We start from the raw sequence: 134,809 nt of genomic DNA, 5'->3' as shown, positions 1-134,809 counted from the left end.
CTAAGCGGAAAAGGAGGAGGTCTGGAAAAAAGAGGTTGGTTTTCAGAAATGCGTCTGTGGCCAGCTAATTTAGAATTTGCAGGATGGATACCAAAGACGGTGACACTAAAGCGGGTGCCAGGACGGCATCAAATTGAATTACATTTATTAAAATTGTCCCTATACTTACAGCACCAGTGGGTCTTCCCCAATCTGCAGCGTGAGCCCAAAGTGGCGAGAACAGCGTTCCATGGAATGTGACTCACAAAGGAATTGCTTTTGTTGGGCAAATTTTTTAGTCCTTCAACCTCTCTCTCCCCTACCACCCCTGAAGTTGCTTAGCTTAGGCAACAGCAAGGGAAGGCTATATGCTGTATTAATGAGGATTAAGTGTCCGGAGTAGTGTTTCTCAACCTTGGCAACTTTAAGATGTGTGGACTTCAACTCCCAGAATTCCCTAGCCAACATGCTGAGGTCATGCTAACATCTTAAAGTTGCTGAGGATGAGAACTCTGGTTTATAGCACTGTATATACTTGGAGATAAGCCAAGAACTTTAGGTGCCACAATGCACCCCAAAAATCAGGTTTGGCTTAGCACAGATGGGCTTATCCTCAAGTATATATGGTAATACCTTTTTTAAAGGACCTGTACTTCCCATATATACTCGCCAATAAGCACATCTGCGGATAAGCAGACCCTCGAATTTTCAACCAAAATACCATGAAAAATGCAGATCAGTTTATCTGCAGGTGGTGCATTTTTCATGGTATATTGGTTAAAAATGCAAGAATCGGCTTCTGTGGATGGGCTTACACCCAAGTATATACAGTACACTGAGCCATTCTTTTATTTAAATGAAGGTTTGAAGTGGATTAGTTTCCATGCAATATTAAGCTGGGGTAATTAACTTTGTTAGGCTCCATATACACTCTTATTGGGGGGAAAAATCCAATTGCTACAAAATTGTGTGACATCCATAAGTTATCCTAGAGCAGTGTTTCTCAACCTTGGCAACTTTAAGACGTGTGGACATCAACTCCCAGAATTCCCCAGCCAGCATGGCTGGCTGGGGAATTCTGGGAGTTGAAGTCCACACCTCTTAAAGTTGCCAAGGTTGAGAAACACTGTCCTAGAGAAATGCCAAAATGAAATCCCATTTAACAAAAATGCCCAGTCTTGTGAGATTTTGGCAGGCACATCTCCAGATCTCACAGGATCACAGGAATGGCACAAAATCCTGTGAGATCTGGAGATGTGCCTGCCAAAATCTCACAAGATTGGGCATTTTTAAAAATGTGTAAACTATAAAGTGGTTTACGAGCCACAACATCTGGGATCTGACATAGTACAAAGCCAAAATCAATTCCCCTTATGGACTCTGCAAGATGCAATAAACGAAATGAAGCCAATTAGGGAGAAAGGAATATCAGTCTGAAAGAGGTCTTTGGAAACCAGTCTCTGCTTCAGAGCAGACAGGCCCCAGCAAAACTGGCATGAATAATCCTAAGAACGAAAACCACCATGAAGGACTCAAAACAACTCTTATTTCAGTTCCAGGTAGTCCTCACTTAATGTGCATTCATTTAATGACAGTTCAGACTTACGATGGTGCTGAAAAAACCAACTTACAACTGGTGCTCACACTTACAACCATCGCAGTGTCCCCACAGTCATACGATCACAATTTGGGTGCTTAAATGTCATAAATGCAACCAGTTTGCATTTATGACCGTTGCAGCGTCCTGTGGTCATGTGATCACCATTTTCAACCTTCCTGGCCAGCTTCTGGCAAGCAAAATCAATGGGAAATTCCTTCCTTCTTCCCATCTCTCTCCTTCCTTCCTATCTCTCCTTCCTTCGTTCTTCTTCCTTCCTCTTCCCTCCCTCCCTCCCTCCCTCCCTCCCTTCCTTCTTCCCATCTCTCCCTTCCTTCCTTCCTTCCTTCCTTCCTTCCTTCCTTCCTTCCTTCCTTCCTTCCTTCTTCCCATCTCTCTCCTTCCTTCCTATCTCTCCTTCCTTCCTTCCTTCCTTCCTTCCTTCCTTCCTTCCTTCTTCCCATCTCTCTCCTTCCTTCCTATCTCTCCTTCCTTCCTATCTCTCCTTCCTTCCTTCCTTCCTTCCTTCCTTCCTTCCTTCCTTCCTTCCTTCCTTCTTCCCATCTCTCTCCTTCCTTCCTTCCTTCCTTCCTTCCTTCCTTCCTTCCTTCCTTCCTTCCTTCCTTCCTTCTTCCCATCTCTCTCCTTCCTTCCTATCTCTCCTTCCTTCCTTCCTTCCTTCCTTCCTTCCTTCCTTCTTCCCATCTCTCTCCTTCCTTCCTATCTCTCCTTCCTTCCTTCCTTCCTTCCTTCCTTCCTTCCTTCCTTCTTCCCATCTCTCTCCTTCCTTCCTTCCTTCCTTCCTTCCTTCCTTCCTTCTTCCCATCTCTCTCCTTCCTTCCTTCCTTCCTTCCTTCCTTCCTTCCTTCCTTCCTTCCTTCCTTCCTTCTTCCCATCTCTCTCCTTCCTTCCTATCTCTCCTTCCTTCCTATCTCTCCTTCCTTCCTTCCTTCCTTCCTTCCTTCCTTCCTTCCTTCCTTCCTTCCTTCTTCCCATCTCTCTCCTTCCTTCCTTCCTTCCTTCCTTCCTTCCTTCCTTCCTTCCTTCTTCCCATCTCTCTCCTTCCTTCCTTCCTTCCTTCCTTCCTTCCTTCCTTCCTTCCTTCCTTCCTTCCTTCCTTCTTCCCATCTCTCTCCTTCCTTCCTTCCTTCCTTCCTTCCTTCCTTCCTTCCTTCTTCCCATCTCTCTCCTTCCTTCCTTCCTTCCTTCCTTCCTTCCTTCCTTCCTTCTTCCCATCTCTCTCCTTCCTTCCTATCTCTCCTTCCTTCGTTCTTCTTCCTTCCTCTTCCCTCCCTCCCTCCCTCCCTCCCTCCCTTCCTTCTTCCCATCTCTCCCTTCCTTCCTTCCTTCCTTCCTTCCTTCCTTCCTTCCTTCCTTCCTTCCTTCTTCCCATCTCTCTCCTTCCTTCCTATCTCTCCTTCCTTCCTTCCTTCCTTCCTTCCTTCCTTCCTTCCTTCCTTCTTCCCATCTCTCTCCTTCCTTCCTATCTCTCCTTCCTTCGTTCTTCTTCCTTCCTCTTCCCTCCCTCCCTCCCTCCCTCCCTCCCTTCCTTCTTCCCATCTCTCCCTTCCTTCCTTCCTTCCTTCCTTCCTTCCTTCTTCCCATCTCTCTCCTTCCTTCCTATCTCTCCTTCCTTCCTTCCTTCCTTCCTTCCTTCCTTCTTCCCATCTCTCTCCTTCCTTCCTATCTCTCCTTCCTTCCTATCTCTCCTTCCTTCCTTCCTTCCTTCCTTCCTTCCTTCCTTCCTTCCTTCCTTCTTCCCATCTCTCTCCTTCCTTCCTTCCTTCCTTCCTTCCTTCCTTCCTTCCTTCCTTCCTTCCTTCTTCCCATCTCTCTCCTTCCTTCCTTCCTTCCTTCCTTCCTTCCTTCCTTCCTTCCTTCCTTCTTCCCATCTCTCTCCTTCCTTCCTATCTCTCCTTCCTTCCTATCTCTCCTTCCTTCCTTCCTTCCTTCCTTCCTTCCTTCCTTCCTTCCTTCTTCCCATCTCTCTCCTTCCTTCCTTCCTTCCTTCCTTCCTTCCTTCCTTCTTCCCATCTCTCTCCTTCCTTCCTTCCTTCCTTCCTTCCTTCCTTCCTTCCTTCCTTCTTCCCATCTCTCTCCTTCCTTCCTTCCTTCCTTCCTTCCTTCCTTCCTTCCTTCCTTCCTTCCTTCTTCCCATCTCTCTCCTTCCTTCCTTCCTTCCTTCCTTCCTTCCTTCTTCCCATCTCTCTCCTTCCTTCCTTCCTTCCTTCCTTCCTTCCTTCCTTCTTCCCATCTCTCTCCTTCCTTCCTATCTCTCCTTCCTTCCTTCCTTCCTTCCTTCCTTCCTTCCTTCCTTCCTTCCTTCTTCCCATCTCTCTCCTTCCTTCCTTCCTTCCTTCCTTCCTTCCTTCCTTCCTTCCTTCCTTCCTTCCTTCTTCCCATCTCTCTCCTTCCTTCCTTCCTTCCTTCCTTCCTTCCTTCCTTCCTTCCTTCCTTCCTTCTTCCCATCTCTCTCCTTCCTTCCTTCCTTCCTTCCTTCCTTCCTTCCTTCCTTCCTTCCTTCCTTCCTTCCTTCTTCCCATCTCTCTCCTTCCTTCCTTCCTTCCTTCCTTCCTTCCTTCCTTCCTTCCTTCCTTCCTTCCTTCCTTCCTTCTTCCCATCTCTCTCCTTCCTTCCTTCCTTCCTTCCTTCCTTCTTCCCATCTCTCTCCTTCCTTCCTTCCTCTCCCTTCCTTCCTCTCCCTACCTCTTCCCTCCCTCTCTTTCCTTCCTGTATTATGCAAACCCAGACAGGACACAGATGCCACACAGCATGCATTCCCAGAAAATGGGCGAGCTTAGTCACCAAGTTAAACCCACCATGTGAATGCAGCCAGTGAGTCTTTTGCTGCACCCATATGTGTCAGGCTAGGCATCTGGATAGCTTCATCTTGAAGGAACCTGGCTTGATTATTTAAACTGCGATAAGTTTCTCCATTTCTTTTTCAAGAGAAGGAAATGGGAATTGCCCAGAGAGCAGAAAATTGGGAAAGGCATCAAAATCTGTTCTTCCTTCTCACCATCATGGTTTGCAAGTGTGTGTGTGTGTGTGTGTTTGCTTTAAATACCCCTAAGAAAACAATGCCGTGTTGTGCAGCAAAGTTCTCTAACTAGGTTTTACAACCTGGCAAATGATGGTCAGCTGAAAGATCAAGCAGGGTTCTGCAGGGTGGAAGCACAACCAGTGCAGGGCTGGGAGTGGCCGGAATTCTGTTGCTATCAAGGCTGACTGATGGTTTTCATGGCACAAGACTCTGAAGAAGGTGAGGAACCCCCAAGAACATGAGTGTGGTGAGTCTATTTCAGAGCACAGAAATGTTAACCAGAGCTCCTGTACTTCCACACTAAGCACAAATCCCAATAGGAGTGTATTTGCACTATTTGCACAATCTGCTCCTTGATGCCGTTGGATAGGACAAACTTGTCTCACAGGACACAGTTTTGCTCTAGCAAGATCTTGACTGAGTGTGACTTCATTTGTGGCTGGATTCACGTAGCTTCTGCTGGAGTTTACCTCTCAGGTTGTGGAGAACATTTTAGAGAAAATTAGAAGCACTTGAAACAGGGGTTGGGGTGGTTTTTTGCAGCCCATTCTTGCCTCCAGACCAACAGGGTGTACACACGATGGCCAGAAGAACCAAAGTGCACAGCGACCGCTTTTTCAAGCTGCAGCTGGGTCTCGGAAAAGGAAATCTCTTTCTCTAAAACATGATAATCTAAAATCTATGTCAACCAAAATAGAAACAACCCATAAAAATAAGCCAGGGAGCTTGCAATACTACAGCTGCATTCTCCCAATGTACTTAGCCTGATTATTGAATTACTCCATTTGCTGAGTTTGCACAAAATAATAGACCATAAAGCATGAACCTTCCCCCCCAAACTAGCCAAGTTTATCACTAACCAAGTTTCACACATGGTGCAAATGAAGTCAGTAGATCTTTACCTGCCACGGTTAAATCTCCTGTGCAGGCCCAGCCAGTCCATTCCTCAGCTCTTTGAGAAGCAGAAAGTTGGCTTCTTGTCTAACTTTGAGTCAGAGGTTCTTCATCACCAGACAAATGCAACAATAGACAATGATGAATCCTAGCTTTTATTTCTCTCTCTTACTCTGCTATCAAACCACCATCTGACAAGCCCAGCTAGAGCTTCCAGGGCAGCTCAAATTCTTCTGGTGGTAAAGTTCTTCCATGTGTGGTCTCCACATTCTTCAGGTGCTTCTTGGCCAAGAACAAAGCCATGTGTTTCTTCCTTGCAGAAGGTAAGTCACTCCCAACTTTCCATGGGAATTCAGTCTTCTGTCCAAGGCTGGATTGGTAGCTCTTCAGTTGATGGAGGCACCAGTTCTCATCGACCCTGTAGAAATGGTGGTAGATGAAGCTTTCTACTTGAGGGCAGTCCGCAGTAAGCAACTGGCGGACCACTTCCTCCATTCCAGAGATGATGTGAGGGTAACGGCACCTTAAGATCTGCAGGAGCAGTTCGTTGGCTCTGTTCGTCTGGACCATGGGGAGGTGGTTCTCCAGATGGAGCTGGGTGCTGGTGATTTCATCCAAGGTCCTCCTGATGAGGAGCACCGGCCCTTGATAATGGCACAGCATATCAGCCACGTTGAGGTTGAAGTGCTCTTTGATGGTCTGGAGCACCAGCGTCCTCAGCTTCTTAGCCACAACCTTGGTGGCCAAAGGAAGCAAGCTGTCAAAAGAGGCATCGAGAACTAATGCTCCCAACTCTGGATAAGCCATGGCAGCCCACGTGGCGGTATAGCTGCCCAAGGAATAGCCATAGATGGCGATATCCTCCAGGCTGAAATTCAGACGGTGAATGGCGTACTGGATGACCACGTCCATGGCGTTGATGTCATTCTGTGGATACGGTTTCCCCGAGCTCCTGGCAAAACCAGGGTGGTTCCACCCCAGGACCGAATACCCAGCCTTCAACGGGGTGAGGAAACAGCCCACTTCGTAAAAACTGCCATTCCCTTCACAGCTTATCACCAGCTGCATCCCCAACTTCCCAAACCCCTTCCCTCTCCTGTCCACAAACATCGTGTCGATTTCGTTCCCATCGCGAGCAACCAGCTTGGCCCGCTTCCCATGGAAATCCTCCATTAGGCGTGTCCTCCCATTCACCAGCAGTGTCAGTGGGACTTTGTTCAAGACAGCCACAGAGCCAGGGTAAAGGAGCCAGCGGCCAACCGTGTGAGCCAAGGTGTATCTGAACCAGCTGCTGGACCCATGCTTCATTCGGCGGAGGATGCTGATTCTGGCCTTCTTGGCCTTTCCATCCTGGACAGCGGTGGCCACGCCTGGCAGGTGGCCTCCATGACTCCCATTGCTGTTCTCGCTGATGGTACTTCTGCTGGCCTCATCCCATCGATATTCAACCGGCCACTTCTTGAACGAACAACTGTCCTTGATCGCCAGGCACGTCCTAATTTTGAAACACATGACCAAACTCTTAAGCGATGCCTGCAGAATAGCATGAGATAAATGAAAGGAAGTTGGCAGGAGAGAAGGAGGAATGGCCAACCAGCTGGTGTGGGTACTAGGCTGGGCGTGAGGAACTTCCCTCAGCATTTAACCTCAAAGTGGATGTGGCTCCTGAGCTGTGTTAGAACATCTTGAGGTCACCAACTCCCAGTTGGTTCTCTACAAAGGGAGGCTGGTACTATGCAAAGGGCAGAGGGCACTTCCTTTGACAGTCCTCCTGGCCAGGGAGAGGTAATAATCAGCCAGGCCAACCTCCCTTTGTGAGCAATTTCCCCTCTGAGGACTTGGCTGAGAGAGCCAGGGGTCCCATTAACATCTACCCCAGATGAAGTGTGCCTCTCTTGTGGTACTAGATGGGGAGAAGAAGATCAGTCGCCGCCCGGTTTGGCTGCAGAAGCCTTCATGGCCCACGAAACAGTGTGTGTTCTTATAAACCTAGATTCAAGAACTTCTCAGCAAAGAGTTCACCAGAGTTGGCCACCTTCCTTGGCCTGTACTTCAGCTTCCTCTTGAGGTGACAACCATCCCCACGCCATTCCTTTGCAAATCTTGTGAGTTTTTTTGAAAGGGGCCCAAATCTTGGCAGATGCCGGGGCTTTCACTTCTGAGATCTTACTGGAGAACAGGAACATCTCATGGGCTTTCGTGGTTTCCAGAGATTTTGGCTGTTTGTGGGGGGGGGGTTAGTTTAAAATGTCTTAGTTCCTTACCAAGTGTCTTGCTCACTATTCAGATGGGTTACCAATCTTCGTGATTTCTGTTTTGGGAACTCTGCACTGTTCTTGTATCTTCTGCAAGCCTTGGCATAGTAAGATGGCTTCCTGTGCTCTCAGTTGCATGATAACCAGGACATTGGTGGGATGGCCCTAAGCAGACCTATTCTGGAAGGGGAAAGAACCCTGCGTCAGACGTGCGGCCTTGCACAATCCTGCCTCCTCTTCCTTCCCTTTCTTTCTGAGAAGCTGCCACAGCTTCCCTTCCTACAAGGATGAGTAGAATAGCGAAGGCAGGGCTGTTTTCCCTGCTGTTTCTTGTCTTGCTGCTGTAAATTTCCTACTGTTAGCTGTGTCTACCAGTAGAGGTCCTCCAGCGACCATCAGCAGAAGTTCTTCTGGTTGCAAACGTTTAAATTCCTAGATTAAGTCAGGATGAAGCTTAGCTTGATCAGTGTGCAGCTCTTTGTTTGCTGGGTGACCATCAACCCTGAATGGTCTTAGCCTCTGGAGCCCTAAGCAAGCTGCCAACGGTCATCCCCAAAGAAACACAAAGAGGTCCTGCAACATTTCAAGTGGGACTTAATTCAGCGTCCTCCACAACCACTTCCTGCTTCCATCTGACTTTGCATTACGCCAATCACTCTCCAGCCAACACCCTGCAGGAAAACCACCTTCATTTTTCTAGCCCTTCAGTACCAGGGCTGCAAAGAAAATCAGAAAAGTAACTCTTCTATGCCATCTAGTGCTCATCCAGGTTTGTGTACTTCAGTGGTTTTCAAACCTGGCAACTTTAAGATGGGTGGACTTCAACTCCCAGAATTCCACTGCCAGCATGGTGGCTGGGGAACTCTGGGATATGAAGTCCACACACCTTAAAGCAGCTGAGGTTGAAAAGCATTGCTCTAAATTACCTATCTGCACAGAGGCTGTGTTTGCACAAATACAGGAACCTAATTATAGAGTCAGCACACTTTCTGGTTTGCATGATACACCTAATCGTAACACAATCAACCAAGCTGAGTTCACATGACATCGTAAACCCCATGAACCAAGGATGAAACTATACAAGCTTTGCATGTTTATACATGTGGCCACTAGGACCTTTTCTGACCTGGTTAAGTGTGTGGGCTGAGCACAGCCCTTTCATCAGGAATCCCCATTTCCAAGTTAAGTTTCTAGTCCTCCGGATTATCTGTCTTTGATCAGGTTTCTTTCGATCCTTACAGTGTGGTGGCCAGAAGAGGACAGAATATTCCAAGTGGGCTTTGACTGGGGTTACCAGGTATATGAACAGGCAAAGGAGGACATGGATAATTGGAAAGGAGGACAAATGGGGGGGGCGAGGAGGACACACTCACTATTTAACTTTCTTGGCATCCATGACAAAAATTACAGCAAAAAACAGCAAAAAAAAATGTACTTAGTCCTAAATGTATATCAAATGACTTTTTTCCATCATCAGAAAGCCTGGTTTTTCAATTGCAATATTACCTTGGGCCAGTCCCTCCCTCTCAGCCCAACTCACCTCACAGGGTTGTTGTTATGGGGAAAATAGGAGGAGGAAGGAGTATTGGGTATGCTTGCCGCCTTGAGTTATTTATAAGAATAATAAAGGCAGGATAAACACTAAATAAATAAATAAATATCTTTATTTTCAAGAACATAGGCTAGCAATAATACAGCAGTGACAGCAATGCACTTTTCAGATTTCACCCTAGAAATGTATGACGAGCCGTGTGACCCATAGGCCACAGAGATCCTAGATTTGAAGGGGATGGATTGAAGCCGATGGCTGGAATCAGGAAATCAATTAAATAACGTAAATCTAGGCGGATCTGCCAATGGGCGAGGGAAAGGAAGAAGCAGACCATTTACAAGGTCATGATACATGGACTTTTCAGAGACTACTGTTGTGAAAACAGTCCAATATGTTTTTTTTTTAAAAAGACAGTCAAAAAGTAGAACAATATTTGATTTTAAGGCTATGCCTGATGGATGGAGGACATGAGGACATAAAGGAGTCCATGTCCTCCTTTTGCCTGAAGTCCAGTAACCCTAGGTTTGACCAATGCAGAATATAGTGCAACAATTATTTCCCATGATTTGGAAGATAAATTTCTGTTGCTGCAGTCCAAATATATTTTCCTCAAAACCTCCAGACCAAAAAAAGGAGAAAAAGGGGGAAAAATACACTTAGGTAGTCATGGATCAAAAACTGCCTAGGGGTGAAGAAGGAACGTGGGTCCTTTCTCAGACAGAGAAGTGAATTGAGGAATCTAATTTGTACAAGCTCTGCTACTGCTTTGCTTCTTCAAGAAACGTCTGGAGGAACATCCGGGGGACAGGAATGTCTGGGGGAGGTCAAAACAGTCAAGATGGTGGCTGCCACCGTTCAGACAAAACCCCACCCCTTTTTTAAAATGAGTGGAACTTCAGTTGCACAACCCTGGATATCATCTTGGCTTTTTTGACCCATCCTCCAGCAGACATCCTAGGATTCCCATGCCTAGTGCAGGCTTCAAAGATGCAGCAAGGATTTTGATTTAAAATAAGCCCCATATCCACTCTTCCTCACTGGTTTTCCCACCCACCAGATTGCTATTTTCCTGAAAAAGGAATGATTAAAACGTACTCTTGGTTCCCATTGCTACTGCCTTTTCTTTGAGGTGAACATTTGTGCAAAATTTTAGATTTTCTGGAATGATGTTTGCTATCTCTGGCTGGGGTGGGAAGAGGGGGAAAGAAAGACTTTGTAAACGTGAAGTCCAAGCTGCTGTGCAGGTCACTGGGAGGAAACGTCTCTGCAAAGTCGGTGAAACCCTGGCACCCGATCTCTAAAGCAATTTTCCACATTTGAAAAGCTTTACCTCTCTGCATTTAGCAAAAAAAAAAAAAGTTAAAAGTTAGAATGCCTAGATTACAACTAATCAAGCAAATGTGCTTACTTCCTCAAGTGTTACTAAATGAGGAAAGAACAGAATGAAATCGGAAACAAGCCCTTGCAGAATGCACACAGCAAGGCCCCTGGGGGGCCACCTAGCTAACTTGGCTGATCTCGCTAACTTGGCGACTAGACTGGGAGGGGTGGGGGGAAATCCCAGAAGAAGATGATGCCAAACCACTTCTCTCTCGTGGCCGAGAAGACTGCGTGGATGTATCTGTGAAGTCTCCAACTGCTGAACAAGACTTGAGGACAGCTTCATTACACTAGTCATTTGCATTGTGGAGAAGGGACCATGCGGTTCAGGGGTCACTGAACGGCCTTCCCCTTCAGTCCCTGGGTTAGCTCTTTGTCCTCACCAAGTGACCTTAATCTACGGCTGTGGGCCTACAACACACTGAACACTCTTCCTGTTTCTCTGGTCTTCCCTTCAAAGGCAGGGGCTTTCCAGCCAGGGGAAGAGAGGCAGGCAGAGGGAGATTGGAAAGGGCATTCTGTTGCTGTCTTCCTTGACTACCCTTCTTTCTCTCACTTCCTCCCCACCCCAGCAATACCCTTGGGGGATTCAAACCCTTGCCAAGCCAGCTGGACCTGCACAGACTTTCCTCCTCTTCCCTCCCAGTAAAACCATTTCATGCCGCCCCTTACCCCATCCCCCTGGTTAAGAAGCCGACCTCTTTCGCAGCCTCCGAGTCACACAGGCAGATCAACACGTGCCCTGTCCTGCCCCTGACCCCAGGACACTCTTTGGAAGGCCTCTTCCCATGTCTCTCCTTGCAAGGATCCTCGGCATTTCAACAGGTCCTCGCCTTCCTGCCTAGTGAGATGCGCAATGCTTACGCACATGTGCAGGTGCGCATACACAGACACACAAATGCATGCTCCTGGTTGGTTTAGAGCAGTGTTTCTCAACCTTGGCCCTTCAAGCTGTGTGGACTTCAACTCCCAGAATTCCCCAGCCAGCATAGCTGGGGAGTTCTGGGAGTTGAAGTCCACACAGCTTGAAGTGGCCAAGGTTGAGGAACACTGGTCTGGAGGGAGGAAAAGGCTCTTAATCAGAGCTTTATCATCTTTTCCCTCCCTAACAGCAGTAGGGAAGGGTAAGGGGCAGAGGTCAAGTGGGTCCCACCCTTATCAGCTCTCCCCATAGACGCAAGAAGGGGGCAAGGGAAACAAAGAATGTGCAGTGGCAGGGGAGGTGGTGGTGAAGCCTGGGGGGAGGCCAAAGACTTGCTATCGGGGCACAAGGGTGGGAGAGTCCTTGAGAAGTTAGCCGGACTGTTGGAAGCAGGACAAGCCCACCTTGGCTGAGCCTAAAATAGCCCCCTCGCCAGCGGATGTTTATCCAACCCTTAAATAATGTTTTTTAAAAATCCTCTTTCCAAGAAGGCAACTTCATTCTCACCATCCCTAAAAAGAATCCCTCCATCCTCTGTGAATCCTTTTTTAGGCATGGCATTATGAAAATGCATATTCTGTAAGCAGCACTGGTAAATTTTCATTGATAGGAATTAGTCCAAAAGAAGGATTCTGATCCTGGGGGCTTTTCAAAAGCTGGCTTGCAGCTAAACCTCAAAAAAACCAAGATTATGGCAACCAGCTTGATTGATAACTGGAAAATAGAGGGAGAAAACGTAGAAGCAGTGAAAGACTTTGTATTTCTAGGTGCGAAGATTACTGCAGATGCTGACTGCAGTCAGGAAATCAGAAGACGTTTAATCCTTGGGAGAAGAGCAATGTCAAATCTCGATAAAATAGTCAAGAGCAGAGACATCACACTGACAACAAAGGTCCGCACAGTTAAAGCAATGGTGTTCCCCATAGTAACATGTGGCTGCGAGAGCTGGACCATAAGGAAGGATGAGCGAAGGAAGATCGATGCTTTTGAACTGTGGTGTTGGAGGAAAATCCTGAGAGTGCCTTGGACTGCAAGAAGATCAAACCAGTCCATCCTCCAGGAAATCAAGCCAGACTGCTCGCTTGAGGGACTGATATTAAAGGCAAAACTGAAATACTTTGGCCACACAATGAGAAGACAAGACACCCTGGAGAAGATGCTGATGCTGGGGAGAGTGGAAGGCAAAAGGAAGAGGGGCCGACCAAGGGCAAGGTGGATGGATGATATTCTAGAGGTGACAGACTCGTCCCTGGGGGAGCTGGGGGTGTTGACGACTGACAGGAAGCTCTGGCGTGGGCTGGTCCATGAAGTCACGAAGAGTCGGAAGCGACTGAATGAATAAACAACAACAAGGATGAAGGGATACAGTATCTGGAATATTCACCCTGCGTGATGGAAAAGGCCATCATTGTTCCCAGATCTGGACAGACTTCTGCTTCAGCCGGTTTCTTTGAAGAGATCTTTCCTATTAATGGTGCTTTGATTCCTGGGGATAAATGTTTAGGATTGCTGCAGTTTCCACTGTTGTGTATGGATTTGTGCAGCTGTGCCATTCAAGGTGGCTTGGAGCTTAAGGAATTTAAGGATCTTGCCACCATCTGCACATTCCCATTATGATGTTTCTTGTGGGCATCACAAGCATCAGAATGCAATCTCAGTGGTGCCAGGGAGACGAATACCACTTTCTTGATTTCCTGTAAGTTCCTAGAGCAGTGTTTTTCAACCTTGGCAACTTTAAGATGTGTGGACTTCAACTCCCAGAATCCATGCTGGCTGAGGAATTCTGGGAGTTGAAGTCCACACATCTTCAAGTTGCCAAGGTTAAGAAACACTGACTTAGAGAACAGACAGCTGACCTAAGTGGGCCAGGGGTCCGATCCAGCAGGGCACGCCTTATGTTCAGTCCCACTGCAAAGTGGGCTAGCACTGTCCCGCCACACTGATGTGGCAATGCCAAGCATCTGTGAATACTTGAAAAAGTTTGACCCAAATTCAGATCTCTGTTCAGGCAAGAAACAGGACTGATCTCTGTATGACTTCAGACCCAGCCCATTTGGGCTGGTTTTGCACCTACTAAATTAGGTCAAAATGTGGTTGGAAAATGTGTCAGGCCCATGTGTTGCGAGACGCCAGTAGTGACTGTTACATGTGACCCAAACTGATGAGTTCAGTTCTGGCTTAATATATTGTACAAACCTACCCGCTAGAGTTTATAAACCAAGCTGTATGGTTTAGCTACTGGTATGACACTCAGCCACTGTGGTATCCTCAGTAATTTTTGATTAAGCAGACCTGGCTTGTCGCTAAGTCTGACTCCAGTCTCTCTCACGCTAGCTTAGGTTTATTGTGAGGACTGGCCTGGGTTAGTTATTTATTTATCTCACATCACTTGCCTCCCACCCGCTTTAAACCAAGTCCAGCTGGCTTGCATAAAATAGGGATTTGAAAACAATGAATATAATCCCAAAATTAAAACAGAGCTCGGAGAGTTAGAAAAAGATCCCACCGACGGGATTGCTCAACTCCCGAAGCTTGCTGAAGAAGCCAGGCTTGAGAGAAAATCCACCATGGATCTCCTCCGACCCTCTTAAGCGCTGCCTGTTTTTTTATGCACTGGCACACACCCCGGCAGCCGGCCCGGCTGCCTCCATCTCACAGCCATGCAGATTTTTGCAGATGAGATCCGGTGGCCCAGCAGGGCAAGGGTTAAAAGAAGTGCCCTGGCGGATCATAGCAAAAGGCCAGGAAGTATTGAGACTTAAAGCAGGGGAGGTGGTAGCTCAGATCAGCTCCTTTGGGCTCTGGCACCGAAATGGTTGCGCTGTTTCTTTACCACCGTCCCCCTTCTCACGTCCTTTTCCTCCAGGGGTCCTGTCTTGAGCCCTTGCGTATAACCTCTGCTTCTGAGCATCAGCAGTGTGCTTCTGCCTCCCTGCCAGACTTTGACTCCCCTCCTCCTCCTCCCTTTCTTCTTCCTCCTTCTCCCCCCTCCTCCTCCCCTCCGTCTCCTCTTCCTCTCCTTCTTCTTCCTCCTTCTCCCCTTTGTCTTCTTCCTCCCCTCAAGCTGTCCTTGCATAATCCCTGCCCCTTCTTTGCCCACCGGGGAGCTGGCCTGGTGTTTTTAGAGGGCCAGGGTCTGTCTGGTCCTCCTGTTTGCCTCCCTTCGTGGCCCTGCCTTCCTCCCCCCCACCCCTTTAAAAATAGCCCGAGATTTATTTTCTGGCAGCATGGATGGAAAGCCCCCGGGGGTGTAAGAGAGGAAGCAGACAGGCTTTTGAAAGCCGGGGGTGGTGGAGGGGCTGGGGAGAAGGGGAAGAGGGATGAAAAGGACAGGAAACCCCCCTCCCTGCCCACTTTGGCAGCCCCACTGAGGGGAACAGGCTCAAACGCAACCTGCATGGGGCTGGAGGGAAACTCCCAGGCATGGGTCGAAAGTGGCCTTGGCCGACTCTGCTGGGCTGCTTTGAGGAACCAGAGCTGGGAGCCCGGCTGGGAGGGCTTTGCCAGCTCAATGCCCAGCACGAAGGGGCTTTTCCAGAAGCCGGGGTGCCCCACGGCTCTCCCGATGCATCCAGTGTCACAGCAGCTGGCGAGTTCGTTTATTTCTTTTGTTGAATTTACGTGGCTGCCCATCCAGCCTTTTCATCAAACGAATTGGCAGGTGATAGAAAACTGGGTGGAATAGCTAATAGCCTAAAAAACAGAAATAAAATGAAACAAACAAACTTATGAATTTAGAGAAATGAGCCGAAAGAGAGAGAGTAGAAGTTCACCGAGATAAATGCAAGGGTCCTCGTTGGGCACAAAGAAATCAGACAGACCAACCTAGGATGGTGGGCTCAGAAACACAACCTGTGCAAAAGGGTCTTGGAACGATTGCTGATCGCAACAGGACAATGAGCCAGCGGTGGCTGGAGAAAACAGAATTGCAGATTCAGGCTGCCTCAACAGAAGTACTGTACGGCTTCCAAATCAAGGGGGAGAAATTGTACCACTCTATTTGGTGTCGGTCAGGCCCCAGTTCTAGGCGTGACTTTTTAAGAAGCCTTCAGAGAAATTGGAAAGATTTCAGAAAACAGTTGCTGGGAGTCAGGCGGTACAAAAATGAAATAATAAAGTAGCAATGAGGATATTAATAAAGTAATGAATAGCCTGAATAATTAAAAATAAAAAATAAAATAAGAGGGGAGATAATCGGGGGCTAGAGAGGGAAGAGCAATAGAGATCAAGGGAGTGGATGTATTCAGTGTTGGGGAAAAGAAAACTTGGGCAGGAGGGCAGAAATGCATGCCATGGGGAAGCCAGTCAGTCCCTGGCCAACATCTGAATGCAGATCGACCAAGACATCTCTGATAGGATGATGCTTCTGTTCAAGTTTACCGACCTGCACCGTCAAGGTACCTGTAACAGCCAAAAATCTCCACTCAAAGTTGGATGATGGAAACTTCAATTCTTAAAATGATCTTTTCCTCCATGCTGGTCTGTTCCAGACATGTTGGACTCCATATTCTCCAGCCAGCCTTTGGAGGCCACAAGCTGGTTGAGGACCTAGGCTGAAGAAATAAAGCCACCCATGGTTCTCATCCGGGCACTTCTCCAACATGTCCTTCCTTCGAAGTCCATAACTCCCATCCCAGCGTTCTTGGCTGGCTCCCCCCAGGCACGACCTTTCCCTGTTTCCCCTTTGCTCTTCTGTGGAGGATATTACAATACACCCTGCACACCACAGTTCCTGTTTTCCCACCCCTCAATTCCCCATTCTTCCTGGAGAGTTCATTCTTATAGCCTAAGCAGGTCTCACTTCCACTGCAGTCCCCCCAAAAGGCCCTCCTCCTTTGCTGTTGACACCCCCTACTCTTAATTTCTCTTAATTTCTCTTAATTTCTCTAATATGATAGCTGATTGTTCCACCACTGGCTTAACTGAACTCCTTTCCGGCCTGGTGAGCATGCTTTGCTGGACACCCCCCCCCCCCGCCTCACCCCCCTCCCAGTCAGTCTGCAGTCATTCCTGGGAGCTGGCTGGCTATTAGCACTGGGCAGAAGCCCCCAAGTGATCATTTGGGAAGATCAGGCATTGTGGACTCCAAACAGACGTTGCCCAGCTGTGTCGGAGTGCCACTATGAGGATGGATCTCCATACTTTCTAAAATGGTCCCTTCTATTGGAGGAGAAAATGTTTTTTCACCTTTCAGTTTAGGGCCAGTGACAGTACAATGTTTTGGAAGACAGCAAGATTTCAGGAATATACTCGATTAAGATCTGTAAATGCTGATCACCCCTCTTGATGGCATTGGCTGGATTCCCACAACACACTTAACCCAGTTATTGAAGTAGCCCATGTTCTGGGTTTGCAGAATAGGCTGAACCATCAATTTGCTGCCCAGGGAAGTTCATTAAGCCATTTAAACAATGGCTAAGGTTGAACACAAACCACGATGGGCAAAAGAGAGGGCTAGAACTTGACTTGATTGGTTAAACATGCTGTCTGAATGCAGCCCTCTAAACAAGCATTGCTTTTATAACTGTCTAAGCATCATGGGTTCCCCACAGAATCATGATTACTGATTACATGCTAACAATTTTCCACGTGGCCTCAGTCAACTGATGAATCCATCCTTTTTCTGAGCAAGGGCATGGGGAGGGGGTTGAAAAAACTCAAGATGATATCCATGAAGCCCTGCCCGCTTTTTTACATACACCACACATGTAGCAAAAGGGTGAGGCTTTGATTGCACAGTTGTGGCCACCATCTTGACTTTTTTGACCCCCTCCCCTGCAGATACCTCTGTTTCCCAATTAATGCCATATATTGAAGTATAAACCAAGTGGCTGAGCTGGATTAATCTGGTTGCACACAAAATACACAAATTTAAAGTGACTCTCTTCTGTTGACTATTCTCTTCTATTGAAATTTGAAGTTCCCCAGCCTTAGCAGGTAATGCAAATTCAGCCATGAGGACTTTAGCTGACCCCATTCAACACTTATGAATCCAGCTGTTAGTCACCAAATTGTGCAGGCTATTCCTCAACCATTTTAGCAACTTCAAAATTCTTTGGGAGGGTGCTGTCTTTCAGAAGTGCGGCAAAATCTCTTTGCAGTGAAGCAAAACCACAACCATTTCAATTTCTTCATATTGCCTTACTTTGCTGCGTTGTGTGTAGGTGTGTTTAATGCTGGTTACGTAAAGGTAAAGGTTTCCCTTGACATTAAGTCCAGTCGTGTCCGACTCTCGGGGGCGGTGCTCATCTCCGTTTCAAAGCTGAAGAGCCGGCGTTTGTCCGAAGACACTTCCTCCGTGGTCATGTGGCCGGCATGACTACACAGAGCGCCGTTACCTGCCCGCCGAAGCGGTGCCTATTAATCTACTCACATTTGCATGTTTTCGAACTGCTAGGTTGGCAGGAGCTGGAACTAGCCACGGGAGCTCACCCCGTCACGCGGATTCAAACCGCCGACCTTCTGATCAGCAAGCTCAGCAGCTCAGCGGTTTAACCCGCAGCGCCACCGCGTCCCTTAATGCTGGTTACTTGCATTAAATAAGCATTTATTTCTTAGAAGCCCCAGTGTACATCATCACAACATTTGCATCACGTGCAAGACATGATTGGATCCCCTATGGACACCTCCAGATTTTAGGAAATAGCAGAACTCGCTGGCTGAGTTTCTTCAACAGACCAGGCTAAAACATGGATTGTCACTTTGTGCTTTGGTGGGTAGTCTGAATGTAGGCTACCTCTCATTAGTTAGTTTCAGTAAACTTTGGCCAAATTAAGTTTGTTTGCATTCCCTGGCTCAAACCTAAAACTGTTTATCATGTGATTAAATGCTGGGATAGATAGTTTTATTTTGACTGTGTCCGCATAAGACACTGAAACAAGAACAAGCCAACTGCGTTTGAGCCTAGCATGACACGCACACTGAGTCTATGCGGGGAGCATAGTGCATTGTGGTTTAATTTAGGAAACTAGGGTTTCTGTTCATCTTTGTACGTGCATTCTGTGAATGTTGTCTTTGCTGGGTGGATTTTCTCACCCAAGAGAGCGTTCTTAAATGCTGAGCCGATACTGTTTATCTTGATATTTTCGGCAGCGCTGCGACATCTTGATTCACTCACATGGTTCTTCTTCCCCTGTAATTCTGCCTTTCCCCAAACTACTTTATGACAGTTTTTTTTTAGTGACTGTGGTTTCCCCCAGCTGCTGAGTTAAACATACTCCAGCCGAGCTTTCTATTTCTTACCAGATTGACTTCAAAGTTGTGGAACCTGTTTAACAACCTCCTCCCCCCACTTTGCTAGAGGAAATCTAAGATTTTTGGACTAGATTTCATGGCTCACTTGCACAGTTCCACCGTTGTGAATAACCACAGACATGTATTTTTAAACCTTCCCTCCTGCATAGCTACAGGGGAGGGGGAATGACATGCATTTACCAGATTTTTTTTTAAAAGCAACCTGAAGCAAAACACAAATGAAAGGAAGTTAGAAGCTGTACTATCTATACAAAGCATTCTTGCGCAGACCACACAGCCAGGGTCAGTTCCTGGATGATCAAAGGAAAAGCTGTTAAAATACAAGGCAGATATTTTGCCCACAATTGTAAGTGTTTGAGAAGCTTAGTGGCTTGCGCACATACAGGTAGTCCTCACTTAACAACCACAATTGGGACTGGAATTTTGGTCGCTAAGCGAAGCAGTCATTAAGTGAATCCAACCCATTTTACAACCTTTTTTGTAGCGGTCGTTAAGCGAATTACTGTGGGTGTTAAGGGAACCACATGGTTGTTAGGCAAATCATGTGGTTCCCCATTGATTTTGCTTGTCGGAAGCTGGCTGGGAAGGTCAAAAATGGCAATCATGTGGCCATGGGATGCTGCAACAGTCATACATGTGAACCAGTTGATCATGTGACTGCAGGAATGCCATGACAGTCGTAATGTGAGGACCGGTCATAAATCGGTTTTTCCAGCACCGTCATAAGTCTGAACTGTCACTAAATGAATGGTTGTTAAAAGAGGACTACTTGTACCATATTGCAAATGCACACCTCATTCAATTCAAGTGACGTTTCAAACTCCCTCAAATTCTATTGACTTACTCTGCAGTTAGGGCAGAACTGTGGTGTTCACACAAACAGGGTTCATTCTGACTCTGCTCGGATTCCAGGGGCCATTAAGACCTGAACTTCTCAGGGATATGGCAATATAAATTTTGCAGTAGGGATGATTGTCACTGGCTGTTTTACTGGTTCTTGGGTAAAGATCTTTACTGATGGGGTTGGGGGGCGTTTTTTGGTGCCCTCAAGTCAGTCTTGACTCCTGGCAACTGCCTGGACAAGCCCTTGCAGTTTTCTAGGCCGCATTTTTGGATATGACTTGTCATCACTTCCTTCTTCCTGGGGCTGAGAGAGAGGGACTGGCCCAAGGTCACCCAGCTGGCTTCATGCCTAGGGCTCACCATCTGCCAGTTTCTAGCCTGGTGCCTTAAACCGTTACATCAAACTGGCTCTCACTTGGTACTAGATTACGCTAAATCATGCTATTTTATATTTTTAACCCTGTTATTATACCTTAGAACAATGTTTCTCAACCTCAGCAACTTTAAGAGCAGCTCCCAGAATTCCCCAGTCAGCATGGTCATTGCTGAGAATTCTGGGTGTTCAAGTCCATACAGCTGGAAGATGCTTAGATTGGGAACCCATGCTAGTTTAGAGTGTATTTTTCAACTTTGGCAACTTTAAGATGTGTGGATGTCAACTCCCAGAATTCCCACCTACCATTCCACACATCTTAAAGTTGCCAAGTTTGAAAAATACTGACTTAAAGTATCCTCCAAATCCAGCTCAATTCCTGGTGACTTCAAGGATGATGAAAGCAGTTTTCTGTCAACAATACAGAAGCAGTTTCCCGTTGCCTTCTTCTGGGATGGTCTTCCAACTCCCCAGGCTAGCTGTAAACCCTGAGGTTCCTGGTGGTCTCCCACCCAAATGCTAACAAGGCACAACCCTGCTCTGTTGTGGGGGTTTTTTAAAGCGGTCAGCCACATTTCCAGGGTGCTGCCCCTTTATTGAAAGGTGAGCTAACCGAAAGTTTAAAATAAAAACAGATCCACTTAAATTCTGCCAGGTTTCTAGGCTGTGCTAAAGGCTCCAATGGGTGGGGAAGTGTTGATTCTGGAGATGAAAGGTAAGTATTGCTAGATCTTGTTTTTTCCTCCATGCAAGTCTGAAAACTTCTGTGTTTTGGACGGGAGCTGTGCCATGTGTGTGAGACTTCAGCATTCAGTGCTGAATTTCTTCATAGTCATTCTCCTTCACAGCTTCTCAACAAAGGAGAAATGATCAAATGTGCACGGCGCATGGTGCGGTGAAGGGAAAAGAGAGACAACTCCCCTCTGTTGCACAGTGAGGGCACCTAGGGGCTGTAAGAGGATTTGCCTCCTATGCAGATCCCCACCCCCTTGTAGTTCGTCTTGTCTTCTGGATCTAATTGCTTTTTCAGCCTGGATATTTATGGGCACTTTCCCCTGGTCTGTTTTTCGTCAATGAGCAGCATGCACTGCGTGCAGTGAAATACCTTTGACGTTTGAGATTCGCCTACAGAGGGTGATTAAACCGTGACGTTGCCATCTCCCAGGAGCAGCTGACGCTCGGGCACAACAGCTGCCCTGCCCGCATTTGTTCGCATCAGCCCCTACAGAGGAATCCTGTGGAATTGCTCTCCCAGTGAGCGCCACTATTTCTAATTCCAGGCTGTGCTTCATCACCTTTACGGTTTGACTCCTTTCCGAGGGGCGGATTAAGTGGGTTTCTCTGCAGACGCCAGAAAATCTGCTTCTCCAAAAGTTCAAGGTTCTTTTTATGATGTATTAGATCAGTGTTTCTCAACCTGGACAACTTTAAGAGGTGTGGACTTCAACTCCCAGAATTCCCCAGCCAGCATGGCTGGCTGGGGAATTCTGGGAGTTGAAGTCCACACCTCCTAAAGTTGTCCAGGTTGAGAAACACTGTATTAGACGCTTGTATCTGCAGCAAAAGCATGGAAGGATCTCAGCCTGGAATGACGAATTGGTCCCCGCCTGTCTGACATTAAGCGGGGCCATACTGGACTGGGCCAAAAGGTTTGGATGGTTTATGCAAACAGCTAGACCCAGTTGGTGCAAGCAGTGCATCAGGTTGATTTTTATATTAATTCGCCCATCCAATCAGCCATGTTGGGGTTGACAGAGGCTTCATTCTGTTATCTCAGCTTCCAGCATAGAGTTAAAGTCCTAGAGAAGCTTTGGAAAAATGGGGCTGCTCTAGGAACTCAATTTCTGTTCTTTTAATGTTTCACACCTGTCTCCTCTGGTCACAGGAGGGTTGGACCTGCAAAGAAAGGAGGGTGGTGTAGTTGCTGACCGCAGTCAGGCCACAGTGTTTTTACTATTACAGGTAATCCTTGCTTAACAACCACAACGGAGAACGGAATTTCAGTTGCTAAGCAAAGCGGTCATTAAGTGAATCTGGCCCATTTTACGACCTTTTTGTGGCAGTCGTTAAGCAAATCACCACAGTTGTTAAGTGCACCATGTAGTCATTAAGCAAATCACACGGTTCCCCATTGATTTTGCTCACCAAAAGTTTGCTGGGAAGGTTGAAAATGGTGATCGCATGACCACCAGATGTGGCAATGGTCATAAATGTGAACCAATTGGGAAGTGCCCAAATTGTGATCACATGACTGCGGGGATGCTGTGATGTTCATAAGTGTGAGGACTGGTCATAAGTCGGTTTTTTTCAGCACTGTTGTAAATCTGAACCATCGCTAAATGAATGGTTGTTAAGCGAGGACTAACTGTATGCATTTTCTTCTAAATAATGTTCAGCAGATGCTGGTGGTTCAGGATCAATTCGAGCTTTCTCACAAAGCCTAAGAATCATCCAAATCTCTTTGCAATATGTACAGGATGTAATTCTAAGCATAGCTGTTTTTTGTAAGCTGAATATTGTGAAATTGAATTTTCCTCCTCCTCCTCCTCCTCTTCCTTTCTTCTCCTTTCTTCTCCTCCCTTCTTCCTCTCCCTCCTTTGTTCATTCCATGGGGAGAGAACCACAGGAAAGAAAATCTCATCGCCTCCTTTGTGGCAGACGAGGGGACACTGAAACCAGCTACTCCTCTTTGAACAGGACCTTGGCAGTCATGCGCTGCCAGCTTTACCCCAAAGAGACAGCATGGAAAGGTGGTCGGCCACCACCACGTTACGTTCAAACTACAAGACGCTTCAAATATCTAGGTGATTCTTGCGAGAAATAGTGGGGATGCTGGGAGTCTCATAAACAGCTGTTTAGTCCAGGCTGTAAAAAGACCAGGAAAAAGAGATTCAGCGTGTTCATAGGCTCTGCTTTAATGAACTCACCAATAAAAGAGGGATGGAGTCTGGGAGGTGTGGTCAAAACCGTCAAGGTGGTGACCCTGATGGTATGATGGAAGCTCTGCTTGAAATATCCAACGTGCATCAGTGTAAATCTTTTCTACAAAACTGTGCACCACTGGGAAAGGCCTCATAATTATCCTGTGTAGTTTATGGAGGGGCGGGGTTGTCAGACTTACCAGGTGGACCAGACAGGAAACACAACCAGGTGAGCTAACTCTACGTTAGAATTGTAAAGCTACATTCACAGAATCTTGCAAGCCTGAAAGTGCAATTCTCCCCCACCCCCGTCTCCTTTACAGCCCGAGAAACTAGGGAGGGTCCCTCCTGAGCCTCTTGCCCCACCCATGATGCAGCTGTGGGCTGTGCCCTCTCTTACCGGACTATTCTCTAGGCAACATCCCTTTGCCCCGTTTCCCAAGGTCTTTCCCACAGTCCACTGCCACTGTCTATGAAGGAAATGCTGGTTTTGTATTTTAGCAAACTTCACACCAAGAAAAGGGCAATCTCTCTCGATTTTTTATTACCAAAGAAAACCTTTTGTGGAACCATGTCCTTGAAATGATGTTGCAAAGACCCATCCAGCTTCAACTTGGCATTATTTCTGTCCGATTGTTATTGTTCAAAGGTCTGTTGGCAGCGAAGCCTGTTTGGAGATGCCGTTCGCAGGATTACATCTGTGGCTTGCCTATCAACTGTGGTTCAGCGCGGCAGTTCTGGCGGTCTCAGGTTAAGGTGAAACTCACTGCAGGTGAGGCATTTCTGAACCCATAATGGGCCTGCCACTTCCCACACCTGCTGGCATTCATCACAACACAAAGATTCTTCTGCTCTTCCTCCCCTCTGGGGGGAAAAATGCAATTTCTGAGCTCTCCAATCTGCTAATGAAAGGGGCAGGCTGTTCACATTCCATTAGCTAGCTCACTGCCCCAGGGGAAAGTGTGAGGTTAAATCCCTGCCCCATCTACTCCCTCAGAAGGTTCCTCCCGCAATGGAGTTCATTTCAGCTCTGATCTGGAGATTTTTCTCTCTTTGGCGTAAAAGGTTGGTTAGTGGGAGGAAGGCAGCGGGGGGGGGGGGGCGGTCAGGCAGCAACGGCCAACTTCTTGAGGGAGTGTATGCTGTTTGGAATCTAAGGTCAGTCCCGCAGCTCCGAGGGAAAAAAGGAAGGTCACAAAGGATGTGTCTCATAACTGCAAGATTAGCCAAGAGAAAAGGAAAGCTGTAACGAGAAAAATGACTGGAGAATCTCACAGACGCTGACATTTGTTAGGAAATAAGAAAGAAAAGGCCTCATCTTTTCTTAAACACAGCCAATAAGCAAAGCTGGTCACATGTGTACAAATCATATGATTAGTGGGGAACCGGGGGTTGAACAAGAAGGAGCTGGAAACTCTGCTTCTTGTTGAGTTCACACAACACTTTTCTCTTTGTTACTGAAGTAACAACTTTCTGGGTCTTCACAATCTCCTGAATGCCAATCGTGCTAAGCGTGGTTAGAGTTAGCCTTGGTTTTTTTTCTTTTTCTTTTTTTTTGTGGCTTAGCATGCGGTGCAAACTCATTTGGTTAACTTTTGATTCAGTGTATTGTGGAAGCCCATTTTCTGAACCAAGATAACCAAGCCACAACAAACCAGGGTTAACTCTAACCAAGCTTTGCATGTTGTGCAAATGTAGCTACTGGGATTTAATTGAACTGCTTAAGTGTATTGTGTGAACACAGTCATAGAGACTTTTCAGTGGATCTAAACAAGTCTTTCCCAACCACGTGGCCTATGCATACTGGAACTACAACTCCCAAGCTTGCCAGCCAGCAGGATTGAAAGAATCCGTTGCTCTGTATCCGTTGCTTTCAGAATGTACTAGGATGAGTCAGATTTCTAGGCCAAAAAACTAACACTTACAGAGTTCATTCTTAAGTTTATTATCTGTGCCCCAAGCCAAGTCAGGGGATGGGTTTCCACAATACCAAGCTAATCAAAATTAAATTGGGTCATTGGTGGTTCAGCGTGGAACTCAGCTGACACCTTAGCCCTTTGGGGGCAGCAGGCCATCATCTTAAGCCATAATACAGTTTGCTTATTTCAACATTGTATCTTACGTGAACACAGGCATTTTGGTTCATTCATTGGGTTTAGGGTTTAGCAAGAAGACACAATGGTGTCATGCATGTGAAAAAAAATTAAGCAGGTGTCCTAGCTATAAATTCCTTGGAGATTTGTCTAAACCAGGGTGGGCAAACATGGACCTCGGTCTGCATTAGACACTTGACCTAATTCCACACGTACCATGTCCCCTTCTACTCTCATGGAACCCTGGGAGCAGAAGACAGGTGGCTGATTCAGCACCATGGAGAGTTCTGATTGAAGCGTTGCATGCTTTGGGACCCCCAAACTCCACCCTTTCCCAGCAAGGTGGGGAGTCTTGAAGGTCCAGGTGTCCAGCCAGCTATACTTGGCCTTCTGCTTATCCAGCACGGATGTAACATCTTCTGCCTGCATTTATACTCCTATTCCATAGAGGCTCTTGAAAATGGGACCCTAGCTCATCTGACATTGTGTTTGCTGTTGCCTAGGACATCAGGTAGTTGCAAATGGGAATCTGTGCAGAGTAGGTCATAACCTGTGGTCCTCTGGCAACATCCCAAAGGACATACTTTTCTCTGAGGACATCAGTGAAGAAGTTTTTTGTATTTTCTGCAAGTCATCAGGAGACATGAAGTGGCAAATAATCCAGCACACAAAAAAATCCCATGCCAGCCTGCAACTTCTTGGCTTCATTCACACTATATGTCCAGCTGGATGCGAATCATCACATTTTGTGGATCCACATGAGTCGCTGAATCATAAATAAATCTGAAAAGTTGGGTTTATTTATTTAATTGATTGATATAGCCACCCATCTCACATAGGTTACTCTAGGTGGCTTACAATAAAAATAGATAAAACACATAAAGTATAAAAAATAAAAATGCATAGTAGCTGAGCATCAAGCAACCATTAACAAAAGCCAGGAGACGGGCTCGGTCCCACACCCAGGGACCCAGGCTTGGACACAAAACCAAGTTTTCAGGGCTTTGTGAAAGGCCAACAAGGACAGGGCCAATCTAATTTCAGGGACGATGATGTTCCAAATAGCAGGTGCCACGGGAGAAAAGGTTATTCTCCTGGGCTCTGCCAGCTGGCACTCCTTAGCTCATGGTACCCAGAGCATGCACTTCCTGCTGAATTGAATAGGATGGGTAGAAACAACTGGGAAGAGACGGTTCCATAGGTAACCCAGTCCCAAACCATGAAGGGCTTTAAAGGTGATTACCAGCACCTTGAATTACACCCAGAAGCACTGGGAATTCATGCAGTTTGCAGAGCAATAGTGTCACATGTGCCAAGTAACCAGCACCATTAACTGCCCACGCCGCTACATTCTGCACCAGATTAAGCTTCCAAACACTCTTCAAGGGCAGCTCCATGTGGAGTGCATTGCAGTAGTCCAATCTGGAGATCACAAGGGCGTGAGCAACCATGAGCAGGGCCCCCCAGTCCAGAAATGAGTGCAACTGATGCATAACCTGAAGTTGTGCAAAGGCCCTCCTAGCCACGGCAGCCATCTGCTCCTCGAGCAGGAGCTGGAGTCCAGGAGGACACCAATTGTGCACTGGGTCTGAGGCAGTGCCACCCCACCCAGAACCAAAGACAGAAGGTCCCCAGAACCTGAAGGTCCAAAAACCCAGAGGCACTTGGTCTTGTTTGGGTTGAGCTGAAGCCTGTTGCACCCCATCCAGGCCCCCACAGCCTATGGGCACCAAGACAGAACCTTTACAATGTCACTCAGATGACGTGGGGTAGAGATATAAAGGTTGGATAACCTCACCCATTGGCTGTTTATTCCTTCAAAGCAAATATTTGTAGCTCAGGGTTGAGCTGTGTAGTCCTTGATGGGAAACTGCGAGCATCCTAAACCAAGCCAAATCCAAAAATGCCAGAGAATTCCTGGAAGCCGGGCACTCAGACAAAGCAGCCACCAACAGACAGTAGAGGGAAACAACATCTACATACCATTCAAAAGAGACAACAGAAAAGCCAGAAGATCAGGACACTCCCTTGCCAGCAATCAACACCCAGATTAACACCAGACAAACCATCAAACAGCACAAGACACCCTAATCAAGGAACTATTAACTCAGTCAATCAACCAAGCAGCAAACAACAGCCCAATCAAGGAACTCCCAAGGAGAGAACAACCCCCCCACCAACACAAGCAGGGCAAGCCACGGTGTATAAACAGAGAGCAAGGCCCACTCCCTCTTCACACTGAAGAGGTTGCCCAGTCTGGCAATGAAACGTCTGCAAGAAAACAACCAGGCTCAGAGAGCACCAGGGACTCCACTGTTTATTCCTTGTTAAACAGGAAGGGAGAAAGTACAGAGCCCTGTGGTACCCCACAAAAGAGGGGCCATGGGCTGGACCTCTCTCTCCCCTATCAACACTGACTGGAACTGACCCCAGAGGAAGGAGCAGAACCAGCACAACACCATGCTGCCCACCACCACCAACTCCTGAAGCCAGCCCAGAAGGATAGCACGGCTGATGGTATTAAAAGCCACTGAGAGGCCAAGAAGAGCAAGAATGGACGCACTGCCCCCATCCCACTCACACCAGAGGTCATCCAAGAGTGTGATCAGTGCCTCCTCACTCCCATACCCAAGCCTGAACCTTGGCTGAAAGGGGTCCAGATAATCCGCTTCATCCAGGGCCCTCTGAAGCTGCAGTGCCACCACCTTCTCAGCCACCTTCCCTAGGTTAAGTCACGTACCCCTAAACAATACGACCAAGGTCAAAACCAGGCAAAGTTTGTATGTTGTACAAGGGCTTCCTCTGATCTTTCCCCGACATGGTTAAACAAGTTACGTGAACACAGCCAAGAGTTTCCACTTCCAACAGAGCCCCTGCCTCCTTCAGACGAAGAGGAACTGCTCACTTTCCATCTGACTGTGCAAGCTAATGGCTCAGTCTCATTTCAGTTCTTAAAAGGATGTAAATACCAAGGAGGAAATGAGATGGAATGTAGATCATTCTCCTCTCTCCTTGTTCTTAGTTCTTGACCCCCCAACCCTTCCCGCTGATCTCAAGGTCAGGGAATGCCTTAGGAAAAAGATTGGGGTCTGTGAGTCTGGCTCAGTGAAAGGATGGGACCAAGGACTTGTTTTCGTAACTCTGTGGGAGACTCCCCCACTCTGGCTAATTTCAGGCCTTGGGCAGTTTCAGCCTGCTGCATCTGCAAAATCCTGTCCCCGCTGAGCACAATGGAAGGAGCACCCCTCCACATTGGTAATCCTGCTGATGGGCATTTAACTCCTTCTGGGAATTAATCAGGAAGAAAAGATGTCAACTGTATGGTCTGCAAATGGGAGCATCAATGTGCACTCTTTCCCTTCTTCTGCTGAACCTGGCATTCAGCCTAAGTTTGCACAAGATGTTAATCCCAAACCAAACAAATATTATTATGGCTTAACGTTGTGGCCTGGAAGCCATAGTTTCTGGCTTAACATGCAGAGTGACACCAGCCAACTGCAGTTTTTTTTTCTCGGTAAACTATGATAAACAAACCATGAGTAAGACTTTAAACTGAGGCTTATTATGCTGTAGGAACATACAGCAGCTCAGAGCTTTATTTAGAAGGAAATGGATATATTTGCCTCCATGAATTGTTAGTTTAGGAGCACTGACATGGTGAGGCTTGTGGGATCTGCGATCAAAAATTCTGAATTCAGATCTCTCTGGAGGACTGAAACAAAATTCCTAAGATCTCCTCCATTAAAGGTAAATATATGATGAAAGCCATTAGCAGAATAATGGTATTTAATTGGCAGGATTTCACCTATGAAGGTATTTCTGAGGAATTCTGGGAGCTGAAGTCCACACATCTTAAAGTTGCTGAGGTTGACAAGCATGTACTAGCAGCGTCTTCTACAGGGTGCCACAGGATGGATAGAGGAGGGAGAACAAAGGGGGCTTCATTGGGGGGTAAATCAGATAAGATTAGGGGTAGAGCCCCAGCGGGTAGCTCATCTGTAGCCCCCAAACCATCATGAAATCAGAAGGCGCCCGGTAGCCCCTTTTCTGACCAACCAATGTTATTAAAAGCCATAGGATTTTGTGAGCTGCAGCTCACTTTATCAGATGCATGGAGTGGCTAGACTGCGGTAGATTTTAAATCAGTGTTTTTCAAACTTGGCGACTTTAAGATGTGTTAGCCGGGGATGGCTGGGGAATCCTGGGAGTTGAAGTCCACACATCTTAACGTTGCCAAGTTTGAAAAACATTGATTTAAACTCACAAAAGCTTCCGCCTTTGAAGAAAATTGGTTAGTCAGACTCCTCCTAATTTTTTTGGACTTAACGTGGCTCTCCTCCTACAGTGAACCATTTTGGGATGCCCCCCCCCCCTGAAATTGTATACAAACTGGCTGGATCTCTCAGCAGCATAATTCTGGAGCTTGGAAAAACAAAGATGAAGCTGAGGATGGAAATGAAAATCTTCTGGGCATTGCCGAGTCTCCAGAATGAGAAAACAGGGATAAAACTTTCCAAGTCTCCCTCCTCCATGGATGTGAACCTTCCAACTGGGTGGGAAGCCGAGTTGTAACCCCTGAGCCAGGAGAGGTTATCCACCCCCATCCTGGCTAAAAGCAAGTGAGAGCTGTGGGCTGTGATTGCTCCCCTCCCAACTCTGATGAAGGACCTCACTGATACCTGTGGGGGTGAACAGCCAGGTCTGTGTGGCCGGGGTCATTGTTGTGTGCTGCAATTCTCCCCCCACCCCAGAAGAGGAGGCATTGGTTGTCAGGGCAAAATATCAGGGGAAAAAGAAGTTGCTGGGCCAGGCTGGATGCTGAGTGACGTAAGAAGGATCCTTGTGCCCAAGTTGCCAAGTGCTTTAAAAATTAATCAGCACCAGCTTGGGAATCCAAGATCAGTTTTGGGACTGCAGTGGGTGCAGAGGGGAGATTTATTCTTTTTCTCCCCGTTGTGGCCCTGAAAACAAAAGCTTCTTCCATACTGGCCTTTCTTCTCCCCAATAGGTGCCTGGGGGAGATTTTCCTGAATGCATATAGCGGCTGAGAGAACAATGATTTTCTTCAGGGCCAGGACACCAGAGAGGGGAGAAATTCTCTCTCTCCCCCCCTCCCCTACAAGCCCCGTAAGTTCATTTCCCCCTTCCCCGCAAAGACTTTATTGAAGGGCTTATGCTGAATACAAGAAGTCTGTGACCATCATTGGAGCTGCTCTCGTGATTAAGAAGGCACTGTCGTGGTTTATTCTTTTTTCTCCACCCAGCCTACAAGTTGGACCTGCGTCAAAATGAGGCAGAGTGCAGCCATTCAGTTCAAGCTTTAATTCCTTTTCAGGCTTAATCCCAGTTTAGGCTACCAGCACTGTACTGCAAAGCTCCCCATGACCACTAAGGGTTAGGAAAGAATTCAACTGTCCAGGATCTCTTTCCTGCCATCTAGTGGTTCGTCTGGACTTTACAGCCCAGGTTTGCTAGGTCTACATGAAGGCGGCTACATCTTTGCCAACACACTTTGTCCCATATCTCACATTCCTGTAGTGCAAGGGAGCACAAATTCCTTTGGCTTGAGGGCTGCATTAGGACACTGCATATTAAAGGCTGCACTTCAAAGGTGGGGGGGACCACTCAGCTTGGAAGGGGGTCTCAGGATGAAAAGCATAAATCTCTGTGGGACTCAAGTTCCTCATTTTGCCCCTTAAAACCTTCCAATATCCTCCAACCTTCAAAAAGAAGGAATTAAATAATTGGCCCCATCCATATTAGGCTATCTCTGAGGGTCCAGAAAAGGGAATCTGCTGAGCCACACTTTTTCTACTCATGATTTTGTAACAGAGAGAGAGAGAGAGTTATACCAGAAATATTAATCTATTTGTAGTAGTAGAGAATATGCATAATTCAGGTTGGACACATTAGAGCAGTGTTTCTGGCTGAGGAATTCTGGGAGTTGAAGTCCACACATCTTCAAGTTGCCAAGGTTGAGAAATACCGCATTCAGGTTCTCTAAGCTAGGTAACAGACATATAATTACCATATTATCAGGAGGTATTGGCAAGCACCAACGAGCCATCAAAAGACACGATGTTGTGTTGCTCATCGGCCTTGGCACAGACAGCCTAGGGGATCATTTCAATTGGAAACAATAGAAATGTTAGAACAAGCCAGACTGAAAAATGCAAGGGAATTGTTAGAGCTATGGCCTCTTCCCTAGTCACAATCCACAGCCCTACAGACTTAAGCCCTATCTTTTGTTTGTTTTTGAGTCGGTCTTGACTCCTGGCAGCTATGCCAACAAGTCCACACAGTTTTCTTGGCAAGATTTCAGAAGTGGTTTGCCTTTGCTTTCTCCTTCCTAGGTCTGAGATATAGGGACTGGTCCAAAGTCATCCAGATGGCTTCTGCCTAAGGCTGGACTAGCACTCAGGGTCTTCTGGTTTTGAATCCAGCATCTTTAATTTCTACACCAGCTCTTGTAACCCCTATCTAAAGAGAGATCCAAAGACTTCATTTTGCACCATGCAAATTAACTGCCAGATACAGAATCCCCCACCCCATGACTGACATGATAAATCACACTTTAAAGTGGTATCCGCTTTAAAAATGTTCTTCACCTTTGGGTAAAGATAAGATGTGGGTTTAAATTCAGCCATGGATTCCACCAAATTTGAAAGCACCTCAGATGCCTTGGAGCCCTCACAGCAGCTTCAGCTGAAAATACTAGCATCATTGTGGATCTAAGCATCAGCTGTGTTTTCAAAATGTGAGGTCTACTTCTGGTGAGTTTCAGATTCAAATGCTCACTCATCTGGCCCCTGTCTTGGCAAAGCACTGATCTGGTTTCATGCTGTTTCCCTCTGCATGCATGAGAACTTACTCTCACAGATTTTATACTATTTCAAATCTAATCCCAGGTTATCAAAACACACTGCTGGGGTTCATGAATACAGTCTCCAGCCCGGCAACCCAAGCCATGTTTGAAAATCAGTATATTCAAATTTCTGTGGTCACCACCCTACCTTTGGGAATGGATGATTAGCTGTGATGGAAATGTGAATGCTCTGATAATCCAACCACGCCATGAACGACGACGTCCAACGACAACTGGGAGTCGCGCCAATCATGGCAAAACTGCGGGAAGGAAGGCTTAGACAGTATGGACACGTCATACACGGCAAAGAAGACTCGGTGGGGAAAACAGCCATGCGCCTGGACCCTGGTGGCCGGCGGCCCCGTGATAGACCCAAGAAACGGTGGATGGACCGCATTAAGGAGGACCTGGAATGCGTGAACGCCACCCCTGAAGATGCCTTGGATTGAGCCAAATGGAGACGGATATGCCGACAAGCGGACGCTGCATAGGATGGGAAAAGAAGAAGTAGTTGTTGTTATTATTATTATTATTTAGATTATAGCCACCCACTCCCAGAAAGTACATAATATTTATGCATCTGTTTGTATATTATTATTGGCTGAATACAGAACACATTTCATCTGATTAGTGCATTAACCTATTTTTCTGGACTGCATGACACATGGAACAATAAGCTTGTCCTAGGAGCTACCGTTGCTAGTCCCAGCTCCTGCCAACCTAGCAGTTCGAAAACATGCAAATGTGAGTAGATTAATAGGCACCGCTTCGGCGGGCAGGTAACGGCGTTCCGTTTAGTCGTGCCGGCCACATGACCACGGAGGAAGTGTCTATGGACAAATGCCGGCTCTTCGGCTTTGAAACGGAGATGAGCGCCGCCCACTAGAGTCAGACACGACTGGACTTAATGTCAAGGGAAACCTTTACCTTTACCTAGGAGCCTAGGCACACACAATAGACTAACCTGGTGTTTCTCAACCTTTTTTCACGTGTAACCCCCTTCCAACCTTGTTTTTCTCCTCTGGCCCCCCGTCCAGGTCCCATTACCGGATATGGACATGAGACAGTAGCTGGTGTGTTTTCTGGCGTCAACAAGGCAGTATTTGCAGTATAATATGCTTTGCTTTTCTGTGCCCCCCTTGGCACATGCTGTGGCCCCGTTTTTCACCTGTGGTCCCCTTGAATATCCTAGGGCCCCCAGGGGGCCATGTGGCCCCTGGTTGAGAACCCCTGGGCTAAACATTGAGACTCAAACAAGGTTAACACTAACTCAGTCCCACAAATGTATCTCCTCGGCGGCTCCAGCCCTCCGTCCAAAGACATTGGCCCCAAAGCTGTGCTGGATGATCCTGGGGCCTGATCCAGAGGGATCCTCAAGCTGTTGCGACAACTGCATCCAGTGGTTATCTCTTGCAGACGGCTTCAATCCGTGGGGCTGCTTTCTAAAACTGGGGCCTCCTTGGATGCCGTTTGGAAGAGGAACTTGGGATCTTGCACAAGCTGTTCATTAAAGCCCCCCTTCTCTTTTTCAGGATCCTGGATGAGCCTGGAAAAAATGATGCTGCTGCTTTAAGGGGTCCAGGCCAGGCAACCTTTAAAGCAGCTGCCCCTTTTCTCAGCATTCCACAGACCCCCAGAACAAGGGGGTGGCTTTCAAAAGGGCAGAGACCGGCTGTGCGTGCATGAGTTCCCAAGCCCCTTTCCATCATTTGCCTGCCATTTCCCCCACTGCTCACTCGAGGCTTTACTGGCCCAATGCCCCTTTGCCATCACTCCTTTTCCCTGCACACACAATTTCATTTTCTCACCAGCTGCTCCTGTCCCCAAATCCACCTGCAAGGCGAACTCTTCTTTTTCCTGGAGCAAAGGAAGTGCATCGTTTAGAGGAATATAATGGGGTCAGGCGGGGATTTTCCTGCTGTCTGTTTGATGGATGTGTTCTGGGGGCAAGCCCCCTCGGCTGCCGGCTTGGGTGCTGTGCGTGCACAAGCTGGAATTCCATCCTCTGGATCCTGTGACGGCTGCTCGCTTTGCGCCCTGGATGTCCACAAGGGAAACAGATGCCCCTTTCCCAGATGCTGGCCGGCATCCGCCAGGTTTTTTCCATCTGGATGTCAGCTCTCCCCTTGAAATGCCCTTCCTTTCCCTCCCTTTTCCCTTCTCCCACTCCTTGCAGGACTCCTAAATGGGGTGGGGGAGTCTGCCTTTCCTGTGCAAAAGGGCTGGTTACCCCCACCCCAAAGGAACAGGAGTTGTGTGCCTCAGCAGGGAGGTCAGGAAAAGGGCTGGGGTCGTAGCTACCTCCAGCTGTGGAGGAAGCGTGACGCAGATCAGAAGCTGATCACATCCACAGTGAGGACCAAGGATTTGGAGACTGAACAAAGGTCTGGGGTTGAGCTGGTGATGGGAGAAGAAGGAAGAGCCTTCTGCATGTCCGTACAGCAGTGTTTCTCAGCCTTGGTAACTTTAAGGTGAGTGAACTTCTTAGAATTCCCCAGCCAGCGTCTGGGAGTTGAAATTCACTCATCTTGAAATTGCTAAGGTTGAGAAACACTGGCATAGAGGCACTTCTTCCATGACCAGGAGCCTTGCAAACTTCATCCCTTGCATAACACACCTAAGCAGGTCAGCAAGAGGCCTCTCACAAGTTCCTCCTGCCAATTCCTGTTACATTGCAGATGGCCAGATTCCAGCTGCAAAACAAAACATGGCTAGCAACTTCCCTTCTGTGCCTTTGCAGCAGTACCATCCCACCTAGAACCGGGCAGCCCAAGCGGACAAGCAGCACAGCAGGTTGTCTGCATGCAGGCTACTCCCTACCCTGAGAAGTCTAGACTTTGAAAATGTTATTCATTCAGCAAAGGCGCCCCAGATTCATTTGCTGAACTGTTTGGCTAAGGAGGGCCCCCCATAAGCATTTTTCCTGCCTGAGATCAGTCTGCGTGAGCAGCTTGAAATCCTGGCTCTTTTTCTAACAAAACAGACAAAGGGGATACTTTTGAAGGCTAGCAGATCTTGGCTGCAAAACTCCAGATGGCCACAAGAGGGCAGCAGACAGAAAATTAGAACTCTGCTGCCATCTAGGGGATGTTCCGATCTTTGCACCCCCATCTGGTAACCCTAAAGTTTTTAATGCCCAAGCTTGTTCTGCCTTTCTGCCATAAGACACGGAGAAAGAGCAAATTATATGAGGTCATCCCAGGATGTCTTTGCAGCAAACCGGAAAAATTAGGCTGGCTGGCAATTTTATGGATGTTTGTTTAGGAAAGTCCTGTTTGCTTAGGACTGCCCTCACCACTGGAAAGGAACCACGAGCTGTTCTTAATACCTTCAGTCAGAGGAACACAAAGCCCTTGGCCCAATTTCTAGGGCTGTGGAAAGCTTTGATAGGAAGCTTTGATTCAGAAGCAATTTGAACAATGAGATGCCAAGCTTTTACTTAATGAATTGGAGCAGCTTCTCTGGTCCTTCCTCCAGTGGCCTTCTGCACACGTGGTGTGGCTGCTGGAAACCTCAGCCTGTCTTGGGGTGAATTGCATCGCTTCCAGGAGACAAAAACCATGGGCCCCATCCCTCTCTTGTTGGCTCCCTGCTCACCAAGCTTGCAATATGCCATGCCTGAAGGAATGGGGCTGTTGACAGACAGAAGATTCCCCAAAAGCCCTAAACCAATTTCCTCAACCTTTAACCATTCCTGCCACTTTGGACTACAAGTCCCATCCCTCCCACAGCACAGAAAGCCGCCTACCTGTGGATGGCCCCAAGACTTTCTGATTTCATCTTCTGAATGAAAGCGTTCAACCACTGCAGCTAATTGTGTATAGGCAATTCCTTCAAAGCTTGCAGATTTAAAAAAAAATCTTTGCAACGGAAAGGAATGCTTGGAAACTATTCTGAAGGCATCAACCTTTGTGAGGTTTGAGAGGAAAAATGTGCCGGTGATGCTGGTCTTGTCTGGATGTATTCAGTGTGCCTGAAATCAAAGCCTCTGAAAAAAGGAAGTTTGATGGGTGTTGGACCCCACAAAGCCTACCCAGTCTTGCTCTGACTGGAGAGCTGGTGAGGGAGAAATCTTGCACAGAGAGATGCACAATGCAATGCCATGCTGCAGTGGTGTCTCCCTCCTTATTTACTACTTTAATTTTTCTTCTGATTGACCTTTGGAAGATTGCTGTGGGACTCAGCAAGGATTCCACCCATCAAATCGTAGAACTCTAAGTGATTCTGTAATAAGATTGGTTCCCTTTAGCACAGTAGCTATGAAAACCATGGGCCCTGGGCGAGGCTGCTGAGAGAAAGCCCCTTCAGGTGGTGATTTTTAAACTGAACCAACTACACCCGCTCAGTCAGCCCCTGTAAAACTAACTCAGACCTTTCCATGAATGATATTCTCTCTTCCCCATCTACAGTCTGATTTCCAGATCAGTTAGATAACAGCTCCAGTCATTTCCAGCCAGAGGCAAGATCTCCCTCTTCACCCAGAGCTGGATCAATGGTGATTTTCACTGTGACCTTTATATGGTTAAATTGGCTTCAGATAGCTGCTTTGATGATGCAGAGCACTTTTCAAGCTGTCTGTACTATTCAAACCAACTCTCTGTCTAGCTGAGCTCGATTCCTGGTGGCTGTTTACATGTCCAAGAATTGGGCAGAAGAGGTTTGCCTTTCCCTTTTCCCAGGAGTTGATTTCCTCTTCCCAGTCTAGCCTACCGACCAAGGGTTTCCTGTTGGTGCCCCATCCAAATACGTACAAAGCCTGATCCTGCATAACTTTTTCAAAATCTGCCCACATTCATTTAGCACAGCCACTAAATGGAAGATAGTTATGATTACCATTAAAGTGATCATGATGACCCAACATGTCTAGAAGGAAGTGGTCAGGAGATGGCTGGGAAAATCAGAGGGGAAAGTAATCTTAGTAATTTACTGGGTACTTAACTGGATGCAAGATGCATGAAAGCTGCTGGGACTTATTTTTAAACTGTTTTTGGCTAAAACAAGGAGAGGAGCATATCTGAAGCATCAGAGGGGCCATGCATTTCCTTCCTTCCACTCCCACCCACCCACCTCTCCTTCTTGCAGCTTTTGACTTGCCATTGCTAATTTAGCGAGAATTCCCCAGAGAGGTTTTTCCCACAGCTCAGCAAATACCTTGTTTCACATCATGGAAAAAATTTGCAATCAACTTGTCAACTCCCACCATTGAAGGCATTCTGCTTCACCAACCCCAGGCTGGGAGGGAGCTGATGATCGGGAAACGAGATCCAAGCTGTTGTTGGCCAGAGCTTGCTGTAAAAGACTACTCCTGTGACCTTGTTCATGCTTCCCCATTGACACCCAATGCTCCTTCCATTTCTCCAGCCCCTTCATGCCATCAGGACTTGCTGACAAGGTACCCAGATGACCTTTGATGGTGGTGACCTTGGCGTTTTCTGAGAAGGGCATCTGTTTCCTTTAACCTTGCATTTTTCCTCCAGTTTGGTTGGACTGTGGTCCCGGGGCTGTCATTGTGTGCTCAGAGCTACCATCTTGACTTTTTTGACACCCTCCCCCAAAGATACCCTGAACAGCTTCCGTTATTCCCAGCCAACGTGGGCTTGCTTGCTTATTTATTTATTTGCAAGATTTAGAAGCCGGCTGACTTCAGAATGACTCTTGGGGGCTTACACTGAAAATAGAAAACAATAAAAAAGGAAATCCTATGCGTCTGGACGAACACACTCCCGATAAGAGAAAACGTAGCTGACAGGGGGTCCCCAAGCACCCCCCTCCAAGGCCTGGGAGAACAGCCAAGTTTTCCAGAACATCATCATGGTGGCAAGCAAATGGATCTCTGGGGAGATATCGTTCCAGAAGGCAGGTGCCATAACAGAGAAGGCACACTTCCTGGGTCCTGATAGATGGCATTGTTTGAGGGGACCTTAAGCACACCAACTCTACATGGATGGGCAGAAGGCACAGGAGATAGGCGATTTCTCAGATATCCAAGCCCCATGCCATGAAGTTTATAAGTGGTAACCCGCACCTTGAATTGCAGCTGGAAGCTCATCATGCAGCTCATGGAGCAGTGATGGTGACTGGGCATACTGAGGCATGCCCAACATTGCCCACGCCGCTGCATTCTGGACCAGCTGTAGCTTGGTTGTGGAGACCTTGGTGCTCTCTGAGCTTGGTTGTTGGCTTGCAGACATTTCATTACCCGACTAAGTAGTATCATCAGTGCTAGTAAGTGTGGGGGTTTTCTCCCTGTTTACTGTATATACAGTAGCTTGCCCTGCCAGTACCCACACTCACTAGCACTGATGATGTTACCTAGTTGGATAATGAAACCTCTGCAAGCCAAAAACAAACTCAGAGAGCACCAAGGTCTCCACAGTTCAACCCTGACCTACAGATATTCTCTTCTGTTGTAGCTTGGTTGTATTGGTTCTGTCCACCATTGCTGCAGGGAACTTTTAGCAAAAGCTGTACATGCCCACTTCCCCCTGCCCTTCTTCACCCATTCTTCCAATCTGGACAGCGGTTGTGCAGATGGAAGACTAGCCATGCACAGTTCATAACTTGTGCTAAGCCATTCCCCATGATTTACACCTGCAAGTAGCTGGGGTCATACAACACTTGAAGCAGAAACAAAGTCTCCGCATTTTTAACTCAGTGTGATGTATGAACACAGGCTACTTACTATGTTGATACAACGTTGAGCAAACTGTCAGGGAGTTTGTTAGCATGTGGTACAAATCCCACTATTACGGTTTGCAAAGTACAATTTCTGTCTTACCACATTGCGCAAACTCAGCCAATTCTGGTGGCTTCAGTAGGCCATAATTAAGCAAATCATGGTTTGATCTGCTGTAGGACATCAGTCTCTTGAGCATTCGTGATTTACAGTCATCCCTTTGCTTTGGGGCATTTTCAACATAGAGAAAAAAGATAAACACAATTGCTCCTAGCATTTGCTCAGAAACATGAGAATAATGTTGTCTGTAGTAAAGAACGATCTGAAGTATTCCATAAAAAAATACTGGCTACTGAGATGCTGCAGCGGTGTTTGAAAGGCCCTTCTCTAGATCTGGTCTAGAAAAATGTTGGACAAATCATCATGGGATCTCAGCATAGTCTAAGGCAGTGTTTCTCAACCTTGGCAGCTTGAAGAGGTGTGGACTTCAACTCCCAGAATCCATGCTGGCTGGGGAATTCTGGGAGCTGAAGTCCACACCTCTTCAAGCTGCCAAGGTTGAGAAACACTGGGCTAAGAAAACCACTGACTTTTCACATTTCCCTCAGAATGTGATAGATTACATTCTCTCTGTCACTTCCCCCTGTGGACAACCTAGACAACAATCCTGCTGTTTTGGGGTAGAAAAGAGCAGAAAGATGAACTAACCAGTGAGAACAGATGGTGAAAAAACATTGATTAAACATTGAGGAAAGATTGCCCAATTCTCACTGGAAATGAGTGGAATCGTTTCCAAAGGGTATTCATTTAACAACAGATCCTCAGAGACAACCAAATCCCCATGAGGGAGAGGTGTTCCAAAGATTCTCTACGGTGCCCTCAGATGGGCTCCTTCCCTCTCCTTCATCACTTTACAGCTCCATGACCGTCATCTATTCTTTGAGCAGCATCAGGGGACCGGGGAGATCTTGCGATGGCTCTCTTACTGCAGCTAACATCATCCTCTCTTCTTCGTGTGCGTTTTTATAGTTTTTGATAATGAATGTTTTTATATATATATTGGTTTTTTAATTAAATGTTGAATGCTGCCCAGAGTCGCTTTTTTTGTGAGATGGGCGGCCATACAAATTTGATAAGTAAATAAGTAAACCCACCTGTCCTGTTTGTGGGCAATCAGCAACATCCAGAGAGTGGGGTGAGTCAAAACAGGCAAGATGGTGGTCACAGTGTTGTGACAGAACCCCACACCTTTTGCCTGAATATCATGGCCCATGATGGAGGTGCCCAGGTCTTGCAGAAGAAGAGTGGAAGGCCATAATGACTCAGCTTTCCCTTCAGCTCCACAACCTGACATCAATTACAGGTTGACTCACATCCCCCTTTGCCAAGGGAGCACCCCGCTAGCTGCCCAAACTCAAGTCCAGAGTCCCCAGATTCAGGCATTCAGATGTTCAGAGGGAAGAAGACCAAGAATTCCTGTTTCTTTGCAAGCCAGGTGGCATTGAGGGAGGGGTTGGACACATGCTGGATTGTTTTAAGTTGCTGCTTGAAAGCATTGGCCCAAGGCCTCACTTCCCCTCCCAAATGGTTTTTGAAGCAGCGAAGGGGCTTCCTCTCTTCCATTCAAAGAAAGGGCAGGGTGTTTGAGAAGACATCCTTCCTTTAGAGGCCCCCACCTCCACAGCCAAGAATTGGATTCCAACTGATAATAATTATCCCTGAAGGCATTGTTTATTTTAAAATGGATGAATCATCTTTGTCTCAAGAGCTCCCAAGGCAAGATGCAGTTTGAATACACACACACACACACACACACAGAGCTCTGGATCCTGAAAACAATCACATTAAAGCAGTGGTTCTTGCACGTGGGGTAATTCCCCCCAAGGGGTAATTTGGGCATATCCTGGGGGTAATGGAACAATTTGTAATTGCTTGTTTGTGAGCTGAGGATCCAGTCTGGAAGTGCTGCTGCTGAGATGCTTGTGTAAAATAACAGGTTCTGGGTTTTGTCAGTTTTTTCATGAGCGTAATGACATTATTCGAGACTGGGAAAATTTTATCAAACAGTTTAAGAACCATTGCATTAAAGAGCACAGTCAACTACAAAAGAAATCCAAAAGTGACATTTGAATCCCATCCAATGTCCCATGTGCATACTTCCTAGAGCTAAGCAAAGATGGAGTCAACCTGACCTCCTTAGGGTCAATCTTCAAGATATTTCGCTACCTACTGTTCAGGGCTGGGATCCTAATTTTTTGGAGTGTTAAGTTCACTTGAAGGGACGCGGTGGCGCTGCGGGTTAAACCGCTGAGCTGCTGAGCTTGCCGATCGGAAGGTCAGCGGTTCGAATCCGCGTGACGGGGTGAGCTCCCGTGGCTAGTCCCAGCTCCTGCCAACCTAGCAGTTCGAAAACATGCAAATGTGAGTTGATTAATAGGCACCGCTTCGGCGGGCAGGTAACGGCGTTCTGTTCAGTCATGCCGGCCACATGACCATGGAGGAAGTGTCTATGGACAAGTGCCGGCTCTTCGGCTTTGAAACGGAGATGAGCGCCGCCCCCTAGAGTCAAACACGACTGGACTTAATGTCAAAGGAAACCTTTACCTTTACCTAAGTTCACTTGCACACGGGACTTTGAGAATAGCTCTGCTGCATCAGGCCCAGACCCATCCAAACAGTCTGCACCAGTTGTCCTGTTCTGCATACTCTTCAAGGGTGTCCCCAAAGCACTGCAGGACTCTAAAGGAGCACAGGGGACTAGTAGCCAAATCTGCCTTCTCCAATGAGGAGCACAATCCATCCACCCGCCAAAGCTGGGTGGAGACACTCTAGACCACAGCAGTTAGCTGGACTTTCAGGATCAATCAGGGGCATCCACTGGAGGGTCCAAAAATCAAAACAGTGGCCTTTTTTACCTGCTTTGATCATGCAGCTGCAGCCACCATTTTGACTTTTTCTGACCTCCCTGAGGACATCCTCAGGAGCAGTGCTTAACCAAGATGCACCTGTAGCTATTGAGTCGAGTCTTCAGCTGCACACAACATTTCCCCCATCTTGTGTTGCCTTTCCCCTGATGCAGAGAACCTCTACCATATCTGGACAGAGCCTCCATTCAGATGGACCTCCAGTCCATCATTGCATATACAGGTAGTCCTCGATTTAGGACCACAATTGCGACCAGAACTTCCATCGCTAAGCAAGGAGGTCGTTAAGTGAGTCACACACGATTTTATGACCTTTTTTGCCACGATCATTAAGTGAATCACCACAGTGAATCCTGTGGTTGTTAAGGGAATCTGGCTTCCCCCGTTGACTCTGCTTGCTGTAAATACATGTCGATTGCCAAGCACCTGAATTTTGATCATGTGACCACAGGGATGCTGCGATGGTCCTAAGTGCGAGGTCTGGTCGTAAGTCACTTTTTTCAGCACCCATATAACTTCCGAAGGTTGCTAAACAAATGGTCGTAAGTCAAGGACTATCTGTAGACAACAACTCACAACCTCCTTGGAATAGTTGCAAAAGAGTGGTGACCTCCAGATTCCAGATTGCCTTTCCCTGTAGCTTCATCCACATGTGAAAGATCATGGGGACAAAAAGAGAACAGCTGGCTTCCCACCACCCAAATCCCCAGGTTTCTCAAGAAGTCAAAAAAGTCCCAGAAGGCAGCTGAGGTGAATCATTCATGTATCCTTGCAAGGGAACCGTATCCAGGTAATCCCCTGGAATTTTGCTCAACTCGCTTTTGTAAAGAACCAGCCGATGCTCAGCAGATGCTCAGCTTGTTTATTGTTAACCGGGGTTAGTGTTGGATGGGTCATCACAGGGTGCAAACCCAAGCATGTTGAATTAACATGGCCTGGAGCTGAGTCATTGTTCCCTTGCCAGCGCCTGCTTTCGAGAAGGCTCAGCAGACAGGAGCAAAGCCACTGTAAGGCTTTGTTTGCACAGTTGTGCAAACATGTGGCTGCCATTATTTTTGCCTTCCCAGCCATCGCAAAGGAGGTGAAAAGGCTCCCACTTTGTTCCCTGCTGAGGAAGTCCTCAGGAACCCTGACTCTCTGCCAGGGTGGGGTGGGGGAAAATTAGCAAGTGGCCAGAGAGGGAAGTTCCTAGAGAGGCCTTGTTTTGGGGGAAGGGCCTTCTGCAACATTATCTCAGGAGCCACGAAAGTCAATGAAGCCCCAGTAAGTTTGCACAATCTGGGCAGGGGGGCAGTTAGCTTAGCCCCAAACAAAACCAGCAGGGGTTTTCACAGGACATGGTCAAAAAAGTCAAGATGGCAGCCTCCATGGTGCAGTCAAAGCTCTGCCTCTTTTTTCATGTGCAACACATCTTTTTTGACCATGCTCTGCAGATACCCCTGAAAACCAGTGTTGTTGGGGCTCAGACTAATCTTATTCTGCTTGGTTAGGTGAGTCATCTATATGGGTTAGACCAGCAGTTCTCAAGGTATGCTGTGGGGACCCCAAGACCTTTTCAGGGGGTCTGCAAAGCCAAATAAACACATATTTTAAAATCCCTCAGTTTTAATTTCTAATACAATAGATCAGTGTTTCTCAACCATGGCAACTTCAAGATGGGTGGACTTCAACTCCCAGAATTCCCCAGCCAGCTGTGCTGGCTGGGGAATTCTGGGAGTTGAAGTCCATCTGTCTTAAAATTGCCAAGGTTGAGGAACAATGCAATAGATAGTGATAGATATAACCGACATAAACCAAAGCTCTTTGGGGTCCTCAAACATTTTTAAGGATGTAAGGTGGTCCGGAGACCAAAATGTTTGAGAACCTCTTGGTCAGAGTATGGGTTAGAGCATTCACACATTCTGCATTCCTGTGACCTGGTTCAGGATGCATGTGAACAGGAGAAAAAGACTCTCCCTGTGGCTTACACATGCTGCCTGAAAAGAAAAAGAGCCCTGTTCTGCTGAGAGGTCGCGTTACTTGAGAAGCTGTCTTAAATCTGGGTCAAAAAGCAGATGCAAAATGCAGATATTCCTTTCTCCTGCCCGGCTGTTTGCGTGCCGGGTGACGCCTTCCCAGGTTCTGAAGGGAGGGCGACATTCTTATGCTTTTGAGTCCTCCCCAAGACCCCCCCAAAGGAGTTTCTGGTTGCCCCTGTCTGCCCTGCTCACTTGGGGGGTCCCATCTCCTGAGTCAGAAGCCGGGTTGCAGCTGCTGTACCTGGCAGGGGATTAAATCCAGCTTGAGGGCCAGCTACATAAATACAAAACCTTCTTCCCACTGAGCGAGGGAGGAGGAGGAGGAGGAGGAGGAGGAGGAAGAAATAATTTTGGAGGGTGGGAACTAGGGCATGCATGCCTGAAATCAAAGACCCTCAAGGGCACTAGGGGAATTCATTCTCTGAAGTGGAGGAGTATCTGAGACTATCTGGAGTCATAAGCAGCTGGAATTAGAAGATCTTAGCACAGTGTTCCTCAAGCTCAGCAACTTTCAGATGTGCGGACAGCTGGCTGGCTGGGGGAATTCTGGGAGCTGAAGTCCACACATCTGAAAGTTGCTGAGCTTGAGGAACACTGCCTTAGAGGCTGCAATCCCCAACCTCCTTCATCTGCCAATATTCAGACGCACTAGGCCCACGCAATCATTACATTGTTGGGTTTTCCATTTAATATTTCTCAAAGGCCAAAGGTCAGGGTTGCATTCATTTCCGAGAATTCAGAACCATCAAAGCGAAACAGGCAGATGTGAAAACGAAAGGGGAGTGAGAAAATGGAGCATAAAAAGTTGGGAATGATGGGCATTGTGGTTAAATACACCTGGAGGGCACCTTCCTGTCGTCGGTAGTGGGGGTGGATGTACCCCTGCAGATCATTCTGACCAACAAATAGGAAGCTGCAGCGTTTCGGCACTCGGCTTCCCTTTCTTTTTCCACAATGGAAAGAGCAGCTTGTCTGTCCTGCATGCAAGCCAGGTGCCACACAAATGATTAAGAAACGTCTAATCAGCCTTATTTGATTTATTCTGCCTTTGTACAATGCAGGCTGGCGAACGACCTACCTAAACTTGGTTAGATTTAATCTTGGCTAGGGTGGGGCTGTTCTGGCTTCTCCTGTGGTGCTGATTAGTTCTGTTTGTGATTCAGGGGCCTGTGTTCACACAGCCCACATAACCAGGACAGCTGAAGGGCTAGAGAATGCATTTGCGTAACATGCTGAGCTGCTACATGTTGGGGACGGGGGCACGGCATATTGTGCGAACCCAGCCTGTTTGGCTAGCTGGTGAGTCAGTGCGCTGGCAGATCCAGACAGGTCCATGCATCTTCAAGTGGCCAAGGTTGAGAAACACCGCAGAAGGCGGTTTAGGCTGTTGTATGAGCCCAGCCGACCTCCTGGGAAAACTAATTGAAGGAGAAATGGGGGGGGGGATGGAATTGTGGGAAATATAAACTGGCGGGATCTGGGAAATGCGCTGTTACAGGGAGTCCACTGTTGTCTGAATACACTTGAATTCACACTGAGACGCTAAGCTTTTATGTTGGGGGTTGTTTTGGCTTAGCATGTTGTATGATCCCAACATGGGTGGCATGCTGCAGTTAGAGCTGAATATGGCACGCAGATTCATGTCTCAGCACATGGTATAAATTGAGCCCTGGTCATCATATTCAGCAAACCATGCTTAAACTGCTGATGGACTCACCATGGAAGCGCAGTCATAGTTCGCTTCATAGGCATCTATTACAAGCCTCAATGTTGTTACATGTGCAGCACATGTATCATGACCTCAGCATGCAAACGATGTGATCAGCAACATCATGCCCCACCAAAACGAAAATTCAAAATTTCATTTGCACCATGAAGTGATGTCATTCCCCTCTCCCGCAGAGCCATCTATGGTCTGATTGTGGCACAACAGGTAATATGTAATTCTGCTGAAGCAAACCAAGATCCAGTGGATCAAGCATCTGGGGCAAAATGGCTTATCTACCTGTCATGTCTAGAACGATTTCTGTAGCTGTTCCTTCCCTATGAATCGTACTGAGTATCACTTCCAATCGTGAAGTTCAGTTATGCTCCCCTGGTTAATGGGCTTGAATAGGTAGAGCTGGATAGAGCACCTGAGATATCTGGATAATAATTTGTCCAAGGAAAGGAGTGGTGGGTGTGCAGTGTAAAGGGTGTGCTGCTGTGCCTTCAAACGATCTAATGGTAATGGCTGCCCTTGCACAATATTGGATGGGTTTTCGACATGACTCCGTGCTTGCACAGGGGACCTTTCGCCTTTCTTTGCCTTTACCAAGTCCCTGTTGAAGGTTGTCACAGTACAGAAACAACGCTGTCCTTTTATTATGCATAAACAGGTAATCCGGGTTGTACACAGCTCCTGATACTGAGTAACCCCAAAGAGCATCTGTGGCAATGCTTTAAAGCAGTGTTTCTCAACCTCAGCAACTTGAAGACGTGTGGACTTCAACTCCCAGCATGAGTCCACACGTCTTCAAGTTGCTGAGGTTGAGAAACACTGCTTTAAAGTGATCCATTGCCTTTTTCTTATCCTAGGCAGCACATGCAATTGACACCAGTCCCCAGCTATTCCAAACATTTATTTACCTGAATGGCAGCAGAATTCTTTCTAGCAAATGTTACTCTCCTCCCTGGCAAGATAAATGCAGAGAGCGTTGAAGTAATTTTTTGCATCCATCAATTTGTACTGAACAGCTTTTGAAGAACTACCCAATGATGCAGCCGAATTCTTATGCATTATCTTCAAGAAATGTTGTAGGAACATTTCCTGAGAACTCTTGAAATCAGAGCTATCCGTCTGCAGGGGAAGGGGTGTCAAGGAGGCAAATGACTGTGTTTAACTGTGTTTCTACAATATTCTTAACTTGATTACAACATTCCCCCACTTTCTGGGTTTCCACAATACTTTGACCATAAACTAACCAAATAGGCTGCCTTTGCACACCAACTAACCTACAAAAACTAACCAACTGTCTAAACACATCTGCTAGGCTGGCAACTCATGTTTGCAACACAGCCTCTACAATAAAGTGCCAACAGCTTGGTGCTGTTTTCATCTGAAGGAGAAGAATCCTTCCCTCCTTTTGATCATCATCCAAGACCACCTTCCAATTAGTTGCTCTGCCAAATGAGGCAAAATGAGCAACAATAAGAGAAAGTGACTTTTCACTGGTGATGCATTGCTTCACCAAGAGGCAGTCCTAATAGGCATCATTTTATGTTCTGTGGGGTACCACATATCCTAAATAAGGTTCCACTGGGATTCTATCTTTTTGATTATATGCCAACAAGTTGTTGTCAACTCTTAGCAACCACATTCTCCTTGATGATCTGTCCCTAACCTGGTCCATCAGCTCCTCCAACGGTGACCCCATTGCCACAGTAACTGAGTCCCTCCACCTTGCTGCTTGTGGTCCTCTTCATTTCTTTCCCTCCACCTTTCCCAACATCAGAGCCTTCTCCAGAGAGTTGGGTCTTCACATAACACGTCCAAAGTAGGAAAATTTGAGCATTGTTGTCATTTGTGCTTTGAGTAAGAACTCTGGGTTGATTTGTTCGATGATCCATTGCTTTGCTGTCTTGGCTGTCCACGGTATTCTCAGGAGCCTTCTCCAACATCAAAGATGGAAAGGGTCAATACTCTTTCTGTCCTGCTTCTTCAAAGTCCAACTTTTGCTTCCATAGAATCTCACAGGGAATACCATGGCTTGCACAATTCTGATTTCTAATGTTTTATTTTGCTCCTGGATTGTGCTGGTTCCTCTCTGGCTTTGTTATGCATTGCTCTTATAGTTATTCAGAACAGCGTTCTTGTACCTGGCAGCCTCCAGATGTGCTGGTATTGTAGCTTGCTTATGTGTAGTCTGGATGGGACCAGATTAGAGAAGTCTCCTTTGCTGTTTTGTAGCTTTGTTTTAGAATCATTTGTACACTATTCATGGAATTCTGCTTACTGCACAGGTTAAAATCTATTCACAGAAACACACACACACACACACACACAGATAATGGTTCTGCCCATATTCTTGGTGTCCTCCACCAACCTTGTGAGGAAGGTTAAGCTTCATAAAAGTTACTGGACCACAATCACTCAGAGACCGCAATAGTTCATCTTCTTCCATCCTCTCATACAGATCAGCTTGAAATATTCAAAATGCAAAAAAATATTTGGCCACTAGATGGTAGCAAAGAGGTAGCTTCCTGTTTCTCTTTACTGCCATCTAGTGGTCACCTAGATTTTGTAGTCTGGAGATGAAAATAGAGCATATAGTAGTTGATAACAAATGGTGCAACATATTGTTATGTAGTAAAACCTTGGTTTAACAGTCCTTGGTTTACCAGATTTCAGTTACAATGGACAAATCTCTTGTTCAAGCTTCATAACAATTAATGGACTAACATCTGTTAAACCAAGAGTTTGTCCATTAAGTAGAGGTTTTGTTTATTTTGAGGTTTTAGTGCAAAGGACACCAATTGTATCAATAATTTCATTGCTCAAGTGATGTAAATTGATGTAAATGACTTAGGTTTGGATTTAATGGACTCCCTGCCCCAAAATGCTCAATTAAATTGAACTTCCATTGTCCCAATATATATGGCTTTGATCCACATTAGAATCCACCGTAAGCTATTTTCCAACTACAATATTTTTCTGAAAATGAAAACTTCACCCATGTACAGTGCACCCTTCGCCTATCTTCTAGCAGATGAGGCATTTAAGTTTGAATTTTGAACAACTTTTCAAGTTAGAACTGAATTTTGAAATGAAATCGAGAATGTTAAGTACTATTATTTTATCAGATGAACTAGAAAGTTCAGCACGGTGGGGAAAACGTCGTTTTAAGGAACAGAAAATAGTTTTGGGGTTGCTGGTGTGATACCAGTGGTTCTACTACCAGAAGGGTCACCCATGGTGGACAGGTTTCAGCAGAGCTTCCAGACAAAGAACAGACTAGGGAGCAAGGCCTGGCAATCTACTACTGAAAACGTGCCAAGGAAAACCCTCTGGATCACAAAGGAACGTTTTGCAATATAGTGCTGGAAGGTGAGCCCCTCAGGTCAGAAGGCACTCAATATGCTACTGGGGAAGAGCTGCCTTCTCAAAGTAGCGCCGAGTTTTGTGACACCGATGGAGTAAAGCCTCTGGGACCTTCATTTGCTGATGTGGCATGACTCAAAATGAGAAGTAACAGCTACAAACATCCATTAATAACCGGGACATGGAATGTACGAAGGATGAATCAAGGAAAATTGGAAGTTGTCAAGGATGAAATGGAACACCTAAAGATCAACATCTTAGGCACTAGTGAGCTGACGTGGACTGGCACTGGTCACTTTGAATCTGACAATCATATGGTATACTGTGCTGGGAATGAAAAATCGAAGAGGAACGGCGTGGCATTCATCATTAAGAAGAATATTTCAAGATCCATTCTAAAGTACGACGCCACCAGTGAGAGACTAGTAGCGATACGCCTGCAGGGAAGAACAGTTAACACTACTATTATTCAAATGTATGCACCAGCCACAAATGCTGAAGATGAAGAAATGGAAAACTTTCACCAAACACTGCAATCTGAAATTGATCAAACATGCAATCGAGATGCTTTGTTAATTATTCGCGGCTGGACCGCAAAAGTTGGAAACAAAGACGGATCAGTAGTTGGAAAATATGGCCTTGGTGACAGAAACGACGCTGGAGATCGCATGATAGAATTCTGCAGGACCAATGATTTATTTATTTGCAATCCTTTCTTCCGACAACAGTCGACGACGGTATACATGGACCTCCCCAGATGGATTACACAGAAACCAAACTGATTATGTTTGTGGCGGGAGACGATGGAGCAGCTCAACACTATCACTTAAGACAAAGCCAGGAGCTGACTGCGGGACAGATCGCCCATTGCTCATGGGCAAGTTCAAGCTGAAGCTGAAGGAAATTGAAGCAAGTCCAGGAGTGCCAAAGTATGAGCTAGAAAACATCCCACCTGAATTTAGAGATCACCTCAGAAATAGATTCGATGCACTAAACACTGACGACCGAAGACCAAAAGAGTTGTGAAGGTTGGACACTAAAAAAGGAAGATAGAAGAATTATTGATGCATTCGCATTGTGGTGTTGGCGAAGATGATTGAAAATGCCACAGGCTGCCAGAAGAACAAACAAACAAACCACCCAGAGTCCCTCTTTTGGGGGAGGTGGGCGGTGGCCAAATTTGAATAATTAATTAATTAATTGATTGATTAAAATCAGCTTTAGAAGAATTACAACCAGAGTGTTCCCTAGAGGAGAAGATAACTAGGCTCAGACTCTCATACTCTGGGCACATCGTCAGGAAAGACCGCTTGCAAAGGACGTAAAGTCAAGGGCCAGCGGAAAAGAGGGTGGCCTTCAGTGAGATGGATTGATACAGTCACAGCAACAATGGATGCAAACATGGGAACAGCCAGGCACATGGCGCAAGACCAAACAGCATTTCGTCCTGTTATACGCAGGGTCGCCATGAGTTGTAAACGACTCGACGGCAACCAACAACAGCAACAATAGATCTCTATGGAGATGAAAGCTAACAGTTAATGGTCTGTGGAATATACTGACTCCTGCAAATTTATTAGTTTTAGATTTTCTCCAAAGTTAAAATGAAACCCCACTAAAACTTGCGTTCTTTGGTAACAGGTGAGATGTTTGAAGGTATTTTGTGAATGTTGAAAAATCGGAATTAACTTGGTCTGTTTCCTTTCCATCAGTAAAAACAGAGGCTGTGTTAAAGCTACCAGGTCTGGACCTCAAAATCTGGGGGAGAACCGGTTTCCTCTCTTAGCTGCCATCTGTGGTCATTTGGATTTTTGCAGCCCAGATCTGGTAACCCCAGTTGTGTGCAGTGTGGGTTTGCATGAACCCTGTCTCCACAATTTGAGAAAGGCAATGCATGAGGACGAGGACTGTCTTTTAATTGTTTTTCATTGAGATACTTACTCCTTTCCAGTAATAAAATATTGCAAGCACGCTTGACTGGATGTCATTGTATCGCTGCTTGCGCCACGCACTAGCACATTATTAACCACAGTTTACTGAATTAATCCAGTTAAGTAGGTTAAACACACACCAAAACAGCACACACCAAAACACACCCACAGGGCTCAGAATGGTTATGCATACATACATGCATGCAAAAAAAACAAGAACAAACAAATCAATGCTGGGCGAAAAGGTGGTTAGAGAGTTTGTGGCTCAGGGTGCTTGGACCCTAAACGAAATCTAGTACTGTGGGAACTGCCGACGGGATAATTCAGTGAGCCGTGGCTTACGTGTTGTGCGGAGACACCCTGAACCACAATTTGCCCAGCTTCCTATCAACCCAGCTGTCGTGTGAACCCAGCCGCTGCACGTGTCTGCCTCCCCGGGGGTATCTAAGCGCTACGGACACCCGTGGGAACCTTCCTGGGTCTGGAATGCGATTCCCTCTTGATTCTGTTTCCCAAAAGCAGCACCTCGGGGCGAGGGCAGCGCACCAGCGCGTGCGAATCCTCCCGGACCCTGGAGCGCGACTCCCTCGCGCCGCTCTCCCCTCTTCCTGGGGCAGGAAAGGCCCTGACCGTTGCCAGGACAACGGAAACCTCCGCTTGCCCTTGGCAACAATCTTGTCAGGGCTGCGCTCGCTCGCTCTCTCCCTCCGTCCCTCCCATCATGCTCAGCGCCCCCCAGGTCCGGCCGCTCGACAGTTGCGCTCTCACCTCGCGCGCGCTCTCTCTCCTTTCCCTGGCCGGCGCGAGGGAGGCGGACGGGCGGGGGGGGTGGGGGGAGAAGACGCGAGGCTCTATCGGGGCGTGGCTTAGGGAGGCTGGGGTCGCTCCCTACCCAATCCGGGGCGAGATCGCCTGCTTTTCCCCGGCCGGCCCCGCCCCTCCCCCTTTCCTTCGCCGGCTCTACCGGGCTCGAGCATGGCCCCTCCCCCTCTCCGGCCAAGTTGGGTGAGGAGGCGGCAGGAGCGCGCGCGCCCCTCCCCCCTGTCCTGGGGGTGGGGGGGGAGAGAGGAAAAAAAAAAAGAGGCGGGAACGCGCTCCGTCTCCCCCTCGGCGCCCTCCGCGGCTCCCCTTCCCCAGCCCCGTGAGGGGAGTAAAGCGAGAGCGAGTGGCCGCCCAGCGGAGCCCGCGCTCCGGCCGCCGCTGCCCCCTCAGGTAAGCTGAGGCCGGCTCGGCCTCCCGCTCGCAACTTGGCAACTTCCCCCGCGGGGGGAGCGGGCGCCCTGTGCGAATGCGGGGGGGCGCCTCAGAGAAGTTGCCCCCTCGGTGCCCGCGCGGGGGAGGAGTCCCCTTCCCTCCTCTCTACCCCCCCCGGCGTGGTTCAAGGTGAACCCGCGCTCTCGCCCCCCGCGCCCCCTTGGCTGCAGCCGCTGGGGTAGAGGCCACCTTGCGGGCCGTTCCCGGAATATCCTGGAGGGAGGGAGGGAGGTGGGGGGGAGAGAGGCGATGACCCCCCCGTGCAGATGGGGCAGGGGGCGCCTCTGATCTCCCTTCGCCCCGGGACGCGATGCCTTATTTGGGCTGGGGGGTGGAGGGATGAGGGCCGGCAGGGGCTGACTGGCAGGGGGTTAACCCCCCCTGCTTCTCCCCTCCCCTCCCCCCACCTCCAAAAGGGGAATTTTCCAGCTGGTAATTTCTGCTGCGTCAACACCCAGCTCAAGGGAGTGGAGAGGAGACGAGGGGGCATTTTCACAGCAGCTCCACTTCGCAAAATAACCAGCCCGTCTGCGCTGACGGATATATTCAATTTAAAAAAAAAACTTTAAAAAAATAAGCATCCGTGCAAGTTGGACCAAGAGTTAGTCGAGAGAGAGAGAGAGGGTCCCACCGAAGTGCTTGGGAGAAAAAGGGATGAGGTAATAACGCTGATGAGACATGCAGATTTCCCCTCTTGCTTTCTCTTTCTGCCTCCTCAAAGCCACGCCGGTTCTGTTTTGGGTTATTGTCTCTTTCCCTGAAGCCGGGCACGGGTCTCCTGGGCTTGCCTCCATTTTAATTGTAAACGGGGAAACGTCGAAAGTGACCCCGATACCTTTAAACCCAGCCTCAAATTAGGGTTTCTCCTTTTCCCTAAAGCTCTGCCGGTTGCTCAATATGTTTGTAACAACTTAAGGGGCTGATTTGAAAATATGTGCAGGTAAGGACCTTTTGACGGAAAAGCCGTCCGTAAGAGACTATGGTTAGTAGAGGGGAAAAAAATAAGTGATATGCTTCTTTTAAAAAAAGGAAAAAGGAAGTAGTGGTGTTGGAGAGTTTTCAAAGTTATCTTGTCTTTTTGTATCTGTAAATAGGTATGTTAGTTTCATAGAAGTATTGCAAGTAGCGTTTTATAGTGCAATCCCTGATGATAAATAAGGCATAAAGAAGATTTCCTATAGTATAACAGTAGAAGGGTTGGCTGGCGTAAAATGAGTAACTGACTACTTAAGCAGAGCAATATATTTTTAATTTATGACAAATGTGTATGCAAGAACAGTTTCATTCTTAATTGAGTTTTCTGCCTCTCTTCAATTTCTTGAATTTGTTTGGCATGGAGGACTGGGAGGATTATCAGCTTTGTTTCAAGATGTTATAAAAAGGATATTGTTGCAAGTGGTGCTCTTCAAAGTACCTGTACTGTACTGAAATGGTTGTATTATAAAGCAGTATTTGAATTGTATCTATTTATATACCTACCGACCTACCTACCAACACACACACACACACACACAAACACACACTGTGTGTGGATGCTTCTATTTTAAGATGCTTTCTCCAAAGAGAAAAACTTCTGATTAAAAAATGAGGAACAAATGTTCAAAATCTCAGAAGAGTTTCTTTTCTCATGCATATGAAACTTTGGCTGTTCTGGGTTACTTTAAATAATTATAGCATATTTCACAAATAAAAGAATAATGTTGGACAGCCAATTCTATTATATTGATTGGCTGATCTGGAATGAATTTATAACAGTTGAATAAGCTACTACTTGTCAAGTTCATTCTTCAATTTTTTTTATGTGATACAGTGTGTGTGTGTGTGTGTATATGCACATGTCTGGAGTTTATAGTTTCAATAGAAGAGAATATATGTAGCTCAGGGTTGAACTGTGGAGCACCAAGGACTCCAGTTTACCGTTTTAATTTGTGTAATGAAAAATGATTGCTTTACTATATCACATGACAGATTGCATTCTGTAAAATACTTGTATCTTGATTTAGAATTAGTACTACATTTAAGGTTTCAGACTTAGAACTATGTGGCTATCATTTACTTTGATGAAATACTAATTTCGCTGTTGGTAGATTAGATCACTGATTGAAATTTTGTTCTAATAGAATGGGTTTACTTCAGGTTGTGGTGTATCATTTATTATATGCAACTCTTCTAAAGTCTGATCCAATTAATTTATGTGGTCTTTTCAAAAGGACAGTATTTGCTAATTAGACATAAACGTTTTAATAACTGATATACAGGTCAGGTCTTAAAATTTAAGGGAAAAAAGGAAATGGGCCATATTGTCCCTATGGCTTGTATTTTTAGGGCATCCGTATAGTAGTAATTATGTTCTTTTCCAGGTGATGTATTTAAAAGAGATGCTTGAGTAATTTTATGATACAACCTTGGCACACTTTTTTGTGAGGGAGCTAGGATAGTACATTACTAACTAAAAAGAAGCTAGCTTTGGTATGTGACAGCTATACTCCATAAAGAAATTACCTTTTCTACCTTATGTGAACCCTTTCAATTAGATACCTCATTTTCTTGCAATGTTCTAATTAATAAAGTATTGCACACATTTACTTACAATTTTTCTCATTCTAGCTTCTTACGTAAAAGTAATTTTAAGAATTGCCAGCATCTAAAATTCCTTCTTTCGCCTTTGTTTCTTATGGCATCCTTCTTCAGATCACAACTTGACTTTCTGGCATTATTTTGGCTATATTCTTAATTTAATTGGTAAATAAAAGGACAAAAATGCTTAGTTAAAATCTTTGAAAGGCTCCCTTGATCTATCCCTTGATCACCTTTTAGCTATCCTTTATGCTCATAATTCCCTGAATTATTACTTATTTCTATGTAGAAAACTCTTGACAGTTTGCACAACAGGATTAGTAGACTATTAGATGTATTCTGATATTCCTGTAGTCATACCAGTTGATTTAAGGTAAGTAGAGTTATTCTCACAAAATCAGTCAGTTGACCTGTTTAAGCATTTTTCAAATAGTAACAGTGCAAATTAAAAACCTAAAGCTAAACTTTCAAAGTTACATTGCAGTAGTACTAAAAAGCCAACAACATTTTCAAGAATATATCCGGCCAGTTTAATATTTCACATTTGTTTTAAAAACAGATTATTAGCTTACTGATTTGTAAGAATTCCATGGACACAATTAATTTTGATTTTAAGGAAATGGTAAAAAAATCGTCCATTATACTTTAGCTTGCAAAACAAGTGATTGTGGGCATATACGTGATTACTTGGAAAACAGGACTCAAAGATAGAGTCCCCATAGTACTCTAAAGTAAATTGTTTATTGTCTTATGTGAACCTAGTCTTTGTATCCGTTAACTGTGTTCCGTGTCTTACGTTACAGAAACGAGACAATGGGGTTGTATATTGTATGGCTAAACAAACCATAGGGCAGTGCATGAATCCAACCAGCAAGTGCTTATAGAAGTGTCATTAGGATGCTTGGTTCAGAGTTTTTTGGTTTTTACCATATTTATTAGTGATAGTTGATCAAGTGGATTGTATTCAAGTTTGCAGATGGCAAAGCCAGAATGGACAGGTATTATCTCGGTTAATGAAAATAAAATTGAAACAATTTTGTTAGAATAAAAACCTGGAATTAACATACAATAAATTAGAAACAATGTGAAATTTAGCACTAGTTAAAAAAGGGATATAGGATATAGATACTAGTCTTGAAAGCCATATATTTGAAAAAAATGGGATTGCTGTTTATCACAAATGAAAACTAAACGTGAATAGACAATATGCCACTGCAAAAAAAAAAATCCTAATGTGATATATGGCACATTAAAACTACCACTGTGCAATGCATTGGAAGTAATCATTCTACTTTATTCTGCACTTCACATGTCTTATCTGAAACACTGCGTCCAGATTTGGGGTATCACATTTTAATAAGAGGGTAGAAAAATGGGTTTAGAGGAGGGCAGTAAAAATAGTCAGCAGTATAGAAAGGAAGTTATACCTTAATGTTGTAGAAGGTTAAAGAACTGGGTACATTTCGTTCAGGCTTCCTTAATGTGGATACGTTCCAGATGTGTGGACTTCCATTCCCAGAATTCCCCAGCCAGCATGAACATTGAATCCAATGTCCACACACAGACTCCCAGGACTGTAAGGGCTATCAAGTCTGCTCAGTGCAGGTTAGTGTTCATTTGGAGGGTTCCCAGTTAGTTAAAGCTTATTTAACCCTCAGAGAAAAAAGGCAGGATAGAGAATGGGGCCATAATTGTTCTTTTCAAATACTTAACAGGGAGCAGACTTGTTCTTTTCTGCCTAGATCTAATGAGTTTAAGGGAAAGTAAATCTCAATGTGAGACATTAGGAAACGTATCTGAATAGTAAAAGCAATAGAGAATACAGTCATTTATCTAGGTTGCCACTGGGCTTTCTTTTACTGAAGTTCTTCAAGAAGAGGCTGAACAATAATCTTCTAGGATGCTCAAATTCTGAATCTCGTATTTAATAAGGAAGTTGGACAAGATATCCTACAAGGTACCTTACAGCTTTGATTCTATGGTAGGAGATAATAACTAGTCATATATTTAGGTATACTGTATTAATTACAAAGTCATTCTTCAGGTATACAGCCTTGTAGAACCAAACTGGCAGCAGCCATGTATAAGAGGGAGGCATGTATTAGCACCTTTTGGGTACTGAGTATTTTCAGAAATATAAACGAATTTGAAGAAATAGGAGAATTGTAACCTGGGAAACCAGGGCAGAATGGGAGTATCTTCGAAGAATCTTATTTTGAACCTTGAAGAAGATTCAAAAGATACCAACACAGCAGCACTGGTAGTGGTCATACATTGTACCAGACCTAAGTGTTATTTTGTAAATCTATCCATTGTGATTTAGCATTACGGGTGGTCCAGGATACTGTGGTTTCTCAACATCAGTGATTTAAAAATTTATTTTTTATTGTGATGTGTAATTCCAGCCACTAGTTCAGATTCCACTTGTATACTGTACAGTCAAAGTGAACTTAAAAGGTTACAGTTATTTTCTTTGCTGTTGTTTGTTTGCTTCCCCCCCCCATATGTTTACAACATAAATGAGATTAATTTTCCAGCATTGGCCTTGCTTTCTTTTTTCTCTTGCATCTTTGATAGGAAGAAAAAGGAATCATGTACATGGTTTGCATGCTTTTAAGAAAAAGAAGTATTGTGGCTTAATATAGTTTACAATTTTTCCTTCAAGACTGAGATGCTTAATGAATTCTGGCATATATCTCATCTATAGATTAACAGGTTTTGAGAAGAATCAATCTTTGTTAGCAGTGCTTAACTTGTGAGATAAAAGTTTAAGAAATAAAATATTTATATACATATGTTTAACATTTAACTAAGATGTACTGTAATCCTGTACATTTTATTTATTTATTTATTATTCACATTTCTATCACCGCCCATCTCCCCCTAAAAGGGGGACTCTGGGCAGTTTACAATTAGTTGAACGTATGAATACTTTTTGATTGGATTTTAAGAGAAACTGCTTTCATTCATGTCTAATTATTCCTATGTTGGCTGAGATTCTAATTTCAGTAGCAACCATAGCATTCATAATATTAGACCAGCATTGATTCACAGCTGTGCTCACTTCCATGTATATAGCGAACAGTCCAGAAGAGATGTTTTGTTTGCTGCATTACATCAAAAGCAAGATAGTTTTTACTTGCAGCCACAGATTAATATTGCTGTGGTACCTGCTCATCAGCAAAATTGTGTTTGGCATGACTTTAAACTGATGGATGCTTTGGCTCACTTTGTTGTGTGGGTCACATAGCTGGTCTTCAGATCAAAAGACATCAAGTGACTTTGGATTTTCAGTGGCAACAAGTTAGCCCTGACTATTAATAACGTGTTTTTGAAGAGCAATATATTTGGGCTGCCTTATAGGATGAGTATTGGGGGATCTTTCCACAACACACTAAATTCAGTCTACCACTAATCCTGTCAAATCTCCTTAGCAGTAGCTCTGGCAACACGCAGTGGTACTATCTGAGCCCCACCGGTTTTGGATTTGACGTGGGCACCCTCTCTCTTCCTTTCAGCTGCTCTGGCTGCTCCTTAAAGGAGATGTGTCTTTTCCTGGCACAAGACACCCGTGCCAGAAACAAAGCATCTCTGCCCACTTTGGATCTGAATACTGTACTGCATAGATCTACTCCTATTAAATTTTCATTGGCCCACTTATGGAAAAACCTTCATTTACCAGATTTAAATCCTGCCTTTTGTCCAGGCGAGTCTATGAAGTGGTATATGGAAGGAAGTGGTGGAAACAGGGATAATTTGCACGGATAGACAGGCGTGGAGAGGAATTGTGAATGATGACAGTATAAATATACAGTATTAGCTATGTTTCCTTTTATTATCTCATGGCTTTAATTTCTTTGGCATATTTCTTACTACTTACTTACTCTGCTTTACATAATATTCCCTGCTCCAAATGCAAATAGCTGATAGGTTTATATGTACTGTCTAAGTGTCTATGAATCAACTATCTAGTCCCAAAAGCCTGATTCAGAAGAAGAAAACTTGACAGAAAGATTTTTTCAGGCAAGAAGAATATGTTAAAAGCAAGAAATCTTTTCTCTCAAGGAGAAAACAGGCAGGCTTGGATCCAGACACGTTCAGAAGGCTAAAAAAGACCTGATGGTAAAATCTTGAGAAGTAGATACTCCTCCTTTCCCTTAATATTATAAACTTCAGTCAGGTGAAAAAATTGAATGGAAGAAGAGTTGAGAGAAACAAAAGGACATCCTTTGCACAGCATATAGTCAGCGTGTGGAATTCATTTCCCCATGATGCAGCGATGGCTACCAAGCTGGACAGCTTTAAAAGGGATTAAACAAATTAATGGAGGATAAGACAATTAATGATGCTTGTATGCGTCTTTCAGACCTGAGGTAGCCTGCCTTTGACTGCCAGTCATTGGGGAACAATAGCAGAGAAAGACTGTTGCTTTCACGGCCTGTTTACGCATTCCCATAGGAACTACAGACACAGGATGCTACACTAGGCAGCTTTTCGATCTGATCCGGCAGAGTTGTCCTTAATACTGCATTAACAAAATAATGTTTACCTAAATTGAAATGTGTTTAAAAGGAAGCTATCACGCCAATATTAAGAGTAGTGATGTACTCATCGGGATTATTGTCATATGTTTGTATGTATGTATTTTTTATCCCGCCTTTATTATTTTCATAAATAACTCAAGGTGGCAAACATACCTAATACTTCTTTCTCCTCCTCTTTTCCCCACAATAACATTATATTAATGTTGGTTTGGGGGGAGTTGCATGAATTCATGGTTCTCTTTTTTATGAACGTGTACAAAATATTTAAGTAAAGGAAGTCAAATCAACCAGAATCTCTCTATAGTGTTATTTATTATGCCTTAATGAGAGATCTGAACATTTATTGTCAAAAGGATCTCTCATATACCAAACCATTGCATGTTTGCTCTACTAGAAATGTATGAAGTGCTTCTGAAAGCTAGTCAGGCTTGCATTTCATGGAATTCCCAAAAGCAAGAACTTTTAAAACTGAGCTTGTGTCATCTCCTGGTTCTCACACAAAAGTTCAAAAGTATAGTTTTATAATCCTAGATTAAAAAAAAGAAACTGGCACAAAGCACTTCCAGCATAGGTGAAAGATCAGGTTATCTGGGTAGTCATAGCAAGGGGTGAGTTCAAAGTACAGGGTATTCTAGGTCAGTCTGTTACAGATATTGTTTCAACATTTGAATGTTCTGAAGATGAGGTCTCCAGCCAAGCACAGGTGGCACTGGTCAAGCCTGATTACAGATGCCATCCCACTTAGGTATAATGCTCTACTTCCAAGGTGTCACTCAAAGCAGCCTGTCACTTTTCCATCTCTCTGCTGCTTGGATGTCAGTGTAGATCTGAAGGCCATGTTGCTATGTCAAGATCAGTATCCAGGTTTACAAGTCAGAGGTGGCAAAAGCCTGTTCTGCTGAACCTCAGAGCTAGAAGAGATTAGGTTTTTCTGGTTTAGTTAAACCCGTTATTGTGTTTAGCTAGTGGAAACTAGCCTGGTAATTCTCGTATACTGTATTTGATCTAAATTTGAAATTAGTAATAATACTATGTGCATTTCTGTCCAGGATTCCTGCATGCCTACCATGCTTTCCTCCAAGATATCTGGATTATTGTACCTTGCTGTACATGATGCTGCCTTTAAAAGACCGTTCAGAAACTACATCTGGTTACTTATGGGCACACTAAGGTTTATCCACATAATACCTCTGCTGGAGGAGCTGCATGGGTTGCTAGTTAGCTTTCCCATGCAATTCAAGGTGTTGGTTGTGGCCGTTAAGCCATATATAGCTTAGGGCCTGGTATCTCTGAGACAGCCTGTTCCAAATGGAATCTATCTGTTTGGTAAGATCAGGAGAAGAAAGAATGTTAAGAGTCCCTTTACTGAGATAATGCCCTCTTCAAGGACATTACTTATGCTTGCTTATTCCTTTGGAACACATTTCTGTTGGATCTAAAGACTTTCCCTTCCCTGTTAAGTTTTTGAGGAGCCTTGAAGACCTGGCTCTTCTGGAGGTCATTTGGCATATAGATGCAATACTGAACTGTGCTTGAGGGGGCGCCTTTTCTTTTCGGTTGGAACGCAGTATCTTGGGTGTTTGGGTGTTTGCTGTTCCTTGCTCCTTGTTATATGTATTGTATTGTTTTAATGTATTACTGCAGGCACCGTAAGCCTCTCAGAGTCTCCTGGTTGGAGACTTTTTTCTGCTATTTCTTAGATTTTCTTTCCCCTCCTATTTTTTACATCTTGTGCATGTAAGGCCACTGCATCTTATGCTGTGCATGTTATTTGAGTAGCATAAGCAATAGCACACATGCTTGTTGCTTGAATGTCACAAACAGATAAACATTTTTATTTCCAATATTCTAAGTCATCTAAACAATAGAATGTTAATAATTTTAATTAATACTGCACGAATATCATTGTGTTGAAACAGTATAATGTATCGAGATTTCTAACAATATAATAAAAGGGAAAACACAGAGGGAAAAGACATGGGATAAGGCTCACCTGAAAACTGCTGGTTATCATCAAGGACTGTTCACCTGTGATTCTCATTTTGAACATGTAAACAAACTGAGGTTGAAGTGAATTTATGTATAACTCGGATGTAGTTTGTTGATGTAGTCTAAGGATAATTTCTTCCCAGAGAGCTACTGCTGTCTCTCTGGAAATACAGAATCCTTCCATACATTTAGCTTCTGTACGCAATTTCAGCAGTAGCTTGCTGTGATCTTTTCACGCTATAAATTTAAATTCTTATTTTTTCCCTCAAAGTGTTAGTAAGTACATCACACTTCTCTTAATTATGTTTGAAATATTCATAGGTACAGAATGCTTGGATAATGATTTTAATACCTTGTAGTCAGCTTTTAAACAACAATAATAGCTGTGCTTTGATGAGCCAAGCTTGCTTAGTCCAAGTTACTTCCTAGAGCTGAATCAAACCATGGTAAATGCACTCTGAAATGGTTTTAAGAAATGCTAATAGTTAAATGTAGAGTGTTGATCATTACTGGGATTTTAACAAATATTATTTTTTATTTTCTATCCTGCCTTTATTATTTTTATAAATAACTCAAGGCAGTTTTAATATACTGGTTTTAACCTTCCCCTTCCGTCAGTGACCCCGGAATATGTTTGGCATTGATGTTCCTGTCTGCATTAAGAGAAAATTGTCCATTGGTGCCAGGATTTCTCTTCAGTGCAGTTAAAGCTGAAGATTGTCCCCAAGACTGCAGGAAAGGTTTAAATGGCCCCTCTTTTTGTGTTGCAGTGCCAATAAATGTGTATGTTTAGATGATTAACCTTTTTAAAAAAACTATTCCTAAAATTTATAGATATATTTTAATCTGTTTAGTTTGGCCCTCAATTACTAATGATAACATATTGCAACAAATAGTCATTTCTGTTTCAAAATAATTTTTTAATTAGTCATTCAAACCTAGAAACTTTTAAATGTTTCTGAATTGTCTGTGGTGACCTACATAGTTTGATGGTTCATTTAACATGTTGATGTCTCTACTTCTTCCTCACAGAGTGTGCACACGTGGGAGTGCAAATATTTCTAAATGAATAATCGAAAGGAAGACATGGAGATTGCCTCCCATTATCATCATCTCCTTCAAGAACTCAATGAACAAAGGCAGCATGGTATCCTCTGTGATGTTTGTATTATAGTGGAGGGAAAGATTTTCAAGGCTCATAAAAATATTTTACTTGGGAGTAGTCGTTACTTCAAGACATTGTATTGTCAGGTGCAGAAGACCTCTGATCAAACAACAGTCACTCATTTAGATATTGTAACAGCACAGGGCTTTAAAGCAATAATTGACTTCATGTACTCAGCACACCTTGCATTGACCAGCAGGAATGTTATTGAGGTGATGTCAGCTGCTAGCTATCTTCAGATGACTGATATTGTGCAAGCTTGTCACAATTTCATAAAGGCTGCTCTTGACATAAGCATAAAGTCTGATGCATCGGATGAACTTATTGATTACGAATTTGGGGCTTCCTCTAGCAGCAATACAGATGCTCTGATTTCTGCTGTGGTAGCTGGTAGGAGCATATCTCCCTGGCTGGCTCGAAGGACAAGTCCAGCAAACTCCTCTGGCGATTCAGCTATTGCTAGCTGTCATGAAGGAGGAAGTACATATGGAAAAGAGGATCAAGAACCAAAATCAGATAGTCATGATGACATTTCATCCCAGTCTCTTTGGTCTAGTGATTTGGGCTATGGGACTTTGCATATCAAAGAAGAACAGATCTCTCCACCTCATTATGCAGGAAATGACTTACAGTCTGCCAAAGATAGTGCAATGCAGAATGCTTTCTCAGAACAAGCAGCTTCAGATGGGTGGCAGCCTACAGGGCGTAGAAAGAATAGAAAAAACAAGGACACTGTGCGCCATATTACACAACAACTTGGAGATGACAGCAGGACAACCTCACCGGTGCCACCCTTTCTGACTGCCCCTGGATGGCCGTACAGTAATCAAGAAGCAAGTAAGAATGTTTCATTTGATTTCAATGCAGTTACATAATGCACATGAATAACTGTTTAGAATATATTAGTTAAAAAAAACTACAGTTTTTTTTAAAAATAGTTTTTATTAAAAGATTTTACATATATAATAAGTACATTCAAAGAAAAAGATACAGTAAATGTGAACAAGAAAAGGAAAAGGAAAATAAGGGCAAAAAAGGAGCTAGAAAAAATAAAATGAACAGAAAACTTGAAAAGAAATATAAAGAAATGGCTTCCAATCTTCTTCTTGACAGTTATAGATACAATTCTAATCAAACCTCTCTCTAAGATTACATCAAATTCCTTCTTTCTATAACCTATTCTTTCTAATAAGTTACAAAAAATTCTCTTTTTTGCAAAAAGTCCATAAGGGGTTTCCAGTCATTGATTAATGTCAATAACAACCTTTCTGTAATCAAAGAAGTCAGTCTGGCCATCTTAGCAGGTTGTCAATTTCACCAACCATTCCTCCATGGGGGTAGTGTGGGTTCTTTCCACCTTTGTGCATTTAATAATCTTGCTGCAATAATCATTTATTGAAATAATCTTCGATAACTCTTTTCTGTGTATCCATCAGTCCTAAAAGGAAAAGTTCTGGCTTCAATTGAATATTAATCTTTAAAATCCTCTATATCAAGGTGTGTCTTTGAATCCAACATTTTTTAGCTTTTTTACACATCCACCAAGCATGATAGAATGTCCCTTCATGTTTGCATTTCTAGCATATGTTTGGAATGCCTTTATACATTCCAGATAATTTCTCTGGTGTCATGTATCAACAATACATCGTTTTATAAAAATTCTCTTTCAGATCATAACATAATGTAAATTCCAACTCCTTTGACCACATACTTTCCCATTGATCCATCTGTATATTATAACCAAAATTCCTAGCCTACTTTATCATACATTCTTTAACCTGTTCTTCTTCCATTTCAAATTTCAACAAAAGTTTATACATTTTAGCAATTACATGTTCATCATCAGTACACAATTTCACTTCAAATTCTGTCTTTCTTTGCTCCATACCATAAGTCTTTTATCCATTTTAAAACTTTCTGATAACTATAAATGAGAAAAACAGTTATATCCTTCTGCCATTAGTTCCTCTCCACCTATTCTCCTTGGTGATTCTCTAGTAATTTCTGATAGTTTAACCATTTGTCTTTGCTTGTTGTTTCTCTTCTGTAAAATGCTTCTTATGCTGAGATCCATAGAGATGTTTTTGGGCATAGCCTGGGTTTATATCTTTTCCATATTCTCAATATGGCACGTCTAATAAAGTGGTTTTTAAAATCCATATGAACTTACTTTATCCTACCATAAATATCCATACCATCCAAACCTCGGGTCATGCGCTTCTCACTCTAAAAGTCTTTTGTTTCTCAACAACACCCATTCTTTCATCCAAACCAAACAACAAGCTACAAAATACAATTCCAAATCCTGTAAATCCTATCCTCCTCTTTCCTTTGCATCTTGTAACACTTCGTATTTAATTTGTGATTTTCCCCCCTTGCCATACAAATTTAGATATATCTTTTTGCCATTGTTTGAATGGTACATCAGTTGTCAAAGCAGGTATTGTCTGAAACAAAAACATCATTCAAGACATGGGCATGCCTTGGTCCATATGATTGAGAAAGTTTCATTATTGGGAAAGAGGAAAGACATATCCAATCAGTTGTTTATTTTATTTATTTGTGCAATTTATCTACTGCCTCAGTCTTCAAGGATTCTAGGTAGTTTACAGACATTTCAAAGCCCAGAGTCGCTTGCTTTGTGAGATGGGCAGCTATATGAATCAGATAGATAGATAGATAGATAGATAGATAGATAGATAGATAGATAGATAGATAGATAGATAATTTGGAAGTTACCCCATTTCTTTCTCTTCACTAAGGCAGGGAGAAGGGGTGTGGTTTGGATACAGCCTTGACAGGCTAAGTGGGAAACCCTCCATTTTATGTTAGGCCTGCCAGTCTGCCAGCCAAAGCTTTTCAATTCTTGCTCTAAGATAGCAGCGATATTAAGATACTTTGAACATAGAAGACCACATATATAAACTGAGAGGAGCACCTCTGAAAATACTGTATTCTTTCTTGAAGACTGTTTCACATTATTTTTAATATACGTTTAATATACGTATACGTTAATATACATTTAATAAATGTTTCTGCAACCTTGATGGGTTTGAGAAATGTGTAGGTTAATTGTTATATTCATGTAACACCAAAAATAGGCCTGAAATGTGTGCGTTAACAATATCGGGATTATTTTTGGCATTTAAGACTACTTACTGTAAGTCATTCTTCCAATTTGAAGTCTGAACAGATGAATGCAATCTTTTTGGTAGGTGTCCAAAGGTGCATGTTGGCAGTAATAGACAACTTGGGTTTTAAATGATGAATGAGCTAGCACTTCAGACATAATGAAAACAATATCCTGGGCATTCACCATCTTGTAGTAAAGCTGTAAGTGTATGATTTCATTATAACAGCCCCATTTGCTCCAAATTTATTATCTAATTATGATGGAAATGTCAGTCTTTCATTACAGACCATTTCCTAGAGGATGCTCCTTCAGATTGGTTTGGATAGGGTCTATGAATACTGTCAGGGGAGAATTCTAGATTTATAGCTGGCCAAGGGAAGAATCTTACAAAATGGTATTGTTTTAACAGAACGGAATTGATCTTTTCCTGCCATCACAATAAAGAAAAATATCATGTCTATCTGTGTCTACACAACTTCGCTTTTTATTAAAAAGAGGACTGCTCTTCTGATCTGATTATTTGAAGACTCAAATACTGTAGTGTTTTAGTGCTGCTTCATTTAGCTGAAGATGTGGGAAAAGGTAATGCAAGGAATGCATTTTACCGTATCATATGCTGCACTATCTCTCAAACAAAAGAAGCCTGATCTGCAATACTCTGGTTTTATTGGGATCCAACTTAAGACTACTGTAGTGTAGTATGCACTATGTGTGGTCAATGTTAGAAAAGTATTTGGAAATACAGTTAGTGCAGCATCTGACTGCAGAAGTATTAGCCAGAGTATATACCCCATGGAGCATATAGTTCAGTTTTTATATTACCTTTATAGCTCCCGGTGGAGTCCTTGGTGCTTTCTGAGCCTAGCTGTTTGCTTGCAGATGTTCTATTACCTGACTAGGTAACATCATCAGTGCTGGTCACTGATGACAGAAGCACATGTTGAGGTGCTTCTAGATGATTATCCTCTTGCACTATCAATGAAAACACTTTGCATATTTATTTTATTTTCATCTCTTTAATAAGCTTTCTGTGTTTAGGAAAAAAAAATGGAAAAGGTAGTGGGAAGTAGTAGCGTGACAAATAGAAGAAACGTTGATTCCCTCCTCCTCTGCTACTTCACCAGGTTTTATAAATGAGGCAGGACGGAGCTATTGCAGAATAAAATCTAACCTAGTCCCAAGCACTGGTTGGATTTTACAGTTCTGTTCAGTTGGGATCAAGGTATTGTAAGGATCATCTCTCAAAGAAATATATATTCACCAACTTCATAACCTTTGGAGGCCCTTCTCTACTCCCTAGTCGTCTGCAGTGGAAGAAATCCCTGCTATATTAGAGGGCCTTTGGGACAGAAAAAACTGATTATTTTCTACCTGTCCAAATTTAATTTCTGTTTTACTGTTGCTAGTACAATAGTATTTTATTAAATCACATTGTGTATCTTCTGTGAATAGAAAGTTGTGATAAACATATTCGTAAGATTTTCTTTCCTGGTTCTTTTGGATTCATCTAGCACGTGTCAATCCATCATCTTCTGGGCTGTATTACTGTGAAACTTCATGCATACACCTCTTTTCTGTGCTGTGTATTCTGTTATAGTAATGCATTCTGTTACATTGAAATTTAGGAACCAAATGTTCAATAGGTTCAGTATAGTAAAAGTAATAAGGACATGGAAATATATAATCAATCATTGGGGATATTTCTGTGTTAGGAAGAAGAACTTCCTTGAATTAAATGTGTCAGGTTACAACAGTCAAAATAGTGCACATCAGAGTAAAATACTCTGGATAGAAGAATTGTTGACTATGTTTTCAGTTGCTCTTGGAATGTTAACTTAGTTCAAATTCTGATTCTCAGTTAACCTCCTTCATTGCTGGCCATTGATGAAAAACAGCAGTATGTCTTAAGGAAATGTAAACAACAGAGTTAGCTTTTAGCATGCTGTGCAGTCAGGTTCAAGTCAGACCTTTGTGATATCATGACAAAAATGAAATTTCACAGAGCTCTGCATATATCATTGGTAGTCAGTAATCTCTATAGAAGTAGAACCCTTGGGGTGACAGACTGTAGTGAGAATGGCAAAGTGAATGGTGGAAGATTTGGAGCATCAGTTACAAGTTGTAAAAGAACTGTTTCTTCAAAGTGATTTAAATCAGCTGCCCAGTTTATTTACAGTTCTGTTTCCAACTTGCCGGCTTGCTTCAGTTCAAGTGCTAACTTAACCAAATAAATAAATCAAGATAAGTAGAACATTTTACATAATTTTGAGCCTGTTCGAGTATTTATCATAAATATAGATACATTCAAAAGCCACCATAGGCTGTTACGATTTTGGGGAGCAATCAGTTGTTCACAGAATGGTAAATAAATTTTCAGGTACTTCAGAGAAATACATTAAGGAAAACAATCGAGTGAGAAAGGGAGAGAGAATTGAACCCTACAGAGTGCAAGAAGCATGCATTACACCTAATAATGGAACAGTGTTGTACAGAAACCTGCTGTAGTAATATACTGAGGCCCTCCTAACATTCAGATTAACCAAGTGACCCAGAATAGGAGAAAAGAGAAAGCAGTTCTAATTGAATGCTTATCAGTTCCTCTTTCCTCTCTTGTTAGTGTCCGGTTACAAATGTTCTTTAAAATCGTGTCACTTGGTTTCTAATTGGACATTACCAGCAAGGAGCCTATGGATTTTAAGGTGATAAATTACTTTAAATGTATTTAAAACATTTTAAACTAGCTGCAGTGTATCAGTGAAAAAAGAAATGTGAGTAGAAAAGAAAGAAATCAAGAATTCACAACCTGGGGAAAATTATTTTATGTACAAAAATTCTATACTACCTTTTTACTGGGTGATGTACAATCTAAAAACATGAAGAGATAAAACTTCCATTCCTTAAAAATCAATCTGTCCTTCCAAAAAGCAACCTACCTCCCCACCATAAAAACAACATCAGAACATAACCAGTGAAGGCCAAGCAGTCATCCTTGGATTTAACTGGACATGCCTGCTTAAAAAGAAGTTTCTTCATGACAGGAACAAAGGGAACAAGCCCATATTGTATAAGATCAAGGCAGACACAGAGAAATCCAGTCTTCTGTCCCACATCCCTCTCACCTTTTGTTGGGGTAGGATCTTAAGCAGGTCCTCTCTAGATGCTCTCACAGGATGTGCAGAATACTTTTGAATAAAGTAGTGCATAATAGTAACAGCATAGCTGAATCCTTAAGGTAAAATACAGGAGGACTCACACCTCCTTGCCCAGAAACCCTGGAATCTTCACACCCTGGTCCTGTCTTTCTGCTTTTTAGGATAGTGCCTTGGTAGTTCCTGCTGCAGCACTTGACCTCCTAACTTCTAGGGTTACCTCATCCAGCATCCTTCCCCTAACCATGGTATGTGTGGTAATGAGGGTTCCTGAGCTGACTTAAAGGTGATTAAAAAGGTAAAAATTTATGATATAAATTTAATAAATAAATAAATAAATAAAAGGGAAGTAAATTCTATAATGCGACCCCTTAACAACACAGTGTAGAGGTGTGTGACTAAGGAAGTTCTTTGATCTGAGAAAGAAAAGGGAGGTTTTCAAAACATGGCAAATGAGGAAACATTTCACACTTATCTTTTAAGCAAGGAACCCATCTATCTGTTGGCCAGGTCGTTGTCTTCCAAACTTCTTGACGTAGAAGAGTAAGTGCTTCCACTGCTGCATCTGATTGTTGAAATATCTCAATTGGTAATCCATCAATTCCTGGAGCCTTGTTTTTTGCCAATGCCTTCAGTGCAGCTTGAAGTTCTTCCTTCAGTACCGATGGTTCTTGATCTTGATCATTTCAGTACTTCCTGAAACAGCTGAACATTGACTAATCCTTTTTTATACAGTGATTCTGTATATTCCTTCCATCTTCTCTTAATACTACCTGCGTCATTTAATGTATTGCCCATAGAATCTTTAAGGACAGCAGCTTGGAGCTTGAATTTTCTCTTCAGCTCGAGAAATGCTGATCGTGTTCTTCCTCTTTGATTTTCTAGCTCTAGGTCTTTGCATATTTCATCATAATATTTTTCCTTATCTTTTCGAGCTGTCCTTTGAAATTTTCTGTTTAGCTCACTTACTTCATTCTTTCTTCCATTAGCTTTAGCTACTCGGCGTTTAAGAGCAACTTCTGGAGTCTCATCTGATACCCATTTGGATCTTTTCCTTCTTTCCTGCCTTTTTAATGATCTTTCACTTTCGTCTCATATTATGCTCTTAATGTCTTCCCACAACTCTTTTGGTCTTCGGTCGTCAGTGTTTAGTGCATCGAATCTATTTCTGAGGTGATCTCTAAATTCAGGTGGGATGTTTTCTAGCTCATACTTTGGCACTCCTGGACTTGCTTCAATTTCCTTCAGCTTCAGCTTGAACTTGCCCATGAGCAATGGGCGATCTGTCCCGCAGTCAGCTCCTGGCTTTGTCTTAAGTGATAGTGTTGAGCTGCTCCATCGTCTCCCGCCACAAACATAATCAATTTGGTTTCTGTGTAATCCATCTGGGGAGGTCCATGTATACCGTCGTCGACTGTTGTTGGAAGAAAGGATTGCAAATAAATCATTGGTCCTGCAGAATTCTATCATGCGATCTCCAGCGTCGTTTCTGTCACCAAGGCCATATTTTCCAACTACTGATCCGTCTTTGTTTCCAACTTTTGCGGTCCAGCCGCGAATAATTAACAAAGCATCTCGATTGCATGTTTGATCAATTTCAGATTGCAGTGTTTGGTGAAAGTTTTCAATTTCTTCATCTTCAGCATTCGTGGTTGGTGCATACATTTGAATAATAGTAGTGTTAACTGTTCTTCCCTGCAGGCGTATCGCTACTAGTCTCTCACTGGTGGCGTCGTACTTTAGAATGGATCTTGAAATATTCTTCTTAATGATGAATGCCACGCCGTTCCTCTTCGATTTTTCATTCCCAGCACGGTATACCATATGATTGTCAGATTCAAAGTGACCAGTGCCAGTCCACGTCAGCTCACTAGTGCCTAAGATGTTGATCTTTAGGTGTTCCATTTCATCCTTGACAACTTCCAATTTTCCTTGATTCATCCTTCGTACATTCCATGTCCCGGTTATTAATGGCTGTTTGTAGCTGTTGCTTCTCATTTTGAGTCATGCCACATCAGCAAATGAAGGTCCCGGAGGCTTTACTCCATCGGTGTCACAAAACTCGGCGCTACTTTGAGAAGGCAGCTCTTCCCCAGTAGCATATTGAGTGCCTTCTGACCTGAGGGCTCACCTTCCAGCACTATATTGCAAAACGTTCCGTTGTGATCCAGAGGGTATCATTGGCACGTTTTCGGGAGTAGACTGCCAGGCCTTGCTCCCTGGTCTGTCCTTTGTCTGGAAGCTCTGCTGAAACCTGTCCACCGTGGGTGACCCTTCTGGTGGTAGAACCACTGGTGGCATTGTGTCCAGCATCATAGAAGCATGCAAGCCACCACAGTACGACAAACTAATAGACGGGTGGTGGAGACATTTGCCTAGTTCTCCAAAAACGGAAGACCCTGAAACAGCTGTCCCTTCTGTTTCAATTTAGCTGGAAAGGCCACTATAATCAGGGATTGGAGGAACCTTGGAATCCCCCTGGAGTTCTCCTGTTTTAAAAGAACTCAAATTTCTGTCTCTAACCAAGTGAAGGCTGTTGGTCTCCCTCCATGCCTAAATGACAGATAGAGCATTTCTCTCCCATGAAAAAGTTGAATCTACACCAAGCCTGTGAACATGTGTGACTGGGATGCCAGCTGACATTTACAATAGGGAAATTGGGGAAATGAAACATTGGGGTGCTTGGGGCATGAATGCACATATATGGGGTGTGATGACTTGGGCTTTAGCTGCTTTCTTAAGGGGTCTCCAGATCCTCCTCCCATAACCATGCTGCACTGCTTCTCCCCGTAACACCTAGAAACAGCGAACTAGGTATGTGGCCATCAGCCACTTTATTCCTGGAAAACCATCTCTGCCACTGATGTTCTGGGGAGGAGACAAGGGGCAGTCCCCTTGAATAATCTGACTTGATAGGGCAGTGCCTGCTAAAGGCTAGTTTCCTTTTGTAGAATGAACACCACTTGTTCATTAGGTTTTAAATCTTCATTGTATGCAACAAGAAGGAAATTATGAAAAAAGAAGGAGGAATGAACAAATATTTTCTGAATAGGTTAATCTTTGTCATTATCAGTTTAGGGACCAGGCATTTTCCCAGCTCCAGAATCCCTTACACGCAAAAACTCATCCCTCAGAACAAGTTCACACTGCCCAGATATCAATTCATGAAATGAACAGACCACAACTGATTTTACTGATCCTAGCTTGTTGTCCCAAGTTCACTGGATCTAGCCCTATTGTTGCTGGTTGGGGGCTTTCACTCCTACAGCTGTGCCTTCAGAGGAGAAAGAACCCCAGAGATAAAAGAGAGGCTGTCCTCTCCTTTTTTGAAAGCCTTCCTTACAGGGGAAACTCATCTCCTGATTGGCCCCTTGGCATTTCATTTTTCTAGACTTCGGTTGTCTCCACGTATTACCTGGCTGGCCAGAATCAGGCTGACTTTAACCCTTTCAGTTCATGCCCTAAACCTCTTGAAGTGGTATTTCCCCACATTCACAGTGCATACAATCAAAAATATTGTTAGCTTAACAACAGTGTTTCAGTGCATTAGAAAATGCACCATTTTGTTTTCTAAAGACATTCTGCTCCTCCCCTGACTCCTTCCAGCCCAGGATAAAAAAAAACCCAAAACCCAATAGAGCCCAAATTGAGCAGTAGTACTTAAATGATTGGGTGTCATATCCACATACTGGATATGTCATACCCACATACTGTCCTTTTTAGAGATGTGTATAATACATTCTAGCAGCTAGGCCTTTCTGAAATGTGTGTGATGAAAGATACTTAACGGTGCATCTACATCTGGAAAGAAGGGTAAGGCCATGAGGAAGATTGTGTGCTTTGCCTCCTCAAAAGAATATAGCATTGGGAAACCTGGCCACAGCTATTTGCTAACGTAGAAAATATGTTTAGCATTCAAGAGGTCCCAGATTCTGTTTTTTGGCATGTCATGTTAGAGCTGGGAAAGATTTTCTGAAACCTGTAGATAGCTGCTGCTTGTCTACATAGATAGTTGATGTAGATATATCAACAATCTGATCGCTTTATATGAAGCTTTTATTTAACCTGGAAGTGAAGAAAAGCAGAATCCAGATTCCATTTAAGGAGTATTTGATTGAAATTTGAGATACCTTAAATAGACCCAGATCTCTCTGAATTAAATATTTAGCAACCCAGTTTGCTGAATGTCATTGATGGTGACCTTCAAGCCTATTCCCCAAAATAGGAAATACAGTCTTAATAACAGTACTTAGCATTTATTGCTTTCTAAATGTTTAAAACATTTCTCATTAGGCAGTCCTTCAAACACTATGCAATAGCTCAGTTTAAGCAATAATAATAATTACTATTCTCCCCTTTGCATTGGAGAATTGGGACTGAAAAAAATACTGCCTGTCTAGTGGCTGCTTAATAAGTTTGAGCTGAGACCTGGTTCATTGCTTTTTAAGCTGATTCTAGTAAATATGAAGCCATCTTCAAGTCAAGCTCTTGGTGATTTACATGGACACATTAATGAAGTTTTCTTGGCATGATACGCAAGCAGTTTGCCATTACTTCCTTCTGGGATGTTTTTTTGATTTCTCAGTCCAGCCTACAGCCCTTGCTTTCCCAATAGTTCCCCATCTAAGTACTAACAAGGGAAAACCTGCTTAGCTTTCTAGGTAAGCTGGGATTGGCTAGGTGCGGCCATCTGCTGAGGCAAGCCACAAGTCCTTATTTGTATATTATACCAATTGGTGATTAATTACTTTCTCTAGGAATTAGTGTAGATATGTACTTAAATGATTTGCAAATTAGATGCCCCTGATCCTTTAGCACTTGCTTGCTTTATCAGGATTGTCCTGCATTGCATGGAGATCTCACACTATTGAGTGATTTAGGAATTGCAGAGAACTAAGGAGTTGATACTTAAGGAACAACATCCTTTTTGGTGTGGGACACTATTCTGCAATCTTGTGCAACAGCACAGCTATCTCCCCAGTTAAAAGCAAATTTAAAAATGCCCAAAATCTTGCAAGATCATTAAATTTCATGAGATTTCAGCAGTTTAATCCCCAGGTCACATGCAAGAACATTGAATACATTTCCATGAGGTTGTGGCTATTTTTAAACAACTGAAATTATTCAGTTTGGGGGGTTCAGGGTCACTGTCTAAGTGTTGCCAGTGGTCTGGCCCATTTATACTGGGTTGCTAAAACTTGTCTTATGGAGCTGAGTATCAAACAGCTGTTTTTGTTTCAACATGTTTCTCCTTTTCTGAGTTCTATCATTGGTACAAAGTGTAGCAGACTGGCAAAAGGAGCACATTATACCTATGCTGCTGACCCTGCATTGGTTGGCGCTAGGTTTCTGGGTCCAATTTAAAGTGCTGGTTTTAACTTTAAACAACCCTCTATGACTTGTCTCCTAAATAGCTTCAGGGCAGCCTCCTCCAACTGGAATCAAGCTATCCAGTATATTGTTTGTTTGTTTGTTTGTTTGTTTATCATATTTATTCACTGCCCATCTCATATAACAACAACTCTGGGCGGTTTACAAATGAATAAAAAGCAAAAAAGATACAGTATAAAATATAAAATACATTACAGGAGAAATTCCTTGTGATTCCTCATTTCCTGTAAAGTCAGGAGAGCTCTGCTCTGGCTTTTAGATTGAATGTTTGATTGCTTTTGACTATTATTTTTGTATTATAGACATGGTATTTTTTACCATGGATATTTCTGCTTTTGTGTGCCTGCAAGAATCTTAGGATTGCTGTAGTATAGAACTCAATCAGTCAATCAATCAGTAAGCCCTCTAGGTGTGTGTATGTATGTATGTGTATATATATCTGTAATGTTCCTTGAATAATAATATAGTTAGCTTCCTCAATAGATTGACCAGGTGATTTTTCTTTATTTATTGCAATTTTTGTAGACTACTCCAATCAATTATGACTTTCAGTAGTGAACAACAAAGCAAGAATAAAAAAAGACTGTAACAAAATAATAAGATGTCTTCACTTTGAAGAAAACAAATGAGAAAAACAAGTTTATGGTGAATAAACTTTTCCGTTATACAGCAGTTCACCAACTTAATTTATTGTGTATTTGAAACTTTTAGGTTGCATCATTCTAGGGTTTTAGGAGCAGTACAATTTAAAAAAACATAAAATAGTACAGTACTTTATGAAGACTTTAACTCTGGAAATTCCCCAAGGATGTCTAACTGAATCACAGGCAGGATCTTCCAAACTGGAACAGAGGCAAAGTACATTGAGAAGCAAGGAAATAGAAGACACTGAAGCGAAGAATTAAAGTGTAATTATCAAGTTTGAGAGGTTACCTGATTTGAGAGGGGGGAAAGAACTTTATTGGATGTTAGCGGGAGGGAAGGGCAAGATAGTCTCGGATGATTAGGGTAGAGTTGATTTTGTGAGGAGGAGAAAGACTTGGTTTGGGGGGAAGGATGGGATTACCTTCTACCTGACCTAGGTGAGGATGGGATTGGAAAGGGACTGGGGGATGAATAAGGTTGAATAAGGCACTCTGACCTCCCACTGAGAGCAGGGTTGGAGAAGGTATGTGTGTTGTACGAAGGATGATTTGATGGAGGTTGTGGAATTGTGTTACCAGATGCAGCTCAAGGGGGTTAGAAGGAAAGGAAAAGCTGAGGATATGCAGTGTGTACCACAAGTTGTTGCATGAAGCAGCCACTAAATTTAGCAAAAGGAATAGAGGTAGCCCTGATAGAGGTAATTTTAGCAAAAGGAATAGAGGTAGCCCTGTACAGCAATAATTGGTAGACTATAATACTCCGGTTTCATGGAACAATTACAGGATAAGTTAAGCAATGAGGCTGTGGGAATAGCTCTATTTTAAGATTCCTTTATGAAAGGGTTAGGTCAAGTTATTTTTAAAAAGTCTTAAGCTAAGAGATTGCTTGAAACTCAAACTTTTGCTTGACTACACCCTAGTTTTAAACGTGGCCCCACCCCAACCCCTCTTTTAGCTGTGCGTCTATTTCCCTTCTCCACCCTGCATTCCATTTTCCTCAAACTCCAAGGCTAACTATTGTAACCACTGCTCCCCATGAAAGCAGCCTTTCCTGCTGTAATGTATTTAACTCTATATATTGGAGTTTACTTCCCCTCTATTTTGGAATGCTTCTCTTGTTTGCTTTAATTATTTGCTTAATTAGAGGCTATACTATTCACTAATCTATTTATGCTGCCCTTTAAAATAAATTGCTACTATCCATTCTAATTGTTGCAACCCAGCTGTTTTTCTTAACTATAGCTTGTCCTAAGTATTGACTTTAATGTCAAATTTTGAAGTCTTATGTTCTTCTCTATTCTCTTAAGTATTTTTATACTTACAATAGCATATTGATCTCGTTACTTTAACTTACTTAATGACCACACCCTGTAGCTTCATGTAGATATTAAATCGTTCTGGGGACAAAATAGTGCTTTTGTGAGTCCCCACAGTGCTCTTATCAGAAAGATAAGAAAGGAAGAAATCAGCCTGAAGCAATACTGTAGTCAAGTGGGTTCAGATACTCTGTCTCTTCCAAGAGATCCTGCAGTTGTACCACCACTGGTGTCTCAAGCACCTTATCCAGAAAGGGTTCTACTAAGGGGTTCAGGCAACAGTTTTCAAGAACCTCTGAATCCAGGGAACTTTTTTTTTTCAGGAGTGGCTCCACTATTGCACTATGATGCATTAACCATTCCCTGGACCCATTTTGCCAATTCCTCTGGCTAGCTTTAATAAACTATGATGCGCAAAAGTCAAGCGGTTCTAAGATGGGCTGCATTTCTGCAAGAGTCTCTGAGGTTGGCTCTCCCTACAGCAGAGCATTAATGCTGTGAAATCAAACTTCACCACCAATGGTCTTATATAACCATGCGATTTCAACCCCTCCTAGCATCAAACCATCTGTCTCACACAGTGGGGTGAAGACTTGGTCAAGAATGTATGAGACGAGATCAAGAGAGTGTCTTGCCCTATGTGTATTGCCACCAATGCACTGAAACAGCCCAGTGATTGCCATGGAGTCCATAAAATCCCCAAATGGATTATTCAAGACAGTATGAATATCCCCTAAGAAAATTACCCTGAGGCATACAACTTCATGGTCAAGATTACTTCAGCCAGCTCATGTAGAAAGGCCACTGGGTAACATAATCGAAGGTAGGCCAACTGCAATCCCCATCTGTCTCTCTGACCCAGCATTAGATGCAGGTCCTCTGATTTATTTTATTTATTTATTTTATTTATTTTCTATCCCACCTTTATTATATTTATAAATCAAGGCGGCTAACATACCTAATACTCCTTCCCCCTCCTATTCCCAATCCATGGTCAAGAAGTTTTCTGATTAGCAAAATGGAAGTTCTAAGGGTCACAATACCTCTACCCCCCAATCCCCAAACCTAGGATGGCGATGTACCAAGAACCTTTGTGGGCGAAGCTGGGTTAAAATAACTCTGCCCAGCTTATCCTCCAGATCTCATTTATGGATCCCAGATTGATTCCCTGATCAAATCAAGGATTGGTTTGGGCTTCTTATGAACTGAACTGGTACCGAATAACAACACCTACGGGGCAGAAAAGAGAACAGCAGTAGAGCAATCAGTTAATCGGGAAACAGGAGGAAGGTTGGAAGAGGGATTGACTGTAAATATACATGTCTCTTTCTCCAAGGACTTACCTTACCCTCACCACCATACCCTTGCTTACTATGACAGCGCCCCCTCTATTTGCTGACTAAATCACAGTTGCAGGAGTTTTGCATTGTGCTAAATAATAAACCGTGGTTTACAAGCCATAATGGATGATTTCATACAACACCCTAAGTTAATACCAAAGAAACCGTATTACACTTAGTGTGGTGTGTAAATCTAGTCCCTATGAACTAACTGGAACTGATTTCAAGTAAGTGTGAGACAAAATAAATACGGCATGGGATGAGACATGTAGGTGATTAAGACAGTGGTTAAGTAATATTTTTAAGTTGATGATGATTTTCATGGGAAGGGAAGGGAGAATTGCGTAGAAAAATACCCACAATTAATTTAAAATTACTTTGACCCTGCTCATTTCTGGGAGTGTAGCCTTAGCAAGATTTAGAAAACTGAATATGGCCAGAATAAGTTTGTCCACCCGTCTTTTAAAGGGTTTATTAATCCTATAAATTGCGTTCTCTACCATATACCAAGGCCAGTGTTTAAAATCTCATCACAACTTTTTTTCTCTACATATATCAGAGAGAAATCTAGTTCTAGCACTGTATTCAATTTTGTTTTTCAGATTGATGATAGTAAGCAGAAATCAGATTTTTAAAAATGGCCCATTTAATAAAATGGAAGCTTTATTTAGCATTCTTAAATCCAAGTTTCTGGTTATTAACTGCCCCAACTCCTTTCTGTAACAGATGGAGGAGGGTTTTCAATTTGTATTCCTGCAATGTCTGATACAGCTCCCACAATTTAATTAAGTTTTTCATTTATCTGTGTCAACTTCTATCAGCATTGTATCATAGTTCATGGTCTTGCCCTTCTTCATATAGCAGCAGTAAATTTAATCTTGGACAGTGCAGTTCTTGGTTCATCAGTTCTCTGATGTGGGTGTGAAAATAGAATGCTGAAACAGGATAACAAAAATCTGGAAATGATTTTGCTGGCCTTCCACTGTAATTGGTTCCTATGTACTAAGAATTTGAAAATGGTTTGTCTTCTGCTTTCAAAGAAGATGAAGGGCAGCGAGGTAATTCAACACTTATTTATAGATACTGATTACCCTGATTTTTTAAAATAAATCTTGTTTCCCACCTGGTTAGTTGACTGGGGTGGTATGATCTCAGTAGCAACATTTGATAACTAGACAGGGCAAGAATGCCTTTGATAGACCTCAGTGTCTTTTGTTGTTATTGGTCATAACAATTTTCTGGTCCTGATTTCTGAAAGGACATATTCAGGAGATGGTTCTATCAACCTGCTACGTGTCCTTGTGGCTTTTTGCTTGCCAGGTGACAAACCTGTTCCTCAGGCTATTTAATAACTACATTAAATCATGGGGGGAATTCATGCAAAGGCATCATTTATGCTGATGTCATTCAGCTCTCACAGGGAATAATTTTCTGAGATAAGAGATTACAGAGTTAATGTAGAGAAGATGGTAATGCTGCTTGTTGATGAAACACTGTAAGTGATATATCCAGATTGCTCTGGATGAGGTTGTACTAAATGCATTAAGGAGTAGTCCAGTAGTTTTAGAATGTTCCTGGATTCAGCACTGCTTCTGGATGTCAAGGATGGCTATGACCAAGGATAGTTTTGTACAATATCATACATGATTGTAGAAAATAGATCTTGTTCATGAGTGGAAGTAGGGAGTTCCACCTTCGGATTCAAAAGATACCTTTGGGTGCAGTTTCTCTCCAATGTATAAAACAACAAGAAAAGAAATGGGAGAGCCTATCACTGACAATGTGTATTAGATACCAGAATAGGGCTGAGATACTACTAGGAGAGGATCAAGAACTGGGTGTCCAGGTAATGAAGCAAGACAGAAAGACATGCTCTCTAGATCAAGAATAATCCTGTTCAGATCTGACTGACTGAAGCTATGCCATGAGGAACAAGTAGCTCTTGTATCTGAGAGTTGACTAGATGCATTCTGATCAAATGGTTTTAGCGGTAGCAGCACTGTTGGGCTAGTTTGACTAAGGACCTAGATTGGCTACTTCATAGGTGCCATTATGACCTGGCCGCCCGGATGCATACGTGGCAGGCAGGTATTCGCAATTACCTTTACTTTAGTGGAGGAAATGCATAAACGGTACAGTTCTGATTTTATTTTTTTTATTTTTTTGCATTTATCATAGGTATTTTTTCTTTAAGCTTGTGGCTCTCGCACCTCTACCCAAAAGTATCAGAGGATGTCAGTGAAGAATACTAGGCAAAATTGGGAAGGGAGACACTCTTTTAACTTGCAAAACCTCTGATTTCAGTGGGCCTTCTTACATAGTAGATGCTGTTAAATATTATCAAAGTCTTATATCCATAACTTCTTCCTTCTAAAATGGCCTTTGAAGAATTTTTAGTGTTTGTTTTGCTGAACTGATTAATTAAAACATTTGGCAATTTGCATCATATAATAACTTCCTGCCTAACATAATCTTCACATTCTGCTACTTTATGTTTGAAAGTTATTGTAAGAATCAGGGTACATTGCTATACTATGCAACTGTATCACATATATGAAAGAAAGGCATATAAATTTCATGGGAGACCTGCTTAATAACATTACCTTTTAAGTTAGGAAATAATATAAAATGATATACTCTTTGAATAAACTGTAGCTAAGAAAGGGAATAAAAAGCTAATCCAGAGTAATTTTATATTACTGTACTGGGTCATTAGCAAAAACTAAATTGTCTTCTGTACTGTAGCAGCCAAGAGACAGCAAAGTGCTGTATACTGTATATACTGCATATCTTTGCAAAACGCACACTGCATGAGTGTAACATCAGTGAAGGGATCATAAAATGGAGATAGGAAATGTAACTTGGAAAAAAGCATATAATTTGAGCCTTTTATCTCTGAGTACTGGTGCTGACACTGTGGGCTCAAGTGTGGAGGGAGAGTTTTACAAATGCACATCTGGCATAAGTCTCCATGCTTAAATGTAAACTAATGTTTGTTTCTTTGTTTTTCATTCAGGTGTGGATCTGACAGGGGCAGAGCCCAACAGTTCTGACAACAGAATAGAGAGAGTGGATCTTTATGCAAATGTTGATGAAGCACTCCTAGGAGGTGAAGTGAGTTATCTCTCTCAGCCACTTACTCCAGAAAAAGAGGATGCACTTCAGGCTGTAGCAGTTGCTAACTTGCGAGCAGCTCTTATGAGCAAGAATAGCTTATTGTCCTTGAAAGCTGACATGCTGGGAGAAGAGAGTTCTCTGCTCTTTGAATATTTACCCAAAGGCACACATTCATTGTCTTGTAAGTTGCTGTTTCTGTGTATACTACTAAAAGGTTAATTAGCATTCATAAAAGAGCTATTAAAATGAATTCAGGTCACCCTAGATTTGTGTCCTTGTATGATGGACACCAGTTGAAGTATTCTCAGTCTTTTGGAGAATATGTGTTCTATGTCTGAAACACTTTAGGTTCCAGGTCTCACAAGCAGTGGCTAAAGCAATACATTTGTGTTTTGATTGTACCTTTCATAATGCATGAAAAATGCCTCTGTGTGTATAATCCTTGGCCTTCCTTTTGAGATGCTGTGTTTTTAGATTTAGGATTTTTTTCCCCATTGGATTGTTTGAGAACCGCTCAGTAATATGAGTTTATGATCTGCAGGATTAGTACTATTGCATTTGTTGGTCAGATAGTATTTCTAATGTCACAGCTTACCTCTTTTCTGTTTAGTTAAGGCTAATGCACACATACAGGTAATCCTTTACTTATGACCACAATAAGAACCGGAAAATGCATCATCATTAAGCAGTGCAGTCATTAAGTGAGGCATCACGTGACCACACCCAATTTTACAGCATTTTTTGTGGCGGTCGTTAAACAAATCACACAGTTCCCCATTGATTTTGCTGTCAGAAGCCAGTTGGGAAGGTTGCAAATGGTGATCATGTGACCCCGGGACACTGCAACCATTGTAAATACATGTCAGTTGCCATGTGCCCAACATTTGATCACATGACTGCAGAGGTGCTGCGACGGTCATAAGCGCGAGGACTGGTTGCAAATAACTTTTTTCAGCACCATCATAACTTCAAACGGTTACTAAATGAATGGTTGTAAGTCAAGGACTACCTATACAGATAAACTAGGCTTTCTCCATGGAACACTTTGGTCTGAATGGTTAACTGTTGAGTAATAATGTGTATATTGTGCTTACGGAAACCCTTAAAATGCCTAGCATTATGTATGTCAGAGTTTGATACTTTTTTCTCTTGAGGAGCCACCATATTATACCAAGGATCCATAAAGTAAAACCCTAAAATAAAATAGCTTGTAGTTTGCCACTGGTGCTTTGTTCCTCATTTTGTTAACCCCAAAACATGCCTGAGTGGCCTTATCGTTTTCCCAAAGTTCCCCTCTTCAAAATACCTAGAACCTTGCAGCTTTGAGGATACAGTAAACCCTTGATTTAATGGACCTTGGTTTTGCAGGCTTGAGATTTATTTTTAAAAAATCTGCTGCATCCAAGTTTTTTCCAAATTCTAGGCAATAGTGGGTTTTGCTACAATGATGGATAAAGTCTATTGCTTGGCATCAGTCTGGACAGTCTTTGCTGCTTCTCTTTGAAGTGGATATTCTCATGTTATCAGTAAACATAGCTTGGAAACTAGGTACCTTCAGGACTGCCTATTTAAAATAGAGTTGACCCATCCAAGGAGATCCTTCCAGGGTAAGTTGCTTATTGTCCCCCATTTTCATGAGGTGAGGAGGACCAGAAAACGCTGCTGTTACAACATGGCTCCTGTACACTGGGACAGCTTCCCTCCAAAAGCTAGAATGTCCCCTTCACTGGTGACGTTCCAGAAGGAAGCAAAGACCCTACTCTTCTGGAGGGCTTTGGAGATTGACTGAGTGCTACCTGGAACCAAACTTTGGCTTGTTTGCTTATTTGTTGGTCTTAGGCTTCATTTGTTGTAATGCGTTTACTTTGGCTTGTTGATATTATAGCGTTTTTGTTTCGTTTTATTGCAATCTGCCTGAGTTGATTATGATTTAGCAGCTTACGAGTATGATAAATAAGAAATATTCCATTCAATTTAGGGTTTTACTTGTAGCAAGCAGGAAGATATTGTGATTCCCTAGCGGTATTTCAAACTTTAGCGCAACATACAAACTTGTAAAATATGTGAAAAGCTTTGTGTAATGAAAGTTGTCTCCAGTCTCTGTATTATAAAGGCTGCTTCTGTGATGCTCACAGATTTGATATAGAAGAGAGTGTTTCAGGTTGTTGCACTGTAAAGGAAAGGAAAACATAGAACTCGACTCTTAGCAGTCAGGGAGGAAAATATGGACTTACTATACTAGGTTCTGAATAAATGGAGAAGTTACCTGGCGGATATTGGTCTTTATTGAAGAAGTTAAATATTGGGGTGATAAGCGTCTAGTACTGAGCTTTTGGTACTATCTCAGTAGAAAGTTTGCTTTTTCCCCATATTACTAGAACTACAATATTCATATAGAGTTGTTTATATTTTGACAAATTAATTCACTGATGGGAATCACTGGTAGTTGGATCTTGATGTTGTTTGTTTTGTTTTGTTTTAAATAATCATTCACTCCACAATTGATTTAGTCTATCATGGATTTTCGCTTTAGGGAATTCAGGCTAATCTCTTGTGTTCATTATCACTATGTTTATTTACACATTAAAATACGTTATAGTACTTTTCTGAAAGCTCAAAGCAAGATTAATTTACTACCTTGAAAAAAGCTTTGAATAGCACTCAGACATTTGACAAAACAAAACATATACATTACTAATTTCTACGTTGTGCAGCATAGATCAGTGCTATTCATTAAAAAAAAGGGCAGATAAATCAGGCTTCCCATTAATACTCATGTGATGATGCAAATGTATTATGTTGATTTTCAGCTAAATAATGTATTTATATTGTTTTATTCTTATAACCAGGCCTTGTGTCTCTTTGTTGAACTATAAATTTGATGCATACTTTTTTTAATCTGTAAAAGGAGTATCTTCAACATTTTTTACAATTAGCAACCATGACAACTTGCAAAGATAAATTTGAATAACTGTACAGTGAATGGTATTGTCTTCCATTCTTCTTTTCAGTGTTCATTGCTTGACCAAAACTAATTCTCACAAAAACAAAGTGGGTTACCAACATATTCAGGCAATGTCTTCTGACAAACTAAAGTCTATTTTCCTGAAGTGGAAAGTGAAATTCTCATTTTTGGTGACAACAACAACAACAACTACAATTTCAGAAATAAAACCAGGGCTGCTTTGACTTAGAAAGCCTTTGACTCAGCACATGAGGTAGAAGGCCCAATTGGGTGGCATCACAATTCAGTCACAGTTGATGCTGATTACCTGGGTCCCATTTCAGTCAGACTTCCATCCAGTGAAACTAAGAAGTTGAACTAAGATGGCTTGTTTCACTGGATGGGTAATCTGTGTTAGGAACTTGAGTAAGAGGTGGTGTAGGGTGGGGTTCATCCCTATTCATTCTTTTGCAATTCTCAGTGAGTTTTAATACCACTGACCGTATCTTTCTGAAGTACCTGACAGAACCGAGCCTTGGAATCTTTTGCCACAGCGACTCCAGTCCTTTCTGTTCTGTTAAATCCAAAATGCGGTGCTATTGTTCAACATGATGGAAGGTGGGCTTAAATTGTGTGATAGGGTTTCTATTTCATACCTAAATGGGACATTTGGGACAGGTAATTTAGAGGCTAGTATTGAAGTACCATCAATATTCTGATGTCCCTGTGAAGGTCCTTTGCTTTCCTAGGATTGGATACACCACAGTGTAGCAAATCTGTACACAGTGCTTTGTAACGGCACATACCTTCCTCCAACAAGAAACCGCTGCTCTCTACCCTTCTAGGACTTGCACGGTGATGCTGCCATGTCACTTGGTCTCTAATACTCAGTCCTTTAATACTTAGTTCAAGTCTATTAGTCTGTAAAGTGGCATGCAACCTTTGCCTCCTTCCAAACGTTCTTACTCTACTTGGAATGAGGTGCTGCTTCAGTGTGGCGGTGGTTCTTCTAGTTGCTGCTGAGCTCCTGGCAAAGCTCCAAGCAGGGTTCCCACCAGGATATGCTGCTCACCGTAACTTGTGGTCCTGGCAGTTGAATGATAGTCCTCCTGCCTGCTTGTAATAGCTGCCAATCTCTAGACGTGGCCTCCGCTTCCCCATCTGTACGCCGTTTGCTTGTCACCTTTCCTCCTGCACGCTTTCCCACTCTGTCTTAGCATTTGCTTTTGCAAGTTAAGGGCCTGGGTGGGGTGAGGCTGCCTCTGGACATCACATCCCTGAAAATGCCAGGGTGTGACTCAGTTATCACAGGCAGCTGGAACGCTGGCTTGGATGCTTGTGAGTAAAGTTGTGAGTGAATGGGTGTGAATGTGTGAGGGAAATGGGATGAGACACGTTTCTGCCGGGCTGCAGCTAATTTTCCCAAGTTCACTCCCTCACAGTCCCCAAGTTCTATTATACTTTCTCATGTACTGTAATGTTAATAATAGACGGAATTTAAATTCATAATAGATTATGCTGTTGATCGATAGAAAATCTGTCTTAGAATTTGGGATTCAGCTGTTCTGGAAGGATTGTGCTCCCATTGAAAAATCAAGTTCATAGCTGGAGGAGCTCTCTGATTATATTCCACCTTGAATTTCACACGTCATAGGTAGCAAGGAGAACTGTGCACAGCTGAGATTAGTCTACTAGCTAAACTTAGCACACAAGCCAGTACTTGGCAACAGTTAAGCATGACTTGACTGCATCGTATTGAGACCACAGTGAGGCACTGTGTCGGGGGACTGTTGAAGAACATCTAGAACAGGGGTCTCCAACTTGCAGCTCTTGGGCCATATGCAACCTCTAGGTAATTTTATGCAGCCTGCAAGACTACTTAATTATCCAGCAATAGCAGGGGTATTATCTAGGCAGTTCAGTTTGGTTTGTTAGTTTTGTTTAGGAATGCAGAAAATGAGAAAAGACTAGCTCGCTCTCTCTCTCATTCTATGTGTGTGTGTGTGTGTACACACACACACACACACAAATATAATATGTATGTTTTCCCATTTATTAGTGATCCCTTGCCAGTAAGACAACTAGTCTTTTTCTTTCTTACTCTTGGAAGCACAAAGTACTGCTGTAATCTTGTGCACTCCTGCTCCTGTGGGGTTATTGTGCAGTATCTTAATTGTCTTATCATCCTCAGGGAGCTCTTGAGCAAAGTGAACAGGATGCTTAAGTGGGCTCCAAGCCCTCAGGTGCAGTGGCAGCTGGACTCAGAAAAGACATATTGGCTCCTTGGAATGCAGTTCCTTCTTCCTTTAAGGTTTACATCGATAACCATCCCAGAAGAACTAGTTATTTTTCAGGGAGAACACGTAAAAATACTTCTGTGGCTGTCAGTGTATGCAAAAAAAAGAAAACTTATTTGGAAATGAATGTTTGTCTCCCCAGGCAAAAAATAAGGAAATCCCTTGGAAATAAATATCTCTTCTTTCAAACAACCTTCCTTAAAATTGATTATGAAAAATCAGACAGGGCTTGCAGAAAAGTATAGCCAAATTAATTTGTGTGTAAGATCGGTTCCTAACTTAGCACTAATCTCATCTTTGCCAATATAGCCCAGTCAAAAGATATGCATCATTTGGTATATTTAAATATAATGTTTCTGAATTTGAGTATTTGTCAAGAGATTTAAATGAGTGGGGATGGGGTAGGATCCCTAGGTGTTCAGATCTAGATTTCATATGCAGGATGAATGGTTAGGTTTTTTTCCTTTTTAATACATTTGTGTTAGTGGCATATTGTGATACTTTCATTTCCTACATTTTTGACTCACTGGAGACTTCTATACATGACAAGATTTCAGTGTTACAGCCCTCAAGCTAATGAACTAGTCCTCCTGAGGCACTCATGGTGATTTTAGTTTGACACTCCTGATCCAGAAGCTTCTACTAGCTTGCTAATGATATGCAATATAGATATTGTCTGTCTGTCTGTCTGTCATATTTGTATAGCCACCTATCTCACTCATAGTGACCCTATGCCATACTGAAAAATACTGAGCAAAAGTCAGCAATACAGGAGGTCTCCTGATATTTTGGTTGGGTTGTATAACAGTGCTGGAAAAAAATGGCCAACTCCCAATATAACACTTGGTGGATTTTTTTTTTTTTTAATTTAATAAATTTTTATCACTGCCCATCTCCCCCCAAAGGGGGGACTCTGGGCGGAATTACCTGTTTTGTGAATTTGCCTTCTAATTAAGCTCTTCAGAAGGTACAAGATGCCTTGTATACAGGCTTTCATTTGTTGGACATGGTATGTGTGATACCCAAACCATGGTGTGTTCTCTATTGTTTTAGAAAATGTGTGAGGCTGCATCTCTTTAAATAATTTAAAGATTTTTTTCATCTTTTTTTAAAAAAATATTGTTTGTTTTGATTTACTATGTTCCAGCCTATTAGTGGGGGGACACTAATATTTATAGCATTCATTTCAATTCCACTCTTTGATATTCAGTATCAATACCATTCCCACCTCAATCTTAAAATACAGGTAGCCCTTGCTTAACAATGGTAATTGGGACCAGAATTTCTGTCACTAAGCGATGCGGTTGTAAAGTGTGATGCCACATGACTGCACCACTTAGCGATAGCAGTTCTGGCAGTCCCCAGTTACCATTGTTAAGCGAGGACCACACAGGTCATTAAGCGGGGACCTCACATGATCTGCAGCTTCTGTCTTACTGCCGGCTTCCCGCTGACTTTGCTTGTGGGAAGCTGGCAGGGAAGATCACCTGTCATGTTCACCGTTTCAATGTGCCTGGTACATCTTAACGCCTCGCATGCCATTTCCTTGGAGGGGGCTGACTCTCAGGAGCGGGTGGATATTTCCACTCTGCTGAGGTGTTATCTCTTGGCTGCTGTATTGGAATGTGTTTGGGTTAGGTCATGGATTCAAGGTTGCTTTCCCAGGCTGGGGCTAACGGTTTCTAGCACCTGGGAAGGGGCGGTTGAATGGCCGGGCGAGGGAGGGGCTCTCCTCAAGCAAAGGGATTTAGTTTGTATTTTCACGCGCTTTTGCTCATTCTCAGCTTTCTCTGCATTTGCCATAATTCCCTCAATAAATCAGATTTCATTTAAGTAACCTCTTGTGAGTCTGAGTGTTTGGGGTAGGCAACCATTACATAAGGCTGAGCATGCCCACGAGGTGTTTGCACAGAGACGGGCGACGAAGTCGGGGCGGGATGGAAAACCCACCCGCCCTTCGGGCTCCTTAGGAAGATCTGGATAACGTTCGTGGGAAGAGGAGAAGGAGCGCCGCTACGCGAAGGGGCAGTGCCTGCACTGCAGCAAAGAGGGGCACCGCGCGGCGGCATGCCCGAAGGTGAAGGGCAAGGACCGGCAGGGAAAGTCGACTGCGAAGTCCCCCTCTCTGCCGAGAAAAATGAAAGCAGCAGTGGCTGACAGCGAGATGGAAAGCGTGCCGTTTTATGGGGACGAGGGTGAGCCCAAATTGCTGCAGTCGGCGGGAAACGCCAGCCACCTGCCCTAAAGGGCGCCGCAGGGCAGGTGGTAGAGGAGGGGCGCGAGCCGGTGTCGGTGAGTGGCAACTATCGCATTCTCACTGTGAAAGTAAAGTTGGGATCACGCACGAAGACGATAGAAGTGTGGGCGATGATTGATTCTGGGTGCTCCCGGTGCTTAATGCATCCCGACGTGGTGGCTGCCTTGGAGTTGCCCACCTTTCTGTTGCAACGACCCATGGTTTTCACCCAATTGGACGGATCCGTGGCAGGGGGCAAACCGGTCACGCATTTCACCGGTTTGGTAGCCTTGCAAATGGGTAGCCACCGGGAAGGGTTGTCATTTGTAGTAGCTCCGGTGGGGGGTCCTTTGGTAGTTTTGGGTGTCCCATGGTTGGTCCAGCAAAATCCTCAGATAAATTGGGTCTATCGGACTGTAACCTTTAGGGACGGATTTTATCAAGCACCGGAGGGGAATGAAGCCCCAGAGGAGGTGGTGGGGGTAGCGGCAGCTGCGACTCCGCAGTACCCAACCCCTCCTCTTGAGGGTCTACCGGAGGAATACCAGGCATTTGCTGATGTGTTTGGGGAGAAAGAAGCGGATCAACTTCCCCCCCATCGGAAAACTGACTGTGCCATTGAGCTGGTGCCTAACACCCAATTGCCTAAGCCAAAGATTTACTCAATGACTCAGAAGGAACTAACTTTGTTACGGGAGTTTGTGGACAAAAACTTGGCAAGAGGGTTCATTGAACCAGCTAGTTCGCCAGTGGGGGCACCGGTCCTCTTCCGCCCGAAGAAAGATGGGACATTAAGACTCTGTAGCGATTTCCGTGGGCTCAATGCGGTCTCGATATCAAATAAATATCCCCTGCCCTTGATAAAAGATATGTTGTCACATCTGGCTAAGGGGAAAATCTTCTCGAAACTGGATTTAAGGGAAGCTTATTACCGTGTGAGGATCTGGGAGGGGGATGAATGGAAAACGGCATTCAATTGCCCGTTGGGAGCTTTTCAATATAAGGTTTTGCCGTTTGGTTTGGCTGGGGCCCCTGGGGTGTTTATGCAATTGATCAGTGAAGTATTACATGAACATCTGTTTAAAGGGGTATTGGTCTATTTGGATGATGTATTGATTTATACTGAGACTCTGGAGGAACATGTACAGTTGGTTAAGCAGGTGCTTCGCAAGCTAAGGAACGCTGAGTTGTATGCCAAACTGTCCAAATGTGCATTCCAGCAAACACAGATTGATTATCTGGGGTACAGGATCTCAGATAAAGGCATAGAGATGGATCCCGCTAAGATCCAGGCCATCCTGGAATGGGAGAGACCCCGCACCCGCAGGCAACTTCAAAGTTTCCTGGGGTTCAGCAATTACTACCGGCTGTTCATAAAGGGGTTCGCAGAGATAACTTTGCCCCTGACAGATTTGCTTCGGACAAAGGGGATGGGAGAAACCCGCCGGGTAAAAAACCCAGGTGCGCTGCTTAGATGGACTCCGGCTTGTCAGGCGGCGTTCGATAAGCTGAAGGAGTCTTTTACACAGGAGCCTATTTTACAACACCCTGACCCCTCCAAGCCTTTTGTTGTTCAAGTAGATGCCTCTGATTATTCTATTGGAGCCCTGTTGTTGCAAGCAGATGGGACGGGTTGTTTAAAGCCATGTGCCTACCTGCTGCGCAAATTCTCTGAGACGGAGAGATGTTGGCATGTGTGGGAAAAGGAGGCTTTTGCAGTCAAAGCGGCTTTGGACTCTTGGTGCCACTTGCTGGAAGGGGCTAATCATCCATTTGAGGTGTGGACTGACCATAAGAACTTGGAAGCCCTTAGTACTCCCCGCAAGCTGAGTCCTAAACAAGTTCGCTGGGCTCAGTTCTTTAACCGTTTCAACTTCAAACTGAAGTTTATCCCAGGAAAAAAGAACTTCTTAGCAGACGCGCTGTCCAGGCAGCCCCAGGACTCCAGCTCAGCGCCAGAGGTGGTCAGTACGCTGTGGACACAGCCACAACTGGGAATGCCGGCTGTGACCTGTAGTCAAGCCCGTGGGCAGCAGCCTGCTGGCAGTGATTCGGCCCCGCAGGGCACCTTGTCCATTTCATCTCAATTGCAACAAAAGTTTCTAAAGGAGCTAAAAACTGACACTTGGTTGCTAGCAAATAGAGACAGTGTTACTTTTGACCGGGGATTCGCTTGGAACTCCAATCGTCTCTATGTCCCTGACAGCTTGCGAAAGGAGGTGTTACTCCGTTCGCACGATGATAAGGTTGCTGGGCATTTTGGCTTTGTAAAGACTTTGCACCTGGTTCGCAGACAGTTTTGGTGGCCTGCGTTGCGCAAAGATGTAAAAGACTATGTTGCATCCTGTTCTGTTTGTGCTATGTCTAAACGCAAGGTGGGGAAGCCTCAAGGCTTGTTGCAACCGGTGGCCAGTCCCGCTTGCCCGTGGGAGGAGGTTTCTATGGATTTCATAGTGGAGTTACCTCCCAGCCAACGAAAAACTGTTATTTGGGTAGTAAAAGACTATTTCTCCAAGCAAGCTCATTTCATCCCATGCGTCTCCATTCCTTCGGCGCGACAGTTAGCCCGCCTATTCCTTGTACACGTGTACAGGTTACACGGATGTCCCTCCCGCTTAATTTCTGACAGGGGCACACAGTTCACCTCTCAGTTTTGGTGGGCATTTTTAAAACTTTTGGGCACTAAACAGGCATTCTCCATGGCGTGGCATCCTGAGACTGACAGGGCCACAGAGGCGCTAAATTCAACACTAGAGCAATATTTGTGTGCTTTCGTGAATTATCAACAAGATGACTGGGTTGACCTCCTTCCCTTTGCTGAGGTTGCCTACAACAACACCGTTCATTAAAGCACCGGTCAAACCCCTTTTCGCACCGTTCACGGCAGGGATTTTGTCCCCATCCCTGACTTGCCGCAGCCACCTGTCCCGCCTGCTTCACCATCCGAATGGGCAACACAGCTGGCGGACTCTTGGCTGGTCATCCAGCGGGCACTAGCAGACGCGCAGTCTGCTTACAAACAGCATGCTGATAAGAAGCGTGCCCCTCACCCTTCATTCCAAGTGGGTGACATGGTGTACCTCTCTACCAAATTCATCAAGTCTTCTCAACCATCTAAAAAGTTGGCTCCTAAATTTGTGGGCCCATTCCCTATTGTGGCACAAATTAACCCAGTGACTTTTAAACTTGACTTGCCGCATAATCTGAAACGCTTACACACCGTCTTTCATTGCAGTTTGCTCAAATCCCTTACTCGCTCAGACCGCTGGCATGATCAACCGCCGCCGCCTCCTCCCATCATGATTGACGGGCAACAACATTTTGAAGTAAAAGAAATTCTTGATTCTCGTCGGCTTCGCAACACACTGCAGTACCTAGTTCGCTGGAAACATTTTCCCCATCCGGAATGGGTGGCCGCTCACGATGTGGCTTCCCCTATTCTGGTTCGTTGATTCCATAATGCTTATCCCTCCAAACCCGGTCCCTAGTTTTTTTTGGGGGGGGGCAGTATGTCATGTTCACCATTTCAACGTGCCTGGTACATCGTAACGCCTCGCATGCCATTTCCCTGGAGGGGGCTGACTCTCAGGAGCGGGTGGATATTTCCACTCCGCTGAGGTGTTATCTCTTGGCTGCTGCATTGGAATGTGTTTGGGTCAGGTCATGGATTCAAGGTTGCTTTCCCAGGCTGAGGCTAACGGTTTCTAGCACCTGGGAAGGGGCGGTTGAATGGCCGGGCGAGGGAGGGGTTGCTCCTCAAGCAAGGGGATTTAGTTTGTATTTTCACGCGCTTTTGCTCATTCTCAGCTTTCTCTGCATTTGCCATAATTCCCTCAATAAATCAGATTTCATTTAAGTAACCTCTTGTGAGTCTGAGTGTTTGGGGTAGGCAACCATTACATCACCAATCACGATCACGTGACTGCGGGTCTCTATGATAGTTGGAAATCCAGGCTAGTTGCCAAGTGCCTGGATCGCGATCAGGTGACCGTGGGGGTGCTGCAGTGGCCGGAACTTCAAAGATCAGTCATAAGTACCACTGGTTCAGCCCCATCGCAAGTCCAGTCTCTGGATGAGTGGTTGTTAAACAAGGACCACTATACTCCTTCCATGAATTTCCTCATTTCACTTTCATCTCAAATCTTTCACTTCCATTCACTTTGCTGGAGGCTCCTTGCTTCACCCAGTTGCAAAACTATTTGTTATTTCCATCAAAATCACTCTGTGTTTTCTCTGCTTCTTTTAAGGTTAACGTTCCTCTTTCTGTTCGGACATGCTCTTTGCAGCCTCCTCCACCTTATTAACCAAACATCGCTTTTCACCCTTCCTCAGCAGAACCTCACAGACTTCTGTTGCTGTCTGTAACTTAATCAGGCTGCCTCCCCACTCCAATCTTTATTGGCCTTTCCATAATATTTTAAAAACTGAACTGTTTCAGAGGCCCTTAGACTAATGAAACAGCACTATTGGTTTATTACTGCTATTGTTGCTTGATTTTATTTTATTTTACAACTTTTAAAATTTATGTTGTGGAAGTTTTACTCTACTTTTATTGTAATGTTGATTTCCATTCGGTTGTTGTTTACCATCAAGAATCTGTGGATAGCAGCAGGTATAAATGTAATAAAATAAACAAGCAAATAAACAAACCATTTCCTGACAATTCTTTTTTTGAGAGCTACCCTAGATACTATTAAAAGATAGTGTCCCACATCCAGGACCTCGCATCACCCTTGCATCCTTCTCTAATTCTCCTGTTTCATTGTAAGCAACTGAATCGATCATGTTTTAAGATTCATGCCATTGCTATGTGTATGCATAATAGCTCTGTGCTTAAATTGTGTATTCATGTTTTCCATAAGATCAGACCACCCACATTCAGATCTGTTCAAACTTACCTCTTTCTCCTAGCTTCACAGAAATATCATGCATCTATTTTGGCCAGTTTGCCAGATGCAAACCAAAAGTCCTGTTTTATCCTAAACACACACACACACACAGACACTACTCTGTGGAAACTAAAATCACTAATCTGGAAAGTACCCCACAAGTTAGCATACTGTTGTCTGCAGCTCACCAACTAAGGGGTAAATGCAGTGTTTTAACACGCTCAAAGTACTTTATGGGCAGTGCTGGGTTATATGAAACAGTTGTCTGAAGCCTAATTAGGCAGCTTCCTATGTTTCTAAGGGTGTTCAGGATAAAAGTCATGATTGGGTGAAATGATATCCCCGTTCGTATATCTGGTGTAGAAAATAACATAAAGAGTCAGAAAGTCTATTGCTGTATTTTCTAACCCTGCAGCATAATAGTAGAATAGCTCAGTCATGGTTGAGCCATTAAAAATGAATTAAGTGATTTCCCCTGCCTTTGGATCTATGATATGCTTTGAAATGACGTATGGTGAATAACCCTATTTAATTGTGATCACTTGTTTCAAATATTACAATTTCTGCTTATCTACAGTTAAGCAGTTCACAGCTTTACATTTGCATGATTTGTTTCATTAGCCCATTGTTTCAATGTAAAAATATGCACCAGGCAAGTTTTCCACAACTAAGTACTAGTTATTTCTGTACTTGCCCTTCTCTTTTGATTATTGGAACTTCTAAACTGAAGGCGGCAAGGGAATATACAATGTAGCATTAAAACCTATTAATCGTATCTGGTGTTTTTTTTAGAAAGAAGCTTGTCTGCCTAATTAACTTAGATAACCCTATAATCCTCTTCCATTTCCTTCTGTCGGCTTTCCTTTTAGAAACTGCTCTAGATGTGGGTTATGTTCTGATGTCCAAGTACAGCTTTTATAGGAATGAGCATATAGTTATGGCAAGGTTGCTGTCTTGGAACATTTTTTAATAGAACTGTACATATCCAGTAGTATGGCCATTTCAGTGGAAAGGTCTGAAATCATTAGATGTGGTTCCCCCAAACTGGAGATGCCTCTATGTTCCCTATTTATTCTATATATTAATAACTTAAACTAATAGCTATGATAATAAGCCGAATGTCCAGGTGCAGCTCTGTATTCCCCAGGCATCCCTAATGCTTGAACTGCTGCTTTGCATATTTGGTACACTTCATTTCTGTTGCTCAGATCTTGGGTTCAGGTCTTACGTTTCCTTCAGCCATGTCGTACTGTGCTGTTTTTTGTCATATGTACCTTTTAACAGTATTTTACAATAAGGTGCTGCATGGTACATTTCTTTAAACATTGATGCTTAATCTAGCAAATCATGTTCGATCTCAGCACGATGTATGAATTAGATTATATCTTAATGCAGGATATCGAGAAATGATTTTCCTTTCATGCTATATTATCCTGAATGCCTTTTCCTTGAATGCCTTTCTATAGAATAGTCTGGTTTCTTGTTTACCAATAAAATGTAAAGTAGTCCTAGTGAGCATTTATGGTTGGTTTGTGTACATCAAAAATTTAGGCTAAACTCAACTTTATCTTGATGCATGTTATTTTCTCCAACAGCAGGAATATTTTATATACCTTAGCCCCTATAACCTATGGGAGGTAGATTACCTTAAATGTTATCATTTAAATTCATGTAATATTTTATTCTCTTTTTGGTGAAATGGATCTCTTTCCACTGGTATTTTTTTAAAAAAAACATCATTCCTGTTTGTTAAGTTTCATATATACCTTCTGTATGAAGCTCTGTTACAGCAGATGACAGCACATATCCAACCTTGGATGATACTGGAACAGCTAAGCAGGGTCAGTTCAGGTACCTGGAGGGGAGACCACCAGAAAATCCCAGAGTTTTAGTCTAGGTTGGAAAGTTAAAAAACCTTCCTAGAGGAAAGGAAACAACTTCTGTATTATTGCCAAGAAAACAGCAGGAATCAAGCTCAACTAGAGAGAATAATTATGAATCTTCTAAACCATCTAATGAAAAAGCATTCTGCGTCTGTTGTACCTTATCCTCTTTAACTGATTTTTGTGGTAAGAAAAAGGTAGGATCAAGGAATAGAAAAAGACAGTAGCATTATACCTTGAAGACAGTGACACCTGGGCGTCTTTGTAAAATTAATGATTGAAGCAGTTTGATTTTACAATAGAATCCTTCTCTGGAAACATCTCAGAAGTCAGTATTTGAGAGTGATTTGAAAATCGTTGTTATGGCTACATTTTATTTCAAACAGCTTTGAGAAACCTTTTGGAAAACTGATACTGTACGGACTGAAATGTTTTGAATGCTACTGAATGCTGAAGAAAAATGGTGATGGAATAATATACCAATATCAAAGGATATCTGGAACTTGCTCTCATCGCCTTGTTTCCTGGTTCCCTCTGCACTTTTGGGTGGTGAGATTATTTTAAAAAACCCGTGGTCCTGGACTGTTTTGTCTCTTCATTCCCTCCACTGACCGAAGATTAAGCTGCGGCAGTTCATTCCCTGCGCTTTGTAAAGCCATCCACTGGTGGTAATTCATGTGGGTGAGATTCGTTTCCTGTGTTCCTCAGGGCCTGGCACCAAGTTGAATAATTCCAGGGGCGAATGCAATGGCAAAATGGAAGCACCACCTCCGCTGCTGGTTTCATCACAGCTTGCCACTCGGATCCCCCCTCCCATCATTACAACTTCTGATGATGTATCGCCAGAAACTCTGAAAAAAGTGATATCTTCAACTCAGGTAAGATAATAGTGGTTATGCTCTGTAGCTCAGGTATTGTCAGATATTTGGGGGATGTTACAATTAATTCTGAACCTGTGGCCTGATGTGGCATACTGTACCATTGTTAGCATGGGTAATATTTCAGAATCATTAAAATACATAATTTATTTTATAACATTGCTAATACTGTAGACCTCTTTTGCGTCTTCTTGTAAAGGCTATCACAGTATCTTTGCAATACGTGTACAGACATAGACACATGGTAATTTATGCCCTCTACCTGAAACCGTAATGGATCTGCCTTAAGTATGTGGACCAGTTAGACTGCGATCATTCCACTTATTCTGGAAATAACCTAATTGTCTTACGATACTGTAAGCATAAAAGCACATGTTGTTTACTGCTAGAAATGCATTGAACAGAATCAGATGTATTTGGGAGCCAATCTTATACCAGACTGAGATATCATAAAGCAACAATATCCATTGTTTAGATATCTAGATGATCAGATATATTGAATTATTTTAGCCTTGCTATTATTCTAAATATAAAAGACATGGGAGGAGTAATTTTTGATACTGTAAAACATGGTTTAAAATTCTGCAATATGTAGCTTAAAAGAGTCACATTTAATTTTGAGCTCAAATAGTTTTATAGCATATATCTCAGCGTCCTGACTTAAATTATCTGTTATTCCTGTAGGGAAGAACCATCTAGCACATAAGAGATACGGTGTAAATAACTTGAAAATGTAAAAATCTGTTCTCTAAAATGAAATTACTGTTAGTTATAGGCTCAAAAAAAGGTAAAAATAAATTGGCATAGATTCTGTTTGGAAACATCAAAATTAATTATTCAAGATTTGGGAACAAATCTTATTTTTTTCTGTGCAGAAACAGTATAGTAGTCCTTTCATGTTGAATAAAACAGTTTTGAAAGAAATTCACTCACACTCTCTAAACACAGCAAGTGAGAAGGTATGACAGAGTTTCACTTTCCCCTCTCACCATGTGAGTCTTCTATAAATAGAGCCAATGCATTGGAGAAGGAGGTCCAAATCTCTTCTCAGCCAGGGGGCTTCCTGGGAGTTCCTGAGCACATTATTGCACGGAGTCCTGTTGAGTATTTGCTTCAGATGAAAGTACTTGTGTCAGCAGAACTGAGGTGTATAAAATTTTCCCTTCTGTTGCAGTCACCCTCAGAAGATGCTGTGGAGGTTGCCAACTCCATTCCTCCAGAGCAGATTTTGAGGACATGATGAAACTGTAGGAGAGAAGAGAAAATTACGTTACATGGCCAAAAATCTGTGTGTGTTGTTTTAAATTTCACCCATTATTGGGTGAAAGCTAGTTCACAAAATTAACATGTGAATACACTAGTGGCCAGAGAACCAAGACAACACTTTGAACTCCTTTGAGCAAAGATAGGATGTAAATACTTATAAATCAATACAAGTTTCAATTAACCAAAAATTATAACTAAGTAATTAAGACAACTGTTTCTTAACAGTTCTGTACTACCACTTTTTTTAAATGTCTGGATATCTTGAGTATAGGGAAATTTCAAGGTTGCTTTACAGGTAGTCCTCGCTTAATGACCATTAGTTTAGTGATGGGTCAGACTTAAAATGGTGCTGAAAAAACTGACTTATGACCAGTCCTCACACTTATGACCATCACAGTGTTCCTGGAGTCACACCATTACAATTTGGGCACTTTGCATCCAGCTCACATTTACAACCGTCGCAGCATCCTGCAGTCACATGATCAACACGATTTTCGACCTCCTTAGCCAACTTCTGGCAAGCAAAATCAATGGGGAACCGTGTGATTCGCTTAACGACCATGTGGTTTGCTTAACAGCCACCACAAAAAGGTGGTACAATCGGGTCAGATTCACTTAATGACGCTTTGCTTAGCAACTGAAATTCTGATCCCAATTGTGGTCATTAAGCAAGGACTACTGTACTCATAACCTGAAAGACTGCATGTTTATGAAACTACAGTAATCTCTCCTGGCTATTCATACCCTGTCCAAACATTATTTATAATGTCTAAAGCTCTGGTTTCTGTGCTACTCATTTGAAACAAAGGTGATTTTGAGAACCACAAAACTGGCCAAATGTTAGATGTTCAGTTGTTCATTCTTACTAGAAATTTGTGTCCAGGATTTACTAAATATTTATGAAGAACAGTGTCACAAGCAGATTCAGTACCAAATTATTTCTGGAATAGATATTATTTCTGTCTTTAGTTCTGCAACGTGTGAAAGAATCAAGCCAAATACGTTTAATTTCTGGCTGCTCGTGAATTTAACTGTGCTTTTCCTTTTCAGGTCACTTACGATAGATTTCTAGCATTGTGGCATTTAAATGGCTTTCACACAGGTAAAAAAACAAAAAAAAAGAACAAAGCTCAGTCATTTACGATTCTAAGTATAAAAACTAAAATTAATGTTGTATTTATTCCTGTTTTAGATATGAATGCTGCACAATCCGAAGACGTGGATTTGGACCGTGAAGATTTGTTCTTGGATTTTCCTGTACCCAGGAGACTGAGCTGTGCTTCCTGCAGGAAAAATTTTGAATGTGTGAAAAAACTGAAGGGACGTTTCCAAGAACATACTTTCCCTGCGATTATCCCTCTTGATGCAAGGGACTATTCTAGACCAAAACTGGCTGGTTCTCCTGGTCACTTTGCCCGTTTCCAGTGTTCAAAGTGTCCTGCAAGCTTCACGCTAAAATCGAACATGGATCGGCATGAGAAAACAATCCATTTCAATTGGAAGAAGATGCGGTGCCCTCGCTGCCTCAAATTATTTCGAGACAAAACAGACTTAAATCGGCATCTTATATCTGTACACTCCAGCTGATGTTCGTTTGTATGTCTGTTTTGTGGGAAGGGCTTTGAGGAAAACCGCACTGCTCGTAGGAAAGGCTGCTGCAGCCTGGGTTCCACACAGCCACCTGAAGAACTTCTACAGAGTATTGATCAAATCAGGAATATGATATTAAGTAAGAAACCCATGGGTGGGGTGGGATTCAGCTCTTCAGACCGAGTCCCTAGCACCTCGACTGGGTATTATATTCAGTTTTGCTGGTGCCTTCGGTATAAGTCTTCAGTACAAAGTAAATCCTGACTAAAAGCTAGGTAGAGAAAGGGATTGTTTCCACTTACCATTTCTAAATTCTATGTCCAGGATGCAAAAACCTTAAATGTGGAAGAAGTTTTAATTTTTAAGATTTGGTATGCATAATTTTTAGAAGAAAACATTTAAAATATTTTTGTACTGTATTTTTAAAGTTGATTAAAATTATCTGCAATACATTTTATTTTAATGCTATATGATACCAGCATTTCACAATCCTAGTGTAGTTTTGCCTCTAGCAGCATACTATTTAGAAATACATCTGCAATGATTCTTCAACAGAGTAAAAATACAGTGTCCTTATTTTTTCTTCATCGGAACGTGATATTTTGGTACGTTTTCTGTAAAATATATTTATGCTCTGCTCCCCTAGGGTTCATGGTTGTGTCTGTACATTCTCTGGAGAGTTTTACACATAGACATTGACGTACGCCTACAAAATTCTGCTGGCCTTTTAAGATAAGTTAGAAAGGAGGCAGTCCAAACCCCCTGTATGAGGGTACTCAATCGAGGGCTGCTTGTCTGCCAGTAAGAAAAGACATTGTGCAGCTCTGTCAATTCTTCATTTGTAGTGGGTTTTTTGTGAATGAGGTAGGGTGACTGCACACAATATGAGCTAAATCTAGAAGCACCTGCAGGATGTCCTGTGTTCCATATAAAATAGAAGAGAAATAAGATCGCACATGACTTAGCTTTTTTTCTCTATAATTAAAAGAACTACTTGTCCTTTAGGGCTAGAAAAGTTACACATCACCATCAGCCTGTCTCATGGGAACAGTGGAGGAGGTGAGAAGAATATATGCAGCATAAAGAACTATAGTAGTGAAATAATTAAGAGTGGTATAAAGGAAAACGTCTCTTCATTGTGAATGGTTGTGAGCATGAGCCATAAGCACGTTTCTCATAAGTAAGCTGTACTTGTAGCAACATATTCACTGTAATATGTTGTAGGAGCAGGAATCCAGTAGGCCCTGAAGGGAGCAGATGAAACTGATCTTAATATTCAGTGTTAAAAGTTTCTTAGTCTCCTAGTCATAGTTCATCTTCTTATGCCAAGTTCTGCTTTCTTAAAATCCTGCTGCTTTGCTCATTGACAATTTTATCTGTGGTGATTTTGAAACTTAAGGAAAATTTTGGGAAGGCCGAAACTTAGTAATAATTGTTGAGCTGTTCACTCTAATCCTTAGTTGGGAGAAATGCTAAGAAAATGCTTTACCATAAACTTTTTTTAAAGTTGGCAGTCATCAACATACTTATTATGTATTATGTATTATATATTATTTCTTTCATATGTATCATTTCTATATATCAGCTCTATCACAAACAGAAGTTAATATCCTCTCATTCTCATGTACTAAAACCAGAGCAACATTTGATTAAGTTGTCCGTGTAATTCAAGCCAACAACAAGAACACAAAGGTAAACTCTGCATTGTGGCACTCTTCATCCTCTCAGCAAGAAGGTGAGGAGCTTGTAGATAGAAGGCAGGAAGGTACACATAATGGGGCTGGACTCGATAGCGATAAACAGCAGATGCTGATTTCTGAAAACAGTTTGGCATCTCAGGCCCTCACCTACATTGTGAAACACAACCCCCTTCAAAACTGCCAAGTAAATGTGCTTGCAAGCCTATCTACAAAACAAATGCCTGCAAGTGTGGCTTACAGAATTAGAGACCTGGCTTCCAGGTCAAATTGAACATCATCTGCTTCAATGCAAGACCAATATTTTAACACTTAAGGACAGAGTTAAGCTCCCAGCTGAGAAGGGAATGAAAAATACCCTGTGAAAGAGGCATTGTGCTGGCCAGGGGTCACTGAGGAGGCGCTTGGAGAACTCTAGGCAGCTTTTGTCCCAACGAATGCGTTTACAAGGAGGACTTTTGGATAGTGGATTATCATGGTAGACTGGGTGCTTTCTCTGGAAGTAAATGTACTAGGAAGTTGTGTTGTCTATAATGTCTCACAAACTGCTGGCTCTCTTTTTCCTTATCTACATGTAAGTTTGTTCGGGAAAGGGCTTTCATGCAAGAATGAGTGTCACTTGAACTAATTCTCTCTCTTTGTAGTATGTTTTCATAAGTACTTGATTGTTTCATCCGGAGATAAGTTATTAGTGGGTACAAGTAATTCTGTAGAGCGTAAAGGATTAAATCTGTGCAGTTAATGCAATGAGGGAATGCTTTACTCTGGACTTGGTGGTGTTACGTCTCCATCAACTTTAGACAGTAGCGTGGATTGTGTCAGTTCAAGAGTGATAAACCGGTCATGCCGTGTTTCAGTGCGCTTTTGTTCCTTCTGCTGAGTGGGTCATGGGCAGGAACTGTTATACTGGACACAATTTCTGATCAATAGGAACAGGACAGTCTGCATCTAACCGACATTGGCTGAGCCTAAAAGGCTAAACAAGGTCAGACCTGGTTAGCCCTTGGATCGGAGACAACCAGGATATGCTAGGGGTAGGAAGCCAAAATAAAACAAAATAAATCCTAGAAGCAAGAAAACTACATGGATGTGTCCATGTTGTTACCAAGAGTCAAAGCTGACTTGAAGAAGACTTTATCAAGACACAGGACAAAGCAATACTTGATGCTTGGTATTCATAGCTGTATTTCCTTTTTATCAATTATTTGGGAGAAACAGAAGTGGAGGCCCATTCCCTGAGACCATCCTCCCTTTCATCTTTTGCATGCTTTCTAGTCAATTTCAGATAATCCAGTCTTAGCAGTTTCATAATCCTTTAGTTTCACAATGCTGATAAAAAACTGACCTGTTTTGTTTTTCCTAATTTACATAAATTGTATATAGTGTCTTCTAACAGGATCCTATAAGTAAGCTACCTTGAAACATGTTTCATTTGGCTGTGGATGGAAGCCAGAGGCATATGAAATACCAGGCATAGAAGCAGTTAAGCAAAAAAGCAAAAGAGTTTCAGGGAGCAAGTAGGAGTAGAATAGATTAAAACATGTCTTTTAATGCTTCCTGATTGAGGTAGTTTTCACATATATTGGCTATAATATCCCCAAATCCTGTCCTATTGTATTTTCATAAATACCCAGTCTGGGAGTTATTCACTTAGCTTTTGATACGACAGATTTCAATGATCTTTGTCAGCCACCTGCCTTAACTAGAGACTTGCATATAGACAATTTTTTTTCAATTATTTATACAAAGTATCCTGAGGGACGCGGTGGCGCTGCGGGTTAAACCGCTGAGCTGCCGATCGGAAGGTCGGCGGTTCGAAACCGCGCGGCGGGGTGAGCTCCCGTTGCTCGTCCCAGCTCCTGCTCACCTAGCAGTTCGAAAACATGCAAATGTGAGTAGATCAATAGGTACTGCTTCGGCGGGAAGGTAACGGCGTTCCGTGTCATCATGCTGGCCACGTGACCCGGAAGTGTCTATGACAACGCCGGCTCCATGGCTTAGAAACGGAGATGAGCACCGCCCCCTAGAGTCGGATTCGACTGGACTTTACGTCAAGGGAAACCTTTACCTTTACCTATCCTGAGTATAACGGAGGGGGGGGGAAACGCAAGCAAAAGGTTCCCCCTATGCAATCTTGTGTGGAAATTGGTAGAAATATTCTCAGCCTTTGCCTTTTATATAGCAGGTCTTCTAAACTTTGTGGCCTTCTTTTATTGACTAGCAAAATTTTCTGTTTGCTGCGAGTGTGCAAACAAACATTTTTCTCTCTTTCCAATTAATGCAGCTAGCCTGCAATTTTACAGTCTGGCGACTGCTAAATAATTTATTGTGCTCTTTGCCAAACAATAGGTGGGGAAAGAAGAAAGCACAGCAAGACGGGCAAAGATCAGATTGGATTTTATTTGCGGGTGGGGGAACAGCTTCTTCAGGAACAGCTTTTTCTTTTGCTAAGAAGGAGATAGCAGATCACTTGCTGAGGCCAGAAGCTAATGACTGCCTGTGACAGGCTCCCATGCATGTCCCACTAAAGCAAGTTCAGCAAACGTTGGGCTTATGCAAAATGCTCTCAGCAGGTTGTTTCCACTTGGTTTACAGTTCAGAGGAAGCTGCATTGTGCCCAGGAAGGCTTACTTCAAGGAGAGTGCCAATGACAAGGGAGTTGTGAAAGGCTGTGAGTCAGCTCCAAGCTCTTCCAGAGGTCGTCTGGGGAAAGAATAGTCACCATCGTACTTAAGCACGTTTGTATCATTGCATCATGATATTCTCCTTGATCTGTCTTAATCATATATTTTTAATATTTGTTTGCTTTTATAACGTAAACTGTGTCACATTTTGAGTTCAGCAATCTAGAAATACAACCAATAAATTCCAAATATATCAACACTGAGGATACTATTTCAGTTTTGCTTTGATGGTCAATTCAAGTTTGATTACTAATGACTCCATGGATGCAGCCATGTTGTTTTCTTGGCAATAGTACAGAAGTGGTATGCCTGTCAGAACCAAGCTTGCCTCTGACTCGGAAAGTGAAACTATTTCCGAATCAGAGGAGGAATTGGAAACTTACCAGGCTGGAATCGGAGGAACGAAACTCCAGCATGACTCAGCAGAGCGGGAAGAATTGACATTGCTGATCGGGCGAGATCTGGAGGAGGATTTGAATTCGCCAATCAGCGCGCGCCAGAGATGGGCTGAAAAGCGTGTGAGGAAGAAGGCAGCCCAATTGGCTGCAGGAGACTCCAAGTGCGCCAAGTAACAGGATAAAAGGCAGCCGCACAGACAGCGTGCTGCCAGAGACAACTGATCCTCTAACCTTGCAGCTTCGGGAGAAGAGTCCTTACCGGTGTCAGAGTCGGCGTCTGTGGCCGAAGAGGAACCAGCGCTCGAGCTCCATTCTGAAGACGAATCGAGCCCTGCATTTGCTGTCAGTGAGGAAACAGAGTCAGCCGTGCCCAGCAGCCTTTGTCTTGCTTCTAGCCGTGAATCTCCACGACACCCTCAGCAGCGTGAGTCGGCTTCAGCTTCCCGGCGCCACCACTTGTCCACAGTTCTACATGACTGCACTTCACAGACTTCAGTGTATGTTGAGGTTTCACACCTATCTTGTTCAGGATCTGGGTTCGTGGCACACACGGTCCCTCCAGCCGAGTCCAGCTGAGTTCCAAGTCCCAAGCCTTGCTCTCAGTCTCCAGTCCAGGGAATCCAGCCTAGTCCGGGGCTTCCAGCTGAGTCCAGCTTATTTCCAGGTTCCAAGCCTTGCTCCCAGTCTCCAGTCCAGGGAATCCAGTCTAGTCTGGGAATTCCAGCCAGATCCAGCCTTGTTCCAGTTTCAAGTCTTGTCTTTGAGTCTTCAGTTCAAGTACCCAGCCTAGTCTAGAACCACCAGTTGAGTCTAACCTTGCTTTGAGTTTGAGTCCTGATCCAAGTCTCCAGTTCATCCCTGTCTGCTGTTCGTAGTCCTGATTCCAGGTCCATCAAGTCAGAGATTCAGTGTCTGCCTTGTTCCAGTATAGCTACAGTTCGAGAACTGTTGCTTCCAGCCCTCGTCTTTCAGTCAGATCCAGTTGGTCCAGTTGGGCTTGTTCAACCCAGTCTTGCATTTCAAAGACTTACTTATTGTAAATAGTTATTAATAAAGAATATTGTTGAGAATCTGTCTGGTGCTTAGTCTGAATAGGACAATGCCATTGTTTTCTTCCAGGATTATTTCTTGTTTTTATTTTATTCATGTATGCGGTTGCCTATATAATCGCAGATGTGATTCTGGCTGGCTGACAACAATGCATTAAAAAGAGCACAAAAAACTCTAACAGCAACAATGTAAAGCCTATAATGGCCACCAAGGACAAACAAAAATGAATGCACGTCAGTAACGAGAGCATCTCGTAGGCCAAGTAGCCCCCTGACTCCCAGGCCCTGGAGCACATGCAGCCTTCAGTGCTTTGCAAAAGGCTGAGAGGGTCGGCGGCAATCCAATCTTGGGGTGAGGTGTTCCAGAGGGCAGGGGCTGCAACAGAAAAGGCCTATTTCCTCGGTTCCATTAGACGGCATTATTTAATTGAGGGGACCTGGTGTGTGCCCTTCCTGCTGGACCTGGTGGGATGGGTACAAACAACCAGGGAGAGGCAGTCCTGCAAATAACTCAGTCCCAGGCCATGAAGGGCTTTATGGGTGACAACCGGCTCAGAAACACGGTGGGAACCAGAGCAATTTATGGAGCAGGGGTGTAACGTGGGCATATCGAGCACTCTGGACCAGTTGCAGCTTATGGATGGTCTTCAAGGGCAGCCCCGTGTAGAGCACATTGCAGTGATCTACTTAGGAGGTGACGTGGGGAGGAGGGACCATGATGCACACAATGAAGTGCTGCCACCTGCTCTTCAAAGAGCTATGAGTTCAGGAGGACCCCTAGATTGCACACTGGTCCTGTTTGGGGTAGTGCAACCCCATCCAGAATCCAAAATGGAAAAACACCAGATCCAGAGGACCCCAAGACCCACTCAGGCCACTCAGTCTTGTCAGAGTTGAGCTGAAGCCTGCTCTTTGCTACCCAGGCTAGCCAACAGCCCTAGGATTTTTCTGGTGGTGGTCCATCAGTCTGATGCTGCTTAGCTTTTTGCAGTGGTCTTGCTTTGAGGTGCTGTCTCTCATCTGACTCTTCCTTTTAATTTCAGTAACATTGATTAAGCACTAGGTGTGAAATGTTGAAATTACTAAATGTACGATTAAAGATGAAGGGAATTCCAGGTGATCTTTCTCCCATTTTGGCACCTTAATTCTGTGGCATTTCTTTGGTTCTAGTACAGTTTAGGATTACATCAAATGTTTGTTAAAAAAGAAAACTCTTTCCCCCCTGCAAATCTGAGGGTAAGCATTGATTTTCTTCCAACTAGATCTTATTTCTCCTTTTTTATTTTCAGTTTATTATATTAGTTAATAGGCAAAAAAGTATACATGTAACTATTAATATAACAGGACATCAAAGATCATTGTCATGATAACTTAAAAATGAAAAAAAGGGGAAAAGGCTGGGAAAATTATATAATAAACAGAACAACTTCAAAAATTTAACTGTTATTTAAAAGGTGTCTCCCTTTATGTCAAAAAAGCAGATAATCACAATAACAATAGTAATCATACAGAAGTTAGCAACCAACAGCAAAAAATCCATATCTGCAAATCAGATGCAGATGTTTTTCTTCTAAAGTTTTATATATGTATGTATGTATTTAATTATATTTATACACCTTGCAAACATTAGGCTCTTGATGGTTCTTTTATACAGCCCTTGTGCCCAAAATCCAAAATTTATGATGTCATGATAGATTCTAAATAATAGGAATTTAGTCAAAAAGTATATACATCTTTAAAAGTTTAAAAAATAGATTCCTCAGAAGTTATTGCCGATAGTGATATTTGAGAGGCCTAGTTTACCCCCAAAGTGGACTTTTCAACTACAGCATTTTAAACTGAGATTATTCTATAATGTAAGATTGCCATGTGTAAAACGGGAATGGACTGAATATTTTCCATATTTGTGATCAGCCTGGAAACAGAGAGATGGTACTATCCAGTCGTAGCTTTCACACCGAGTCTGAAAAAGAGTTGCACAATAATCTGAAGTTATTTGTTCCCACCAGTGATCAAAGCTAGGACTTGTCTTTTCCCACTCTATTAGAATGTATAGTGAGTTTTAATCTAGAACCTTGCATTTGACAACTTATATAGAATGGTATATAAAATGTACATTGGTATCTGTAATAAAAGGTAATTCTTGGAAACACTGAACATTTAACTTTTAGTAAAGATGAACCACTATTCAAAGGAGGTGGTTAAGTTAAAGTAAACATTATTTTTATTAATTTTTGCTAAACCAGATAATAATTATATCTGACATGAGCTCCAATCATTTCTTTGGAGTGGCTATTTCAGTTCACTGAGCCTTATGACATTCATACTGTTAAATGCTTGTTTACTTTTACAGTTTTTCTTCCTTATTTCTAAAGCAAACGGTCATCTGGGAAGATGTTTTTAAACCATCAATAAAAGACCTCAAGACAGGAATTTGCAAAAATGTTTAAATGCATAACGGAATAGGAGTTTATTATTTTTTTATTTATTTAGCCACCACAATCAAAAATGGCTGCTCAACGTAAAATAAACCCATACAAAAATTTTAAAAACCATAATGATGCTACAAACATAAAAAAAATAAATAGAAGATGGCAAGCTGGTCTTAATGGCATTATGTATGATGCTGTTCTATTTTGAATTAATGCTGCTTGCTCTGAGAACCAGTATCCATGCTGGAAATAAAACTCTGCTGAAGCCGCTTCAAGTGTGCTATATCTCTAGCTGTCTTACTTTCCCTTCAAGATTACTGGTTCAGAAACGGGAGCAGCTGTTTGACTTAAGAACACCCCAGGTAGGGTAGATAACAAGTCTATTTTTTCAGTTCATTGACTCTCAGTTGATGCTGGGGGTCTACATTTTAATCTGGCCTGCAAGATGGGCTCTTTGTGGTGAAGTGCGCGACTGCAGAGGGTGCACATTTGAAAAGGATGAGCTGAAGCAGGCAGTGAACCGGGAAATTTAAGCCTAGCCTAGTCCTACCCCAAGCATCTGTTTCCAAATATTGAGCCCATAAGGGTATAAGCGCTGACCCTACTGCAAAACCGCACATCCGTTGGGAAACAACAGCACCCCGTTTTCTCGACCAGTGAAACAGCGTGGGAAGTTCCTGGTTACACAGGGATTTTAAATTGGCTGTTTATATTGCTATAATAATAGTACACAGCACATTTTGACAGAGGTTTGTCTGATGTAACTGTATTTTAGTAGCATCCTAATACTTAGCTTTGCAATAGTGTGCAATAGATAGAGGAAATCTTGTTTGAATGGTATACACATCAGTGGAGCTGCTCAGGTTGGGGGAATTTGGAAGATGTCCACTGTGAGCTTTATGCTCTACACTCACTCGTCCCTTCTTCTGTGCTCTCCTCTCTTACTCCATTCAGCACATGCACATACTTCCCCTGATCCCCCCTGTCTTGCCCTGATGTAGCCACCTTTCCTTATTTTACTCTAAAAAGAGCAGATGGGTCTGTAAAGCTACAGTTGCATCCAGCATCAATAAGGGGAAAGGGGGGAGGAGGAGGAGGAGGAGGAGGAGAAGGGAACATAGTAGGACCTCAGATTACTGTTGTTAGTAGTAGCAGTAGTAATAGTAATATGCTGTTATTAAATAATATTATTAAAGAAATGTGTGGCACTGAATTTGGCCTGTCTTGTGCCCTGGACCTTTGCCTGGAAGTTTGGCCCTAGTCGCCTCTGAAGGGGATTTATTCTACTAGAACTTCTTGAGAACAAAGATGGCTATTTTAATTCTTTGGGACTGATCACCATGAAAAAGCTTCCTTATTTCTAGAAGTAAAGGTTATTTGATAAGTTTATGATAAAGCTCCAAAACTGAACGGATGTGCTACAATTTTTCTTACCAATAATCTGCTTCACAAAGAATTATTGAGTAGGCCATGTTCTGATAAAAGTCATGCTTTGATTATTAGAACATCTTAAAATATGAAAGCAAATACTTACATGTTTATAATGGAAAAATAAATGGTCTGTGAAACTTTTGAAAGGTTAGCAGAACTTGCAAATGAAGGATGATTATCTTCCTTGTGCTGCTGTTTGCAAAGACTTGCTTTGTCATTCTGTCCTTGGTGTTCCTTTGTAAGCTAATGCCTCTTATAATTTCACTGGGGTGAAATACAAAAGCACTTTCCACACAAGTTCTGTTGAATTCTGTTCTTTTGCAACTTCCAATTGTTTCCTTAGGCTTGTGGAAGCAGTTGTGGGAAAAGATGGAGTGAACAAGGTAGTACCATGAATTGCAATTCACTTGCCAGTTTGAATTCTGACAGATATGTACTAACCTGCCCATCTGTGTGGATGTTTAACTGGCCATTAATTGTCTTAAGTAATACACGCACATATGTACATTTTTATTTTTTTGTGCCTTCAAGTCATTCTTGACTCCTAGCAATGACATGGACAAATCCTTGCAATTTTTTTGGCAAGATTTTCAGAAGTGGATTGCCCTGGCCTCCTCCTTCCTAGGGCTGAGAGGGAGTGAGTGGCCAAAGGTCAGCCAGCTGGCTTTGTGCCTATGGCAGGACTGGAACTGGCGGTTTCCCAGTTTCTAACCTGGTGCCTTAAACCAAACTGATTCTTATACATACAGTATCTAAATACGTATTTTAAGCTGTATGCAAAACTAATCTGAGGATATTAGGGAGAGGTTCCTTCCTATTATCATAGGTGCTAGGCAATCAGTATTGTCCACGCTGGCTGCTGAAAATTTGCTGAACCAAATGCTTGAGACCTAGAGAGGAAAATATGTATTTTGTAATGAGCATCAACCCCACCCTACCCCCTCCATGTTGACATACTTTTTTTTCCCCCCCTTTTGGTCAGAGGAAGAACTCTTAGGCCAGATATTCGGCCTATGTAAATGGCTCCGCTATGGTACTATCACTAAACAGTTAAATAACTCCAATCCAATAACTCTGATAATCTCAGCACTTCGAAGCTCGGAAGATAATTTTGAATGGAATGTGATTTTTATCAGTGCTGTCTTTTATAAAGCTATAAATAAGTGCATACTGAGAATGGATGAGTTTTTAGTTATGTGTTAATTCTTCTTTCATATCCAGATCAAACCTTAAGCTGCCAATAAGACGCCACCTTCTTGGCTTTGTCATTGGCCGAAAACAAGTCATTTTCAGTGCACACTATTGGCAATAATTGGCAGGTCAGCAGGTGGGCCGGATTCTGTCTCCCTCCACATTCACACAGTGTGTTATTATCCATCAGCAACCCCCATTTGAGCATGTTAGCCTCACATTTAGGCACTTCAACCCTCAACCTATTCAGAGTCCTCCAAATGACATAAGGGAGGTCGAATCCCTCGGCCACATTCTCCTCTGGGACTCTTCCTTGGTCAGTGATTTCTCCCCTCCCTCTTCCAATTCGGTTCTGCTCTTGCCTGGTCTCAAGAGTGTTTGTCCTCGCCATGAAACTCTTCCTAGGTTTTAGTTGAAGAGCTTGAGGCTCATGCCCATCCAGAGGGTGCCGGAATCCTTCTCTTGTTTTGCTCACTCAGCATCTGCTGCTCCTTCCCTCCTGATCTTGGTGAGTACAATGCCAACAAGGGGGTCCATTTGCTCAACTGGTGTAGGCTTAAGACATCCTGTCACTCTTTGTATGGCTCCATTTACAGCGATGTCAGCTTGTTTCACATGTGCAGACGCACTCCACACTGGAGCAGCGTGCTCTGCTGCAGTGACCCTCAAGGCCAAAGCTGGTGTTTGTAACGTGGATGGCCGGGCTACCCGTGTGTAATTTGTCAGTTTCCTAACAATGTTACTCCTTGCACTAACCTTGGCCTTAATGTTCAAACAGTGCTGTTGAAAGGAAAGCGTTCGATCAAGTGTCACACCGAGATACTTTGGTGTGGGACAATTCTGTAATTGGTTCCCTTGCCGTGTAATGTTCAGTTTAGCCCCGGCGTCTCGATTTCAAAGATGGAAAGCGCACACCCGGGTCTTACTTGGATTAGGCCTCCAATGATTAGTAGTGCAATATTGTCCTAATGTTTCAAGTGCTACGGTGTGTTAATTGAAAATTGTATTGACTCATCACTTCTTGGGCATCAAATTGCAATAGGAAGAAGTGTTTTCCTTGTAAATAATCCATATCTCTGGAATACTGAAGCTACAGTAATAAAATACTAGTACAAAAATATTAATTGCTAGCTTTAGTTTACCAGATACAGTAATCGTGGTTTCAATGAGAGTTAAGTGCTTGTGCGAATATCTGTTTGCATCTGAAAGCATATCAAGAGTTTTTGGGCTTAAGGGCTTAGCTCATGCTTTACTTAGTTTTCTAGACTATTCTAGTACTAGCTTCAGGAATGTTAAACTTTGGGATAGAGAAAAACTCTCAGTGAACAATTTTGGGTGGAGAGGAATTCTAGGTTTGTTTGTTTGTTTGTTTGTTGCATGTTTAGTTTTTCTATACAAAAAATGAGACTAGGGTATTGTTTTGCTTTGTTGTTGTTTATTCGTTTAGTCGCTTCCGACTCTTCGTGACTTCATGGACCAGCCCACACCAGAGCTTCCTGTCGGTCGTCAACACCCCCAGCTCCCCCAGGGACGAGTCTGTCACCTCTAGAATATCATCCGTCCACCTTGCCCTTGGTCGGCCCCTCTTCCTTTTGCCCTCCACTCTCCCTTGCATCAGCATCTTTTCCAGGGTGTCCTGTCTTCTCATTATGTGGCCAAAGTATTTCAGTTTTGCCTTTAATATCACTCCCTCAAGTGAGCAGTCTGGCTTTATTTCCTGGAGGATGGACTGGTTTGATCTTCTTGCAGTCCAAGGCACTCTCAGGATTTTCCTCCAACACCACAGTTCAAAAGCATCGATCTTCCTTCGCTCAGCCTTCCTTATGGTCCAGCTCTCGCAGCCATATGTTACTACGGGGAACACCATTGCTTTAACTGTGCGGACCTTTGTTGTCAGTGTGATGTCTCTGCTCTTAACTATTTTATCGAGATTTGTCATTGCTCTTCTCCCAAGGATTAAGCGTCTTCTGATTTCCTGACTGCAGTCAGCGTCTGCAGCAGGGCTGCAACTAGGGGGGGCAACCGGGGCATGTGCCCTGGGTGCCGTGCTGGTCAGGTGCCAAAATGACTGCTGGGGGGTGCCAAAATGCGTGCGGAATCCATGTTTGCCCCAGGTGACACAGACCCTAGTTATGGCCCTGATCTGCAGTAATCTTCGCACCTAGAAATACGAAGTCTTTCACTGCTTCTACGTTTTCTCCCTCTATTTGCCAGTTATCAATCAAGCTGGTTGCCATAATCTTGGTTTTTTTGAGGTTTAGCTGCAAGCCAGCTTTTGCACTTTCTTCTTTCACCTTCATCATAAGGCTCCTCAGTTCCTCTTCGCTTTCAGCCATCAAAGTGGTATCATCTGCATATCTGAGATTGTTCATGTTTCTTCCAGAGATTTTAACTCCAGCCTTGGATTCCTCAAGCCCAGCTTGTTGCATGATGTGTTCTGCATACAAGTTGAATAGGTAGGGTGAGAGTATACAGCCCTGCCGTACTCCTTTCCCAATCTTAAACCAGTCCGTTTTTCCGTGGTCTGTTCTTACTGTTGCTACTTGGTCGTTATACAGATTCTTCAGGAGGCATACAAGATGACTTGGTATCCCCATACCACTAAGAACTTGCCACAATTTGTTATGGTCCACACAGTCAAAGGCTTTAGAAGAGTGAATAAAACAGAAATAGATGTTTTTCTGAAACTCCCTGGCTTTTTCCATTATCCAGCGGATATTGGCAATTTGGTCCCTAGTTCCTCTGCCTTTTCTAAACCCAGCTTGTACATCTGGCAATTCTCACTCCATGAATTGCTGAAGTCTACCTTGCAGGATCTTGAGCATTACCTTACTGGCATGTGAAATGAGTGCCACTGTTCGATAGTTTGACCATTCTTTAGTGTTTCCCTTTTTTGGTATGAGGATATAAGTTGATTTTTTCCAATCTGATGGCCATTCCTGTGTTTTCCAAATTTGCTGGCATATAGCATGCATTACCTTGACAGCATCATCTCGCAAGATTTTGGACAGTTCAGCTGGGATGCCATCATCTCCTGCTGCCTTGTTATTAGCGATGCTTCTTAAGGCCCACTCAACCTCACTCTTCAGGATGTCTGGCTCTAGCTCACTGACCACACCGTCAAAGCTATCCCCAATATTGTTATCCTTCCTATACAGGTCTTCTGTATATTCCTGCCACCTTTTCTTGATCTCTTCTTCTTCTGTTAGGTCCTTGCCATCTTTGTTTTTGATCATACCCATTTTTGCCTGGAATTTACCTCCGATGTTTCTAATTTTCTGGAAGAGGTCTCTTGTCCTTCCTATTCTATTGTCTTCTTCCACTTCCACACATTGCTTGTTTAAAAATAATTCCTTATCTCTTCTGGCTAACCTCTGGGATTTTACATTTAATTGGGCATATCTCCCCCTATCACTGTTGCCTTTTGCTTTCCTTTCTTGGGCTACTTCTAGTGTCTCGGCAGACAGCCACTTTGCCTTCTTGGTTTTCTCTTTCTTTGGGATGTATTTTGTTGCCGCCTCCTGAACAACGTTGCAAACTTCTGTCCATAGTTCTTCCAGAACCCTGTCTACTAAGTCCAGTCCCTTAAATCTCCACTGCATATTAACCTCCACTGCATATTCCTTAGGAATATTAGTGAGCTCATATCTAGCTGATCTGTGGGTCTTCCCTAATCATTTTAGAGTGATCCTAAATTGTGCAATAAGAAGTTTGTGATTTGAACTACAGTCAGCTCCAGGTCTTGTTTTTACCGACTGTACAGATGTCCGCCACCTTTGGCTGCAAAGGATGTAGTCAACCTGATTTCGGTGTTGTCCATCTGGGGAAGTCCATGTATAAAGCCGTCTCTTAGGTTGTTGGAAGAGAGTGTTTGTTATGCACATTGAGTTGTCTTGGCAAAATTCTATCAGCCTATGTCCTGCTTCGTTTTGTTCTCCCAGGCCATGCTTACTGTCCTAACAGCCAGGAAACACGCTGAGACAAGGAACTGGTCTCTAATATTTATTGCTAGTACTTAACAGGAATCCTAACAAACTGAAGAAGCGTGGGAAAACCCAGACATATAAACCCCAAAGGTTAAGGCGGTCCCGATCTGTGTCTCTTTGAATGGCTGCCCAATTCCTCAGTGCTACGCATGCGCTTGACAGTCTGGATGGGAGCCCCCTGCTCGCCATCCTTACTCATGACACTTACCTGTAATTCCAGGTGTCATTTGACTGCCCACCTTAGCATTCCAGTCTCCTGTGATGAAAACGACATCTCTTTTAGGTGTGTTGTCCAGTAGGTGCTGCAGATCCTCATAGAACTGCTCTACTTCAGCTTCTTCAGCATCTGTGGTTGGGGCATATATTTGGATCACTGTGATGTTAGATGGCTTGCCCTGAATTCGAATTGAGATCATTCTATCGTTTTTTGGATTGTATCCAAGCACTACTTTAGCCACTTTACTATTAAGTATGAAGGCTACTCCATTTCTTCTGTGGTCCTCTTGTCCGCAGTAGTAGATCTGGTGGTCATTTGATGTGAAGTGGCCCATTCCAGTCCATTTCAGTTCACTGATGCCCAGAATGTCTATCTTTCATCTTGACATCTCACCAATAACCACATCCAATTTGCCCTGGCTCATAGATCTTACATTCCAGGTTCCAATGGTGTGTTGATCCTTAGAACATCGGATTCGCCGTTCACCACCGGCACCGTCGGCCGCTAGCCGTCCTTTCGGCTTTGAGCTAGCTGCGTCATCACGTCTGGGGCTAGTTGAGCTCATCCTCTGTTCCTCCCCAGTAGCATTTTGACCAACTTCCGACCTGGGGGTCTCATCTTCCGATGGTATACCAACATATCTCTGGTTGTCCTGATCCATTGAGTTTTCACGGCAAGAATACTGGGGTGGGTTGCCATTACCTTCCCCAGGGATCGCATTTAGTCTGACCTCTCTGTCATGACCTTCCCGTCTTGGGTGGCCCTTCACGGTTTAGCTCATGGCATCATTGAGGTGCTCAAGCTCCAGCACCACGACCAGGTAACGATCCTTTGCTGAAGGGTGTAAGAGTACATATATGTTATTGTTAAGAGTCTTTAAATATTTGTGCTCGGGGAAGCATAGAATACTGCAGTTTTATTTGGACCTCCACAGTGATAGCTGCCGTATAGTGGCTATAGGTGGAGGCAGTTTATTTGAGAAATCTGAATCACGTGTTACAAGATAATGGCTGATAATGGGAATAATGTATATATTTTTTTCACATGTAGCTCTTCAAAACAGAAAGTGCATATTTTTGCAATAGATACATTCTTTACAGTATGTAAAATTAAATTGTTGAACTAGCACAGAACTTTTAGCTATGGAAATTCCCTGAGTGATTTTGTGCCAGTTACTTATATTCAGCATAACCCGTCTCACAGGGTAATTGCTGTGGGAATAAAAGAAAGGGAGATCCCAGTGTAAGCTGCCGTGAGCTCCTGTAAAAAAGGTGGTGAATCAGATTAGATTAGATTAGATTAGATTAGATTAGATTAGATTAGATTAGATTAGATTAATCAATTGGAATGAGTGAAGTAGCCCTGAGATCCACTGTCATAGCTACTATTTTCTCTTACCTGTTATGTCTGGTTATTCAACTCAGTCCCAAACATTTTTGTCTATTCCTCCTGAATCTTTGTCCTTATCAAGGAGCCTCATCTTTAGCAAGCTGATAGTTTGAAGCTGGCATATATCAGCTTGACACCTAGTAGCTAAAGGCAACTTGGAATTCCATAGAGATGAGTGAATAGACTGGTTTCCTCTAGAGATCTGGTAGTAGAGGAATAATAGCTTTTCTGTGTGAAAGTGGATTTATTACTCACCTGCATTTCTTTGCTTCTAGTCTTTGTTGAATATATCACATTACCTTATTTCGATAATTCCTTGATTACAGAAGACCAAATTCCATTGGGCTTTTGAAATGAGGCGTGGGGACAAAATCCATATTGTCTGCATTATTGGCTATAAAATCGCTCTTGTTTTCTTCAATCCTGTTTTTTCTCTCATTATCTATAGTAGCAACTTAATAACCACAGTTTCACCTGCTGGATTTTCCTTCTAAGGCAAATGAATGCTGACGTCTGTATCTGGAATACCAACAAAATTTGTTTAGCAAATATTAAGATTAAATCTGCAATATAGTCATAGAAGGGAATGAATAGAGACAGTTGAATAGCCATTAATTCAGATAAAAGCCTTGGGACCCTTAAAGACTAATGAATGTGGAGTTCTTGTTTCTCTCTGAGCTGGGCTGTTGTCTTGTGGACGTTTCATGACTCAACTAGGGAACATCACCAGTGCGAGCGAGGGTGGGGTTAGCTGACTGTTTACATGCAGTCACTTGCCCTGCCAATGTTGGTGGCAGTGTGGTGTCCTCCTTGATTAGAGAATTGTTTTCTCCCGGATTGTTTGTCTGCTTATCTGAATGCTGGCTGTGTGGAGGAGTTGCATTGTAGTATTTTTGTTTCCTTCCTAGGTTTTTTACTGACTCTTTTGAATTGTGTGTAAATGTGGTTTATCTTTATGTGTCTGTTGATGGCTGATGTGTCTGAATGCCAAACTGCCATGAATTTCCTAGCATTTTTGGATTTGGCTTGATCCAAGATGCTAATGGTTTCCCAGTTGAAAGTATGCTTGAGTCTGTCCATGTGTTGTCAGATTAAGGCGTTTTCGTCATGTCTTCTGACTGCTAGTTGGTGTTCATGGATGCACTCTGCTAGTCTTCTGCCGGTCTGTCCTACATAGTGGCTGTTACAGTCCTTGCATTGTATGTTGTAGATGACCCCTATTTGTTCTTCTTGGGCTGTTGGGTCTTTTGGTTTGCTTAAAATGTTTTGGAGGACTTTAGTTGGTTTGTGTGCTACAGAGATGCCATGTGGTTGTAGTAGTCTGTTGGTTGTTTCTGAGATCTTTGTGATGTATGGGAGTGTTATTTTCATTGGCTGTGCTATAGCGAGTCCATCTTTAATTCTAGATAGTTCATCTGTAATCCTTGCTGGCTCACAATTTGGGGGTTCTTTGGGATTCGTGGTGGAAGCCAAGGTCAGGAGAACCTTCACACGATTACATCTTCTGTGCCAATTATGGCCATTTCTGTATCAGAAAGCTTTGTGCATGGTCGTTACTTGTGCTGTCATCATGCCTCAATTGGACTACTACAGTTTACTCTACATGGGGCTGCCCTTGAAGATCATTTGGAAGCTTCAGCTGATGCAGCACGCAGCTACCTGTGTAATTACAGACAGACTGAAGTTTGCCCATATAACACTGCTATTTTGGGGGCTGCAGTGGTTGCCAGTCAGCTTCCGGATACAATTCAAGGTGCTGGTTATCCCCTTTAAACCCTTTCATGGTTCAGGACCTGGATACCTATGAGACCACCTTCTCCGGATTGAATCTGTGTGCCTAATGAGCTTAGGAAGAGAGCCCTTGCTGAGGGCACCCTGCAGGTGGAGGAAATGTCAGCTACATGGACCTGAGAGGTAAGCCTTCCCATGATGGCCGCCTCCTGAGGAACAGCTTGCCTTCGGTATTTCCATCTTATTGGGCTTCTGAAGGGCCAAAAAGACCTGATGTTTGGAAAGCTTTGGGGAATGTGGAAGTTTAGCCTGCCTCCAGGCATAGCAGTCTCCTAAGATGCAACATTTTTAACCGTATGCTTGGATTCTGTAAGCCACTTTGAACCTACAGGAATCTGCAGCACCGAAGTATAATCTTTCAGTAAGGAAGCTGCATATTTCACCTCACCTGTTTACTTAGGGAGTATTCCATTTCCAGTTCTGTTTGAAGGGGGAAACATTTGCTCAGTCCTCTGTGCTTTCTGCTAGTAAATTAGACCCTGGGGTTCTTGTTATTGCAGCTGCCTGAGAATACATCTAGGCCCTCTTTGTGTCTGAAAGCATGGCAACGGGGACAAGCACATATTACATTTTCATCCAGGTCTCATATTAACATGTAAGCACTGTCATCCTAGTGGGTAGGAGCATTAGCTGGGATTGTGGACAACATCCTATACAGAAGTTGGCTTGATTCCAGACTGTATATCTGATTGCTGATATGCTCTGCCTAATTTCAGCAGTGGTGATGGTTTAAAGCTGCCTGCTATTAAATGAGTGCCAATCTCCCTATTTGTGAAAAATGTGTTTCTGTTCTGAATGACAATATTATAACTAAGCAGGCATCATTTCAATCTTGGGCTGTTCCAGGTTGTGAAGTACAGACTTTGGTGTATTGCATTTATGGTTCAGCGGCTCACCATGAGTTATTTCTGGCCTCATTCCACGCATCGGGGCATTGTTGCTAGGGGCAGGCTCTGCCTGGATATCAAAAACCCACATAGATTATTAGTTTGTGCCTCATCAGAACTCAGAAATATTGCCACCTTGTACCTGCAGCAAAACATCTGAATTTTCTTTTTGATGAAGTCACCCGTGTTTCTGCCTACATCAGTGAAGTGATAATGTATAAATCTCTAATCCGTATAGGCATTAAGAAGTTGGTGCAACTTAAATCAGTGTATCTGTTTGAACTGCTCTACCCTCACAGCCCATTTCCTCTACAGGTAGTCCTCACTTAACGACCCTAATTGGGACCAGCAACTCCATCGCTAAGTGAAGTGGTTGTTAAGCGAAACATGTGACCATTCTGCTTAGCAACAGCAGTCCTGGCAGTCCTGGTTGTGGTTGTCAAGTGAATCACTTGTGGTTGTTAAGCAAGACATCACATGACTGTGACTTGCGACCTCCTGCTGTCTTCCCCATTGACTTTGCTTGTCAGAAGCTGGCTGGGAAGGTTGCAAATGGTGATCACGTGACCATGGGACATTGTGACTGTCATAAAAGTGCAACGGTTGCCAAGCACCCGAATCATGATCATGGGGACACTGTGATGGTCGTAAGGGTGACGACCGGTCGTAAGTCACTGTTTTCAGCGCTGTCATAACTTCAAATATTCACTAAACTAATGGTCATTAAGTGAGGACTACCTGTATCTGGAGCAAGCCAAAAATTAGGAACTTTGTGGCAGAATCTCAGTAGTAGTAATTATAGAAGAGTAGTAGTAGTAGTGACAGTGACAGATTGTATTTCTAGGTGGGAAGATTACTGCCGATGCTGACTGCACCCAGGAAATCAGAAGACGCTTAATCCTTGGGAGAAGAGCAATGACAAATCTCAATAAAATAGTTAAGAGCAGAGACATCACACTGACAACAAAGGTCCGCATAGTTAAAGCAATGGTGTTCCCCGTAGTAACACATGGCTGCGAGAGCTGGACCATAAGGAAGGCTGAGCGAAGGAAGATAGATGCTTTTGAACTGTGGTGTTGGAGGAAAATTCTGAGAGTGCCTTGGACTGCAAGAAGGTCAAACCAGTCCATCCTCCAGGAAATCAAGCCAGACTGCTCACTTGAGGGAGTGATACTAAAGGCAAAACTGAAATACTTTGGCCACACAATGAGAAGACAGGACACCCTGGAGAAGATGCTGATGCTGGGGAGAGTGGAGGGCAAAAGGAAGAGGGGCCGACCAAGGGCAAGATGGATGGATGATATTCTAGAGGTGATGGACTCGTCCCTGGGGGAGCTGGGGGTGCTGACGACCGACAGGCAGCTCTGGCGTGGGCTGGTCCATGAAGTCACGAAGAGTCGGAAGCGACTGAACGAATAAACAACAACAACAGTAATAGCAGTAGTTATCAAAAGCAAAAAAGGAAAGTCCCATAAACACATACATTGTTTATGTACTAAAAAAAGAAATAATCCTAAATATATATTCATGTATATACATATAATAGAAGTGAGAACCGTGGAGGCAATTTGTTGTTTTTCAGGTGTAGCCAGCACTTTACGAGTGAGCTTCCCTGATGGTCCAGCTGGGCCCAAACCAGGCATCATTCCTTAAGGCAGGACTCTTTCTTAAGGCATTTGAAGTTTGCTGTTATATTGATCAACTGATCATATTGGCATGTTGGTTGTTTTTTAAATCAATTTTATTGCTTAACGCTGTTCCTTGAAGGGCTATTCTAAATTTATTTTAAGATGTAAACCTCTGTGTGTCATTCCAGATTCTGTAGTGCACAGACAGAATAAATAAATTTCTTGGCAACCATAAAAGTACAAACTATGTATTTCCATTATCTTCCTGTTAATTTCCAGAAAATAATGTAAGCACTTAGAAAGGACTTAAAAATAATGTTAGCCAGTACTTCCCAAACTTTTTCCTTCATTACCCAAAACCGCTTATCAGAAAGTCCTTTTTACCAAAGGTAGGTAAAACACTTTAAATCAATTAAATGGGCTCATGTGTTGTTACCCAAAGAAAAACCACCTTTACCCAATTTTGGGTAATTTACCCAGGTTTGGGAAGACTGATGTAAGCACTTAGAAAAACCAATAACAGTAAGTAAATAAATAAATCAGGCAAAAAACAATACTCTAATCAAGGAACCACCAAGGAAGAAACCACACTCCCACCAACACTGGCAGGGCAGACTAACCCCACACTCACTGGCACTGATGATGTCACCCAGTTGGGTAATGAAACGTCTGCAAGCAAACAGCCAAGCTCAGCGAGCCCCAAGAACTCCACAGTTCAACCCTGAGCTAGAGATACTCTCTTCTATTGGAATAAGTAAAATAACTTACGTCTGAAAGAGAGTCAGTGCAGCAAGAGACTCCCTCAGATAAACTAATGCTGATTTAAACTACCCATTTCCCACAATTAGCTGAAGCTACCCATTGAACACCTATGCCCACCAGCTGGAACAGGTATCCAATACATGTACAGCAATATTTTTGTTAAATTACTTGCAATTTTAAAACTATAGAAATTACTTGGAGTTGTTAAAATGGTCTTTCATTAAAAGTTCTTATTCCATGCCTCCTTATATAATTGGTCATTTAACACAGCATATTCCAACAGACATTTGTAAATAACTGTTACATTTTATGGTGTGTTTGATGATGTCTAAACACAGTGGCTAGAGACCATCAAAGCTGACACCAGCCAGAGCATAAAACAACTAAAAGAAGCCGTACAAGACTGGAAAATGTGGAGAAAGCTGGTCCGTAGAATCGCCGAGAATTGGAGACGATTGAACGGATAGCATCATCATCATCATCACTACATTTTATAAAACGATGTTAAATCTGATATTGCTAGAGGAGATTCTAAGGTGCTTAGGACTGTTGGCCCATATCGGGGCATCAAAGGGACTTTTAACTATTTTCTTTTAGGCCTTTCCCTGTAGGGGAAGCAATTAAGGTATCGTTCCAATTCCCTTCTTGTAAGTTACAGTCACCAACTGAAAGAAAAATGATGGGCACTTAAAAGATACTGCTACAAAAATTTTCTGAAGCCATGCCCAGACCGTCTGTGGGAAAGTGCAGAGCTTCTCTGAGAAATAATTGGTGGGAGAGGCAGTTTTATAATCATACCCAACACCTCAGGAGAGAGCTGTAATCTGCATTGCCTTGTGCTTCTTTTCAGTAAATGAGTTCACCGTGATCAGGAAGAAGTTCAAGTGCCCATACTGCAGTTTCTCAGCCATGCACCAGTGCATCCTGAAGAGGCACATGCGGTCCCACACAGGAGAACGACCCTACCCGTGTGAAATTTGTGGGAAGAAATTCACCCGCCGAGAGCACATGAAGCGGCATACCTTGGTAAGTTGGGATCTCCAGAGATGTTTCAAGGGGCAGGGCTGGACAGGAATGGATGGAGAGCTGCATGAAAGAGGATGTGGGTGAGCATAGGCATGTCTGCCCAGTGTGTTGCGCACATGGCTTTCCCAGGCTTCTTTCTTTTCATGGTGCGGGGAGTTTTGCCAACATCACGTATAAAGAAAATATTACCATAAGGATGGACTTAAACATTTGTAAGAGAGCTATGAAAGCATCAAACACACTTGAAAACAGGGTATATGAAATAAAAGATCGGTTAACAATGCATGTTCAGTATTCTCGTGAACAGAATCCACGTAGTGACTTTGAGAAGCGGGTTTTTAAAATCCGTTTCTGGTGTGTGCTAGCAGTGTTCTCTCTTATATGCTACTTGGACTACCAAACTGACAAATAGTTCATTTTGTTGTTGAAAGTCAATTTGTATTTGCACAGTAGAGAAATTTTTTGGCCAAACGATATGATTGGTGCTTAGTACAATGTATGTGTTGACAGCAAATCTTGCTTTGGGGGTAGGTAATGATCCAAAGATTATTCAAGAGGCTTAGTGTTTCCTTTTCTACTGCAAGAGTACCCAATAACTTTTTTTTTTCATTTTAATGGTCATCATGGTGGCATTTACCTTTGATAGCATTACGCATGGCTTTTCCTGAACACGTTTTCTTGAATGAGCTAAAACTACATACCTCCAGTTGCTTTCAGAAACGAACCAGACATTTTATATTTTAAGTGGGAAATTTACTGCAGGAAGACGAAGGCAGTTATCTGTCTCCTATGTGGTAATAAGATATTGTATTATTGCCTATAGTATTTTAACAGTAGGATTCATCTAGAAAGGATGTCTTTAGTGGGGTTTCTGGTCACATTCATACAACACATTGAACCAACCCCAGCAGCTTTAGTGTTAATCTTGGTTAAAGTTTTTTGTAACATAGCGTGTTGTGGAAATTCAGTCCATTGGATTAGTTTATGATTTAGTGTATTTCAGTTTGGACTTAGAAACAGATTACAACGTTAACCGTTGAGTCTGTCTTATGAACAGACTGGTGCTCTCATGATCTGTGTCCCCACACACTCACCCGGCATGGTTTGAAGTTTAGGGGAAGTCTGAGGACTTTTGCCATCAGAATATTTAAGCTATTTCAGTTTTAAGAAGAGAAAAGGAAAATGTGAATGTTGAGTTACTTGAAGTATTATTTAGATGGGATTGGTTTTTAAACCATTCTGAGGGCTTTGTAGCAAGATCTGAACATAGGAAGTGCATCTGTGAAAGGCATTCTGCTCCTTCCCAGGTGCTCTCTGGACATCGGGCAGGATATTTCGCAGACAGCCTGCCTTTCACCCAGTTGCCTTCTGGAAATGGCTCTCTTCCTTTCCACGGGGAAGATTTTCAGCAATCAGCTGATGTGCTACTGTCTGCCTACCGCAGGTGCAAGCATTGTATCTTGTTTTGCCAAATGGCGGCATTTTGTAGATGAGATGGGCAGCTAGCTTGGGTTGCTTCAGCAGCAGTGTTGAGGGGCCACTGCACTCTGTTGCCATAGTACCCAAACCCTACTGCCTTCTTCCTTCTCTCCATGAATCCTTGTCCATTCGGATGACTGCCCAGCCATCTGGTCATGGGACCAATCGCTCCCGAGATGCCCCTTGATTTGCTCCATTGGGGTGTGCTTTTGGTAGCCTGAGATATTAATTCAGCTGCAGACACACATGCCTCAAATCTCTCCTTTGTTCTTTGCTGATAGTAACCACATTACAGTAATTGAATTTCAGGTATAGTTTTTTTTAAAAAAGCTGTAAAATTGCAAGGCATGTACAAGGGGTACAAGCTATCGTCAGCTGATCATTAAAAATGAAAACGATCTGCATGAAGATGCAAACAAAAAAAATGCTTGCACAAGTATGTTTATGCCCTTTCAAATATATAAAGGACATTTTATTTAATTTGTATTCTGCTTTGCTTTTGTGGGCTAGGGCAGATAATAACCAGGGGCTTTGAAAGCAAAATAAAATGCAATTAAATTAAAATAAACCTTATTTGTCTGTTTGTTTGCTTGCTTGCTTGCTTGCTTGCTGTGGGCACTCAAGGCTGTATACTTGGAATTCCCCCCTCCCCCCCTTGCCCTTGATTATGTCTCACAACAAAAACCCTGGGCAGGGAGAGCGTGACTGGCTCAGGGTCTCCGATCGAGATCTGCGGTTTGTCCAAGATCAGCGCAATTCAGTCCCTGTGCTACTTAAAAGACCATGGCCAGTGTTTGGTGCAATATAATCTAAGTTATACCCTAAGGGCTTTTCCCTCTGCTAATTTACCTGCTTTACTTTTGTCTTCCTCCCAAGGTTCACAGCAAAGACAAAAAATACGTCTGCAAAGTGTGCAGCCGAGTATTCATGTCTGCTGCTAGTGTGGGGATCAAGCACGGTTCCCGTCGGCACGGCGTGTGTACCGACTGTTCCGGCCACAGCGTGGCTGGCCACTTAGATGCCGGTGGCCGAGACGGGTCCCCCGATGGATTGTATGGCCCAGACGGCCCATACACTGAAGATCCTGATGATCTCAAGGCAGAAGGCGATGAAGACGTGGGGGAGGACGACGATGTGAAGTGGAAAGATGAGATAGAGATTTCACAAGACGAGGCAATCTTGGAAAATGACAAAGATGGCGCTGACTCTCCCCCAGAGCAAGAGAACTCTGGGGAGACTGACAAGGATTTCACTTGGATTTCTTAGGGATTTTTGGCTTTCCCTGGTCGGCTTGGGAAGCGCAGGGAGGGAAGAGCTGTGTCGGAAAGACTCAAGTGGCCTGGTCATTGTCCTGTGTATAGAAATGTGTTGTGTGTGAAGACTTTTTTTTAAAGAACATCTGATAAGTTCTCTATCTGATATTGCATCAGTGAGCATTTCCCAAGATGCTGTCACTTCCTTCTTTTAAATCCTTCCAACAGTGCTTAAAAAAAAGAAAGAAAAAACAGCCCTCAATTGGAATCTTTCAACTGGAACCTACCAGGCGATATGCAGGCAGCATGGAGTTTCCTCTCTCAAATGTTTTTTCCACGGTCAATTTAAAATACAGAGAACATTTGCTTCTCAAACAATAATTATAAAAATGATTTTAAAATAACTAGCCTCCCAGCAGCAAGGGACGTGGTATCAAGGTTACCAGTGGTAAACAAAACAGTGGGAGCATTTGAGAGCTCAGCCGGAAAGAACAATAGGTTTTACAGTTTGCAGCCTTCACTAGACCGAAGTGGGTTGATCAAAGGATTAATTTAGCCCACTGGCGTTTGTAACCTAAGGCTGCCTACATTTATAGGTTGCTTGCTGACAGGGAAGAGTGAGAAATACACTCCTCAAATGTGCCCCCTGGTGGCTAGGTCACAAAAATCCACTTTTCTGTCTTTTCCACGTGTCTCTTTTTCTCTCATTCAGAGGGACATACGCAGTGTTTGAACTGTGGCAGTGTGAGAAACCAAAGGATTTTCTTTGCCAAGCTCTATTAAGAAATAGCTGAGGGGTTGTTCCTAAGCCTTAGATGCATCGAGTCGCTAAATCAGCTATGCCGATCCCTGCTATTGTGTCAGTTGAGCAATCTGTACAGATCACCTGTGGCCCAATCCCTCTTGAAGAGTAAGTGCTTATCATCTCATGGGGGCATGGTAATATGGCAGGATCCACCTGTATATTATCCTTTGTTAGCCCCCCCTAAAGCAGTCCACAAGACCACACCAGTACACCAAGTTCATTTTGAGCAGTAAAATTCCATTTAGTCTCCCAGCCCTGTCACCAGATGACTTCGGTAGCCCTAAGAAAAAAAATCTCACAGATTTCTCCAAAGGCCTTTGTACCTCTTTCTCTGGAGTTTTAGGATCTGTACATTTGGAGAAGCAGCCTTCTGTATTTAAACAAGATGTTCCTTGTATACCTTTCTTCTCTGGCTGCAAGCTTGGGTCTCACAGCACCCGAGGAGAAGTGATTTGATACCTTTAAAAAGGTTCATTTTGCCAATACCCGTGTACTTTTACCTTTGCTTCCTGGGCAGGGCAGAGAAGGGGCATCCATATTTGCTGCAGAACCTAGTTTTATCCAGAATACTGTGTGGCTCAGAACAATTATCTTGAAACTTACCATAAAAAGCAAGCCTCAGAGTCAGAGGGGTCAAACAATTAAAGGTGCTGATTCTGTGTGTGTGTGTGTGTGTGTGAAATATATGTCTGTGAGTGTGTTGTCAGATGCAGTATCTGACCACAAGGGTAGCATATCATAATTTCTAAAGTGTAATGTCACCTTTCCCTCTCAGGCACTGGATCTAATCCAATATTGGAATTTGAGTGTTCTAATGATGTAACTTCGGGCGTTGGGAACATCCTGGTTACAGAGCTTTTTTGTGTGTATTAATTTTCAATTGCAGCTACTTCACAAGTCAGTGGAGGAGGGAGAAATTTGCAAGAAGGAAAGACATCTGGTGTTGTTAATTTTCCAAAAAGAACCATCTTAATATCTGATTAGTTTCTGAAAGAAGGAGAGAGAAAGTGAAAGAGAAAAGCAGCATTTCTTGGTAAAAGAACTCCATGTGCAGGTTTGTGGAGAAGTCCTCTTTATTTAATGTGCTAAAGCCCGTTAGAAAATGGATGCAGAACTGCTGCTGAATTGAAGGGGGATGTATTATGGACATAGGTACTTACATTACATAAGGTAGCATTATCCAGCTGGTGTCTGTGATCATCACATGAAAATACACACATGCCTTATTGCATCCATGCAGTATTGCTGGTCACACACCTCGTGCTTAGGGTTAGAACTGGCCTTGAAGCACACGCTGCTGGAAATGCTACATATACATGTTGTACTTATATGTAGTTTAATGAGATTGTAGAAAGGCAGAAAATAATTATTATGAGCAATAAAAATGGCTGCTTATGCCACTACAGATTCTGGAAGGCTCTGGCCCGAAGACTGAATGCGCTACCATCCAGGCATCACGTGCAGCTTAATTGGTAAGGCAGACTGCTTGCATCTCCCCTAGAAGGGCATCAAATCCAAGGAAAGACAATCCTTGGTGGTGGCAGCTTATTGGTGCTAAAACACTCCCCATTTAAGGTCTGCATTTCTCACTGAAAGGTCTGAGCAGAAATTACACTCCAGTTTGCACTAAGATACAGCTTCCTTCAAGCTGTTGATCTGCCAATGCAATATTTTACCTACATTTGTCTCAGTACATATCGCTGTTTCACTGTTTTCATCTTCCTTCACTGGGATAAATCCTGCGCAGCAAAGAGAACCGGGAGGGGAGTTTAACAATTATGTTGTACTGCACAAGTCTTTTTCCTATCTATCAGTTGTCACCTTTTCCCCATTGTAGTTTTCATTTTTCCCACACTCCCCATTCATCGGAGGGCTGTGGTTTAGATACTGTTTTTCTGAAGTCAAAGAATGCATTTATTGCCTATATTGACACCACGTGCTTAAGGCCGTTAATGCACTGGCTTGTTTTCTGGGTTCACAGAACTATTGAACCATAATCTAACCAAACAGACAGGGTTCAGACAACATGCTAACACACCAAAACCAAGGTTAAAACTAAGCAAGTTTAGCATGTTGTTTAAATGCAGCTGTTGAGTCTGTCCCTGACCTGGTTAAGCAGGTTGGGGGAACACAGTTCTTGTGTGAATGCGGGATGCTTTATTACTGGAACAGATTATGGACTGCTTTTAAGATGTAAACCAGTGTGTTCATTTAACCACTGAAAAATCATCTAGCCAAATATTTTAATATTTTTAACTGACAGGAAGGGTGGGTGGGAGGAAAAGTGTAGTTTTTACAGCTCTTTGCAACTTTTTGCATTTTGTATTGTATTTTAACTGGAGGGCAATGTTTTGAAGTTAGTTTTTTGTATACTTTTTTAAAGGGCTTGGAAAAATCAGATATTATGCCCACCTCACTGGGTGCAAGATGCAAACCTTTTCTTCTGCTTCTCAGCTGTCTTTGCCTTGGCAACTTTCTCATTTATCCCTGATGGTTCCAACAACATACCTGACATCCAGTTCCCTCTTGGTGCCATTTCTATTGACATTTTTTAAAAAAAACAGGTGGATACAAATTCAGTTATTTATCGGGGGAGGGGGCAATTTTCAGGTTTTGAAGACATTCCATTTTCCTCCTACCCACACCTGAGAATTGGATTTCCCACTCGGCTGCCTTATTCAGCAGCACAGACATCCAGAGGTCTCCGGCAATCTAGGTTTTACTTCCTACTACATGCATGAAGTACAGCTCCTGTCCTGTATAGAAAGAGGGATGGGGGAGCACTGCTAATTTCTTCTGGCCCTTTCCTTGTGACTTCTCTGCCCTTGTAAATGTGGTCAAAATGGGTTCCAAGTTGGTCTGACCTGTAATGTTGGCCTAATAACTGAGGCCAGTTATTCGGATATAAGATTTGGATTTGGATATAATCTATCTAACCCTGGTCTCTCTAAGAAGCTGTCTATGTGGGGAGAATTCCCCTTCCCTGTTCCTTTCCAGTTAGGTTTCATTTATTATATTTTGAAGAGACTATTTTCTCTCTCTCTCTCTCCCCCTCCCTCCCTCCCTCCTTTCTGCTTAAAATAGTGGGCTCTTTGCTTTCACAGCTGTGTATTAACACACATTCTTTAACAATGCAGAGGAGAAGCAACCACGTTAAAGATAAAGCCTGTAAAGTTATCACTGATGCTGTTTGCAAATGCTCTTGGGTCTGCATACAGATCATGGATACACAACCACACGGGTAGGCACCAAATTCTGTGGAAAGTGCGATGCCTGTGCTGGATTGCTTGGTGTCGAGCCATTGGGCATGGCTGTGTTCTATATTCCGTGACGAGAGAGCTGTCGGGAAGGCTGCTCACATCTTCGGACGTTCTGAGCAAGGGAGCCTGCCTCTTATGCAGCATAAGCCCTGCTGCCCAGCTTCTGTCCACTTCACTGGACTCTGCCTAGGAGGCACGCTTGTGGGCTGTCCTGACGTCTACGGTTGCTTTGCTAGCTGCTAGAATAGAATTCCCATCAGTCTCATGCAGGGCTTCCTAACGCTCAGTGGGTTTGTTGCAGGTTTGATTGAGACGGGCGCTTTGTTCTGCAAACAAGCCAGGGATGTTCGGTGTTCTAGCAGTCGTGCTAAACTGTAGAGAAGGGCAAAGTGCCAGAGGGAGTCGAAGCCTGGGGCTGGCGTGTTGCGCTAGACTTATATTTTGTGTAAAGCCAGCCACTGCAGTTTGTAAACACCGGTTTGTGGCTGGGAGCCATTTTGGAGGAGGGATAAGGCGTGAGTTTTGAGATGTTTGCTTTTTAAATGGTAGCAAGGTATTTTAGGGATTGTGCTATACGTTTTGTGCGTTCTGTGCCTCGAAATGCCAGGAAAGCTTGCCACCAATTTTCAGCAAATAGGGGCAGGTGCGGCTAGAGGGACCACTTAAAAAGGGGCTCGGGCGCTGTGCACAGCCTATTTTACAGCCAATTATGGATTATTCAATAGCAAACCATGGCATAGAAGATGTGTATCCAGTCTAAGTGACTTGAAGAGTTGGCTGGAGGCACCGATAACTGCTATAGGACTTCTGGCTGCCTACCAAGCCTTAGAGGAAGGGTGGGTGGATGTGACCCTCAGGGCCAGCCCTACCGTCGGGCCGTCCCCTGGGGTGGCAGATTCAGGAGGAGCGCGGTAGCAGCCTGCTGGCTGTTTCTGACCCTGAAATCCTTAAATGAGACTGCTACCTCAACTGCGCTAAGGGAAACTCTTCCACTGCCGGTCCAATCATCTTCCCCTCATGTTCTCAGAGAAGGGCATTATGGTCTTTTTGCTAAAGCTCTTGGCTTTGTCCTGGTGAGGAGCCAAGAGGCTACACAGCAGTGCTGGACTCTCCCTGCCTTTGCTCCCAGGTGGGGTCATGACATGCAAGCTGCATCTTCCTGAGAACTCACACCAGCGACATGCAGATCCTACCAGTGAAGCTTTATGGGCTCTCTTTACACCCATCATTCAAACACAATGTAATTAATGTTAAACATAATTTCCTGCATATTTCAATGCAATAAGCACTGAGGATATTTTGCAGTCAATAGTCTGAATGATGTCATATAAAAACAAATGTTTGAACCAATTAATTATGGCAGTTCCGCCTTGGTTCATTTTGTGAATAGCTTTTTTTTGGGGGGGTACCATTTTTTCAAAACTTGATTCCATGCAGCTTTGAACCCACGAAGCTATCGTACTGAATTAGCCAGACGTGATCTGAGTCTATAACTGATCGTTCCAACTGGCAGCAGCTTTGCCTTGGTTCTTGCAGAAACTATCGGCAGGACTTCTGCCTAAAAAGTATTTTCTGTATGAATGAGCTATGTCCACCCCCTGTGCAAGGGGTGGCAAGTTGGATTTTCAAGAAAGGAAAAGTTGACACAATCAGGGATTTAATGTCCATGTAAAAATTCTATTTGACTTTATTTCAGAAATCAGCAGAGTAAGAAAATGTTTCCTAGAGATAGACGGAAATCCAATGTATGGTTTTAAAATACCTGTTCAAATACTTCCAAGCTTTCAGAAGTATCCAGCATTTAACGAGGCCAGGATCAAAGACCATCCTGGTGGACTAGGTTTGTATGCCTTCACCGGGTTAATTTCCTTGGCTTCAAACATCATTAGTGTTGGTTTTCTTCCCCACCTTGCCCCAGGGCAGGGAGGGAATGAGCATGCTCTCCTGCAGGTTTTTAAACCACAAGTCTCACTTCTTACGATGAAGCCTCACTCCCACTCCACAGGACCGAAAAGGGATGAGAGACCAGTTGGTGATTTTCTAAGATCTTCTTTCAGGTGATGGACCCTGCCCCAAATGGCTTGCGCACCTTTTTCAACAGATCTGTAAGAAACTTTTGTATGTGAATTTGTACCAGGAACTTTGGGGCAACTGCTACAAAAATGAATGGATTAGACAGGTAAAACTGTACCTTGTTTGCAGAAGAGCCCCACTCCACCCCTGCTATTGCAGGGAGAGCGGGAAGAACTTTGGCCAGAAATCCTGGAACACCCTTATCAGCCCCTGTGGACGAATTCTAGCGGAGCTGGCCCAAGGGCTCATTCAGAGACAGAGCCCAGGAAAAAAAGTCATCAGGGTTTCTAGCGCTGGTATGATTGTGTGTTCCCTCTGAAGTTAGTGCTTCTTGGCTTAATCACAGCAGCCTTCTGATAAAAACTCAGGCTGGCCCTGTATCTTTTCCATGCTTCCAAGTTTGCACAGCTTCTTCCTTTGTTTGAAATGCCACAGACCTCAACTCCCATTTTTTTAAAAAATGCAAAAACTGAGGGAAAAAATGCAATAGCAACGATATTTTATTTCTGTGACACGCGCAACTGTTGAAAAAAAGCCATACTGAATGGTGTTTTTTATTTTTTTGCGATTCTCTAATGTATGATTTGGACTTCTGCCTTTTTTTAAAGGATTTCTTCAGAATAAGGGGTACTGTGGGGGGGGGTGAGTGCGCTTTCATAAATATATATATATATATATTTATTTTTCAGTGTGCTTTTAACTCTGCCTACTGAAGCAAACAAAAGAGGACAGTGTTTAAGCACTGATTTTTTTCTGGGAATATTCTATATTATACTGACTTTATATATTATTATAAACTTGTGTTTGTATTGGCAATGTTTAATATTGGGGAGATGGGGGAAAAGAGATTTTAGTGCGCAGATCTCATCTGGGGAAACCACCATGTGTTTGTACTCTTTCTTTCTTCGTATTTCAGGTAACTGAGTTTGTTTTCTAAAACATTTCACACTTTGTCTGTCTGGGCATTCCATCATCTGCCTGTCTGGTTATATTTTGTCATAGGATTAACCTCAGTTCATATGCAAAATCAGTCTGTTTCAATAAATCAGGATATTGCTGCTAAAATGTATCAGCGTTTACAATTTCACTGTATTCCTTTAAATATTTCCCTGAGCGTTGTCACTAAGGTGTGGAGCCCTTGGTGCTCTCCGAACTCGGTTGTTGGCTTGCAGACGTTTCATGACCCAACTAGGGGACATCATCAGTGCTAGAAGGGAGTGGGGTTTGCTCCCTGTCTATATACAGCAGCTCACCCTGACAGTGCTGGGGGGGGGGGGGTGCTGTTCTCCTTGGTAGTTCCTCGATCTCCTTGGTAAACTCCCATCCCATGACACTGACCCATTTCTCCCATTTTAAACCCTCCCAAAGATATAGGCATTTAAAAAAAAATTCCCTTCAAGTATCCAATAGATCCTCTGAGTTTGATTGCCATACTTCCTCTGATACCAAAGATCACCTGAGCACAGCAGACATATGCATCCAAAATGGTTGGTACAGAAGCATCATTTCAGACATGCAGAAGCTGGGATGAAGGGCTTTCGCTTTTGTTTTTCAAGTATCCCAGGGAAGCAAATAAGAGAGGGAGGAATTACTTGGAGCAACCTAGCCCGTGATACGCAACCAGACCTGTTTGTCAAGCTCACACTACACCTACGTGTATTTTTCCAACTTCAATAATCTTGAATCAGTTCCTCCCCTTTCTGTTGGTTCATGAAAATCCTTTGCTTTGTCAGCAGTCAGGGATGTTTTAGGTTTCTACTTCTATTGTGGGGTGGGTGGGTTGGGAGAAATCTTGCTAATAAAGTAATGGTTACCAGTGAGATGAGGTATCCGTGTGACATTTCTGATTTTAAAGGGAAATAGAGTTTCATGTGGATTTAGGGCAGGACTTAGGTCCTAAAAGTTGAACAGATGCATTTGATGTCAAGCAAGACAGGAACTGTAATGGCAAATGTCCAATTTACAAAAAAAAAGGGGGGGGCATCAGGGTGTCCACAGGGAGGGGGGTAAAAAGTCAATGGCGGCCACAATACTTCAATCAAAGCCCCACTCTTTTTTACCCGTCCCCAAGGAGGTCAAGATGGCAGCCACAACCGTGTGAAGCCCTGCCCATTTAAGCATGTTGTGACTTTGACTGCATGGCTGTGGCTGCCATCTTGACTTTTTTGACCCCCCTGCAGGGCACACACTTTACCTTCCCTTGTTGCGGCAATGCCAGATAAGCCCCTCGCCCTTGCCCATTCATCCCAGCAGTCTGGTAGCCCCCAAGACCGTAACTAGATCAATGCAGAACTCTTATGACGCAAAAATCCAGCTGGAAACTGCTCCTGTTGGGCCAAGCCACTGCATCCAATAGGCCCACTCCAGGGAGCCCAATGACTCCCAACGCTTGCCCAGTCGGCAGCCCGACCCTTATGCATCCATCCTTGGATGTGCCAAGAGGCTTGGCATAATCTGACTGCTTGCACAATTACACCGCACTTGGTTCATTTTAACCCGTGTTAGCTTCGTTGTTGCTGTGTGCTTTGATGCAGAGCACGGGTTAAGTAAGTATCCAAGCCAAGCATGCCACGAGATCCTTTACCTATAATTTTTAAGGGCCGTATTATTTGCTTTACAAGAGCCAGAGGCAGCAAGCAAAGAAAGGCTCAAATTCCTGGTGAAATATTTTGCTTTCTCTCGGTGAAGCAGAAGACCCAGCAACACAAAAGAAGTTGGCAATCTTTTTCTCTTCCGGCTTTGTAAAATTCAAGGCTACAAAGAACTTGGTGGAAGTGCTGATGAACAAAGAGGGCAACACTACCCAGGCTAAGCTGGTTTTTTTGTAAGAAACTCGAACTAGACTCTTAGAACATTGGGCATTCGAGACTGTTATCTAAGCCATCACAGCTCAGGAATTTTATTTTATTTATTTATATTTATTTATTTATATTTCAAATTTCTATCACCGCCCATCTCTCCCAAAAGGGGGAGGGGGAATTACATAAAGTTTGGAGAAAAAGATGGCTGAGTGGACTGTACCAATTCAGGCTGCAATGTATGCTCACTTCTGAATATGCCCATAAATGAGTTTCCCCCTTGGAAGTGGAAATGTAGCTTATCAGCTGTGGGAGGACGACTCCTGTAAGCCTAAAATTGTATTTAAAAAACAGTTTGTTGTTTATTCATTTAGTCGCTTCCAACTCTTCGTGACTTCATGGACCAGCCCACACCAGAGCCTCCTGTCGGTCGTCAACACCCCCAGCTCCCCCAGGGACGAGTCCGTCACCTCTAGAATATCCTCCATCTTGCCCTTGGTCGGCCCCTCTTCCTTTTGCCCTCCACTCTCCCCAGCATCAGCATCTTCTCCAGGGTGTCCTGTCTTCTCATTGTGTGGCCAAAGTATTTCAGTTTTGCCTTTAATATCATTCCCTCAAGTGAGCAGTCTGGCTTTATTTCCTGGAGGATGGACTGGTTTGATCTTCTGACCCCCAGATGTGCTCTCATGACCTCACCATGATCCATTTATTACAGGATCTATAATAAATACCTTGCAGTTTCCAGACCATTGCAATATCCAAACATGGTGGGCAACATTTAGGAGCTCCCAGCTTTCCGCTGCCAACCAAGCAGCTCGATTTTCATCCTGCTTTTCATACATCTCAAGTTGGAGTCTCGAGGTGCATCAGATTTTGGACCCACACGAAAAGAAATCCCTCCTGTTCCAGGTCAGCCCTGCCTAGCTCTAGTGGGTTAAAGCTGATAGTGGAAACAGTGGGCTTCCTGCCAGCCTTTGCTTCTTTATCACAAGACAGACAGAATCCCACCACCTTTGGACGTTGCAATGGTCTGGAAACTGCAGGGTATTTATTATAGATCCTGTAATAAATGGCCCAGGGAAAGGGAGTCAGGAGAATTCACCCTCTCAAATTCCCTTTAAAAATCTGTGAGAATGTAGAAGTATCAATTGAGTTGGGGGGGGGGGGGGGACCAAGGTAGCATGAATACCCAGCTATCTGGGTTGGCAGCAGGAAGTCCTGAGCAGACTCAATGATCACCCTTTTCCTTAGCTGATTGGCCATTATTTGGGAACAAATCAGCCCTCTCTGATCATATTAACAGCCAACACAGCTTTATCAGGATCGGCAAGTCAGATTAACTGCCCCCCACCCCCCAGCAGCCCTGCTTTTAATTTGGTTGGTGCCCTCCCAGTCTGAGCTATTTTAAGTCAGGGCAGGACCAGAACTAATAGATTAAAACTAATGGAACATCCTGTTTCAGCTGTCAGCCAGTGGAAGAGGCTGCCACTTGAAGGGGCAAGTGAGCCTTCAAGGTTGCATGGCACCTGCCAGAATACTGTAGTTGGTCCTGCACCAAGTACAGGGTTGGCCTAGATCAGCGTTTCTCAACCTTGGCAACCTGAAGATGTGTGGACTTCAACTCCCAGAATTCCCCAGCCACCCATGCAGAATTCCCCAAGGTCGAGGAACATGGGCCTAGATGAACCTATAAATTTCCTTCCAACTAGGATTCTGATTCCCCATCCTCAGCAGCTCCCTATCTATGGACTTCAACTCCCAGAATTCCCCAACCAGCATGGTTATCCCTGAGAATTCTTGGAACTTAAATCTAGACATCTGGAAGACTCTCAAAATAGTGAAACAGGTTACTCCCCAGAGGCTGGAATTAGCCCTCCTTCCATTTTTAATGGTCAAAAAGTGCTAATTGGTTTCCTGTTATATCGATTGCTAAGATAAATTTACTCTAAGAAACCATCACTTTAAGGAAGCCTTTCCTGCCACTGCAGTACAGGTGAGCTGCGCCACTGAAGCTTGGCTCAACAGCTACATATGGGGCACAACTGTATACTTATCTGGGAGTCCACCCTACCAAATTCAATGGGACTCTAAGCGGGCATGGGACCGCACTATGAAAAGATTAGCAGAGGCTCAACACTTTTTTTAAAGTATCCATTTCAAAATATATTGTCAGGTTTTCTTCGATTTGCCCAAATTTCTTTAAGCACTTTGATCTACCTTCTCAGCATTCTGTGAAGAAAGAAAGGCAAAACTTCACCTGTTGCAGACAGAAGTAAAGGTAGGGTCTTGTAAAACATCCCACCCCCCAAAAAAGCAGCTTGTAGGTTTAGAACAAATCTGGCTTCAGTTCTAAAACTAAGAGCATACAAGG

General features: G+C 43.4%; 2 protein-coding genes and 1 pseudogene across 2 annotated transcripts; 2 read left to right on the top strand and 1 right to left on the bottom strand.

Moving 5' to 3' along the window:
- Nucleotides 1–5,717: 5,717 nt before the first annotated feature.
- On the bottom strand, nt 5,718–7,025 carry LOC134494785 (protein ABHD16B-like). The gene has a single exon (XM_063300033.1). It carries the CDS (start codon nt 7,023–7,025, stop codon nt 5,718–5,720), a length of 1,308 nt encoding a protein of 435 aa, XP_063156103.1.
- Nucleotides 7,026–51,590: 44,565 nt separating this feature from the next.
- On the top strand, nt 51,591–124,737 carry ZBTB46 (zinc finger and BTB domain containing 46). The gene is made up of 5 exons (XM_063296886.1): nt 51,591–51,812; nt 61,997–62,966; nt 80,119–80,400; nt 120,595–120,770; nt 123,126–124,737. The coding sequence occupies exons 2-5, from the start codon at nt 62,030–62,032 to the stop codon at nt 123,513–123,515; spliced, it is 1,785 nt and encodes a 594-aa protein (XP_063152956.1). The 5' UTR covers nt 51,591–51,812; nt 61,997–62,029; the 3' UTR covers nt 123,516–124,737.
- On the top strand, nt 94,881–98,652 carry LOC134492798 (zinc finger protein 711-like; annotated as a pseudogene).
- Nucleotides 124,738–134,809: the final 10,072 nt, after the last annotated feature.

The sequence above is a fragment of the Candoia aspera genome, chromosome 3 (genome assembly GCF_035149785.1).
Source record: "Candoia aspera isolate rCanAsp1 chromosome 3, rCanAsp1.hap2, whole genome shotgun sequence".
In the NCBI taxonomy this organism is placed as follows: domain Eukaryota; kingdom Metazoa; phylum Chordata; class Lepidosauria; order Squamata; family Boidae; genus Candoia; species Candoia aspera.
The sequence above is the reverse complement of the archived record's forward strand: the minus strand, read 5'-3'. Positions and strand labels throughout refer to the sequence as shown.

Excerpts from the sequence above, each read along its gene's own strand:
- LOC134494785 (XM_063300033.1), bottom strand. The coding sequence starts at position 7,025 with ATGTGTTTCAAAATTAGGACGTGCCTGGCGATCAAGGACAGTTGTTCG.
- ZBTB46 (XM_063296886.1), top strand. The coding sequence starts at position 62,030 with ATGAATAATCGAAAGGAAGACATGGAGATTGCCTCCCATTATCATCAT. Across the intron at positions 80,401-120,594 it reads AGGCACACATTCATTGTCTT|TAAATGAGTTCACCGTGATC; the intron begins GTAAGTTGCTGT and ends GCTTCTTTTCAG. Across the intron at positions 120,771-123,125 it reads ACATGAAGCGGCATACCTTG|GTTCACAGCAAAGACAAAAA; the intron begins GTAAGTTGGGAT and ends CTTCCTCCCAAG.